Here is a 144,179-nt window from a genome sequence, read left to right on the forward strand (position 1 = left end):
TGTGCTTATATGGAACTATAACATGCCACTATTCGATATCTTAGAACTCCTTAATTATTTAAATTAAAAGCACGTATATGTTAGGCCCATTTATATAATAATCGCTTTTAGATATTTTTTAGAATTTTTTTTAAAGTTACTAATTAGTATGCTGTAATTTTTTAATGAAAATGTAGGGAAAAGAAATTTAAAAGCATTATTTTGAGTGACATCAGTATGCGAATGAGATTATTCAATAAGTATTCTGAAAATCGTGTAACTTACCAAATAATAGCGACAAAATTTTATTCAAGCAGACAAAATGTTATATTTTGTCAATTTAAACTCCTTCAATTTTCAGAATGAAGAACACAAAAACCTTGCTCTGCAAAAATGATTACTAAATTTAACTACGTCAATCGTAATCCGCTTTTATAGAAATTCAATAACAGCAGTCATACATGACATTCCCGTCTTTAACATTCTTTGACATTCCCGTTAAAGCCTTTAACATATTTCCTTATGAAATTGGAAAATTTTTCTCAATAAAAAATTAATTCAGAGACAAGTTTCCCCTTAATTTTATTAATTTATTTATTTTTGATTGAAAAAACCATTATACTCGTACAACCTCCACATATGCGCACAGTTGACTAAAATTAAATTCTGAAATTGGACTTATGTATATTGTGAAATAATTTTGTTGTTGAATAATATTTTCTGGTACCTTATATGAAAATTAAAGTAACTACATTACAATTAAAGAAATTAATTAAAAAGATTTTTTTTAAAAAAAATTCTTAAAGCATTTTTTTATTTTGTTCAATCAATAAATTTCAATCAATCAATCACGCAATCAATAAATTTTTTTAAACGTGTAATGAAAGGCCTAGTAAAAGGCTTAAGATAGTCACGATGTTTGATTTTGTATTCGATGTAGCTTCGGAATACCAAGCATTCGAACTCTAGGGAAAATCAAATTTTTCAATTGTTTTATTTTCAGTTTTTTTTTAAACAGATAAATTCGTAAGAAATTTTTTGAAACTTGCTTGAGAACAGTTGCTTGAGCTTTAATTTAAGTCTTCAAACATGAAAAAATTTTTTATGGTACAGAAGATATGTATAGCACAACAACCATTCTTATATTAAGATTTTAAAGGCCCTATTTTTCACTATTTTTGATTTTTATATTGGTTTTTAGCGCTGTAATTATCAACTACCATCAATTTTTGATGACCAGAGTCACTCGAAAAAACAGTTGACATTTTGAAGAGCCGTTATTTTGATAAAAATCTGAATTTTACTATTTTTATTGAAATTCAACAAATAATAACAAAATTGAAACGAATTTCTATATAAACTTTTAATTTGAAAAAAAAAAATTGATTTTAAAAAATTTGAAATTTTTGAAAAGAAAATATAGAATTTTCATTTTTGAAAACAAAAAAAAATCTAGTAATCAAAAATTTTTTTTCGAAACTTTTCTTGGTAAAAAAAATTTTAGGTTTTTAATTTTTGCCAATTTTTATAAGAAATGGTACCTATATGGTTTGAAATTTTTAAATGCATTTTTCTCGGATTGGGTGCAATTTAAAAATTTGAAAAAAATATTTCCGGATTCTAGACACTATTTGGCATCTGAAATTAGTAAAATTATCCAGCTGGAGCGAATTTTTAAAGACATGCCATACAAATTTTGACATTTATTTTAATAGGAAAAAAATTTTTTTTTAATATGTAGGAAAATTTAATTTTTTTTAACACAATGGAGTTTGTAAATGATATGGTGATAAAATTATTAAGCTAATAAATAATCAATAAATAATGGGATTAATAAATTTTCAACATATTTCTACAAAAACTGAACTTGGTGTACGGCTGATGCAACTGAAGAGGTGTTCCAGAAAAGCAATTAATTTAAAATATGCGATTTTAAATTTAAAACATGCGATAGATTTGAAAGAAGAAAAACATAAATTTTTCGGAATTGGGTGAATTTCATAGGGAAATTTGGTATTTCCCTAATCAATGATATATGTTGTTGTATACCTTTCTGAATAACTGTGTATATAAAGAGAAAGTAAATATATACTCAAGCGTGGTAGAAAACTTTTTTTGAAAAAAACTCCTAAAGGAAAATTATTTTTGAAATTTACAAGATTAAATTTTCTTTTTCCTAGTACAATGAATTTGCTTTAATTGAAGTCATTAGGATGGAAATAAAAAACTATTGTGTTTCAATGATTGTAACTACAGTAGTTGCAATACTTTAATAATACTAACAGTTGGCCCACTACATCACAAAAAACTTACTATTTAAACTAACATAACATGAATTCAAGACACTAGTATAACATTACATAGTGAAAATCTCAATTCCAATTTAATTTTACATAAAATTTTTGAATATTTTTTAATTTAAAGCACCATATTGCACGTCGCACCTACAACTTTAAAATTACCAAAACAAATTTACAAAAATTCAAATTTTTCCATTTTTAAATTTTCTATTGGAAATAGAATTTGAAAGGTTTTTTTTTGTTTTAAAAAATAAAGTGCGCATTCATACATAATGCATGCAACTTTTGGAGAATAAAATATCAGGAAAAGTTTTTGATTTGCTGCCCCATTTTAAATTTAGATTTTCATTTCTATTGCCTTTTGCAATTGTAAGGGAGGTTTCATATTTACACTTGTTTGTTTTTTGTTTTATAGTGGAATATCCTTCATTTTATTCCTTAGTTTTTCCTTTCCATGTACTCAGTGTTTTGTATAAACAATATACGAAATTGGAAAATAAAAGAATGAAAACAAAAAAAACAAAGTTTTTCCATTATTTTTTTAAATTTTTTCATTTAATTTTTTTCTTTAACTTTTTTGCACTTTTTCATATCTGGAATTTTCTTTACGAGTTTATGCTTGTTTTTTTTTGCCCCAATTTATGTTATTTAGGATTTTTTTCTGCATTATGCTTGCAGTCTAAATTCTAAATAAAAAAAATTTAATTCATAAAAATTTTGCACCTTCTTGACAATATCTGAAACACCATGTACACGGTAAACATATTCTTGTTTAGTGATCAAAAGCGGAAATCACTTTTTGAGTGACCAAACGCTGATCACAGTTCGATCAGCGTTTGGTCAATAATATTTCTATTAAGTATGGCTATTATTTTATTTTATTATCGTACTATGCGTGTGTGAGCAGTAAAAAATATAGTTATTAGATAGACAGTTTTCAAAAAAAATATTGAAAAACGGGTCCTTTGATATATGCTTAAAATTTTTTAAAATTTCTAATTTAAGACATTTGAATTCGTAATAAAGATAAAATTTATAACAATTATAACACAGAAAATGCCACAATTTTTGGACAAAAATTTCTTAACACAGGGTGTCATTAACGCATATTATTATTACATCGTTACAGATTTACAAGTTCATTTAATAAAATTAAGATTCTTAACAAAAGATTTTTCATTAGTTACTGTGAAACTCATGGTTTATGGTTTGTTTAAAAGCCTATTTTCTGAACCAACAAATATTTCATTTACTTGCATAAGTCGGTACAATCGAAAATAATTGCTTTTGCTCTTTGATTTTCATTATTGTGTTTTATTTAGTAGTAGACCATAAAAATTTTTGATCTGTGATAAGAAAACTTTAGGATCCAAAAAAAGCAACAAAAGCAAAAATTAGAAGTCAAACAATTGCTTTGCAAGGCATATCCTTTTAAAATCTTGCATTTGTAATGTTGCACGAAATTATTATTTAAATATTTCTCCAAACATTATTTTTAATATTTTTAGAATATGTTTTCGAAGCAGTTTTCTGAACCAATTATGCTAGACTCTAAAAACCGAATTAATTATTGCATTAACGAACGAAAATACACTGTACGTGTTCCATTTCTTAACTGTTATCAGAACAGTTCAAAACTTTATTTTTATTTCAAAAAAATTTTCTCTATGACAAAAACTTTAACTTTTGTTGTATCGGAAAGGGGTCAAATTCCCAAACATTTCATATTTGTTACAGTCATCTTCAAGGAGTCCTCGTTTCTACTTAATTTCAATCGGTCAATGTCCCAATTTTAGCGACATCTATGGAGACATACTTTAATTTATTTTATTTCTTTTGAAAATTCTTTAAAATTTTCTTGTGTATAAACCGCTAGGAGTTTTTTGCTGGAAAACAATAATTAAACTTCAATTTCAATTACTTGACTGTTAGTTTTGATTGTTATTACACCCCTTAAGTGTAAATGCTTTTAGAAAATTAAGCAGAAATGATTTTTTTTTCTCATTTTCCTTATTATTTTTTTTTGAAGCCAAAAATAATATAATAAAAAAAAAATTTTTTTTTTCAAAGTTAAAAGCAACCAACATCAAGGAAATTTAGCACAAAGCTATCGAATAATGCAAAAAAAAATGAAAAAAAAAATCAGGACGAAAATAAAAAAATGGAAGAAATTAAGCAAGAAAACTTTTTAAATGTTTTGTAATTGTTGATTTTCATTTGAGATTTTGCCTTTTTTTTTTAGAAATTTTTCTAAAAATGAAAAACTTTCTCGATAAAAGGTGCAGGATAATTGTTGGAAGGATTTTATTTTTTTTTTTCTTTTTTGACAGAAAAATGAAAAAAGAGCACAACACTGAATTTTGTTTTTTCCATTTTCATCGACCAATGTGGAAATTCTCATAAAATTCTGATGCCTTTTTACAATTTTCACAAAAAATACACAAAGTTACAAAGTAAAACTTAATATTTTTTAAATTTTAACTCACTTAACTTTTTCAAAAGGCAAACAATAGAAAGGAAAAATTTGTAAAAAAAGCACCAGTTTTTCAAAAGAAAATTTTTATTTAATTTCGTTTTTCCCCCTTTTTAAATAATATTGTAATTGTAATTTTTAGTAAATAATTTTCAAAAATAACAAATCAGACTGACCACTTCAATTAAATTTGAAATTTATCAACTGAATTATATTTATATATAATGTTGTAATGTGCCCGACTTATATACTTTATTGTTTTAATGTAATTTAAATTGGTTCTAATAGAGTATTTGGGTATCGTTCCCAAATATATGTACATACAAATTACATAGAATTTCGTAAAATAAATATAAAAGCAAGCTTTTGAAACTTCCGAAACACTAGTAATTAATAATGTGATTAAGTATTATGAAAATCTTGGCTAAAATAGTTAAATACAAAAATTTTAAACAAATGTAAAAGTTTTTTAAATGTAAAAGTTTACGATTGTATTTCATCGACCTATACAGTCCTAAATTTTTACTTTTGTAGGAAATATTCGAGAGCTGTTAAACCTTTAATAACATTCCAATGAATTTATCAACTTAAAAACTGAAAAATTATGTGCATGGACATACAGTCACTTTCCAATACTATAGAGCCATTTTTTGAGTTACATCTACAGAAACAAATTTTAATTTATTTCATTTTCCTTCAATTCATACCTTGAACATTCTTTGAAAATTGCGTTTATCCCCATATTCAATATGTTATGTAATTTAAAAAAATAAGGCGTGAAAAAAAACTCCGGAACACCAAATGAACTCTTTGATTAATATTATTTTAGTTATTTGAATAAAAGATTTTTGAAGTAGTTGACTTAAGAAATCTTAATAAGTCTAATTTTTCAGTAATTCTATTAAAACGATTGTGTACTCATTCGATTTTTGTTAAGAACATTACCTAATGTATGTATTCATTAACCCCTTCATGTATCAGATTTATAATTTTTATTCGATAAAAATTCAAAATTCCAAGTACTTGTACTTCGATATCTAACCTGTTTGTTATACGTAATTCTTATTTATTAAACAGTAAATATAAGGTGATTTAGTAACGGGTATAAAGTTTGGGCGAGTAGAAAATTTGTGAAAACTCGTTAAATGCTTGTATCTGACATTTACTAGTCAACGCAACTAGTTCAAAAAAGTAATTTTACCCGTTCAAAAACATAGTGTTATAAAACAAAGATATAATGTTATACTCTTTACTGAATCACTCTATATATTTGAGATAAAATAATTTAAAATGGCACAAATATAAAATAAATAATAAACTAAAAACTTACGTACGGTAGTGGTAAAGTTGCTTGACAGGAATTCAATTTAAATTTTAATGTAAACGTACCTGAAAAAGAAATTTAATAAATAATTATATTAATTTGATTGATTGAAAAATATTTTTAAAAAAATTAAAAAAATAAAATATTACTCCCAATAATTGGATTGAAAAAGCATATGTTTACCTATTAACTGTACACCATTTCAAATAGCTATTATCCTGTCAAAAAGATTTCAAATAAGTGGAAAAGCAAACACGTATGCAAAAGGGCACATACATGTAAAAAATTGTTAACAATAGTTGCGTGCATTCTTCATTTGAAAGTTCAAAAAGTTGTCCATATAGATTTAATTTCAATTCATTTAAGTGTTAATCACGTATCTTCCACACCTTACACAATATTCAAAGTCTAAATAAACAAATTAAAGTTTATGATGCATGCAAGCAAATAAATATGAAATATAGAGATTGTTGCCTAAATTATGTCGTTCGATTGTTGCAGAATGGTGAGAATTGAAGCGGTAAGTGTACAAAGGGGTTAACTTACATTTGCATTGTAACACATTTTTTCATTAACAAATTCTAAAACTATTAATTTTTTTTGTTAATTATCTCTTATGTGCACTGCCAATCTCGTCTTCTATTAAGTTTCTAGCTATAAGAATAATCACTGTTGAAAATATATGAAATTTAATGATGTTCTATCTGAAAAGCTTTCGTCAAAATGTTAGTTAACCCCATTGTCCACTTACCTCTTGTTCATGAAACGTTTCACGTTGAAAAAATTTTTTGACCACCGAAAAATTAGCTACAAATATTAACTATTTTTCATGATGGGGAATATGGACTAATTTTAAGTTCAACTAACCTATCTGAGCTGAAACATGTACCATCCAAATAATTTAAGAAAAAACTTAAAAACAATATTGTGAAAGCTAAGAAATTTGAGTTCTGACATTATTGCTGCAATTCGGCAATGTATGCTTATTTTATATAATAAAGATCAAAACACTCGAGCACAAATTCACATTTAAATAACAAATTATTTTCCACAAAAAGACTCTTTGAAATTTGCATTAACCACATTATTATAAATAGGTCTATGCACTTACATACTTTGTATGTATACAAAATTACGATATTATGATATCTAAAATTGCAGTATGAGGCTTAAAAAAATAATTGCATGTCTTACTTTTCAATTCCCTTTTAGGAAATATTTTAATGTTTTTGACAATTTGTTTGTTCTTTGTTTTATTTTTCATATGAAGTTCCTTTAGGACTAGACTATTACTAATAATGTCTGCAGTTTAATTATCCTGGATTTCAAATATAATCAAAGGAACAATTTATTTTTTTTTATTTTGTTTTATTTTTATTTTATTTAACTGTTTTTAAATGGCACAATTTCACGATTCAACGAAAACGTTTTTATAATGGAAGATTAAAAAAACTGGTGAACGTTTCAAAAAAAAAACTTCAGTATACTTAATTGGAAAATTATAAATAAAATTCAAGGCGATAATATTGTATACTTAACTATTTGAATGGAAGCCCAAAATAATGGAGGAAATATCTTAAACGTTAAACGGATTGAAGATTAAATAGAAATTGAGATTTCATTAAAACGTTAAATAAAAACTTCTCTGATAATTTATTGTGTAATAAAACCGTTGCTCTAAATAAATATTTTATATTATACATATATAAATTTACATATTTACGATAATTAAAAATTTCTTCTTTGAGTCCTTTGTCTCAATAATCTTTTTGAATTCCTTAGAGAGTTTAAATCTTTAATATTAAAATAAGAATACTAATTATAAAAGAAAACAAAACATACTTAATCAAGAGTAGATTTTTTATTTAAATGGAAAATTCTTATAATTATAACAGGAATAAATCATTAGGATAATATGTAAGCACATGCACATGTATATAAGAATGAGGTAGAAAAATATTTTGTTCTATTAAATGACAACTCATTAATTTACTACAAAGCATACCCATATACAAACACACATAAACGTGTACATGGTTACGAATGATTTTTTAATTATAAATCTATAATCTGTGAGTTTATCTAGTCAGAATGTAGTTAGTGTATATTTTATCTGTACTGATTAATTCAAAAGGGGTTGAAATTAAAAATTTTACTTGTGGTTTTATTTAGAATACGCGCTTTTTACAAAGTATTTAGGTTTTATTAAAATAGAGGGGATTTAGCGCAATTAATTTAACAAGTAATGATTAAGCAAGGGAAAATGATAAATCAATCAGAATATTTAGTGTTCGTTTTAGGTTGATGGAAACCATTATACTTTAAACCATGTTTGCGGTTCTTTTATGTTGGCAGTCCCATTTCCTTAAAAAATGAAAATTGAAATTTATTAAAGAGATAGAAACGGCTAAATCAGAATTGATTAATCTAAAATATTTTGAAAAAAAAAACAAAACCAGCTATTCTAAGTTTCCAGCTGCAAAATATTTTAAAAAAACAAATTTGGGATTCGACATTTAAAATTATTTGAAAACAATTTTTTGGATTTGTTGTGTTTATAATTAAAACAATATTTTAATTATATTCCCTTACATTCTTCCCAGACAACACTCTTAATTAGTTGGGATAAAAAGAGTTGAATTGCAATATCAAGAACAATAAAGGCACTAAATAGATTCAGGCTTTTAAAAAAAAGTCTTACCAATGGTGTAGTGATTATAAAAATATCCATTAATCGAAGAACCCCGGATTCAAATCTTGGTCAGGTATTATATATAGTATTTCATATTATAAAATATTAAAAAATAAAATATTAATATTAACGTGACCATTATGCCATAATATTCGATATTCAATGCAAACAAAATATTATTAACCTTAAATATTAAAATATAGGGAAAAAACTACGGGAGGTTGGTCACCGCCTAGTTAACTGTATAACTTGTGAAACCAATGCTTCACTTTAAAAGTCAAGTGGAAGTTTTTAATGCTCCTAAGTGGGGTAAGGGCCAAAAAGAGAAAATACATAAACTAGAAAGATGTGAGGCCAATTTCATTATTACAAAATTGGCTAGTTTGATTCATTGAGGCCAAAAGTGCAAAACAATAAAATACCCACTCATAAATCACTTTTTTACTTTTAGCGTGATTTTAATTCAGAAAATAATGCTATATTCCCACAAAATATTGCACTTACTTATGTAAAATGAAAAAAACGAACAAATCGTCTGAAATTTGTCTTTGTATTTGTCTCTAAATAAATTTTAACTTGAAACCGTTTGAGAACCAACATATGTACATGGATGTCTAATGGACTACAACTTATTAAATTTCACACATAAACCATAACATGATTAAGGTTAATGGTAATTATATTTAAAAGTAAATTGGACAAAGTAAGTACTTTATAATTCATTAGACAATTTTACATTTGATTAAATTCAATAATTATTGTAGATATGAAATGAACTACTTTGGTGGAAATATAGATTGATAAAAGTCTGATTTGAGTAATAATACACTTGTAATACACTCGTAATAATAATATGACAAACAAAGTAATATACTTATAATTCCCCCAAGTGATTGTAAAATGAATATGGAAAATGATTTTTGAAAGAAAAAATAAAGAAAAATCAAAAAATCTAATAAAACTAAAAAGCATAATTTTAAAAGCAAAATACTGAAAAAAAAACTTACTCAATTGTTATACCAAGTGGGAGATCGATTTTCATTACATATGATAAATATACATATATATATATATACATTATTTACATACATATATGTAGAATATTTAATGATTTTAATAGTTAATGGGCTCATAATATAATTATTTTGAAAAACATGTGTGTATGTTTAATCACCATTTAATTGGAATTTACATTTTGATATTGGAGTGCACTAATATAATTGGCAATTGATTTAAAAGCTTTTTTTTTTTGAAATTTTTAGATGCGGTAAAAATTATTGTTATCCAAATTGAATTTTTTCTCAAATTGAAATCGTAAATCAATACAATTTATTAGAATGGAAATAATTTGCACTTTAAAACGACAACAATAATAATAATATGGTGATAGACGGCAATAAATTAGAAAAATTAAAGTCAATGTGAAATAGTTTGTAAATAAGGATTTTATAAAATCTTCATTTGGATTTTATTGATTGATTTTTATAGATTTGTAATCGTGTTAGTGATTTTTAATTTATTAAGAAAGCATGGTACTTAATACAAAACCACGAAAACCATAGTATTCGCATACAATTCGAAACTTTTACATATTAGTGTTGTATACCATGTTGTCAGAAAATAAATAGTTCGTGTGTACGAAATACGATTGACCTTTTTAAAAGGTTAAGAAATTAAAACAAATTACACATAATCTTCATAAAATATTTCAATTTGTATTAGTTAAAATTCAAGTATAATACGATTACCTTAATTATAAGGAGCTTCAATAATACCAATTTGTCTATTGATATGAAATGATAAATTAAAGTGTTATTAGTTTCCTAATATAAATTTTATTCTATCGTTGTGCACTACAACAATTCATAACAATAAATATTGCCATACAAAAGTAAAATAACTTCTCTATTGTGAATTATTTTATTCACACTAAGAATCATAATACAACAATCAATAAATTCTTGAGACCTCAATAAATTATATAGTTGCAAATGTTCCAATGTTTAATATTTTTAATATGAGACGATGCCATAAACGTTTTTGTAATTTTAATTTTGTTTTATTAATTTCTTTTTTTACTTTTGTCCATTTTATTATGGTAACAGTTAGTACACACTTTGAAATATTTAATAAATGAGAAAATAAAAAAATAAAACCTATTGTCGACCAATTCCCTGGTTTGTAAGATAGCATATTTCTTTTCAATTTTGGTTTGAAACGTTCTATTGAAATAATTTTGTTATTACCATAAAATTTTGCATAAATGTAGGAGAAATTTAAAAGTAGTAATTTTGGAAAAAATTACGTGTTGTAAAGATGGAATTAGATTGTTAATAACAAATGTATTTATGGCATAATAGTATACTTTTTAATAAAAAAGTTACGTTAAAGTTTTATAGCTAGACAAAATACTTACAGTGTCGAAGAAATACAAAATTTCACAAACTTTAAATCTTGTAGACAACAGACAAACACAGAAAATTTTTTAGCGACATTTGTTCCAAATATTTTTTGAAGTGTGCTATATGATAAAAATGAATTACATAAAATTAAATTAATAATGATTAGTTAGTAAGTACATTCTATACAGTGCACGCGTGGACGTATCTGCAAGCACAATTAATTTGTACGTATACTTCTACATGTAAAATTTTTATTTTAATATTCAAATTGCATACTTATACAAGAAATTGTAATAACATTTTTATTAACATATTTAACTCTTATTCTTGCTTTATAAATTTCACTATTGTAGTATAATAACAATATTACTATATGGGAATTCCAAAACTTAATAACAAATTATATAATATTCTTAGAATGCAAATGATTTTCTATTAATATACAGCGTAATTCAGTAATGAATGCAACTCTATACATCATTGTTTAGGACATTAAAAATGGGTAAAATTTTTGTTCAGAATTAGTTGCCACATCGAGATATAGGGATTTTAACGAATTTTCACGAAGTTTCTACTTGCACAAGCTCTTTTGCTTATAAATCCCCGTCTCTTATTGTTTTTCATTATAATTACCGAAAAATTTGGATTTTTATCATCATATGTGAAAATGTATGAGTAAAAGCTTTTTAATGTTCGTTCATCGTATAGACACAATGCATATACTTATTACGTTAAATATCCACAATTTGAATAGATATTGTTGTATTACCGTAAAAGTTATTGAAATATATTGTGGTAACTAACTAATATTCTAACTTTAAAAATGTATGCATAGTCATATGCATAGTGTCTCAAATTCCCGGATTTCGTTGATTTCAACGCACAGGTATCCAGAAGTTTACCAGATTAACTTTCTTTATTCTCACTTTTAAACGAAGAAAATTTAAAATTCTAATTAAACAACCATACAAAAATAACCTCTTCTTATTGGATATTGCAATATTTTACATATTTAATAAAATGTTAACAATATAATTTTTTTTATGTGTATAATCACGAAATACATATATGTATGTATATATGTATATAATACAAATACATTTAATTGTACCTAAATGGAATATAAATGCTTCCAAAGTATATGAATATATGTTTTTGCACGGATATATACTTATATATATCTTTTCTAACAAAATCCTATTAGAGTCATTGGCTTTGAATTATTGCTTTCAAAAACCCTATATTTATGCATATATGCAAATAAAGGTTCACCTTTAAAGATGTAATAATTTACAATACGGGCAAATATAATTAGTACTACTTTGAAAACCGAAGAATAAAAATATTTTTTTCAAATAAATTTTTCTTAGACAATAATAGTATTAAGTATGAAGTGTGCATGTTAGGAATCGTAATTTGTTTTAGAATTCTAATTCCGGAGTCATTAATTATAAAGGTCATCAAAACTTTATAAGTGTTCTTATAGGTTAGAGTTATGATTCACTAAAAATATTACACGTTTTCTATTTAAAATATATGGAGACGCCATTATATCAATTATACTATTACGTTTTGGAGTCATCGTTTTCTCAGCAAAATAATAAACCCATTCATTCAGTAAAAAGTACATATAATATTCAATATTAGGGCAATTGTATATTTATATAGTTATATAATTATAATATTTATATAGTAACTTGTGTAGTTAAAAGGTGTTTCATATCTTTAACCTATTCTTTGTAACGCTAAGAAAGACGGGATTGCACTTGAGTATTAAAATTAGAGTTGATATATGTACGCAGGTTAGTTTCCTTGTATATCCCATCGATAACTAAAATCCAAATTTTTGGAACATATATTTTTTTCCTTTTTGCCCCTACAGTGAAAATTTGAGTTTCCTTACAGTTAATTTTGCGTTTTAAAATGAATAAATACACATTACTCGTATTTCCAAAGTATGTCAGCTTTTTCCAAGTCATAAGGTAGTTCCGACATTTTATTAAAAAATTTGGTGACTTAGAATAGATAAGTTTAACTTTCATTTATCGATTTATCGCTCTCCTGTAAAATTTACTCATTCACAAAATATACTTTCTAATTTTATCTCATGACTTCGTTGCAAAAATTTTCCTATACAATTCCGAAAATATCAACCGAATTAACCGCGTTTAAACCATTTTCTTACAGAATTTTCTTTCCGAGCATTCGGTGTGAAAATTGATAAAAATCCATGTTCAATCAAAAAATTTATTTTTATTCACTGTAAATTTCTGTAAAGCATCAGAGAGTAAAAATTAAAAAATTTAAAAAAAAGAAACTTTAAATAACGTCATTTAAATTTACATTTTTTTTTTGTATAAGAAATGTTTTCAGATACTAGATAAATTGCTCCAGTTTTCAATATTTATTGCTGTCACTTAAATGTCTTGTGCTCTATTCTACGTTTTACTTTCTTTTCTGGGTTTTTATGTTTAATGGTTTCGCATATTTTTTATTTACATTCCCGTTTAGAGACAAGAATCTGAAAACACTGTTAGTAAGAGTTAAGGATTAATACTACCCCTTAAATGCGGTAGCATCTAGACAGAGAAGCTTTGTCATCTCTTATCTTAGTCTAACTATGTTCTACAAATCTTATCGTAAACTTTGGCTAAATCTCCATAATGACATCTTAATGTGCATCCTAAAATCTGTCTCTTAATTCTTAATCTAAAAAATAAAAATTTAGCTACATTATTGTGGGTTGGTTATTTTTTAATTGAATACAGCTTGAATTTATACCAATATTATGGCATATGAATATGAAGATGCTTAATTCTATACTTTTCTCTTCTAACATCTTCCATACATCCATATTTCAATTCCTGCCCTCCGACAGACGGTCAGGAATTGAAAACAGATCGAGAAAATTGCATGAGTCAGTTAAAATACTTCATATTTGCAATACGATGAATAAAAGAATGAATTTCCTTATAAAATTACGAGTAAATAATTTTATGTGTTCAATTGTATACATATCGTGTTGAAGATCCTTTTTATATACTGTACATACATATATATATACTCTAGAACTGTAAACTCTAAAAAATGTGTGGCTGTGTGTCTCTATTTTGTTCAAGTTTATGTACATAAAATAATATATAAGTTTGTTTAAGTACAGAAAAACAGGCGGTTATGCATCTTAACATGAAGACAATTCTTATTTTAACAGCTAACAATGATGCCAACAATATAAAAGAAATATTGTAAAAGAATACACACATCAAAATATAAGAATAGATCACAACTGGGTGCGAAAGAAGAGGGTATTCACTTTTAAGATAAAAATAAAAAAATGAGTAAAAAATATAAAAAGAAGCTTTTAAAAAAAAAATAAAAAAGAATCTGTAAGAAAAATAAGTCAATTTTATTTTTTCTATTTTTATTGTATTTTACTGGTCTCCTTAAGAAATAGTGCAAGTGGCATATCCCTTTTTTTTTGTTATATTCTTTTCTCCTTTCTCTTATACTTATGGATCGACTATTTTGCTTCATACGGTTCTTATAACAAAGATGTCTTCTTAGTTCAATTTACACGTCTTTTCCTGCTAAATTATTTATGTGTTTCTATGCACCGCATGCGTATGTTTGTGTGCCAGTGTTACTATCTTTTTTTTTCGTTAAATTCTTGAAAGGATAATAGTTCTTTAGTTATCCATTATTATTATTATTTTTATTTCTTTTTTTGTTTCTTTCTTAATAAAAAATGGTTATGTCATTTGAACAAAGAAGGAAGTGTAACAGAATTGTGAAAAAAAAGACTAAACGATTTTTGTGTAAGGAAAGGATTTAAAAACTTGTTACAAGGACTTGCACATTTTATATAGTTTTTATGTATAATATGAGCACTTATGTGGATATGACAAATTTTAAACAAACACTTTTCTAATAAGAATATGTGAAAATCAATACATATGTGTGAATTGAAATACATGTGTGAACCTCATACTGCTTAGAAAGTCCTCAAATTATGCTTAGAAAGTTAAAAAAATTGCAGTTTAATGAATATATGCCTAATAATATGTAAAAATTAAAGTTAAATATTATTATCTATAGTTATTAAAGTTTTATGCAGTTGCGACCACTTATGTAGTCCAAAGGAAAATTAAAATCTTGCTATATAAGAGGTTTTTTTCAAGTGCCATAGATATTCAAGAAGTAATATTATTAAAATTATTAAAATAAAGTCTTTGATAGTATTTATATAGAATATTCAATGCAACAAAAAGATTACCATATATGGCCATCGGCTATATACTCGTACCGTCAAAACTTAAATGCAGTTTATTTTCGTTTGCTACGGCAAAAAGATTTTCGCTCCCAATGTCTTTTATTAGAAAATTTTTCACTTGACACTAACATAAAATTTTTGAACACAGGTGATCAGATCTATAAAAATGAAACTATTGTTTAAAAAACCAAGTCATAGTGGTTTTTCATTTAAGTTTTAGAACTAAACAAAATTCAATTTTGCAGTTCAATTGCAAATTCATTTAAAATGTTATTTTGTAAAAAATCTAGCTGCAAACCTTCAATTAAAGGTTTTTATATTTTTACAAAATAATAATAAAAAGTTTAAATAATAATGGCATCCCAAATTAATATTTCTTAAAAATTAATTTCTACTGATTTCTTCCTTTTCATTACAAAGTTGATTACACAAGGACCTTTATGTACGCTTAATTGTAGTTGCTTGTGTAGGTGATAATAAAATTCCAAAGTCTGATTTTATTTACCATGCTTCCGCTATTATCAAAATGATCATTATACAATGATAGTAATATCATTAGCAATGCCAATGAATGGATTTAAAATTTTAGAAAACACAAAGTTCTTACTAGAATCAGTGTTTAGAGCGTCTTAGTACAAAATTAATATTTTATAATCTACAATTTGCTAACAATTCATTATTACTCGTATTGTAAACAGCTACATCAAAACAAAAATCTTTCTCAGTGATTAAAGTCTGTGACAAATAAAAGATTACCAATTTGTGGTTTTCGACAATTAGAACATTTTCTATTAGTAATATCGAACGTTAGATGTTTTAACCGAATGCTAGGTGATAAACCAAAAGCGAACTCATACTTAATAATTTTTTTAAAAATTAAGCTTAACCAATTTATGAATTTTACCAAAGACTGAAACATGTAAATGTTAAAGTTATCAATATTGCGTTTACTTTTGGATCATTTAATTTCTATTTGATCAGCACACAAAATTAGCAGTATATTAACAAGTATACGTATTGTTAAAATAATGTTGTATTTACTAACAACCGAATAATAAATTTATTTAATGCTAGCCTCTATACTTACGTGATATTAACAGGTAAAACTAACCTATAATTAATGGAAAATTAATGAAACAATATTTTACTACAAATTAGAATTTCATAAAAATTTTTTCAAAATAAATTTCAGCGACACCCCCTTTCTATTTCAAGATTACAGGATTTTCTTCCTTTAACCTCTATAATCTATTTTCAGGTGTAATTTTGTGTTTTTTTTTATTGTAATTTAATGGTTAATTTGTTAAAGCATATTTTCTACCATTTTTATTTATTCTCTTTTTTTTTCATTTTTTTGTTATCCTTATTTTCTCCTACTTTCTGCCTTTTTTAATTAGTGTTGCTTAATTTTGTAATTATATATTTTTAGATTAAAAAATATATATACATACATACTTTTTTTTAATGATTCACGCTCACGCATTGTAGGTATACTTATTTATGGCCGCATCACACCACTGTACATTTACATATTTGGAATTATAATACATTCCAATTATTGTTCCTTTGTTTTCTATTTTTCTGCTCTAAAACGTTCAAAATTAATTAAACAGTAGGAATAATGTATAGAAGAAATGAGAATGACAAAAATGAAAAATATCGTCTAAAAAAGTTGAACATTTCATTTTTTATGCTTATCATGGATATTATGAAGAAAATTTCAGAGGACCTTCAAGTAGGTACCCAAAAGAAAAATCGAAAATGAAATCATTGAATAACTTTATTTTTAACTTTAAGGTAAAGTTCCTCTAAAGTTTAAAGTTTTCATTGCGGCAAAACCGTGATATTTGCACTGGTTGTTAGCAGTTATTAATATTATTGCCAAAAATTAACTGGGTTATTATAAGTAACAAAATATTGCATTGTGAGCCGTTTATTTAAGTTTTAATTAATAAAAGAATTAGAAAATTTTATTGACATAATAAAATAAAAAAAAATTATCTCTATATAGAGGCAATTAATCAAAATTGTGAACTTGTCCAACCTGGCCGAATTTAGCTAAACTGAATCAGCAGACAAGTCTTCAAATCTGCACTATCAATAACACTCTAATTAATTCAATGCATAGTTGTATATTCCCGCACTTCTTAGCATTATAAATACAAATCAAATTCATAATACACTCTGGAGAATACATTTAAAAAGTTTGCAAAATTCTATTGAAAACCAAGGTCAGATAAGAACCAAATACAAAAACTAAGACAGTTTTATGAGTGATTGTAGAGTTTTCGAAAATTAATTAATAAAATCATAAATGCGGTTTATGGAAAAATTATAATAGCAAAAAATATTCCAATTGCCTATGAAATTAAAATCTAATTTTAGGTTTTTGTTAAAATGATCAGATTTAGCAAAAAAGCAAGTTTACTTTATAATTTCTAAAAGTCTAGACATAAAAAAGTAATTTTCTCGTCAAAATAGTAGCACACACATTGGTATATAGTGCATTACAGTATTTAAGAAAAAAATTAACCTAATTTAATAAGATTAATGTAAAAATTTATTAATTATATAAAGATTTACCTATACTAGTTAAATTGATAGAAAACAAATATAAGAAACCAAAATGCGACCAATAATTTAAGGATAAACAAATCATTAATAAAAATCTTTAAAGTATCTTTATATACCTTTCTATATAGACCTTTATCATTTATTTTTATTGTAGGGGGTTGAATTTGCTTTATTATTTTTTTATATTGTATAGTGGGCTTGAATTTGCTTCATGGCGAATAGCGAAATGGGTTTTCATTTTTATAAATCGTGTCATGTTTATAAATAAGCAATTCGTAACTGTTATCTTATCCAAAATTGTACAATCGAATCTTAACCAAATCAAGCAGCAATACAATAAAATCTCTAAAGTAACAGAAATTTTTAAAAATTATAACTCAAATTTCTATAATAAATTTTTACAATTTTTATAGGAGGTTTTTCAAGACTTTTTTCAAGAAAGTTTCATCTTCCTAGAAGTCTATTGATCTAGCTTCTATTTGTGTTATAACCCTCACATATATTAATTTAATTTAATTTAGTGAATAAAGTCCGAATACTTCACTTAAAAACCCGCGCACCTTCATGCTCCGACCCGATAGACCAAGGAAAAAGTTTAATTACAACCTTAAGTTTTGCTAGAGAATATTTTGTCTACCCACTTCCATATAGACAAACACACGCGTCTGAGGTAATCAACAATAGAACGACTTTATTTTTCGTACCGGGTTTCAATAGCCTTTGCAACCACTCTCATTTCAGATTCGATTTCATTTGCTATTAGTCAGGAATTCAACCCAAAAAACCAACAGCCTCCTGATTGATTTTAATAGTGTTATTTACAAATTCGCTCATAAGCATTTTCATAAGCATACCGAGCTACAATATTAAGGCTATTATATTAGGGTATATTAATTGTGATATAAACTTTTTTACTATTTAAAGGAGTGGTCTGCAATATGAACATGCGAATTATATTCTCGCTCAGTGTAAAATTCTGCGTTGATTTAAAAAAATTTCTCCATTTGTACGATCGTATGAAAACTCAAAAAGGATAACAGCTTATTTAACTATTTGGAAGAATAAGACCAAGTTAACTGCGTAAAATTTGAAACCTCATTTTGTAATCTTGTTGGTAAATATTTCAAATTACAAGGATTTGGATATTTTCAAAATTTTCAAATTTTATTTTACAATTACTTAACATAATCATAATTATCTAGAGAAAACTATAAAATTTTTACAAAAAATAGCTGAATCAAATGTAAAAGTTTTTAAATTTAACTTCAAAACTTTTACAAATTGATAAAATCTTTATTTTTCCTCTTCAATTTTCAATAATAGTTAAAGTAAAAATTTCACTTAAAATCAATTATTTAAAGTTCTCTATTGAATATACAAAATAAGTTTGATCTACACTTTAAAATCTTCATCTCCTTTTTATCTTTATCAGTCATAAAGGGAGCATTTAAAGTGTTTAGTTTAATTTTTTTTTTCTTTTCAAAAAAAAAAAAAACCAATACAAAGAAAAAAAGAAAAATTACAACATTTTACTTTTCATTTCCTTTCAATTTTCATATGTACAATGAATTGAATTGTAAAGTCCTATATAGTTTAACTGAACACATACACAACAACTATAGCTTCCAATATCTTTAAAATAAATGTTTAAAATTCATTCTGGCATTGACCACAAAAGAACCATAAAACAAATAATAATAACAAAAAGCAAAAAAGAGGCAGAACAACAGAAAAATAAGGAAACTTTTAAGTAAATGCTATTTTTCTTGATCCTTAGTGCTACTACTCTTTAACATACCCGTAGTATATCTGCATACATTCATATGTGTATATAAAAATTTGTATCATAAAAAAATGTAATCCATTTTTTTTGGTACTTTTCATCATCATATACATCAGTTTCGTTTGGGTGTATAGGAACAAAAATAAGATATAAAAGAAAATAAGAAAAAACAACAATAAAAACCAACATAAAAGGATTACAAATCAAAAAATTAAACAATTTCAATTAATCAAAAGGAGGAAAAAAAAGGAACCAAAATTTCTTTTTGACCCTTCCAGTATCCTTAAACGATTTTCTTAAAAAACAACTTACTTCCATTTCCTTTATATATATTTCAAAGTCTAAAATAATATATTGATAATTTTTTTGTTTAGGTTTTTTTTTATCACCTTCATGGCCTCATCCCACCTTCTTTTGTAAATTGATTCTTTTCAATATCCGAAAAAAGTGAGCCCCTCAAAAACCTTGTACAAAAAACATACCCAAAATATACACTTTGTTCTTTTTTTCTAAATTTTTGTGAACCTACGGGTTCATATGATGTGTGTGAGTGTTTATATTGTGTGCATGTATAGATAAAATTAGGTTTACTTCTCATAATCTCTCTACATTTATAACATTAAAATTTTATCTTAACTTATAAGTTTATTTTGTTGTTGTTGTTGTCTATATTTTTCTTTTTTCTCCAGAAAATTTATCTTTCGAAACATCGAAATTATAGACTGTTTACAATCGACCATCTTATTGAATACCTTTTATCGATTTACGATTACGATATGACCACTTAATTTTCTCTATATACATAAATATATTTAAAAATATAAAAACAAGAAAAATAATATTTAATCCCTAATTCCGTCCAATTTTTTTCTTTCACAAACCACACATACCCTTTTAAAGAATGTATGTAGTTAGAAATAGGTACATAAACACTACATCTGAACATAGCTCATAGGAAAACGAAGAAAATATTTGAGAGAAAAACAATTTTTTATTGAATTTTTCTCTTCACATTTTATTGGAAACAAGTGGAAAAATTAAGTTTCTAATGTGACATTTTTAAACGAAATTTACTATTTTATTTAATGAACCACTTATTTATTACAATATTTAACGAGGATTTTGTTAGAATGTAAGCATTAATCGATACACGTCTACTGTAACATGTCTCGGTTCTTTAATATTGTAAGAGCTTTTCGATAAAAGAACATCTTGTTATAACAAATTGAAAACATCTGCTATACACAAGTATTATTAGAGTCATAAAATTGCTATTAAAACTATGTTAAACATTAGCAGCTCATGAAAGAATGGTTTCTACTTTTTTTATAAATTTTGCTACACTTTTAAAACTTAAACCATTTGCTCAAATTTCAAACTTCATTTCTTGTATTTAAAAGGATAAAAAAAATTATATTCGGCTCAGAGTTCTAAACAAAGCGGAATTGATTAGCAATAAATTCCCTAATAATGTGATTGTCAATTAGAGCTTGGCTTTCGCTCTATTAGCCCGATCAAAACGATGAATGATAGATAATATGAAATTGACGTGAAACTTTAAAATTCTTGGATTTAGACACGCGTTTATTTCAAAAATGAGAAGATATCAAAATATTTGAAATCAAAGGAAAAAAAATTAAAAATAAGTTTGACATTTGTTTTTTCGAAATTGAAATTTATTGCGTGAATAACTTCGTTTTACAAAATGGTTTTTGTTGCGGGTTAATTTACTAAATAACTAGAATCATAATTACATTAGAAATTTCATAAGAATCAAATTTTTTCTTAAATCATGTTCTGACTTCAGCAGTATACTTTTATTCTGTGTGCCGAAAAGACAATCGATTTCTTTGCTTTCGGAAATATAACGATTTTAAGAATATTTGAACAAACTTTTACTTGTTCACGTGTTTTTGGTTACAGCTTCCGTTGTAATAGGATTTTCAAACATAATATACAAAACTTAATTGTTTTGTGTTGTGTTATGCCCTTTCGGAATACTAGGCATTTCAATTTTAGATTTTTTAGTTTTGGAATTTTCTTTGTTCCTACAATTTCGTATTACATGAAATAAATTGAAGTAGCAATAGTCACTGGACACATTTATAATTATTTTTTTTCTCAATCTTTCAATTTCTCAAACTTTTGTAAAGCAAGGTAAAATTTCTACTGCCCAGATTGAAGAAATTATAATTCTTTCAAAGAGACTAACTTATTAACGCAAATAACATTAAAAAGATTTCCACCCAAAAAAAAGTATAAACATAAACATTACCCCCTCCCCCGCCCCTCCCTACTCCTGGAACATTAATTTTTCTGACTAGGTGCACAACAAAAGAATGAAGGAAATTTAAAGAGAGGAATACCGGTTCATTTCAATAATTTTTATGTAAAATAATTGTATAAAGTATTTGTTCACGTAAACATAAAAAATACTAACCAACAAAAGTTTTTCTCTTCAAGGTAAAAAGCACATTTTGTTAACAAACAGTAATGATAATATGAATTTTTATGCCTCTATGACATAGTACACACACATATTACAATACAATATGCTGTCGTCCATGTACCATATCAATATTTAATGGAACACACACAAAATATTATTTGGAAAGGTCTTTTTATTTCTTTGCACGTTCAAGGTAAATTTTCAGTTTTTTTTTCTTTATAGTTTTTTTTTTAAATAAAAACCTAAATGTATCGAAATATCGAAGCTAAAGAACAAAATAAAAGGAGCATTCAAGGATATCGGAAAAGACTTGGTTTGTCTTTTAATATAGTTTCTATAAAGTGTACATTATACCATCACACACTCATACACTTATATAACAAACAGAAATCTTAAATGGATCTTCATTTCATATTAGTTGGTAAACCCGTTTGTATATATGTATATGTTACATTGTTACATTTTTATCAACTATAACCACTCTTACAACTATAGTAAGAAGTTCAATGATAAAATTTAATAAACAAAAAAAGCTTCAATAAAAGCAGATCCACACCATCCCTTAAATCTTGATTTTCCTTTTCAACTTCCCCGCTGTAATGTAGCTATACTATAATATTTACTATACTGAAATACGTGAGTAACTTTATGAGGGGTAGAATTAAAGAAAATAAATTGTTTTCAGAGTAATGGTTTGGAAAATATCACTTTTACACTTGTTGTTAAAATGTTAAAAATTCTTTTTGATAAAAATGATATTTTAAAGGCAACAGCATCTACTCATCTACATTTACCGAGAAATTGACGGCTAAACGGCATTTAAAATTTGTTTAAATCATTTACATATTTTAAAAATAGAATTTTTTTAAGAAGAAACTTTTGATCCTTCTATTTCTGATTAATACAGTATTCCAGTTTTGATGAGAATCAACTCTGCAAAAGAAAGGAATTCAGTTACTTTTAAATAAACCTTTTTATATGGAAGACACATACAGGGAAGAACTAGTGAGCAGCACTAAAATAATTAGCATATATTTTTCAATTTTTTTTCTCGTTCTAAAAACTATATGATGAAATACAAAAATCTGAATCATCTTGCAGTTAATAGCGGGACCAAAAAAGAAACTTTTTGTATCAATAAATTTTCAACTCCTATAAATTGAAAAAAGTAAAGGTACAAACAATGTTCTTGTTCCTTTTTTACTTTTCGATACATTTATTCCCCAGTGGTAATGGAAACATATATACCTGGTTAGTCAATACTTCAATAGTGTATTTGATAAAAATCATACTAACATATATTTTAGAACTGCTGGTATTTTATATGATTTTATCCAGTTCTATTTTAATGGTGTGCTTGTATTTTTAAGGAGGGCATTGTTATAGACTTCTTATTTATATTGTACATTATTTATACAATTATATATTTATGTGCCATTATGTCTATATGAATATAATGAGCTAAATGATTCGATTATATACCTTTAAATATTTGTATATATTGGAGAGTTGAACAAAAACAATAATTTATAGGTAGCAAACATTTTTAAATGTGGTTTTAGATTTAGCAATATATATAATATAGATTTTATATTTAAAAATAGATATGTATACAGATATACTGAACTATACAAAATGGGAAAAGGATAATATTAAATTTTATTTAAAAAATAAGGAAAAATAAAATCCATTTACGTTCACTTAACATTTATAAAATTTTCCATTTTGTGAAACATTGATTTAAAAAATTTATTTTTATATTTTTTTTTTTTACTTACCACACACATATAATTGACATGAATAGTACTAACAATGATTACCATAATTTAAGTTGGTATTAGTTTATATTTTAGTAATTATATGACAAAACAAAATAATTTTAAATTTAAATTAGACTATAGAAAAAAAAATCCATTTGCTTAATGTAAAACTCTGCATGACTTTAAAAATTCCTATAAAAAAAGCCCATATATGTATGTATGTATAAGAACTCATATACAAAATTGTAATCCAGTTGATTTGCAGTTAATTTTTGATAATCTTTGTGGAATGACAAATTAACTTACTAAAGGGCCTGCTCTGTTGAAATGCGGTTTTGTTGGAATTTAATCAAAACTAAAAATTATTTGTAATTTAATAAAAATATTTCAAATATATTAAATTATTAAATATTTTAAATTTTATTTAATATATTATTGTTATTTTATTGTTATTCTAACACAACAAGCATGAGTTTTTATGAATTATTATGAAACAAAACATAAATAGAAATTAAATGAAATAGAAATTAAATATACAAATTGTTCATATTGAACGAAAGATAATTATTATTACAAAATGTGATAAGAGCATCGATGAATTATGTGGATGCAAATAGGACGTTCATCACCTAACTGAATATACCGCCTTCATATATAAGGGAACTGAATTTTTGACACCCTAATTCAGGAGAGGGTTAGAAAACGTTAACGCATTGGGGATCTCAAAACATGCTAGAATTTATAGGAGTATTTTAATCAATAGTATATTATATTTAGTATTAGTAGTATTTTAGTATTAGATACTATTTAGTTCTATTGTACAACAAATATCATTTTAGAATCTCTTGTGTATAATCTATATTTCAGAAGAGCGTTACTTAATCGTGCGATCTTGCAAAAAATCACCTTTAAAAAATTTTCCTAAAATATTTTTCAATTGTGATCATATTCTTTCCAAAATCACGGAAAGTATTGATTCTTTAAATTGATAAATGTTCAAGAAATTTGACAACTAGGTTGAGTTCAAGTTTGCAGATTTTAAAAAGTAGTTCTTATGTTTTCAGCGCTATTCTGCAAAAGAAAATTCAAAAACTGAAAAAAAAGTTCTGTCAATTTTATTTTGTCATTTTAGTTTTAAACCTTGGTGTTGGTATGTTAATATTATTAATTTATTTTTGTTTAAAACAAAACGATGGTAAATGAAGTGCCATATACTTCATCAAATAATTCATAAAATATCTAGATTGTTGCACCTAGACCAGCTTTTTTATTTTTTTTTTATTCTATTAAATGTTGCTAGAAAATTAGCAAATTTTTTGGCTATTTGCTCTCTGGAATAAGGAAACTTTGGATGTACTTCAAGAATGTTGTTTAAAACTACTCCGAGCAGAAGTCGTTTTCTAATTTCAGTCTTTCAGTTGTGAGGAGTTAGGTTTCTGCAGTGGACCATCTTTTTATGCTATTTTCTTCATCTTCAAATCTACATAATAAGAAAACCATTTCAAATTTATTGAAAAATTTAATTTTGATAATGTAGATATGTACTTACATGTCCTCACTAGTCTCGAGTGTTTCAGACATTATACAATTTTGAAAATTAGCAAGTTCTTGTTTTAGAAGAAACTATTGAATTTTGTTTTAGAAGAAACTATTGAAATTTATTGAAAATTTTTGAACAAAGTTAATTTTTTTTAAAGAAATTAAAAATTTTTAAGCGGTCTTATTACGCGGTCTTATTTCATACTATTAAAATTTAAGGTTATATTTTTTTCTTATATTAATGACAGCACAAATTTAATGCTGCAAATGCTGCTGAAGTTCTTTTCAAGTTCTATAAGCAAAAACGCGCTACTTTTTGCAGTATAAATACAAAAACGCACTGCATTTGTAGAACTTCATAAGATCTGCAAACTTGAACTCAACCCTAACCTCTAATTTCTTAATTGCAAATTTTTTTTAAAATATGCGGCACATTTCAATACAATGAAAAATCTAGTAATGAATTTCTTTATATTTTAATTTTAAATAGCAATACTAGTAAAAATTTGTAATTTATTTTTTGATTAATGTCTTGTAAACTGTAATAACTTTATAACCTGCTATACATAACGTAACATTGTTAAATAGTTAACAATATACGAGTATATATATATATATAAAATCTAAATTTTCCATTCATATTATATCCCCGATGGACGTGCAAAGATGTGTATGTCACATTATGTCTTACTAGTCCTAACTAAAACTAATTAATGTTAGTTTTCGTTACCAATAATGTTATACAATTGAGAATAAATTAAATTACTAATATTTGTGCAAATTAAATTTTCATTCACTAAACTGAAATTTTTCATGCCCCCATAGTTTTTAGAACAATAATATATTGTTTGAAAAATTAAATTATTCATTATAGAAAAAAAACTACCCTCCTTCACTATAACAAGTATTGCTAAAAATTTACGATATTAATAATTTTTCATTATTTTTTTTTGTTCTAAATATTCAAAAATTATTCAATTTTGCTTCTACACAAAAAATACAGGTATTTAAACTATTTTTTTTATAAAACTAATCTATTTTAAAAATATGCCTAATACTATCTATGCCATGTACATTATTAAAATATTATTTTAATCCCATAAAATAAATGCTTACATTTTAAAATCCGTAACTTAAATATACATTTTAAGTACCCATTATTTTCATGTATAAAAATACCACTGAATGTTATTATAATTTGAACCGCATTTTATGACTTAGGCTGAATTAGTATGTGTCAATTATTGAATAAAGAGCGAATTTTTAAATCGGATAAAAAACATTGTAGGAAACAATATATTTATATTGATTTTTATCTTTTCATACGATTATTATTATTACTCGTATTAGTTATTACCTTTATGCAAAAAAAACTGTTATTTATTATCATTAATATGTAGATTTGTATACATGCACATTAGCTTCACGGAGAACAGATTACTTTGATCTACACAGCTGAAATAATTGAGCGCAGAACATTTTGGAAAACAAAAATATTTCTCGTTAGGAAAACGATAAAACTTTGCCTTTGAATTTGTTTTTCTTATAACTGCTATTTATAACTAACTTACGCATTACTATTAAAAAACAATATTTCTCCTTATTGAAAAAAAAGAATCCTGTGAAAATTATGGTGGCATATTTTTCTAGTACTTTTTCTGCTATATTATTAATTTTTATTTTTGACCGTGTCAACTCTGTGATACCCGTACGAATTTGTGGGAATAAATATGCCATAGTCGACTATGGAACAGACTATAACTTTAGGTTACCATATTAATTTATGCAAAATTTCAGTACTGTGTTTTCAATATTTTCTAAGATATGGGCAAACCACTATTGAAGTTGTATGGCAGCTACCACTATAGTAGTAAAAAAAATTCAACAATTTTTATCACACACAACAACCCCAATAATGCACTTGATTTCACGAAATTTCTAATTATAACTCCAATAATTTTTGAGATAATGCTAAATAACTTTTGAAGCTGTATGACAGCTACCAGAAGGAGCCAAGAAATTTCTAAGACTTTTATCAAACATTTTTTTTAAACCCTTCGAACATACGTTCGTATAGGTATAGAAATTGCATTATTTTTTTAAAAATAATTAAAGTTTTTCAATTGTTTCAAATAAGTTTAAATAGAATTTAAAGCATCTTGTAGGTCTCGCACTATATCATTGCCATAAAGGCCCAGACGCATAATATGTTTAGCAGTACCATTAGCAATAACGGACATATTAATAATCAGAATATCATAAATTAAAATATTATACAAAATCGGTCACAAGACGGAACCCTAAGGTACTCCCGCGTTATTGAATGTCCATTATTGAACTAATAGAATGTGTGAATAAACAAACGAATTCTAATTTTAGTCATATTTAGATGTTATCATAATTAATTTGTTTTGAAATGTAGTTTCTAATGATTAAATTTTCTTTAAGAAAATTCGAAAATGTTAAATAGAATTTTTACTTATAAAGTCTTTCACAAACTTGAATAACAATACAAAAATCAATACTTGTGAGTATATTTAATGTATGTTACAAACTTAGTAACTATGCAACATATGGAAAGTTTGTAGAAATTACTACGATATTTCGACAAACAGGAACAATATTTTGTTGGTCAAAAATTCAACATTAGATTTTTGCTCCGATAACAAAAATTTCCTCATATTAAAGAAGCACAAATAAATGCACACATACACAATATCCAATATTCATTTAATTAGAATTGATCAATAAAATATTGATTGGTTTTCCTTAATAGTTCATTCTCTGCTCTTAGCCTTCTGTTGTACTTAAAATTCCACTAATAAAATATTTTATAGGATTTTTTTGATAAAAGAATAAATTTATTATGCCATATGCTTTGGAATTTTTTTATTCTATTTTTACATAGTGTTAGAACACAGGGCGAAAACAATATCGAATCCAATAATTGAAGTATTTTGAATTGTCTGCCTTAGTAGAAAAATCTGAAATATTTGTCCTTTCAAAATTCAGTTTTTTTCTTATCTAGTGGCGTTATTTACTTAAAACTCAAAATACTGTCTTTTTCTGAAAATATTTTTTCGTATGTGCTTTACTAGTTCATGTTCCGGACAAGAAACAGAGGCGTTTTTCGAGACGAATTTATCTTTGTGGGACTGTAAGACAATTTTGAAATTTTTTCGCCTCTTGTTTGATTTATTTTATTTTCTTATTTTTATTATTATATATAACATTTTTAGTATTTTAAAATATTTCCCTAATGGAGTTAACCAGGTATTAATCAAAATATCATCTTACTCTACCTAAATATCAAAAGCAGGGTAAGTGTTGGTTTTTATTTAATAATATAGAAAATTCATAATGAAAAAAAAAGTTATTTATTAAAACTTTTTCTTTTTTTTTCCATTTTCATCTTTATTTATAACCATACCAAGGATAACAATAATAGTAGTAGAATTAATGATTATAATAAAAAATGCAGATACATTATTATACACATCCCCATATAGAGTCAAGGACAGGACATAGAATATAATAAAACAAATATAACATTAAATATTTAATACAACATTATATATAAAGTAAAAGAACATCTCATATTTAAGGATTTGTGTATGAAATAAATAATGAAATGAACTAAATAAATGCCAACCAGTTAATACACAACTGAGCTATATTCATACGTATCGTATATAGATATATGTACTCCATATTTGCTTATATAGTAGAGAGGATGATGTGAAACAGATATTTAATGATAAAGGATATCGAAAGTTTATGGTCATTGTTATGATCATCAATTAATTAAAGTTAAAAAAGAAAGGATAAAAAATCAATATATAAGTAAGAAATATCTGATACAGTTGAATGAAGAGAAAAATAAAAGGGTCATTTAAGGAGGAAATTACGGCGTGTTAAAGTAATCTTAAAGATGTGGTGTTGCCAAATATATGTGCAATAATTTATGGTTAAGTAAAAGAAATTTTTTTTGTATTTTCTCTTTAATAAAAGCAATTGTTAATATATTATAAAAATCATTAAAGAACATGGAAGAAATTTTTTAACTTCTTTAGGATTTTTAAAGATTTTTAAAAAAATTGTGTACTCACCACAACTTTTAAGTTGTATAACACGTAATTTTAGAAATTACTAGTCTATAACATTCAGATTAAATATATAGGCGGCAATAATTTCATTTCTGTCAAAAAACACCTAGGAACTTGCGTTCCGAAGTTCCTAAGGTGTTTCTCACTTCAAGACATTTTGTTTACTTTACTTAGGTATGACTTCAATTAGAATTATGCATTAAACGCGTATTTTAATTAAAAATAGGATCTCTGGCCCTTAGTAAAATTCCAGTTCCTTAAACCCTTACCAAAAAATTTAGTTATTTAGTATTATAGTATTATTATTTAGTAATAATTTGGTATTACTTATTCTATTCAGTAGAGCTGCGGTGAATATGAAATCTTAAAAGGAATCGATAACTTTATAAACTTCGATTTTTCGATATTCACTAAGCCTAAAACATGCAATCTAATAATAATTGAGATACAAAAGAGCAATGAAAGAAAGGCTGATAAATCCCAAACATATGAAAAATTATCACTTTAGTAAGTTTAGGATCATTGTATGCACGTACAATGATATTTTTTGTAATCCTTAACATTTCTCATAGCATTTTGTTTAAGAAAATATCAGCAATTTAAAATATTTTTTTTAAGAAATATTATTTTCAAATTTTACTGCTAAAAAATATTTTGAAAATTCTAACTAAAACATCTAACCCATTAAGATTGTGAAAACTAAATATCATTAATTTGTTTTGACAAAATTTCAGTAGAATTTTAAAAAATTTTCACAAGTCAATTTTTTGCAACAATAAAAACGCGAATTCCATAACAATTTGAAATTCTTTGAACGTAATAATCTCCTTTGCTTTTACGTGCATATACATAATTTTTCGCAACATTAAATATTTTTCTTGAATTTTTGCAATTACTCTGCTTCTACATGGAACAAAACGTTTTGTCATAAAAACATGCAATTTAAAATTGAAATTTAAATAATAATTAATACATTTGAAAAAATCTCCATTTATGCACTTCTGTTGTAAGTATAAGAAAATCGAAGAATTTTGTAGTGACAAAGTTAAATGTACCAAAGCGTAAGAAACAAATCTTATTGATTAGTGTAAAATTAATTTTCATAGAAAAAAAACTTCACTCTTATCAATTCATGGGAAACACTAATGAACAATTTAATGAGTGTTTTAAACTGTTTTTTTAAGCAAAGAATTTTAGTATGCGTAATTTATTTATGCACAGTTAAACTTTATATTTAAAATTTCCGAAACGAGTTCTTAAGCAATAATACTAAATAGCACAGAGTGTAGGTACGTATATGCATGTATTAAAAAGCAGATTGTTGGGAATTTCGTTTTGATTGAAATTAAATAAAAACTAATTCAAAGAATATTAAAAATTTCAAAAACATATTCAGAATATTATTCAAAACTATATCTGAACTAATATATAGAAATCAACAGAATATAAAATTATTCACGACAAGGAATTTGGAATAAATTTTACGCTAGGAAATCGAAAGTATACAATAAAACATATCTTGCTTGCAAAAATATTAGTGATCGCACAAATTATCATGCCGAGTTTTTGACACAAACTTTACATTCGTGCCTAAAACTTTTTATCGAGTTGATTTTAACCAGCTCATGCATTGATAAACTCTTGGAATATTTCAGGTTTCTGGAACTACACCTATACTATATACACTTTTACATTTTTAATCAACCGATTTAACACTTTTGATGATTAATTTTTGGTTTTTGAAATTGCACTTGTATTAGAAGCCGATTTTACATTTCTTATTTTATGTATCGAACTAATTGACGAAATTACTTTGTTTTTAACATTTTTGTCAATGACAGTAGCTGCCAAACCTTGGAAGGAAACCGAATAACAGAAAGTTCACATTTTTCTAGTTATTTTAACTAGAGAATTACTACATTTCTACGAATTCAAAACAAGTGTTTGATGCTAATTTTCACTTCACTGTCGCGTGCTGAAAATTTGAAATTTCCTATGTATGACAGAAATTAAAAAATACGTATATATAACTTTAATATAGTGTATTTATAGGAAAATTTCCATATGCCATAAAATGTAGGAAAAAATGTATTAGCAATACCTGGTATCAAATTAGCTGCCTATTGTTTCCATAGTAACTATAATTTATATACTATTTCACTTGACCTTCTCCCCACTATGAAACTGCAATCTTATAAAAATAATTTGTTTTATGTATATTTTTCTTTTTAGACTTCAGAATTACATTTTAAATAAATTCTATATGCTTACAAATGTACCTTCATTCTTCTTCATGAATATTATTTTAATAACGTATATTTAAAGAACTTAAACTTTTCTCAAGGAAAATCAATTGCTCTGTGAAGTAAAACTTCTTATAGTTTCAAAACTAATTCATTATACTTAGTTATGTTTTTCTTTTCAGTAATAAATTCATAATAGCTTTGTATTAGTAAATTTTTATATAAATTATGTAACTAGAGTTGCATAGAAAATTTTTCAATCGAGGTTAGATTTCCTATGGTACGTACCCATTGATAAAATCTATATAGGTAATACCATTATTAAAGTAAATAAAATACTTTGTTTTTTTCTTTTTGCAATTAAATTTTTTTCCTAATTTTCTCTTTTATGTATTTACCTATGCATGTGTGCAAGTATAAATTTATATTGCCTTTTACTATACTAATAATATAATTTCCTTTTCTTAGAATTTTTCCAATATACAATATTTTCATTAACTATTACTTATATAAAATATATATTAAATATTGAACATTAAAAGTATTACATAAACATAAAATGTTTATTTTCAATAGGTTTTCAAAAAAATTAAGAAAAAATTGTTTATATTTTGGCTTTATGGTGTCCGTCAGTCCCTTTGTCTAAATGCGTCTGTTTGTCTTCAAACACCAAAAATTTCACAAGATACAAATTAAATACATACTCGTATTTAAAAAAATAAAATAAATTAAGTTACTTAAGAAGTAAAACAAAATTGGGGGTTTTTCGTAATTATTGTCTTGCAAATTTAAAACGATCAAATTTTGATAGCTTAATCTTAGAAGACAGAAAATATGTTTCGAATTATCTCAGAAAGCCTCAACAAATTGTTGATATAAATAAACCTTTGATATGGTTGGATAAAACAATTTTTCTTTACAACTTTTAACAAAATTAGCAAGATTTTAATTTTTGACAATTAATTTCTTTAAAAATACAAGCTTTGTCAAAAGTCATGCTTTCCTATTACTTCACTAAAGGTGATTTTCCAATAATATTAAGTTTATATAATTCCGCAATTACATTAATATTGTACTTTTGATTGAAGTACTCCTAAATGTATGCAAAAGAAGCCAAATAATTAAAAAATAAAATTCAATTGTTGAAGAGAAACACTCTACTAAGTAAACAATAAGTTTAATCAGTGCATATTTTGTAATTGTATTAAAGTCGAAAAATTGCCATTTACCTCAAGTTATCTAAAAATAAGTGAAATGTGCTGTTTTATAAATCACTGGTTTGCTTTGTATTCTTCCATATTAAAATATTCTTTTCATTAAAATATTAATACTTATATAGGAAATGTGGGTACTATAAGTACCTATACATTTTATTCTTATATAAATATTTTCTATTTCAATATTATTAAGCTGACTTAGGCAAAATTCTTATATACTCATGCATCAATTCAGATATAACATAAGTACAAAATCATTTATAAAAGTCTTAATTAATATTATAATCGAAAATCTTTCATCTTATTTCATTTTTTGTTTTTCTTTTGCATCAGATTTTATGTTATATAAGTAATTGAATTAAATTTTTAGTATAAAGAGAAAAAATAATTACAAGGATTTTTACTCAACTTTTCAATAACATACAAAAATATGGCGGGTGCCGGAAGAAAGAGAACGAGAAGGTGAAAAAATGGTGAAAGAAATTTTTTTTTTTGTATTTTTATGTTTTGCCTTAAAATTATTTTTCTTTCATTTTTGTATGTGTGGGTGAGTGTAGTACAATATTTATATTATAATTCGATTTTTCTTAAAAATAAATGAAGTTTAAATATCAAAAATATTATTATAGTTCAAAAAATTTCATTATATATGAATATTGTACTGATTGTTAACTGCTTTGAGCAAAAAACATAATTTTTGAAATATATTTTCTTATCCTAAGGATAAAAATGTGTAAATTTTTAAATTAAAATACACAAACATAATTATGAAATATTTATATATATAAACCTACACATTTCACATTTTTAAAATTTTATTGTTTTTAAATTATATAAGCATGAATTTGTTTTTTTATTTTTGAATCAATAGAGGAAAGAATCATAATAATTTAAGATTTAAGAGCGTCGTGTACGCGAAAATATTTTCTACTGAAATTTCATTACAAAATTTGAATTCAATATCGAAAAATAATTCAATTATAACAAAAATTATAATTTCCATAGTTGTTTTGCTTTGTGTTTAAATCTATGTCTTCTATTATAATTATAATCTTAAGAGTCTCGAAACTGGAAATATTATTTTTAATACATGTTTCCAGTCTAATTTAAAATTTTCTTTATGATTTAATGTGAAACAAAAAATTTCAAATTTCGAAAGCTATTTTACATAAGATTACATTATTGTTTCTAATGTAATTTCTGCACAATTCTGTTAATTATAGAAACACAAATTGGATGTCAGCCATATTTGTTTCACTTAAACGGAGATCCCTTTGAAATTTTGAAATAAAATCAGTTGTTAAAGTAAAGAAATTTCAAATTTCTCGCAAAATCTGTAAAATTTATGTAATTTTTTACTCCGCAAATATAATTTTACCTTTCATCTCGAATTCTAGTTTTGAGTATATTAAGTACTTTTACTACACTAAAAAAGAGCTTGATATTTAGAACTTTCAGCCGTTTTTTTCACTTATACAAATTTCTCTTGAGTCCAGACTCTATAGCATAAAGAGTAAAGAGTGCTGCATATTCACTATAGAAAATTGCACAAATTGATTTTCTTATTTAAAAAATTTTTTTTAATAATTTTCAGTTAAATGCATACTTATTATAAAATAAATTTTGAAAAACAATAACATTAAATTAAAAAAAATTATAGAAAATAAGGGAACAAAAAAGTTTTAAAATTTCCTCATGTATAAATCCTTTCTTTTCTAAACCCAGCATATAATTTCTTACTCAATAACTTTATTACACCAGCAATGTATGTATACTACTCACATATGCTTATTTATATCATATACTATATATGTGTTATTATCTAACGGTATAGTTACCTCTAAAATACATTTTTCAGTTTATGAATTCCACATAACAAAATTTACACCATACATAAGGAAATTTGAATTCAGTTGATTCTTCTACCATTTTATATGTTGATAAAATAGAAGGGAGAAAAATAATTCTAACATACTCTAATAGCCTAGATTTTCTTGGTTTTCCTTTAGAAAAATAAATTTCTCAATCAATAACCATCATAATAATATATTTATAAATAAATCTATAACAGCGGAATTGATTATTTTTGTTGTATTATTAAATTGCATATATGTGCACATGGAAGGATATGCAAACGTAATTATGTATATACAAGCCCTTCAACATATTTTTAAGACAAAAGTTGTTTAATACGGCGAATCACTAAAGTAAATTCAGATAGAAGTTTGCATAACATCGGTTCAACTAAAATTGAAATGTACGAGTGCAAAGACAAACAGATGATCAAATTGAGAACAGACGGACAGGAAGGCGGGCAGACATCTTTCTAAAAAAAGTTTTTCGCTTCTCTATCACGAACAAACACATTTCTATTGAAAATTAAACGGCATTACATAATCTTCCTCTTGCAGTCGGTTGGTTGTTATTAATTACAACTTGAACAGTACCAGTTTGAAAAGATTTTTATAATAAAGTGCTATTGGAATCGAAGTTAACAATTTTTTGATTATTTTATTTCATAGATAAATGTTTGATTTTTTCAAAATGTAAAATAATAATTCGTTATGAGATATTCCCATGGGCGAATATATATGGCACAGGGCTCGTATGCGAACGTATGTGAGTGTATATCTCGTTGTAATACCTTATTGATAGATTTATGTGCATAACATGCTGCAATGATACGCAATAGAGCATATTATGGAAAAAAATGCTTTTCCTTTCCACAACTCAATAACGGTATTGTTATACTTTATTGATAAATTAATGCTGTGCTTATCCTGTCGAAATTTAAGCGATGATGAGAAATGAAGTTTTGGCAAATGTTTAGCATTCATACATCTTATATGTGTGTATTGAGAAAGATATGCTTTACTATTTTTTTTCCCTTTCTATATTTCCGCGCATTTTCTTTGAATTAATAGTGCATTTATGTATACACGCTAATTTTGATTTCCTCTTTATATTCAATATACAAAATTTGTTTATTGTAAAAATTTTAGTGCAACTCGTATGATAATTTGGTATTACCGATTTTTGGATGAAAAATAGTGGAACATGTTATTTACGAATAGAACAATTTTATTTGCATTTAAGATAAGTCAGTATCAAGAGGAAATTTAGATAAACGTTATTCAGAAATTTCATTTAAAATACCAATATTTAGACCAAGAATATGTGTAAGTTCATAAATATCTCACTAAAGATTAGGGGATAAGATTACAAAAATAATAAATTTATTTCATGTTACTTTAAAGTCAGCGCTCTTCTCTTCTTGAAATCCTCTTCATTAATACAGTTTTCTTCAAAAATATTAAAGTTCAAATACAAAAGTAGAATATTTGCGATTTTTGGTATATGGACTCGCAAAGTTAATACAATTGTACCATCATGAAAATTTTAACAAAATATTCCTTTACAAATTGAAGTTAATTTGTGACTGCTTCTGCGTCCTTAAATATATTAACGCACATAAAATTTAATTTACAATTACTTAAATATTTTTAGGAAATAATTTAAATGGTTTTTTATGGCAACTGGATTTTTAATTAAAACATGGAAAACTATAGGGTTAAGAAACTTTTATTTCATTGTTTATTTTAAATCGGCTTGATATCACTAATAATTCTTTAATTGCAATTATTTTTTTAAATCAATTTTCTAAATCACTTTCTAAAGATAGTGCAATTTACTTTATATTTAATTTTCTTCAAAAATGAACTTTAATTGCTTGGGATTTTGCCTTTGTAACTATCCTTTTCGTTTTCGTTTTTTAAATACGCTCTATTGATGTTACGTACGTGAATCGCTCCATAAATAAATTTAAGTCTATAAATCTTATAAAACATAAAAGGGAATTCTTTTTTTTATATTTTTTATTTTCCTTATTCTTAAGTAATTCAAAGCATGTTCAAATCTTCTGTTTCCAATCTAAAATACATATAAAAATTTTTTAAGTACTCTTTGGGAATTGATTTTCAACTTCCCTTATTGCATTAAAGATAAAAAAGTTGTAGCGAAGAAAAAAATATTAAATTTTTTTATTTTTCTTAAAAATATTTGGAGCTTGTGGTGATTAAGTTATCATCTTAAAAATTTTTTTTGTTACCCAAATCATTTCACTTAAGAATATAAAAATATCTATAGAATATGTACATTGAGTTAACGTATGAACATCCATGGGAGTATATTTGTATCTACATTGATTCTATACTGCAGCAAGCTTACACGACGATATACAGGCATATTAGCTATGAATTATCGATTTCATAGATACATACATTGCGTATAAGTTACATAACAGCAATCCCCATTTTCAACATAATATTAAAATTTTGAATATCAACTTAAGTCAAATTAAATGATCAACTTAAGTCAAAATCTTCTCAACTCTTAAAAATGTTGGCGAACAAATAATTGTATTTGAACTACATTCGTTAGAATTTTGTGAAAAATTGCATAAAAATTATGCCATTTAATTAAAGAGCATTGCACTAGCATCAAAAAGTTTCGAAGCTGTTATGGATATTTGCATGGCATAATTTTTTTAACCTGATTTTCTTTAACAGATTTACCAAATCTAAATTAAAATTGAACACACAAAAATGCATAAAACCTCAATAATATTATTAATTATTAAGCCCTTATAAATCTAACGAAATTATATTTTTTTCAATTTGCATTTTACAGACAATAATTTATAAATTTAAAATTTGTCTACTTACATAATACACAATATAACAATTCCCATTTGACATTCAAGTATGACACAGGATTTTATATCATATAGTTGTTGCGAATTGATGACATCAAATTTTCTGGTTAATAAATTTTACTATAATTTATTATAATTTTTAATGAGATTTAAGGCAAAATTTGCGCTCAGAAAAAACAAAAAACAATGCGTTCTCTATTTGAATTCCTAAAATATTTGAAATATTTGAATTTTTTTTAAAGATGTTCATTTTAAAATTTTATGTGCTCTTTATCATGACGAATTGTTCCGGTTAAAAATGATTTTACATAGGAACTGTTTATTCCAATGTAACTTAATGGTGTAGCTATTTATATTAAAATATTTTACATACATACATATATGTTGGAAAATAAAAAATAATGCATATATTTCAATATTTTGCAAATAAATATATGTATAATTATGATAAATATTTATAATTACGTCAAGTGACTGAATTTCGAGTAATTATTTTTTAATTAAGTTGCAATTAAATGTATGAATGATTTGAGTTTTTGAGCAAATATTGGGCCATAAATTAATAAATTGAATAAATAAAAAAAATATTTGGAATGCATGTGGAATTTTTTCTAACTCATCACAAAATGAAGTATTTCGTAAATAAATTTATAAAATAATGCGACGTTTTTAAGAAACTGCATTCCTGTGTAAAGCACACAAATTATCACATAGCAAGGCTTCAGGAGAAACCAAAATAAATGCACTACCTAATCTTCGTTGTTCTTTATGTTTTAATATCCTTCAATTAAGAATGCTTTTAAAGCTTTAAATTGTTACATAATTCGTCTGAAATAAAGCAAATAAGTAGTAGTAAGTAAAATACGAAGATATTTAAGTAACAAAAATGTGAGAATGGTTAAGAATTAAAGTCAATTTACTATGCTGCTTCCAAAATTAGCTTTTGCCTAATGTAGAATACTCAACATTTTAATATATGAAAGCTTCCCGATTTTAAAGTGAAAATATCGAGTTTTATCTCATATACGAGTACTATTTTCAATATTGAAAATATTCCGTAGAAATATTCTAAAAATAGGTATTCTAAAAAGTATTTTAATAAAATGAACTCATGCAAAATATAATCACAAAATATCCATTTTATATTTATTATTACTTACGGCATAGTAAAATTCAATTTTAAAATATTATTAAAGTACCATTTTGTTTAAATGAAATCGTTAAATATACAAAAACACAAAAAAAAACTACTGCTTAATTGAAATTTACAAAAAATTATCTTTGGCTATCAGCAACTATATATTTTCTTATTCCAGCAGGAAAAACTTAAAATTATATTTCCTTTCTCCTATATAAGCAATTACTGAATTTAAAAATAATATTTCCAAAAAAAAAAAAAAAAATAGAAAAAATAAAAAATATTTCGCGGCATTAAAAACAAAAATTTAGAAAAATAAATTTTTAAATGAAAATTTCCTATACAGCGATGTACAACTAAATAACTGATATATTCTAGGGCATTTTAATAAAAAAAAAAACAAAATTAGAAAATATAAAATGCCCGGCGTAACAGTTATAAAATAAATAATTTTAAAATTACATCAAGATTGTAGTTATGTTGGAAACGGTACGTATGTTTGGGTTTGTACAACTATTTTGTGCGACCTATTGTACAAGCTACGAGTATATAAATATAATGGCAATGGTGATATGTTCTATAAATGTGATCGCTAAAGTGTGTACCTATCTTTAGGAACGAATTTTTATTTCAAATATATTTTTTCTCCTCTTCAGTTTGTATTAATTTAATTACTCATTAAAGCAAAATTAGAAGTTACAGATTATTTCTATAACATTAAGAGAAAAATCTGATATGCCAGGACACAACAGAATGCAATGTGTATTCCTTGCTTAACGAAAGTGTTGCAGAAGATTATGAAAAAATTCTTTAAACGGTTCTTCCTCGAAATCAGAAACAGTAAGGTCGACAGACTAACCCCTACCATGGAGAAGCGAATTTTCGCGAAAATCAAAATTTCATTCAATCGCATAACCTCCTTTCCTTATTGCACAAATGCGGTATTTATTCTGTGATAATGTTAATCAATAGTATTTTTGAAAGTTATTTAAATACTTTAAATTGGAATGTATGTATATTTAAATATGAGAAATAGAGTTGTTATATAAAGTATACTTATATGTACTTGCATATTGTAAAAATTATTTCTAATATTTCAATGATTATTATGTTACAAACTTTAAAAGGTTCTGTATAGGGAAAATATAATTACAGCAACAACATTTTAAAGTGAAAATAAATGAAAAATATTTTGACAAATTATATTTCTCTTGGGAAATAGTGTATATATACAACATTTTGGTATCTTCGTAGTTTATATGGAGTTCAAATATATGCCCACATTTAAATTCAATACAATTCCCAATCGAACTTTGTAATTGATGATGAATAATAATTAGAATGGTTGTAAACAAAGCCAATTTATTTTCTGGTGAACACAAAAAATAATTATTGTTTTTTTTTCTATTAAAGTACGTAACCTAATAAAATAATTTTATAATAACAACTATACATGTAAACACTCCTGCATCTAAATAGCACTATAGAATTTTTTATTTTAAAATATGTTTTTTTTGCCAAAACTTCACAGAAAAAAAAGAGTAGAACATTTAGCTAAAACAATAGTATAAATCAGCTAATGAAATGCTTGATTTTCAGCCTCCTAAACTATTTAGCTACATTGCCTAATTTAAATTAGCTGAATTTACTTTTTAATAATTATTAAAATTAACCAAATAAATTTGCTGATTTATCTACAATACTAGCTAAAATACCTAAAAATTTAGGTGGATTGCAACTAAGCAAATAGTCGGTTCACCTAATCATTTAGTTGATTTATTTTAAAACCTTTTTGAAATTTAACTAAAGAAATAGGAATTTCACCTACATAAATAGTTAAAAAATATTCTCAACAATAGATAATATACCTAATTATTTAGTTAGAGAATAGAAAATATAACTATTTTTTAGTTAATTATAATAGGGTTTTTACCTATTATATTAGAAAAAGTATCTAAACAAATTAGGCTCTTCTCTAAATTCATTTAGATTTAATCCTGAAAATAAAAGAATGCTATAAATTAAAAATTAAGTTTTGCTTCATTTACGAGTAATTTTATTTTGTTTAATATTTTTTTAGTTGTTTCACATTATTTTTAATGTAAAAAGAAAAGATTTCTGTCCATCTACAATAAATTGAAGTTTCCCATTGCTTTTTTGTTTCGGCCACGTATGTAAAATTTTACCATTTGTGGTTTCAAAATATCATTTAATAGAATAGTGGTAGTATAATTTTTACAATCTATTAATCAAAAATAATAATTGTTATAGAACTTTTAAAAATTAGTCAAAATTTATTTTTCAAATTACCTTTGAATATCTTGTTATAAAATTGATAAAAGCTTAATGTTTTTCTGATTCTTCCTTTGTGAAGTGAAAATGTTTTCTCGAAGTCAAAATTCAATCTAAAATACAATTGAATATTTTTGGTTAGTTAAACAAAATAACTTGATTATATAAAAACTTACCAAAGAAGCTCCAAAATTTTGTTTTATAGAATAAGCCATTAATTAAAAATTTCATTCGAATATCGTACTGTGTTTTCTGCATAAAAAGTTGTTGGTATTACTTTTAATACGATTTTCACTGTTTTTATTTCTTGAATGTTTAAAATCTTGAAAATGTAAACTATGCTTGTTTACTATACCAATATTCACCATATACTAGCTTCTTTTCAAATACTTTAAAAATTAGAATACAAAACAAGTAGCGGTATTTTGAATTTTTTTCTTGATAAAACAAGTGTTTTTTTCTAAATTCAGCTAATGTTTCCGATATTTCAACTAATGTTTTAGTTAATTCCTTTTTAAGTAAAATAATGTGGCCGAATTAACTGAAGTTATAGCTAAAATATCTAGAAAAGTAGTCATTGAAGAAGAAATGTAGCGGTACTTTGTTTTTTTTTCTAAATAAAACATTTTGATCTTTTCATAACTCAACTAATGTTTTCGGCAGTTCAGCTAATGTTTTAGTCAATCTTTTGATATAAAATGAAATAGCTGAATCAACTAAAGTTGTAGTCAAAATATTTAAAAATGTAGTCATTGATTAGGAATTTACATAAAAACTGTAAACTTATTTTTTTGTTTTCTTTTCTAAAATAACTAAATGTTTAGATGAAATATCTAATTAAATTAGTTGAACTTTTTCAACTATTTATTTTAGATAATACATCTAAATGAGTAGACAAATCACCTAATCTTTTTAATATTGCATTCAACTAATTCCAAATAGTTGAGCCAGCTAATAGTGAATTTTAAAACAGCTAAAGAAGTTGTCAATACTTCTAATTGTTTATATAAAACACCTAATTTGAAACCAGCTAATTACGATTAGTTGAAAAATCTAATTCATTTTTTTCTGTGTTGTCTTACTTTGAAAATAAATTTCAATTTGAACAAAATCAATTTGAACGATTACTGGTTTTTAAAGCCCATTTTTATTTTAGCAATTGTTGTGTAACACACCATCAAAGGACTCAAAAATTGAATTATTTTATAGAAATTTTTCAAATGAACCTACTTATTTATTGATATTGTTGTTTGTAAAATGTAACCGAATGTAAAGTGTTGACCGAATTTGTTATCAAATAAAATATCGAATACAATTTTTTGCCTTTGTTGTAGAAAATACTCTTGCTCTTTACTTTCCATATCGTACATTTTTACCGGCCGTATTGTGTATACAGCAGGTAGGTTATGTGACGGCGACAAATTCTGCTAATCGAGTTTTCGGTGGGAATGCACTTCTCCATGGTAGGGAAGTGTAAATAAAATATTTTTGGCAACCTGGCGGTTAATCTGTGTGTGTACGCGTGTATCTCAAGTTCCACTGAACTGATTTTGATAAAATTTTATATGTAAATTTATTTAGACCATGGCAAATATACATTTTTGCGTATATAAAGAGAAATAATCAACCGATTTCCTTGAAATTGAATATTTAAATTCTTCGTATTAAAAACAATGAGCATATAAATTTTTTGGAGAAACCATAGCTGAAAACTTAAATTTGATATTTGAATTCTGGTTGTTACCGCAACTAACTGGCGAGCATATTAGGGAATTCCGGTAGCACAAAGCGAAACTCCACTAAAAGCCAAATTTACATTTTTCTAGGTATGTTAATTATAAGCTTACTAATGTCCTAAAAATTGGAAAGAAGTATTTAAAAGGCATTCTCATAATCGTCTGTAACACTTTCTCTTAACTGGACAATACACATTGCAGTCGGTTATGTGCTAATTACATTAGATTTTTTTTAATAACATTTTGAGATTTTGAAAAAATTCTTTCCTACAATTTGGGTCCGCAGTCATCCCATAAACGCATCGAAATTGAAAGATTACGAATTGAAATTATAAGAATGCTCACCAAATTCCTTTGAATTTAAATAAGTATTGAACCTAAAAAGTCCACTTGACATAGATCATTTGCACAAACAAAAACACTTTATTTACTTTTCTATCTGTTTATGCATATTGTATGTATTCCGATTGTGGAAATAATTTCAATAATTGTGCATTTATATGATAGAGTTTCTTGTGAAATAACTTCCGTATAAGTTCTTGTAATACTTTAATCTTAAAAAATATTCATCCATAGCGAGAATTGAAGTTTGAAAGAATAACTTTTATTATTCCAATAATTTGTATTTATTTAAGTAAGCCTTTCTAATAACCTCTTTGAAGTGAATGCTGATGAGTTTATTTATTCATATCGTAATTTAAAAAATGCCTTATTTCTGTGGTTAATAATTTAAGCGGCGAGAAGAGACTTTTTTACTTTATTAGTTAACATTATAAAATAGGAGACCTATATAACCTCAAAAGTACTTGTGTAGAAGAAGAATATTAATGTAGAAGATTTTTTTCATAATTATTTTTTTTCTTTTATTTTCTTTTAAAAATCTTCCGCTTTTATAATTGGCCTTACATCTTAACTTCTTATGCATTCCAAAACATTCATTAGAAATCATGATATTTATTCATATTTTTTAAAAGAGACGTTGCATTTATGCAATATTTCCAGGACTTGCAAGAACTCGTTAAACTGCACTAACAGCTTTCTCAACACTTCCTGAAGAAAAGCATTAATAGACCCAAAAGCAACTCTTTATATTTAGAATCTCAATAGTTTGTATATTTATATGCGTTATCAGTATGTGACGTATGTACGTTTATGCACATGCATATAAACAACAATTTGCGAATAAAATAATTCTATTATATTAAACGCTTGATTAAGTATAGTCATCTTTAATACTCGTCTTTCAGCTAATATATTGGAATAACTCACTTATTTTCATAAAAGTTAGTGTTGTGTATTTCAATAGATTTTCGTAATTTTCTTAATTTTTTATAAACTTTAACAGCTTATTTTAAAATATAGTTTCTAATACAAAACAAGTAATATATTGTTGCTTCCGCAATTTTTTCTTTATCAAAGCATATTACTTTAAATACGAAAGTGTTTAACGTTTATCTTCTCTTTCTCTCTTACAATTACACTTATTTTTGTTATAAAATCGAGAAAAAAATATAACGCATTTTATAAATTACTTCTTATAGCATCATCATTCACCCCAATCATGAAAATGGTCCATTTAAGAAGCATTGAAGTAAAAAATTTTTACATAAAAAGTGTATTTTAGTGAAATTTTCCATACATAAATTGCAATTTTTCGTTTTCCTTTTCATTTTTTACTTCTTTTTTACTACTTAATAAGTTTCTTTTTGCGTTTTGCACATACACCATTATATTTCAATATTTATGCGACATGCATCTGGGTGTACACATATTGCTTGTGCGACAATGTTTATGTCTTAATATTTCAAATAAATTCAAAAAAAAAGTTCAGAATTTTTCAAAATTAGTTTCTTTAAAAAAATAGTTTCAATCAAGTTAAAAGAACATAAAAATTTAAAATATTTCAGGTATTATTCTTTGTCACCATTTATGAAGAATGTCAACTTTGCAAAGGGAGGAAGAGTTTTTGCCAAAAATGACAAAATGCTACTCTAGGCCCTTCCAAGAAAACAATCGCAGTGCCCTTTCAAAATAACAATCGCAATACTAAGATAATTTTTGTTCACTACCGGCAAAGTCCGGATCTTTACCTTATCTGCCTTTATCATTCCGTACAGGTTTATGTGCCGTTCCAAAAACACATTTCTCTTTATGAAGAGATGCTTCGCAAACATTAGGCATATTATCGGCACATGATAATATGATTTGGACACCAAATCCCAAAACAGGTGCTTTCCTGGTCTTTATGGAATTATATCCTATATAATTCAATTCAATTTTGTCAATATAACTTATAATGATTGGAATGTTGATACTAATTCCAAACCTATATTTGTGGCTCTTAACAATTTTACTTTAATATACCAGCACAATTAATTCGGAGCTAAGTTGTTTTAAGATTGTACATTCTCTTTTACAAATTCTTATATTTCACATTATATTGTGTGCTCAACATAAATCGATGCATAAATTTCAAAACTATTAGAGGGCAATTGGTCGATTAAACCGATTATAAACTATTTATTTTTATGCTTTCATATAAATGTAAATGAAATTCTACAAAGAATGAAACATGTGTATATGAATATGTGACCAAACATATATGTATACAATGTACGTCTGCTTATTATAACTATCATAATAACGTATGTATATATTCCACTTTATTCAAAAGATGACGACGTTCTGCACTCAACTTTTCACCTCGTAAACAATAATCATTCTTATATGTGAGTATAAATGAATGCAAGTGCATAAAATACTCTCGGGTGTCTAAGTGCAAAATACTAACACCACCCACCGGTCATAATTCATCTAGAAAAATGACATCAGCAGAAATATCTTAACAAAAGAACATGTAGAAGAAGAAAATTTTCTTCTTTAGTTCTGCTTCTGTATTTTTGTTTTATTCCTTGAGTTGAAACATAAGAGCATTGTGTAATAGAGCTATTGTAGAAAAGGTATGGAAGTTGAGAGAAAGAAGGAAATAAAAAGACAAAAAACTTTCTTCTCCATTCACTTAAATTCTTAAATGAGAAGAGAAGAGAGAGATGTATAAAACTCATCAAGATGAGTGCAAAAAACTTTTCAAATTTGTGAAATTCATAATATTATACTTGAATAAAAAAAATAATAAAAAAATATCAGAGTAAAAATATATTAAAGAAATTCAGAATATTGCAGGCAACAAAAAGCATTAAAATTATTGAATGGTGTTGCAGTTGCAGCTTTCAATATATTCACTATAACATCATCATTTACCACGAAAATTAAATTACTATTTTGCATGCAGGTGCCTGCATTACGTTGCATCATAATTTTGAAATTATATTGAGATATTGAAATGAAAGAAATTAAATTCCAAAATCCCTAAAATATGACGGACTAAAGTACATTTTAACAAGTGCCTAAGATAGTTTTTTAAGACAGAATTAATTGCCCCGAAAGCGGTAGAAGCGGATATTCTACAATATTAATCTTATCACCATGAAACTTTGGAAAGCAGTTTGAAACCATCACGGTTTTGAAAAATATTTTTAAAAACTTGTCGGTTGCGAAGTTATAGAAAATTCGATTTTTCTAAGCCATTTTAACCCTATTATACTGAAATAGAGGGGTGAGCTGGTAATTGGGCATATAAAGCCTAATATAGACTTATATTTCTAATCTTTACTTTTGAGCTAGTAACATTCGATCGAATACGCTTTATATTCCGATTTCCACATCGTATTCCTTCTAAATAGTTTTTCCATTAAGAGTTTAATCAGCAATCGTATCACCAAGAATCAGCAAGGTGTATAAACTTATTGCACTTGCTTACATCGTAAAAGTTTATTATGGAATCCATATTTGGCTACCTTGACGAATTTTGGAAAAGGTTATGAGTCCATTTTAGTTATAAATCCAAATCATTCTTGTTCTCGCTTCGATGGAGAAATAGTTTGGTGATTTATACCAAAAAGTGTGATTTTAATTCGGAAATTTTTATTTCTAATATACCCGCTATCAAGTTGCATACATATATTAAAATTGACTAAATTTCTTAAATTAAAAAGATTCTTATATTTTTTGACAAGACTTTGCCAATATGCTTTAAGATAAGAACTGCGAAATTTGTTAAGTCTTTTCATCACATTTTGTTTATCTTCTGTACTTTATACATAATAACATTGTTGTTAAAATCCCTCACGACAGTAAGAATAATTCTCGGAAGTGCATTTCATATTTAACCACAAGTACCAAATGCAAAAGAAGAATAGGAAAAATAATCAAAACCTAAAATTTTCTGACTAAAGTACTTTGCACTTTCATTTTTGTTTTACTGAGTTTACTGTGTTATTTTAATAATTTTAAATGTTAACTAAATTCTAATAATATGTCACTGTTTAATTTTATAACCGTTATATTATGCCAAAGTAATACATACGGTGAATTATATTACTATTAGGTTCATGACCTCTTCTATTTTACCGGTACAGAAAACGTGCATTCAATTCATATATTATTCACGTAAATGTTTTTTTTCGCATAAATATTGGTAATTATTATTTCTGTAAATTATTTAATTTGCATACAAATCGTTACTTACTTACTTTACATGATGTATTCATAACGGACGTTTTTTGCTTTGCATTCTTGAAGAAGAATTCATAATTTTTTCAATATTACAAATACATAAGCAATATTTTGATGCCATAGTGAAGGGTTACTCAGTTACTTAGCAAAAATTTTGAGATTTATAATCGTAAACGATTAAGGGTTTCCATGTCCCAAACCATGTCAATGACATTAAATAAGCTAGTTTTTAGCACTTTTCCAAAAAATTTTTTGAAAAAAGTGCTTATTAGTTTCACTCTATCCGTCCGTCCGTCTGTTCGTGTGTCTGTTTACAAAACTTCTACACCCTTGAAGATAGAAAGCTGAAATTTCATACGTACATAGATCTTCTCTAGAAATTTATTTCCGTAGAACAAAATTTTTACCTATCCCCCCCCCCCCCCCGCTCTAGAAGTTATACCCCCCCAAAACCCTAAAAATGGCCTTTTTTAAATATTTGTTGCAATGAAACCATAAGTATTTTCGAAATTTTTCAAACGCAGAAAAGCAGTGGATTGCTTCCCCTAGCGCGGTATACTATAGTTAAACTTTAGAAAAACAAAATGGCCGTTCAAATTTACCGTTATCTAAAGTTCTTTTTTTCCAAATTTTTGATCTCGTTTTTCTATTAGACCCCATAATGTAGAACTTTAAAATTTTAGGAGCTTTTAGGCATTAACAAATAGTTCATTTCGTTAGAAGAAAATTTTTTTCCATCTCCACCCCCTCTCCAGTTATCGCCTCTTGAAATTTGTAAAATTTGAATTTTTGACACCTTATATTTCCGAACCCCCAAGGTTTTTCAAATTTCTATAAACAAAGAAAGCTAACGGTAAATTCCATAACATTAAAAAATATAATTATTTTTCTTAACTCACACAATTAACCCTTAAAATCGAGCATTTTTTATATTAATTTTTGCTTTATTTCAAAGACTGCATGTATGCGTCATCCTAAATATATGCAATCATAGAAATAGTTTTATATATGAATATTTTCATTCATATATTTTTCATATATTCAACTTTAATAGTGTGGTAGGTACACATAGACAGTATTTAAAAGCTGAATTTTCACTTGTTGAAGGGAAAAGTGCTACAATACAAACCATTGGTTTGACCCAACTTTATTAAATATTGAATCTTTTCGTAATTTCCTTATTTGCTTGCACTATCGAATTAATACTTTATTAAAACTGACAGCAAAAATGATATAAAAGTAATTCAAACTTATCAGATATAGTCTAATCAGATCTAGACAAATTTTTGAACATGTTTGTTTGTTTTTATTCCTTCTAAAGAAAAATGATTTTTCTTATTCTGTCTTTTATTGTTTGTTTTTTAATGAAACGAAATCTTATAAGATAAAGGTATCTAAATCAGTAGTAACAATACATGTGTCCTACGAATAACGAAAATTGAAATTATTTGATAGCCGTACTAATAAAAACAAATTTAGACTTTTAATTTGCTTTTCAAAGTGCATTTGGTAATGGCATTATTTGTGGCCAGTATTGTTACATACTCAATGTGTAGGAAAGACAAAGCTTGAAAAACTTTTATATAATTTTAATGTGAATTAATAAAACTTTTTATAAATTTAAGAAAATTTTGAATTATTTATCAAATATTGATTTTTCAAACTACATCGCTACTCAATTAAATTTGATCTAGAACATTATACAAGCTTTAAATTCAAGTGTTAGCATTCAATAAAAAATGTATGTAGTAGTAATATGTATAAATTATATATTAAATTCAAATAATTTACTCGTATATATAAATAAAAAATAGAATTAAAAATTATTTATAATTGCAAACAAATCTAGTGAATTCAAAATATCAAAATTTGAGCCGATAATTTAATGAAATCTTTATAATTTTAAACAGTTATACTACTTTATTCTGGGCTACGGCTTAATATGACTTCTGACAAATACAAAATTCGCTATTAGCTTTATTTAAAAATTCCATAAGTGAAAGATAATCTAAATATTCCTTTTTGAACGAATTGATAAGGTAACTAATTGCTATTAGATAACAAATAGGGAATCAAGATAGAACAAAACCACAAAAAAATTATTTTATTAGAGTTTTACATATTTGACAGCAACTGTTGTCTGTTGTCTGCTGAACATGAACATTTAGTAATTTCGACAAAGAATATTTACAAACGAAGATGAACTTTTGTACATTTCATACCTTAAAAAATAAAAAAATATACTAGAATGAAACAAATAGGAAAGCCCTAGGCCAAATTAAAATTTTTCACTTAAAATAACCGTGGAAGAAAGGGATAGATTCTAAACAAAACTGTATTTAAACACAATGAAAGTTCTCATTAAACAGGACAAAAATTAAATTCACTTAATCACAAACCATTTAAGTCTAACGAAATACAAAGGTTTGATGCTAATATCTCAACTTTCTTGAGCTTTTAATTTTACCGATCACTAAAGTATTTGGTATAAAACTTTAATAAATTTAATCACATACATATGTACAAATATATGTTAAAATATTCTCAATTGCAATATGGCGAGAGCTCAGCTATCAAATCTAGTCAGGTGACTAGATTTGGAACAATTAATATAATTCTGTACAAGAAACCAAGGGGTACCGGAAACAAATACTCAAAAACAGGCTGTGAACCATTTTGAAACATTTTCTTGAAACCTTATGGATAAAACGACAAATCTATGACGATGGGAAAAAAATATATGAAATTGGAAAGCAATTTTCTAAGGTTAATATGAACGGGGATGAACTCTGTATGAAGAGAGAATTTATAAATATTTATTAAACAAATTTAGTTTTTATTTTGTTCTTTTCATTTAGTTTTCATTTTCACTATAACAGCTTTTTGTTTTTCTTCGGTAAAAATTTTTTTGATCTATGCTATTAAAAGTGTTTTATAAATAAAAATACACAAATGTATGTCAATACAAAACTTGTTTTTTTTATACATATGTACTATGCATATATGTATGAGCTTGTGTGAATTTCCAGTTCCGTAAATTTTTAATTTTACTCAGCTAGTATCATGTATCAAAATATTAGCATGTATATAGTCGGTTTAAATGATTTTACCTTGTTTATTTTTATTGCAGTGCAGATTAAATTTTGACCTAAACACTTTTCTTAACACAAGATCAGCACGAAGCAAGTTTTTTGTAACACAATTTGCAAATTGAGAAGTGTGAGTATCGAAATCCAAATATTTTTGATTGGTTTAAAAATTTTTACATGTACTTATATTAATTGTAATTGTATGTGAGTTGCACGTACATACATCAGGTATATCAATTTTTTATTCATGTTGCAATGGAATCGGATTTCTCATATCTGCCCAACATACATGCAACATCAATATATCATAGTTTTCTTTTTTTGTACATAACGTAGAAAATATGCGGAAAATTCAACAAAACAGTGTAAAATCAAAAGCAATGTGTGTAAGTTCTGATGTTTTCGTCGTTTTGATTGAATTATGAGTTTTTGAGCACAAGTTTTTTTCGTGTTTATTTTGACAGCTTCAATGATGTGTTACGAATTTTGACATTTACTTTTTTTCTTTTTTGTTTTGAAAATATATCAAATGTCGAATGCACTTTTTTTTCTACAATAAGTAAATATTTAAAAAAAGCTATGATTTTGGCTATGATTTTTGGTTCAAAAGTCAAATGTTTTTATTTTTCTTTGTACAAATGGATACGGTATATCAAGTGACTTAGGACCCAGTTCATTTGGATCAATTTCAAAATATTTTGTGCAACCATTTTTATTTTCATATTTCTTATATATTTTGTAAAAATTATTTAAAAATAGTTTTGTTTGTTTTATTGTTGGAAAACTAAAATAGTGATTAAAGTACAATTATTGTTAAATTTCAATTGCTAAATTCGAGGTAATTTTTTTGTAATTATCTAAAATTTAAACCTACGTATCAGAATATAATAAATTAAACAGCTCGAAATTTAATCATTTACCAGCCATTAAGAAATTGTTATTTAAGTAACTGGCCTAGCCATTTTCTTTCAAAGGTAGAAAATTCGATAGATATATCTGCACAGCATATCGGCATTAAATTTTCTCCTCATTGAATATATTCTAATGGCAAGAACAATGAAACTCAACATATTTTCAAAATGATTGTAATTTTATGTATTAGTTAATTTAATAAGTAATACAATTATGTTATGATCCATAGATTTACCTAATAAAGAGTTTAATTTAGTAAGTAAATAAGTAAATTTAATTTTTTTTTTATACTTTATTATTTTCATTACAATGATTTAATTTTAGAAGGGGTGTGAGAAGACCACGATTAACGTGGAGGAGTTCGGTCGTAAATGAACTAATCAGAACCGGCAAAAATAGAACTCCTGATGCAGTTCGATGGAGAAGCTTTGTGAAAGCCCTATGCTCCCAAAGGGAGTGAAGCAGAAAAAAAATGATTTAATAATTCAGTTTTTTGCCAAAATTACTGCTGAAAGACGTTTTGCTCTCTATTGTAATTGACAATTTAGAATTTTAAATTTCAAATTATTTACAGCTATGTAATTAATTAATTGATTTTTGCTCAAATAAACCAAATACTTAATATAAAATACTCCACTACGTCGTATAATTTTCACTTTGACTGAGCGATCTAGATTACCTAACTATAACTAGAGCGATATTAATTATATAAACCTGTTTTCTATATGCAAATGTAATCCTAATCTAATCTGAGTGCACTAACAAATTCGTCCAACCAATCTTTTAAATGCAAATTTTATAACACTTTCCCGCTGTTTTAATACCAAAGTTTAATGTAAACCAAATCGTTTATATCAATTAGATCTCCCAGTTCTGTGAACAGATCAATTGAAAATCTTCAGTGATATCAATTATATCTACTTCATAGAACTTTAAAACATCTACACAACTCGAAGGAATTGGTAAATTAAAAATTATCTGAAATTAAAGGTCGTAACGTAAGTTCACAGAATGCGATCTAAGTAGTCTAATTCAGCCACTGATATAGAAAATTAAAGCAAAACAAGTAAAAACGTTTCAGTCGGTATAAACCGATTGAATTATACCCTGCACCTTTCGTTATTGTGTAGCTGTTACTCGAACCTGTGAAGTCATTCTATAGAAACTTCACGGATATGGCTGACCTATAATTGGACATCCGACTGCCAAGTTTCATGAATCTGACTTTATAATTTTTCCAAATATTTAAAATTAGCTTTTGGAGTTGTATGGCAAGTCCCCGAACTTGTCAAGCAATTCCACTAAAACTTCACAAATATATCTGATCTATAATTGGACACACAACTGCCAAGTTTCATGGATCTCACTTTATTATTTTTCCAAATATTAAGAATAAGCTTTAAGACTTGTATGGGAGCTACTCGAACCTGTCAAGCAATCCCATTAAAACTTTAGAAATATGTCTTACCTATAATTGGACACACGACTGCCAAGTCTCATGAATCTGACTTTATTATTTTTCCAAATTTTTAAAATAAGCTTTTAGACTTGTATGAGAGCTACTCGAACCTGTCAAGCAATACCAGTAAAACTTCAGAAATATATCTAACCTATAACTCGACACAAAACTGCCAAATTTCATGAATCTGACTTTATTATTTTTCCAAATATTTAAAATTAGCTTCTGGAGTTGTATGGCAGGTACCCGAACCTGTAAAGCAATTCCTCTAAAACTTCAGAAGTATATTTGACCTATAATTGGACACATGACTGCCAAGTTTCATGAATCTGACTTTATTATTTTGCCGAATATAAAAAATTTGCTGTTGGAGTTGTATGGCAGCCACCCGAACCGGTGCAGCTATCCCATTATAATTCTTAGAGCATATGTAGAATATAATTGGACACATGTATACAAAATTTTATATTTACAGCTTTATTAGTTTTTGAAATATTTAAAATAAACTCTTTGAGTTGTATGGCAGCTACCCGAACCCGTTGTCCGAATTAGTCCAATAACAATAGGGCTCGTCCTTGGCACAAAAGAAAAAACTTGTGAAAGTTTGGTGTCGATTGCATTATTCGTTTTTGAGTTATCGTGCGATCGGACGGACGGACGGACGGACGGACGGACGGACGGACGGACGGACGGACGGACGGACGGACGGACGGACGGACGGACAGACGGACATGTCTAAATCGACGCAGAATTTTACGCTGAGCAAGAATATATATATATGTCCATACTGCAGATGACTCCTTCAAGTAGTTACAAACTCCATACCAAAGTTAATATACCCTTCACGAAGTGCAGGGTATAAAAAAGTATTAGTTTTATATTCCTTTCTACTCTAACTCATAAAAATTAAAAAAATTAGCAATATGCAAATTTCTTTAAGGAAAAAATTATAATTTTCTTACCTTAATTACAAGATTTATGTTCAATATTTCTTTTTTTAATGAAACGTGCTTAAGAACTCCGCATTAATTGGAATCGTGTAAAAATTTTGCTTGCTTTTTTAAATATTTCCTAATCCTGAATATTATACCATAAAATTTGCTTATTTTACATTTTTCTTTCTTAACAAGCTTATGTAAAAGAAAAACGTATATTAATCAGTTATTTTCAAGGAAAACAATAAAAAAAATGTGCAAAATTTTTCAAGGATTCTTCATGTTATTTATAAGATTGCATTCCTTTTTATTCGTGTTTTATATTTATCTTTTCTTCGAATGAATAATATGAAAAAATTCCTGAGTATTGTGAAAAATAATCAATAATATTGAATCTTTGAAATTCCTACATTCTAACAAAGAAAAAAAAACGGGAAAATTTTTATTTAGTTCGTTTTCATGAACTTCTCAAGGATTAAAATTATTTGGTGTTATATTGGTTGGTAATCAAAATATTTTGACATATACGTTTTCGAAACAAAAAAAAAAATGTAACCAGGCAAAGAAAAACAAAACCAGGCAACTCAATCGAAAAAGAAAGATTTAATCGTTTGTATAGGTGTTCGTTTTAAAGTCCTTATTGAACAAAAAATACTTAGAACTCGAATTTTTTTTTATATTTTTGGATGTTTTCTTTTTTGGGGCTTAAAGATAATATTTGCTCTGAAAATATTTATTTTTAAATGCACGTATATATTTTATATATATATAAGTATATAAATATTTAATATAACTAAAGGGGATTTCCCTTACGGCATTGTATGATTATCCTTTTTGTCTTCTATAAAAAGGAAAAATGACGGAGGAGAATGTTAAGTTAACAAAATCTTCTTAACTTTATGATTTGTAGTAGTTTATACTTTTAAAGATTTAATTTTGGAGCAAAAAAAAATTATGAAGCTCATGAACAGTTATTATAGTTATACTGTACTGGAGCTCAGAATTTTGTGTTGAACGGTTCAATTTTAGTGATTTGCATAAACTAAGTGAAATAGAATATGAAAGTATTTTAACAAATATTTTCAAATACCACATAATTAACATCCGACATGTGAATATATATATATATACATGTTCACTTATTTATACATATATAGAGATATTATTAAACAGAACGTAATCGAGTGTATATTTTCCCTAAGTGCAGAGATTTGCGTTAAAGCTTTTATATAACTGAATGACCGGGAAAAAATATAATCTTTAAAATATTTTTTAGTAAAATGATTTTAGAAGCAAATTTTACAATTTTATAACTTCTGCTAAAGAAGAATATTGAAAAATTTTTTTGAAAACTATTACAATGTGAGCTTCAAATTTTTTAAAACTTCAAACGAAGAAGAGGAATAATTTCTACATTTCATTTATGTCCTTAATTAACACAACGTACACAGTTTATGAAGTTTAACTTAAAGTTGGGTTAAATTTTTCAAAATCATCCAGTTAAATTTAAACATTCTTTAGCAATTTATTAAATAAAATAAATCTTACCTAAAATTTGTTAACATATTTAGAAAAAGTCAATTTTAGAAACTTAAATTTACTATTGAAGATTATCAAGTTTTTTTTTTAATTATATTTCTAATTTTAAAATAATCCATTTTCTATAATACAAATATATGAAGACTAAATTTCTCTAATTCATTTCCAGCTACACCATTACTAGCACAAATTTATACGTATAACAACCCAAATTTATAACAACGTTTACCATTTTTATATCAAAAATAACAAATATAGCGCCAAATTTCCTCTTAACGCATTGAGAAGACATTACACTGTAAATCTCCTCTATCTCTTCCTCTTAATATGTATAGCAAGCCAGGGAAAAGAATACATTCCATTTACAAAATTAAAACCAAATTATTCTTTTGATATAAATGAAAGGCATACAATAAAACTATAATTACAAATTTTTGTTTCTATGTTACACTGAGAAAACTATTAATAATGAGAAAACTATTATACTGAGAATTACTCGACGGTAAATGCAAATATAAAATTAAATATAAAATTTCTAATAAAATTAAATAAAGGACTTACCTTGAATAAAAATAAGAAATAAGAAAAATTCCATTAAATTCGCCATCATTTCGGTTCTTTCCTTTAGCTTTGTTAATTTTTTAGAGTTTTTATATTAATAGTTTTTTGTATTCGAAAAAAAATTTCAAAATATACTTAGTTATTATTTCAATAATATTAAATGCACACAGCCTTTTATGTATATGTATATGTGGTAAGGTAAAAATTAAAAATTTTTTTATTTATAAGTAGGTAAGTTTGTTGTATTTTCTCCTTGTAATTTTTGAAAATTGTAATACTCGTAGCTGTTAATTTTTTTCTCTCAATATTTTAATCAAGTTCTTTTAATTCAAGTAACATTTGTAAAATATAATTTTTATGATATTTTTTTCTTTTTGTATTCATAATATTATTTTTGCAAATATAATTATGTATGTAACTGAATTATATGTAAATTCAAATTTATATATGTATGTATGTATAATGTGAAATATCGTTGAAGTTTTTCCTTTTATTTACGGGGTTGCAATTTCATTTAAGATATTGAGTTAAATTCTAAAATGTTTCTTTATAGTGTATAACTATTTCACACATTTCTTCAAGAAATATTTCAAAATGAAAAATAAAATAAAAAAAATATCCTATCAATTTAATGTAGTTTTATACATAAGAATTTTCGCGAAAATTAAATATGAAAATCCTACCAAAATGCTATTAAATTTGACAAATTCAAATTCTGCCAGGTGTAAACTTGACCTTATTATTGCACTCATATATTTTTGTTATTCAAATATATTATTATGTGTGTATATAATATAAAAAAGGATCTTTATCTCTTAATAATGTAAATTTTTTGTTTTATAATTTAGTTTTTAGCACAATAATAATTTTATAAAATAAATTCTATCTAATTTAATCGTTTAAAATATTTATTTAATTAACAAATTAATTTTTGTTACATATTTTTTTATTTTCTCACTTAAAATATGAAAACATTATCTTTTTTCTTATTTTCCTTCTTATTTTAAATGCTTACCATCATTATTCATTCACTAACACTTCTTTGGTAAGAGCAATTATTTTCGAATTTCTCTTAATGATTATATTTTTTATTAGAATAAAAATGTGCTTGTGTGTGTTTGTGTGTATGTTTACACGTTCTGTTAGAATCACTGTTTATTATTGTTGTTATTAAAGTGTTTTTAGTATTGTTTTAATTTAGGTTTTTTTCTTCATAGTTGTTTTGTTATTATGTTTACTTAAATTTTTTTGTTGTCCATTTGCTGTAGTTTTAAATGAATAAAGACTGTTATTCACGTTTGTTTTTATTGTTTTTGTTACGAAGAAAAAACAAATTAATTTTATTTTTCTGTTTTTTTTTTTTTATTTTTTTTTTTTAACTTTTACTCCTATTTTATCCTTTTTTTCTCCTATTTTTTATTTGTATCATACCACTTAGAGTTTTTCTCTTCCAGTTCTCTTCTTATTTTAATATTTAATTCGGAATGATGTCGAAATTTCACAGGACCAGCAATCACTATAATAAAACAAAAAAAAAAACCAACAATAGATTAAAGAAATAACAAAAGAAAAAAAAAAATGAAAAAAGTAAAACATAAAAAAAGAAACAATTTCAGAAACCGGTTTGTCTTCCCTCATTTCTCTCTTTTGTTTTTACTTTTATTATTTTTGATTTTTTTTTTTATTATTATTAGTCAAAAAGTCTTTTTTCATTTGCTATGTTTTCTTCCTTTCTTTAACTCTATTTAAATAAATTTCTTTATAAACAAATTTTTTTGTTTTATGTGCACATACATATCCATACATAAACCATGCATACATGTATATATACATATATATATAAAAAAATTTCTTATACGTGTATATGTCATTTGTTATGTCGAATTTGTACAGCAGTACACTACTAAACTCCCCTAAAAAATTTAAAGAAATGTTCATTTGTTATGTTGGCTGTGTTGTGTTTCACTTTGTTTCTTTGCATCTTCTTTTCTCATCCCCATACTTGTTATTACCGACCGTATTGTGTAAACAATAGGTAGGTTATGTGATGGCAACAAATTTTGCATATCGAGTTTTCGGTGGGAACGTACTTCTCCATAGTAGGGAAGTGTAAATAAACTATTTTTAGCAACCTGTCGGTCTGTCGGTCTGTCGGTCTGTCGGTCTGTCGGTCTGTGTGTGCACGCGTGTATCTCAAGTTCGGCTGAACCGATTTTAATGAAATTTTATATGTAAGTTTATTTCCACCATGGCACGGATCGATCAACTTTTGGTATATATCAGGCCTCGGGAACTGCACTTTTTAGCGGGCCTGTTTTACATTTTTGAGCATATTGAAGAACATATTCAACCGATTTACTTGAAATTTCATATATAAGTTTTGCTCTTCCGGCGATGAAACCTCCTAACTTTTGGAAGAAATCAGGCGTCAGCAACTGGACGTTTACTACGGGCCAAATATACATTTTTGTGTATATAAAGAGAAATAATCAACCGATTTCATTGAAATTTAATATATAAATTCCTCTTATGAAAACTATGAACATATAAATTTTTTGGAAAGATCAGGGCTCGAAAACTGATTTGCGGGCCGATTTCACATTTTTCACCATTTTGAAGAAAATATTCAACCGATTTACTTGAAATTTCATATATAAGCTTTGTTTGACCGTCCGTGAAAATTCCTAGCTTTTGGAACAAATCAGGCATCGGCAACTGGACGTTTACTACGGGCCAAATATACATTTTTGTGTATATAAAGAGAAATAATCAACCGATTTCATTGAAATTTAATATTTGAATTCCTTGTATTAAAACAATGAACATGTAAATTATTTTTTGGAAAGATCAGGGCTCGAAAACTGATCTGCGGGCCGATTTTACATTTTTCATCATATCTACGGAACGAATTGATGGAGTTTCTTGAAATTTGATATTTGAGTTCTGGTTGTTACCGAAACTAACTGGTGAGCCTTTCAGGGAGTTCGGGTAGCACAAAGCGAAACTCTACTAAGAGCCAAATTTATATTTTTCTAAGTATGTTAACTATAAGCTTACTAATGTCCTAAAAATTGGAAAGAAGTATTTAACAGACATTTCTATAATATTCTGTAACACTTTCACTTAACTAAACAATACACATTGCGGTCGGTTATGTGCTGACCACATCAGATTTTTTTTTTCTTTATTTTTCACTTTTCTACTCTTATAAGTTATGTACTTTGTTATTCAAATTCAATTACTCGGAATAATAAATTATATTCTTTTTTTCTTATTTTGTTTTTGGTCAAAAGGATCTTTAATGAAAACAGAAAAAAAAAGAGAGAAAAATAGAAAACGAAAGAAAAATAAATGTAGGAAATTATTTTTTCTCTTTTTGTTTTTTTAAATTTTCGTTTTTCTTCTCCAATTTTTAGTTTTTCTTAGCAAAATCGTAGCTTCAAAAGCTTTAAATTTTTTGATAATAAACAAAAAGAGAAACGAAAACTAAGGTAGGCATACACTCAGTGTTGCCGTTTTATAATAAAGTGTTGAAATGAAGAAGATGTATTGATCCGGTTATATCACAACAGATTTCTTTTTCATATATTTTGATGAGTCTTTTTGAAAAAAGATTATATTATCTAAATACATAAATTTATTTAAATTTAGGACAATTATACTGAACTCGCCTTTTATTATACTGAAATAATGATCTTTATTGATAATTATGGTAAAAATATGATTTCGCCAGTGTTATATTTCCAGATCAAAAACTAAGAAGCGCATTAACTTTTTTTTTAAATTTATTTAAATTTATTTTTATTTTGAACTGCACAAAAATTTCGATCTCAAACTTTCAATATTAAAAAACAAACGAGAATAGATGGAACGAACGAATGATTTTAAGTGATGTCTGTTGATTGTCACATTGTTCCATATGTACTTCAGATTTTTTATTAATTGATACAAAATTTCAACACTCTAATTTCAATAGTTTCCATAATATAAATGAATTTCAAAGCTGTATAGCAGCTACCACCACAAATAAAGAAATTTCAACTAGTTTTATTAAATATTTGCTTGGGCGAAATTTCAATACGAACAAACTTTCGTACGGGTATAAAAACAGAAAATGTTTTTCCAATGGAAATATTTCAGCGAATGGAAGCAAAGTTCAGTATAGCATTGAATGTTGTTGGATTGCAGAAGAAATATTAAATTGAAGCAAAAACGACAGTTCTGCATACACTACGCAAATCATCATCATATTGGGTAAAAAAGGAAAAGTAAAAGTGAGATGGCAGTTAAGTTGAATATGACGTGTATAAAACGAAGAGAATCAAATGGGAGAAAAAAATAGATATGAAAAAATTAACTTATAAAAAAAATTATAAAAAATAAAAACAAGCAAAAAAAAGTGAAATGAATTTGCACTGACAACAAGGAGAGAATGGAAAATTAACTTTATAAGAAAAATAACGGTTAAAAAATATTTTCTTTTTCCTCAATTTTAACCCTTTTTTGTTAAAAAGGAAAATACTTATGCAAAACATACATATATATGTACATAAAGACTTTAATAATTAATCTCTTTTAGCTCATTTTATTTTAAATTTAAAGATACTTAACCATTAGGTGACCTATAGAATTAAGACATACACACATATTTGGAAACCGTCATTTATTTTATGTCAATAAAAATTAAGCCACAATTCGTTCTTTAATTGTGTAGTTCATTGTACATATAGTACAATTAAAATATTTAGTTTTTATTGAAAATAGAGAGAAATTACTATGAATAACTCAATATACAACATTCAATTTGGTTTTTTGCAAAGGTCACCTTTTCTTTTTAACAATCAAAAGTTATTGGTATTACGGAATAACTTTCATGTATTTATATAATGTGATTTTTTTTGTTGTTTAATTTTTTGTGTTTTTATATTTTGAGTGATTCTCTTTGCATTAGTTGACGTCAAGAAGACTGAATTATTTTCGTTGTCGTAATATTTTCCTTATATTGGCGATATATCGTCGATTCCACCTTTAGATTCTAAACATGAAATTGGTGATATTTCGACCAGGAGAGTGGCATAACATTGAAGTCTTGGAATCGAAAACTGAATAAATTAAAAAAGACTATAAATATAATTTTACAGATTTTTATGTATATAGTTTTTTCAAATGTTGGTAAACAATAAACCTGTAAAGAAGACATTAATTTCGAAGTAGTTTTAGTAGTTATTAGAAACTTTCATCGAAAGCCACTTGCACCTCCTTACAAGTACAGAAGCAAAGTAATAGAATCGAGAAACATCCAATTTTTATATTTTCGTTATTTTCAGTCGTTTGAATGACTGGAATTTGGTATTATTTTCTTTCGTTTACTGTGGTTTAAAAATTTACATAAAATAGTATATTCCATTTCGATGACGCGGTGTCATTAAAAAATTAAATGTTACAAAGAAAGTATACTATTAAAACTACAATACTAAACTTGCTATAAAACCGAATGTTCGAAAGAACGAATATGAGTATAATGTCACCTTCAATTAAAAAATTAAAACTAAGCTTTGAGGTAAGCTGTAAGCCACAAAATGGTTCGGCACAACACAATTTTTTGCAAAAAACTGTAATTTTAAATAATTTCGCCGACATTTTGAATACCAAATTGTTGCGTTACGCATTTTCTATTTGCGTTCGGTACTATTTAATTTTCAGTAAAATTGCATAGAATCCTTTTTTCTGTGAGTATTTAAATTTCCTTTTTTTTTTATTAATGTTTTTATTTGAAAATTCCTTTGTTTTAGGTTTTTATTTTTCGTACTCATTATTTTAAATTTGTTTTTTTTTTGTTTATTTTTATTTAGTAGCAGGCTATCTGCTCATATAATCGTGATGATCATTAGAGAAAAAAATACAACTGTAAAACAAAAAGACAAAAAAAAAAGAACGAAAAAGAATCTAAAAGTGGAAAAAAGGGACTCACTGTTTTTTTATTGTAAAGGTTTCTTTTGTATTTTTAAAAGCAATAATCATGGAAAATACAAAGATAACAGATGAAAAGTAAAAAGTTAAAAATTTTTGTCCACTTGGAGAGTAAATTTACTTCAATTTCTTTGTCTGTTTATTTATGTTTAGTTGCTTCCATTATCCTTTTATATAAATTGTTCTATTTTTTTTTGTGTATTTGTTGTTTGTTTGTTACGTTAGTCCTTTGATAAAGAAGTTTTGTTCTTTAGTCCTATCCCACTTATTTTTAGTTTTTTTATTTTTTATTTTTTTTTTTTTTGGTATTTAATTTAATTTTTTTATTTTTTTTTTCTTTCAGTTTGTTTATCTTTCTTTTCTCTATTTTCTTTTAATTTTTTACTTTCAATTCAGAAAACACAAATTATTCAAGTCAATGGTTGCTTATTTATCCATTCCATCAGTTAAATTAACGAAAATATACGGTCCAAAAAGTCAGTAGATTGGTTATTTAAATAGTAGAATAATCTTCGGAAAATAAAGAGGAAGAGAGGCGGAAATAGAAAAGACCAAAAAAAAACAAAAAGGTTTTAAATTAAAAAATAAAAATCCTTTTAATTTTATCTTGTTTAATTTTTAAAATAAAAATTTTAAATTCAAATACTTAAGTATCGCATGAATTTTTAGATTTGATATTGAAAATTTTAATTCTATTTATTCTCTTTCTGCCTACACCATTTCTAAAATCTCGGTATTTTACCTAAAGTTATTTATTTTTTAATATTATGTATATATTTATAAATAATGTGCACGCTCCCTTAACAGCAGTATCGAATAGATCATTGGGTTACTTAACTGAAACGACTCTGATTTAATTTTTGATTAAAACGATAAGAGAAGTAATATTGTTAGTTTACTTAATCCTGTGTTATATATGACAAATGGCTGTACGTTATAGAATGATCAGGTATTTAAAGGAAAATTAAAAAAATTTTCTGATCACAAAAAATTCAAGCACTTTAGAATCAATTTAAGGATAACAAATTTGGGATTCCATCAAAATCATGATAGAAATAGAAATAGAAATCCGTGTGGCAAAATATAAAATGACATGCACTTCGTTGCCTTTGGTTAGAATTGCGCCATTTTAAATTTTTAAGTGCAACCTATGATCTAATATTTAACTTTTTTAAATTTTGTTGAAAATTTTATTTTAATGGTTTCGTGTTATACGCAAAAGGTATTTTCGAGCCACTTATGAAAATTGTGTTGTTATTATTCAAATCTCCCATTTTTTCGAAATATATGAAATTTTACAAAATTGTATAAAATTTTATTAAAAACATTCAATTTGCTCATTCATTACTTTTCACCTTCAGTTTATGCTTTACCCATTTTAAAAGCATTTTCTATTTATAATTTAAGAAACTTGTTCTTACGAAATATTTTTGTTTATTAATAGCCATATTGAATCCCTGCACTTAAAAGTCAAATTAGGAGCGCAAAAAAATATTTTCAATTTACATAAAAAAAATTTATATGTTTGGCATTATCAAATTCTTCATACATTTGAAATGCAAAGTACAAAAATTTGAAAGGAAATTTTTTGACTCAATTAAATTTCAAGTTAAAAATTTTGCATGTATTTCTCCTGATCAATTAAATTAGAAGCAATTTTTTTTGGAAATTACACACAGTAGTAGGTTAAAATTAAATTTTGTATTTAAAAATAAAATTCATACTAATTGAATTCTTAAGTTTTTATATTGTTCAGTTAGCCAAACATTCGCGAAGGTTGTTGATGTAGGACCAAGCAAAAAGTTTCTTATAAATGTCCATATTTTGTTCCAATAGACGACCGACCAAATATTTTTCATTTTCTACTTTTCTTTTATTTTTCATTTCACAAGAAAATTGTTTTGCATAAAAAACTCATTTACTGATATGAAAAGTTTTTCACTGCAATAAAGTGAAAAATTTGGATTTATTTTTAAAAGCAAAAATAAAAGTTTTCAATTATATTACAAAATGCATAAATTTTAAGCGAAAAAAAAACTACTAAGTATTTTCTACAACAATAATTTGCAAGTATAAAATAAATGAAAAACAAAATGAAATTTTGTAAACAAAAACCAAAAATTTAGAAAATTTAACTAACGCCATAATGGAGAAAAATTGTAGTATAAAAATATAATATAATAAGAGGGGATAAAAAATTTTAAAACAAAAATTTATGTAAAAATCCAAAAATCATAGTTATTTAATTTTTTTTAACTATTTTCCATTCAGCTTTGCTTGAACACTCTAAAGCAACGGAATGGTAAACCTTTTTCATGTACGGGCCAATAGTATATTATTGAATGAATTTACAATTAAAAATTATTTCGTATTGTTTAGGCGAGCTTTCAAATTCAGTTCTAATTTCACATAGTTTATGAATTAACAATTCAATTCGATCTCACACTATGTATGTACAATCAAATTGTTGTAAAATAGAATTGAATTAGTTTTTAGATTAGAAATTTCGTAGACTTGTCAAATCTAGCCAAAATGATTAAAAATAATAGCTGGCTGTAATATGATCGCATTTTTTTTAATTTTCACAAAATGCATGTGAATTATAGATTGTATTTTGGGATCAAAATGCACTCTGACACATTTGGATTTATTTTTGCATCCGATACAATACTCTTTTCAAGTCAATTACTCTAGAACCTGAGGAACTTGAAGCGCCCGGCGGATTTAACTCGGACAGAATATTGTTTCTAAGAGTATCATCTCAGTCTGATAAGGAAGATTCATGAGTATTTTCACCATATTTTCAGTACTTAATTTTTTCTTTCGAAAAGGCTATATAGGTATACAAAATGAATAAGAGAACCGCTCATAAATTTTACCAGAATGTATTTGAGAATACTAATTAGATTTAAAAAATTTGACTATCATTTCAATAATGTAATAGTTTCCGGTATACCAAATATAATACAAAAATGTTTTCAACGTCTGATTTGAAGTAAAATTAAATAATTTCGAAAATTTTAAATTACTTTACTGTGGATCTTTTTATAATCCACGACTCATATAATTGATTCAGTCCATAAATATTTTTCAAGTTAAAACCAATTTTTGTTATTATTTTTGTTTTTTTTTTTTGCTATAATTTTTTGTTACTCCTGGAAAATTGTTCACAATTTTATTTATGAAAAACTGTATTAAAAAATTGTTCAAAATTCGGTGACCCAGGAAATGTTTCGTCTTTCACAGACCATGCAGTGTAGGTCGAAGGTATATATATTCTGGACTTTTATTATTACTACTATAACTGCCAATTTAACACTCACTAGATTTTTACCTTATTTTTTTTTATTCTTTTGTAATGTAAGGTTAATTAAAATGATTTCTATTCAGCGAATTTTGTTATCCTAATTCCATTTAGGTAAAATAAAATTCTATAATGTATATGTAAAATTTTATTTTCATTTCTTAGAATTTTTAGAATTTTATGAACGCAACCAATTGGACCATAAAATATTATGCAGTTTTAATGTTGGATACCTTAAATCCTTCGCAATATTTTAATTACAAATTTTAATTTTCACAATGTTATTTTAATATATAAAAATATGTATACATATATATATCTATATGGTACCATTAAACATGCATTTATGCACCTTTACGAATTAGCTTTTATTTTAATTAGTAGTTTACAACAAAAAATAAAAAAAGAATAAAAATTATGCTGAATGTTTATCAATAATGAAATATATGTATATAACGTATATAAATGTGCTAAATACACACATACAGCCGGCTGAAAATTTCGACATTTTGCAACTGAGTATATGATAATAGTTTCTAAGCATGCTCTTACCGACAGAGAGATAGCGAGATAGGCCCATTTTGTTCTGCAATTCGACTTTGGCATTATTTTGTGCCAAATGAGTTTTTTCTATTTGTAATTTTATTTTTCCCCATTAATATGACATTAAATAAAACTAACTTTATAAAATAATTATTTTAGTCAATGTCCGCATAAAAAGTATTGCAAACCTAAAAGTTTCTCACAAAATTTCAGTAATATTTTCCTTTAATGTCGTCATCTACTGAAGTATTTAGTATTTCGCACTCTTGTGAGAATAGAAACATAGGTCAGAAGATTTCGGACTTGCTTACTTTATTACTTTTAATACAAAAATTTTTAATATAAAACATAGATCAGAGATGTGTTGACTGCTAAATTAAAAGAATTTTATTAAAAACCTTTTTTATTTAATTCTTTTATATTTTGAAATAATTTAGGCTATTTTCTAGCTAAATTATAAAAGTTTTTTGCAAAAATTGATATGTATTTTAAGTTTATTTTATGATATTCCATGTCCATCATATTTTAGGTCCCACAATGATAAATCGATCAATATATGTATGGAAACGCTTAAATATCTTCTAGTAGTCCTAAAAATTTAAGCCAAACTATCAAACACTTCAAATTTGCCGAAACCGAGTAAATGGTGCGTTGAATTAAAAAACTATTAACTTACGAAAGGTATTTGTGTGTTGGTGTGTGTATTAATATTAATAATTGTTTATTTTATTTTAACTAAAATAATTTTTCTAACGAGCATCAGGGAATTAAAAGTTTCTGCAAATGTTTACAGAAAATAGCTGCAGCTGAGTGCAAAAACTACCAAATCCGAATTTTTCCGTTTTATCTTTAATTTAAATTGGAATTTTTTCGATAGTTTACTCTGTAGTCTGACGAATTTGGGTTTCCTTAATTAAAATAACTCCGAAGTTATATACATATAATAAAGTTGAGTCAAACCAATGGTCAATGGTCATCCATATACTTATACATTTAGTAAAAATTTTCTTCTATGAAAGCAAATTTCTAGTAAAGATCTATTTAAGTATATTTAAAATTTCAACTGTAAAACCACGGGAAAACGAGCGGACGGATGAACATAGTGAAACTAATAAGCACTTGTTTTCAAACATTTTTTGAAAAAGAACTAAAAATATAAAAAAATTAGACTTTTTTTACCATTAAATTTAATCGTTGGATTTATTATAACCGAATGGATTCGCATTGCTTCTTCTATATGCAATGTACATAGCATATTCGACAGCATTATGTCTGCTAAATGTTTTTTTTCTAACAGATACTAATTTCAGCTTCATCTTTTACTCATTTTTTTTTGTGTTTTTTTCTAGTATTTCAGTTTTTGGATAGAACAATTAATTTGTTTGTCGGAATTCTCGACGTTTGCAATAATGTTATTGTATTTGCATTGGGGTTCAAATACTTAAGAACTTTTTCCAACAAACAGAATAAATACTTAATATAAATCTCATTAGTATCCGCCATAACAGTTTTAATTGGCTTTAATTGTAAAATTAAAATTTTCGGAATCAATTCAAATTTTATTTATTTATATACTTTTTTTATTAAATTAAGTATTCCATTTTAAAGTATAATATTTAAAACCGATTTGAGATATAATTGATGGAACCAATCCTCTTAATAATATTAATTCTCTTTCTGTCTCATATATACAAAACTGTTTACGTTAATTTTTTATATAAAAATGTAAAAAAAAATTTATATCATCCTTTCAATCAATTAGGCACGAAAATTAAAAATGAATTACTTAAATCGTTTAATTAAATATAATTAAAAAATTTACGACAACAAAAAAAAAGTAATAAACAAAAGAGTCCCACATTTGCTCATCATAAATTGCGTATTTTTTTAAAAAATCGATGTGCAATATTCATCTGTGATTAGATTAAGAGTCGTACAGTTTTTACATACAGGCCTTATTCGTAAAATAGTTAACTTTAATTTTACCAATAAATTCCAAATATTTACTGAAATTTGATTGAATTATCTGTTACTCTCATAGGTTAAACAGCTTTTTACGTATAATGAAATTCCAAACGAAGTTGTGTTGCAGCCATTCGAGCGAATATCTTGGTTGCACGTAAATTCATAAATCATACCTAAAAATTAGATAAAAAGTGAATCGTAAAGCTCAGTTACAATTTTTCAGTTATCTCTAATATAAGGATACGGAAAAACTGGTGAATTCATAAATTTGGTGCTTTTTTTTTGGTGCCTTATATTCAATATGAAAGTTCTTCAAATTGCAAGATTTGGTTCAGATACTAATTGAAGTTTCATATTGCAAGCAACGTTTCATAGTTGAAATAAAGGAAATAATCGAAATTTGTACTTCTAGTTTGGGTACTAAACCTGAAACTATTTGACTTGAAATTGTGCAAGAAACCTATAGAACACGTTAAATTTTTAAAAAAATAATTTGACGCTCGCCATTTTGTTTTTCTTCTGATAGATGTTCTATTAGAAGAATTGAATAAAAGTGGGAAAAAAATTAAATCCTTTAATCCTGTGTTTTTCCTTTGATGTTTTCCAGGAAAACAAATAAAAAAATCATTACAACTGTACTGTATAGTATAACTTTTCCACATAAAACTCTTATTTTTGTTTATTAAAAATATTGCTAAACAAAAAACAATTCCTTTTTTCTGTCCGGTTTTATATTATGGTTTCATATAGATCACTTTTACACAAGAAATGAAATGCATAATTTTTCCTTCGAAATTGTACACCAATTTTACTTAATTAAATATCAAATATTTTTGTTTTAAATATTCATTTTCCACAATTCATTATGAAATTTATAAAACAGTTCTTCGAATCACTTTAAACTTGGTCGATTTGAATTCGAATCTCTTTTATTTTAAATTGATTTCAAAATAAATTTTATTTATTATTCAAAATTCCAAAAAATTATTTTAATTCCGCGAAATACGTACTGCAACTCTTATATTTCTATGTTAAAAATTAAAAACCCTAATATCCTTTTACTTTTATAATTTATTGCTGCATTATTTCTGATTTTCCTACTGCTTCTATACAATACTTGATTTACTTAGAATTTTAGAATTTGCAATTTTTTTTCACAAAATACAATTATTTTTGTCCTCATAAATTAACAAGTTCAATTAATAAAAATATTAGATCTATTTACAAAATTCTAATAATTAAATTCAAATTTGGAAAATTTAATTTTAAAATATTTTCACGTCTCATTTTTCAAATATACACGCACACAACATTAATTATTATTTATTTAATAAAACAGAAAGGAATAGCAAAAAAAACATGACTCCTAAAAAATTTTTATTGCATTATTTTTATGCCAACAACTAAAGCAAGCGTTCCCATTTTAATTCTCGCAATATTTCGTGCTAAATTAAGTGAAATTTATTTTAATATTTTCATAATTCACCAACAATCAATTAGACTAAAGTGTAATAAAAAACGCTATTTATATTTCTTTCTCCACTATTTTCATTGGCATTTTATTTTTTTATCGTTTGTGTTCTTAAAAAATGAAAATTTTCTGCATTTTAACATGAAAAAAATCTCAGTTTTACGTACGCTTCAATTTTATAGGAATTTATGCTTCTTTGTTTTTTTTTATTTTTTACTGAAAACTTTATCAGCATGAGAAACAATTAGGAAGTTCATCGTTTATTACTATACATGTAATGTATTCGAAATATTTTCATAGTGCTTCTCATATTACTAAATATGGTACAATAATTATTTTAAACGTGTTAAACATTACAAACAATAAATTTACAAAAGAAATTTTAAATAGAAGCAGAACGAAATCAGAATCGATTTCAATCAACATCAAAAAGGGTAATTCGCAAAATATTTATTATTTTTTTCAAAACAAGCATCGAAAAATATCTCACTTTTTTATTTCACTTGTTTTATTCACTTAAGAACGAGTATATTGGAAGACGACTACGCCGAAAAACGAATTGAAAAGAACGCAAATCGAATGACAATGAAGGTTTCAACTTAAAAAGTAAATAAAACGGTGCAATAAGTGACTAAGTGAAAAAAGGAAAAGTGACTCAAAAAATTTATTAAAAAATAATGTGAATTTTGTGATTTGAAGCCCATATTGCTCTTGCACACAATGATGATTTGGAAAATACCTATCAACTTGCGGTCTAGAAGAAAAACAACACAAAAAATTTAGAAAAACAGGTCACGATTAATTTAGAAACAGGTCAGTACTGCGGTAGCAGAAGTGTGTAGAAGAACCTTTCAACGTTTGCGGAATCTAGCAAGTGTTTATATTTTCGGTACAACGAATAATCAAAACATTATCTTCTTCAGATGTAAATGTTATATAACAGGGCTTCTTAAACTTTTTTATATAGCGACCCCCTTCAAGCTTAGGAAATTTTAAACGACCCCCTCCTCCATATAATGAAATATATATTAACCGTAGATCTAGATGTAATATCGCACTATTTTACAATGTAAATAAAATAAGGATTAAAGAATACGTACTCATTCATTTCACATATAATTGAAAACGTTGATGGGATATCGGTCGTAATAAAACACAATAAATAGAATGACATAAAACTATATATATGTATTTATTCAATAGAAAAAACAAACTTTTGTAACAATTTTTTTACCCCCTTTCAGTAGTCTAAGTAGCGACCCACAGTTTAAGAAGTCCTGTAATATAATACTAAATACCTTTTTTTTTGGAAAAGTGCTTAAAATTAGTGATTACACAGTTGACTTTTAACAGACAACTCCTCAAAAATATGAATATATAACTTGGAACATTTTTTTCTTTGGATCACTTACTTTTATTAATGATTTGTTAATGATTATTTGTTAAATAGTTTTCTTTTCTCGCCCAACTGCATTATTCCCTATATAAACTCGTAATTCAGTGGAAAAGCTATTTACATTCATCCCAATAGTTGCCTTTATATTGTTGGTTTCAAAAAATTTTGACTTTTACAAAATACACAAGCAAAGGAACACTAAATTTTAAATTTTCCCTAAATTAGATCACTATGGTGTAATTGTTAATTGTGTACAAAAAAAATATGTAGGCATAGTATGCAAATTTTTGTTGAGCTCATTAATAATTAATATTGAAAAAGCGTTTGCAAATTTAAGAACGTGTTAAATGTGAATAAATTTTGAAATCATTGCAGGAAATTTCAATAACACGTATAACATTTTTTAATAAGAGTATACCATTTTGTTTTATAAATTTTAATATTTTTTCTAATCTAATAGATAAGTAAATGTGCGCTTATATGAGCCTACATATTTTAATACAAACATGTATTTAAGGGAAAAACCTTCTAATAATTGGTCTTATAATGACAAATTTTAAATTTCTGCAAATTACTAATAGAGAACAAACACTTTTCAGATATTTTAATTTCATCATAAAGCCCATGTTACATTGTGCTTTAATTATCCTAAGCAATTGCTACCTATGTGTACCAAACTACTATGACCTCAACTTCGTATATCGAAATTTTACTTCCATAAAAGAAATTTTACGGATTACTTTTGATTATTTTTGAGAAGTGCCTTCTTAAAATATAAATAATGTTAGTACATTAAATTTGATATTTTAATTAAAACAAAATAATCAAAGAAAGAGTGGAGGTAAAGAAATATTTCGATCTGATATAAAAGTGGAAGCATTCAATAAAGATAGACTGCAAAGGAGAAAACAATAAAATATTGGAATTTCAATTTCCTTATTGCAATTCACTTTCTATATCAAACAGAAGTATAAGAGTTGAAATTCTTTATTTAAAATATTCATAAAAAATTAAAAAAAAAAACATTGAAATTTTTCATATTGCGGTCATTTACTGACTGACCCGACCGACCACCCGTCGTTCACTTTCATTTTAATATCAAACCATTCAAGTGTATTTCAAACTTAAGAATTCAATCAAAAGTCAGCGTTTCAATTGAATGATCCTTTAAGTTATAGAGTTCGGAAGATTCTTTTTTCTGTTAAATAAAAGCGGCATTCTTATACGTTTTGAATTTAATTTAGCTGAATTTCAACATTTTTTTTTTCACCGAATTTCAAACAACAATATTATTTGAATAGAAACGATTGTTGGTCTTTCGTCTGTCTGCAAGTGAATGCTGCGATCACCTTTTTGAATACACGTGCTGTTCCAACATTTTTGTATAATGTAAAAGAAATTCACCATATCTAATGAAAGTGGGTTTCTTTGTTATTTGTAAATATGATTCAATGGTATATAAATGGCATAGGTCATATTAAACAAATCCTTTCTTATTTACAAATTAAATTCTTATTTCTTTTTCAGGTTATGCGATCAGATAAATGAGTTGAATTATTAATGTTCTTGGATCCTGTACCTCATTTGATAACGAATTCAATTTTTAGTTTAAAAATCTTTTACACTTTACTTCCAAGTTTCTTACTCCTATATTTTTAACTCGAACTAGACTTTTTCAATTTTTTTTAAAAAATCATTTTAAATAATTAAGAAGTTTTAATATTAAAATTTTGAAATATATAAAAAAATCTTAAAGATTTAACAGGCGAATATTCATTTCACTTAAACACTTTATACCTCAAAAAAAAAATTATTTATTTTTATATTTGCCGAAAATTGAACATCGCATAATTATGATCAAATTTAAATTTAAAATATTGCAAAACTTTATGACATTTAAGGTGAATTTTAAAACTTCAGACTTTAATTATGAAGATACCTTAAATTTTTGAGATAAAAAAAATTTTTCTAAAAATTTTACAAAACTTTTTAAATTTAAAATTCCTACAATAATACGAGTATGTAGCGGATGATTATTATGTATTAAAACTGAGTGGTAGTAAACGGGAAGTAGTTACGAAATAATACGTTCATTGGAGTTATACGTTCAATAATGAGACAATTGGTAAACATTATTCAACTTTTAAGACATTTTTTATTGAATTCTAATTATTTTTGAACTAATGTGGCAAACAAATTTTGAGTTTACAACATTTGAAAAGGATTAAAGCAGAATCGGTGAACAAACTTGTACGTAACAAATTTTGTAAATAATTGCCTACATCTCGGATATACTAAAGCTTCCAGTTTCATTTAGAAGTAAGAAGTCTTGACAATGCCCCAAGATTTGCAGACTCGATTATTTTCCACAAATTATCGAGTCTTATTCCAATAAGGAAAAATATGAAATTAAAAATAGAAAAAAAGTATGATTGAAAACTTTATAAGAAAACAATCTCATCATCAACACTGACAAATTTACACTTGTATATTCATTTAAATTAGAAAAATTCCAAAATGTTCTTACCCCGTAAAATTTTGCTTTTTTAACCTCATTTAATTCATTTAATAGATTTTCACCATATAGCAAAGAAAATTCTATTTTAAATATTTAAAGGCGCCTTTCTTTTTTACAAATCTCTCATTTATTCCATAAAAAACTTAAAGAAAATTATATACATATATATACATAAATACTTACATAACGTAAACAGTGTTTGTATGATTGTTAATGAAATTTTTCAATAACACATTTTTGATTTGTGAAGATTTTAAAAGAGCGCAGAGTGAATTGATTACGTGTTAAATTGAAAAAGTACTCACACTTCTTTGAAATTTAAATATATTTCAATTCTTTTAACGTGAAGGCACACTTCTGTGTTACTTAAGAAATTATAAAATAAGAAGAGCAAACAATTTTCTTTCTTTTTCGTTTTTATTTGTTTATTGTAAAATTTATTAAAAAAGAAAATAATTTTCTTATTTCCGCGATATAAAAAATATTGTTGAACTTAAATCAAGCATAGTATCAGTGACTTTTATTTATTTTAATTCTCTAGCAGACTCTTATAAAAGATTATTTGAAAATTTTCGATCGGTTTTTTATAAAACTTTTTAATGATGATTCCATAATATTTTCTTGAGAAGTATGATTATACAATTAAGTGCAATTAAGAATACAAAACTTTATATTATAAAATTTTCAGGAAATTATTTTAAAAAAATTAAAAATTAATTTAAGATTCAAGAAATTTCTTATTTTAAAAGAAAATAATGGTTTACTATAATAAACTGTCGGGTAATTTCTTGAAGATGCTTTCTTAAGGGAATTTGCTATACTGACATATTCGAAGAAGATAATTTTTAATTTCATACTGCAGTTTTTAAATTATAAAGTGTAGGTATGAACGGCAATTTGTATAAATTCAAGGTTTAATCTGTAACAACATAACACTGTTTTAATTAAATTACAGTGGAGTTTATATTGTTTTTGTTATCGTTTCAATTTTCATTCCTATAATATTAAGTTGTTGCCGAGTAATTTGATTTTAAGGATTCTTTTTTCTCCATATCAAGTAGATGGGTATCACCTGTTTAGAGCAGCTTTTATTAATAATTTTATTCTACTGATAAAAAAAAAAGTATGCTATGTTCGGATCTTGGAACTGATTGAGAGAACGCCTGAACATAAATTGTGCACTTGCTACTTACTGAAGAGTAAGTGCCAGAACCCTATTTAAATTGGATATGATCGGACTACTGATTCGGGCAGCTGCCATACAACTTCAATAGTAGTTTGGCACACACAGTATTTTGAATAACACAGTACTGAAATTTTACATAAATTAATACGGTAATACGGCAACTTACAGTCATAGTCTGTCCCATATTCAGTTATGGCATATTTATTCACACATAGGATAACAAATTCGTACGGGTATCCCAAAGTTGACATGGTGAACTCTATTTTTTCGCGTTTTCTTAAAAAAGGCCAGTGATCTACTACAATATCAACTTTTCTTAATTCATTAATAATTTTTTTATAGTTCATTATATTTCGATAATATTGCTAAGATTTTAAGACTGAATTCAAATTGTTTGTCTAAATGTCTTGTCATCAGTAAAAATTAACTTTAATTCACATAATTAACCGTAGAATTCCATCATTTGTATGAACGGTTTTCTAATTTTTGTTACTCCTAAAAGTATGCAATTTTTTCTCATAATAAATATTTGACATGTTATTGAAAAAGTGGCTACATTCAGCGAAAAGATTCATTTTATAAACAATTGGTTAGGCACAACTCTATTTATTTTTCGCTTCAATTGGTATAAACCCTCAGTCTAACTAGAGTATGCTATTGAACTTATATATTTAAATGTTAATATGTATGTACCTAAATAATTACATACTCATTTAATATGTGAATGGTTGTAATTTATAAAGCCGCTATAATATTATCTAAATATTTTTTTAAACCTCAGTGACTAGGTAATTTTATTTTTTTGTTTTTTTTTTTTGTTATTATTATATTTTTATAGTTTTAAACGTGACATTTCTTTGTTTCTCATTTCCTTCCTTATTTTATTTTTTGATTCATATTTTTATTAATTTTTATTCATTTAAATGTCATGTACTCTTATATTTTTCCTTTAATAAAATATTTAATTCGCTTACTCTTTTTTATTCACCTTTTTTTTATTGCTACTTAATTCATTCTATAAAATTACGATATCAGAGGAATTCATGAAATTAAAAAAATATTGTACTAAAAAACGTAAATGAGTCAAAAATACATTAATAAGGACGAAGGTATTAAGGGGGGGATTGAATCGAGAAATACAATAGATTTTATTTTTTTATTATACTTTGAGTATAGCATAAGTTTATTTTGTGTTTTTTTTTTCTTTTCTTTTTTTAGCACTCTAATAATTCAAAATATCATGATGGGTGTATTAATAAAATGAACATTATATCTGATGACATTAAATTAAAGTGTATAAGGAAATGCTTGACTGTATATACTTATTCTTTACTAATATTTTGTTAGTTGCTAGAATTTTTTATTACTTATATTTCTGTATATAACTTTTTTTTTTTTTGCAATAAACTTAACTATGAAAAAAATATATAATATAGAAAAGTAGGAAAATGTAAACGATATTTGGCTAGACATGAAAATTAGTTTTGCATGCCGATGATAAAGATCATTATTAACAAATTATATAAAATATGTTAGTGTTAACAAAATATAAATAAATAATTTAAATGTAAACATATTATGAGTATACATTTATACACTTAATAATTTATGTATGCATATACATACAAAAATTAAAAAAAAAAGAAAGGAATATAAATAAATATTTATTTTTGAATTGAAAAACAAATTATAAATGTTGTAAATAAAATAATAATTTGTATGAGAACACAAAAAAAAAAACATTTTAGTAGGAATGAACGCGATATTAAAAAAAAACGCAACATGATTTTAGTATTTATGCTCGTGATCCATAAATATGATCTGCGGTAGGTGTACAGCAATGGCTTTGTTTTTGTTTAATGTTTCATAAATAAAATTATAGAAGAAAATATTAGACATTGAAATCAATACTCATAACTTTTTATTATAAACAATAAATTTTTTTTGAATGCTATCACTTTTTCACTATTTTATGAAGAAGGTAAAAGGTATGTAGATATACGAGTAAGTATATGAATTTTTTATAGTTTAATCATAAATAAAATTTTGTGAACATTATTGTAATAAACAACAATAATTATCTCTGTTAAATAAAATTTATACAGTTCGAAAATAAGTAAAATAAATTAGCGGATTTCAGTAGCACCAAAGAAAATACAATAATAATATTAAAGTATTTAAATTCTCATACAAAATTATGCTGCAAAATATTTCCCAAAACGTTTTCTGGTAAAAAATTTGCACAAGCCATAATGAATCATATATGAATTTCAAAAGGTGCAGTACTAGGCCTTTTCATAAACACAGTATATCGCAATGTTCAGTCTTCACTGTTCATAAACAAATCTTTCAAATTGAGTTTGTTTATAAACATTCCTAAATTATCAGAAATATAGTGTGAATTTGAACTGCTTTATAGAAATTTAAAAAAAAATATTGCAAATCTATAATTTTGTACATGGCAGTTTATGAAAATCTCTATTGCTTTAAGATGACATCACAAGCTCTGATTGTGATTACCAATTTACATTTTTCCCTTTTTGCAGTATTTTATGTTCTACTGCACTTGTAAGTAGTGATGATCAAAAATAGTTGATATTGCGAATAAAACAAAAGTGATAATCGTAGTTAAAAAGACTGCCAGATTTCATTTTCTGAGAAGTTGTATATATTTGAACGTGTATTTTCGAAAATCCCTAAAATTGTATCAGAATACCTTTATTCGATTTGGTATTGTCATAAGATACCTATTTCGTTTTATAAAAATTCATTAATGCGCAGTTCTTTCAAAGAAGAAAGGCTTTAGTTGGTAAAGCAAACAATTGCATATCACAACTAACCGGAAAACGAGTTTTATTTAATGAACATAACGTTATTTTTTTTGCGCTTCTATTGTTGTATTTGTTATATAGCTTGTTCCCTATAAAACATATTTTATTAATTCTAAATCCTTAGACCTTAAAGACCTTTAACATAATATATATATATCAAAAATCTTATAAGTATGCGATGGGTTTTCATAATTCAATAGAAGAGAAAAAGTTGAGGCTTTTTCACAAACGTCTTTATATGAGAAACTCTTATCTCTTTGCACTTTTCAAATATTTAAAAAAATAAAGTTATAAGACCAAAATATATTATTACTCTAGTAATTTTAGGGCATACTTTAAGCAATTGTAGAAAAATTTTTAATTGTAGTGGTAGAATTATTTTCATCAATGTAAAAATATTTGCTATTGCTTATTTATATATAAGTCTCAACAATAAAAAATTCGAATTTCCAATTATAGTGGGTGCTACACTTAATATTCTATTGAACTACAATGTAGTTATGGTAGATTTTACACCTGCATAGGCTGGGAAAATCCTCCTTGTGCAGATTTTGTAGGGACGGTGACGAAACCGCCGTGCACATTCTCTGCGACTGTCCGACGTAACAATTGTTTTAGACAGAGTTTTCTAAATATTCGACACGGCAATAAGCCGCGAATGAGTGCTGCGGCCCGGGAGATCTTCCTGCCCCTATCGGTACTATTAAAATTTACAAATCTACAATGGTAGATTTAAAAATTTCCCCATTTATATCGGGTTTCACGATATAAATATATCATTTATGTAAATAAAAACGATCACATAAAATTTCTTAATTTTTATTTTACGAAAATTATAAAATTTTTAATATTTTAAATAATTTAATTTCATAAAGTACGTTAACGTCTAAAAGTTAATCAGTGATATCCGCTTTTTTCCTTTTACTTTTAAAGTACAGTAATTTAAAATTTATTCATATTATTTAAATAAATTAATTGTATTTATTCCGAAATTATAAAATTTTCATGCAAAATATACTTGAAAAATCTCAATAAACGGTTTAATTTCATAAATTAATTACCATTATAAAGCCTAATAAAATTATAACCGCATTTTGAAAACGTTTTTCATTTTGGATATCTTCAGAAAACTTTAAAAATTCTTTAATTGGGTACTATAGAGCAAAAGAAAGAAAAAAATTCTTATTACTTAATAATTTATTTAAGAAAACGGAAATTTATTGCACAAAGGCACATTTCTTGTATACCTTAACATGGGTTCCATACTCTTAAAGTCTTTAAGTTGTTCTTTTTATTCAAATAGGTAAAAAATTCAATCAGTTATATGATATAGGTATAGGTATGTGTAGGTTACTAGTCACGCGATTTTTAATTAATGCGAAGATAAAAAAAAAGTAAAAACACCATAAAGTTAACAAATAACTTTTCCATTATTTTTTTTTCATTCTACCTTAAAATATTTTATTATTTCTTTTATATTACAAGGATATAATTAAATAAAGTTGCAACCTATTTAATTATAATAATTATAAATTAAATTTTTTTCCATAATAATAATCATCTATAAAAAATATTTGTTATTAAAGGGCTAAGAACAAAAACAGAAATATGAAGAAAAATATTTGTTTTTTAATAAATCACAGAATATTAAAAGTTTTGTTCCCAATATCCTTATTATGCTAAATTAAATATTTCTGTTCTGGCATAAGAGAATGAAAGTCAGAAATTTTTAAAATATTAAGGTTTATTAAAGATGTTTTTAGTTATAGTTGAGTAGGCTATTGAAATTATTTATTAAAAATTTAATTTTAGTGCTGGAAATTAGGATTGCTCATTACATACTAAAATTTGGTGCCATATAATGAATAAGCCTACTTTGAAATTATTTGTAATGTAGAAAACATTTGATATTTAATTCAGAAATATTTGATATTCGAAAAGCATAGTAATAAGGAAGCTGTAAAAGATATTGTGCAAATATACTTGAAATTAAAAAAGCTACGTACACCAATGCATCGTACTCTAACTTTATTGCTAATAAAAATGTCCTTAAATATATTCCTCTTTAAAAATTTGTACATGTGGTAGGATTTCACATAAAACGTGATAATAATATTTAAAATGAAATAATTTAATTAATAGGTGTAATTTTTAAAAGAAACGCTTCATATTAATTTTATCTTAAAATACAATGTGTAATTAAATGACATAAATGTCATTTAAAATAATATTATAAAATATATACGGTATATGTTTTGTCATAAAATTTTTATGTATACCGCCACCGCACTATATGAGTACCCAACACACACAACATGAATATAAAGGAATCCCTTGATGACGTGATTACCAAAATAAATGAATTTATTTTTCTATTAACCTTGAATTATCCTTCCTCATTTTATAACTTAACTAAATCCTTATTTAACCTCTAAAATTTTCTATCTAAAACAGAAAAAAAAAAGTAATTTTCTTTTTAATATAATATTCATGTGCATGTATACGTATATGTTATGTGCCGTAAAAAAAAAATGTGAATAATAACAATAATAGTAACGGTAATAGAAAAGGAACAAACGGTTTTTATATGCTTCTTAACTTTATAATGAAAACAAAAAAAGAAAATAACAAAAAAATTAAATAGAAACTAGAAAATTAACTAATTTGAAAACAATAGTAAAATGTAAGTATGTATATATATTTGTATTTTTAGAGACTTAATGTACATATGTAGATGTACATAAAATATGTAGCTAAGTACAACCAAAAGCATGAACGTTAACGATAAATATCCTATCTAACCTTAGATATGCACACATACATGTAACATAAATAGTGTAAGGAAATTTTTATACCTTGTTACCTTTCTAAACTGTTTTTAATTACTCAAAATGGAACATAAAAACACACAAACAAGAAATGAAATAAGAACAAAGAAAAAAATTAAGTAAAGGAAATAAAGAGAGGTGAAAAACATTGTTTTTATAATTACGGTAATAATGGTAAAACTAAAATAGTTTTTTTTTTATGAATTTTGTTCATTTTCCCTTTATTTTTATTTTATATTTCGTATACTGCCATCATTTTTTTTATGTGGCACGTACATTGAAAATATTAGCGCCCCAAAAATATTCGTTTACCTGCTATAAGTATATATACAAACATTAGATTTGCATTTGAGATTTTCCGCTACCATACACACATTCCCACATATTTCATATATTTAAACATATTATTTCATAATATATTTATGTACTGTACTCTTCTAGTTTGCATTATACGCATTAATAAGAAAGAAAGGATCCTAAAAGCAGCAACAAGAAGCGAAAATGTGAAAAAATATTCACAATCGGCAGTAATCAAACAACTATACAAATAAGAAAGAAAAAGGAAAAATATAATAATAATTAGTATAGCTAACTGAAAAAAAAAAAAATTAAAAAATAATATAAGCCGCCCATAATTTTGATAACCTTTCCCTAAAGGTACAATTTTTAGTGCTATACACCTAATATGTACGAATCTATATACAAACAAACAAAATGTATTAAAGTTTCACAAATATGAATGTAAAATTTTGTACACATATTGTGTTCATCTAGCATAAATGTTTTGTAGTAGTGTCATATTTGAAAAATTTATAAAAACTAGCAAAAAAAAAAAAAAATTTACATAGTTAAATAGAAGCTCTTCACAAAAAAATAATAAAATCGCACCCTAAATATATGCAATTATTATAGTCAAAATTTTTCTATACGCTACTTGTACTTGTAATAGAAAAGTGTTAGAACAAATTGTTACAATATCAAAATGGTTTTTTTTATTCCCATATACTAAGCATAATATTATGAACGAAATGAAATACAAGCTTCATTTTGGATTCAAGATTAATCGCTTTCGTGGAAAATTGTATGGAACATTTTGTATTCGGACGACAAAATCCCAATTTAGTCAATTGAATATTAATTCAAAGTACAAAAAATACTTTGAAATCCTTATGCAAAGTTCATTGTAAAATCGCCATATCAACTATCCGTAATTTAGGGTTACCTATATCCGTAATTTAGGGTGACCTATACTTGAAATTATTATGGTAACTTCCCGAAGTGTATAAGTTATTTAATTTTTTTTTGTGACAACAAATTTTATTTGATTAAGGTTTTTAATAATTCAAAATAATTTTTTCCGTAATAGTTGTGGCTAATTCATGACACCTGATGACCAGGTGGCATGACAATACCCTATGACAATTAACTATTAATTCTGTAGCATACTTTTAGGGGCGCGATAAATATAACATAGCACAACGTACACATATACCAACTTTTCTATTTTACATTTCAGCTTATTTATATTCAAAGCCTTTGAATAATCACAATGTACTAACATAAAAAAAGTATAGGAAAATTTATAAACAAAATACAACATAAAACAGTTTTACACACATATACATAATACTTATTCCTTTTTTTCTATACCTAGTTCATATGAGCTATTCAAAAATTATCAAAAGAGTAATAAACTAATAATTAATATTCCGTTAATGACAAAAAAGTGAATAATATTTTTCCTTTATCCTTTATGTTACATTCATTTAAAATAACAAGAATCTTTACAGAAACACGTTCATTTTATGCCCATATGTATATATGTATGTATGTACGTATGCATATAAAAATTGTGTATTTATGTTACCTTAGTCCTTACTTGTTTTTTATATGTGTTTCATACATAGGTACGCACGTATTAAAATTTTTTTCTAATTAGCGATTTTAAATTTTTAAAAGGTTACCAACTATTTTTTTTTTTATTTTATATTTTTAAACTATTTTTCTTATTATGTATTTAATTTTGCAAATAAATTAATATTTGAATAGAATTGAATAAAATTGAATATTAAATGTGAATTTTTTATCAGTAATTATCAAATTTTTTTTATAAATTTTTTAAATAATAAAAAATTAATACTTTTGTGGAAAAACATAATTTTTTATACAAATGCGATTGAAATAAAAATCGTATTATGCAATAACATTTTTCCTGGGATATCATTTTGGAATCTACTATAAATAGAATTTCAATAAGTTGCGATTAACTGTCATAACTCTTTATAATAATTCTATTTAAGGCGAAAACTGGTAAAATGTATAATTTATTTTTCCAAACTGCAATGAAATCAACGCAACTTTAATTTTATAGGCACAAAATGGAAATTAATATTAAACATGTTCCGAGAAGGTGTACGCAGAAGAAATATGATTTATTATTTAGTTTAACTCTTAAAGTATATTTAAAACATTAGAAATATTTTTTATTCTTTAATTAATTTGAATTAAAGATGTTTCGGAAAATAAAAAACTTTGGATAAATAAAACATAAAAATTACAAATTAAAAAAAAATTAATTTTAATTAATTTTAGTAGAACCTTTAGATAAATTCTTCTCTTACTTTGCCATAATCCAAATAGCATTTAGTTTTTGCTTATTCTTAGAAAAATTCTAATAAAATTCAAAAAAACTCTACTTATAAATTTCAATGCTTCTTTATCATCTCATTTCTGAGAATATTTCGAAATTTCCTACAGATTTTAAGATAGAAATCTGAAATTTTATAAAAAAAAAAATATTTCTATAGTGCTCAGTATCATTTCTATATATTAGCTTTCAATAAATTGAAACGCGCACGCATGCAACTGCATGATCGTATACAATTAAGCAATCAAACAATTTAGAATTTTTTGCAAACTGCAGACTACAATTTTTATTTAACAAATTCGATTCGATGTGCGCAAAATGATTCTACAATCAAGCAACAATTGTAAAACTAAAAATTGCATGTCTGCCCGAGTTTTTAAAAAAAAATGTCTCCTTCAGGAAAACATTTTATTATCTGCTCTTTCATTGAACATTTTTATTGTTTCAAACAGTACTGTTTTCCTATCTCCGTAAAGACAAAAAATTAATGGTAAGTGACAGCTCTATCAGAAAAAGTAAGGTGACTGCGACTATTTACTTTTATCCTAAAATTATGCAATAAACGTCCTATAAATATTTTTGTAAATTGATGAGAATAAAAGAAAATTATTTTTCGAAGAGTGTTGTATTTTGTCAAAAACCAGTGGTTTGATCCAAAAATCTATCTATGTGTATAATAAATCTAATATTTTATTTGAATGCCCCCCACTAATAAATTGTTCGACCATATAAAGTTATTTAGTTCCGCACTAGCTTTAAGAAATTAGTCGATATATGTAGGTATTAGAATAAATGGATAGTTCTACGCAGAGAACATCGCTTTTGTGTAACTGATATGTGATCGATTTTACTAGATTTAGAAAATTGATCAAGAGGACACACAAATCACGACATTTGTTTAGAAATAATCCATTTCAATTTTCAATCAACGAATGTGTAGTATGCATTCCAAAGAACCTACTATTAAAAATGTTCTATACAATATGGCAATTCTAACTGAGAATTTCAAATAAACAGGAAATAAATCATAACCTAAAAAAAGCGGATGAAAAAAATTAATAAAACCGAGTTAACAGCTTATTAAATAAAAACCTAATCTTCTGCATTTCTTTTTAAATATTCTTAACCCTATTTCGTTTTTTTGCAGTTTTTTGAAAAGAAGTTTCAAAGTAAGTTGAAAAATAAAAAATAAAAATTCTTTTAATACAAGTAAATATTTTTTTTTATTCATAATATTTTTTATTCCTTTTAAAAGTACAAAATATAAAAAGTCCCTCAAAAAAAAAAAAAATAGGCAAAATCATAAAATTTTTTATTTAATAAAACGAAATTTGTTTTCATTTTTTGTCAGTTTTCCAGATTTATACCGAAAAAAAAAAATTTTATATGAAAAGTTCTTTTCGAAAATTGAATTACTTTAGCCGCCTTTTATAGTTAATTTTACTTGTACTTGTGCAAAAGTGTGCCTTTATGGGCATTTTCTCTCTCCCTCCCACCCTCGTTTTTTCTTAAATAAAATATTTTTTAATTTTTTTCCTCTATTACAATTTTAGTATTTATTTTCTACAAGTTGAAATGCTAGGTTAGTCAGGCATAAAATAAGGTTTGTGTATGTGCGAATGTGTTATTTTGCATTTAATATTGCTAATAAAATGAAATTTCATAATCTTTTACATTATGTAAGTGCAACTTACAACATTTTTAAGGAACAAACGAAAAAAAACGCTTTTATATCCTTACATTGCATATTGTATGTACAATAGTTGACAATATTTACAAACCATATAGATAAAGAATATTTCAAGGTACAATAGTTGACAATATTTACAAACCATATAGGTAAAGAATATTTCAAGGTGGTTAGTGAATAAAATGTAATAAAATATTTTAAAGGATACAAGGTGGTAAAAATTGTAAAAGCACCTTATACTTACAAAATGTCTTCATATAAGTTTTACATTATTTAATATTCAAAAATAAAAAAAAAATAATACATAAAATTAAAGGAAGAACCGCCAGTTATTAAAACTAATAATGGTTTTAAATTTTCTTAACAAGCTTTTTCAATTAGCCGTTCATTTATTTTTATTTTTTCTTTGTAAATAAAAATTTAAAGTATGTATGTAGGTTTAATAAGCATTACATAAATAATAAATACACATTCACATACATGAACAGTTTATAGCTCAGGGGCTAATAAACATGGGGCCCTTCAATACTTTTAAGTTCTACCAAGTAATTTTTTTATTGTTTTTGTAAAGTTTATCGGAAAAATTAAAAAAAAATGAGCACTAAATAATAGGAACGAATTATAATTTCATAAAAAAAAATTACTTTCCATGCGCAACACAAATATTTGCATGTTGTCTAAAAGTTCGCTTAATCACATTAGTGAATAATGTTTTAAACTGCAAACTATAAACTTGAAGAAGACCAAACATTGAGGCACCTATTACGCGAATGCGAAATATTTCGCTTGCGACTTAAATATTTCGGGTAGTGTTTTGTTTTGTGACGGCAGTTTCTTGATTTGATTGAGTCGCAATACTGTAATTTGTCAGGGGCCTACATATAGTGCTGATACAGACAGCAATTAGCATACAATAAAGTTCCTGTTATGAAACGTGAAAGTTGAAGTGTCCAGATCCTGCACGCAAATAAAAATTCAATATCAATGGTTTGTGAAGGTATAAAGTGTCATAATTTCTTGAGTTGTAATTAGAAATGTGAAAAGAGAAAGTTATTCAGAAATCCGAATTCAATGGTAACGTTAAAATTGTAATTCTAGTTAATTGAGAAGGATGAAATGAGAACGTTTTAAATTTCAGTATTTTGAAATATTGATCGTCTAATATATCAAATAATACTTTTCGGAATACTGCCAGGTTTTGATGATTCTGTACGAAAATAGTAGACTACAGACATCTTTAACAATAATAAATTTAAAAAATTAATAAAAAATAATAAAGTGAAGGATTTCTAGGGCCGGTACTACTTAAAAAGAAGTTTAATATCCCTGAATTTTGTACATAACAAAAATATTATAAACTGTTATTGCAATCACATACACACACATTACAGGTACGTTTTATATACTAATAACTCATTTATTTATTTATTTTTTTGCTTTCTTTACAGTTCACATGAAATAAGGACTTTCATTTCAATTTTCCTTGTTTATAATTGTGTATATTTTTACAGTCATTTTAACAGCATAAACTTTTATGTCGTAAAGAACCTACACTACAAATTACGATTATATGACGTGAAGAGCATTTTCCCATGTATTTTCTTTCCCTTTTTTTTGTTTTTCGTGTTTTTCCTCTTTTACTTGTTCTTCGCTTTTCCTTTTTCTATTTTTGTTTTGCTTTTGATTTTTTTTCTGTTAAAGCATTATTTAGGATAGGATATTAGTTTTCGCAGTTCAGTTTTCTATTTTGCTTTTCTATACTATAAAATTTTAAAAATACATGATGATAACCGCAAAACTAAAAATGAATTAAATGGTAGTAAATTAAAGGTAAAGAGTGTATGTAATAGAAAAAAAAAATTATTATGAATTACAAGAGTGAAAAATTTTATAAACGTTCGTACTATTAAATTTTAACGCAAAGAACGAAGAAAAAAAAATACAAAAATATATTAAATTGAAAGGATTAAAAAATATATAGGTGGTTTTATATTTCAGGCTACTTAAACTCTATCTACAAGTATGTATGTAGATAGTATAAATGCAGTAAGTGCTCTACATTTAAACTATTAAAATACATGAAATAAAATAAAAATTGAAAATAAGAATGCGAAAAAAAAGGGGAGAGGAAATTTTTGCAGTTGACCTGGTCAACTATAAAGTAATGTACATTAAATATATCTATATGCTTATACTCGTACATATTTATTCATAAATAATATTTATTTATGCTTATAGAACGAATGCTTTCAAATCTATTTAATCTTTATGAAATTTTTAAATCTTTATGGTAAAATTTAAAAGTAGTTTTTGGAAAAAAATTAGAGCAGTAAAGAAGAGTAAAATTTATATTTCATACCATTTTGCTTTAAGTGCAAATATTCGAGAGTGTTCTCTATGATTTAATCCTGATTCTCTGACTAGCTAATTTTCAAAATTTTATGTAAATATTCTAAATTGAAATAGAAAAAAATTAAAAGCCTTTATTTTTTATAAAAGAAATTAAATTTTATAATCTTTGTAATCAAGTTAAATTTAGTTTTTTGGGATGACTGATTTTGATAAACAAATTTTTAGGTTGAGTAACTTCAATAACCCAATAGATCAAAGAGAAAAAGAATATTTTTTATTTTTATTTCCATATTTTTAAAAATTAGAAAAAATAAACAAGTGCATACTTTTTATGAATATATTTAGAATTTTAAAAGAAATCACTTGAACTACTTGTTCTGATTTTGTCCGGTCAATACATACGAATTTACATAAAAAAAATTATAGGTACACTTACCTATACAAAAATTATGAAAACACCTTAAAGAATTTTATTATTCAATTTTTGTTCAATTATAGTTGAAAATTGCATAAATAGACGCACATTACGCTTTTTTTTTCCGAAAATTTTCCATAAAGTGCATTGATCTCATTTCTTTTGAAATTTTCACTCAATTTTTTTTTCTCTTTTAACTATATAAGTGGTTATACAGTTTTCGGTTGCAATTAAAAACTATGACTGTTTGCAATTATGAAAATCTTAAATGAAAAATAAAATTGTGATTAGAGACGTCACTTACTTATAGTTAATTTAAAATTTTTACAAGTTTGAGGAACACATAAAATATGAAACCTCATTCTAATTTGAAAAAATTTCATTTATTCACAGTCTTTTCTAATCAAAATTGAGTGATGATCCTGAATTATTGAGGGATGTGATTTGAGTTGTGCCAGGTCTTTAATATTTATAAATGTTTGAGAAAATTATTATTAATGAAGAAAACCTGTAAATAAAAAACAAAAATTAGTATGAAGAAATAAATAGAGAAAGAAAAGTATCAACTCTATCTAGAAGCGAAGAAATACTCAAAATATTGGAAAAAAGTAAATAAAAACGCAGTAGAAACTGAAGTACTAAAACATTTTAAATTCTGAAATTAATTAAATCCTTTAATAAGCCGAAAATAAACATTTAATTCAAATAAAAAATTAAGGAGCCCCACATTTATCAAAATATTTCATTTAATATTACGTAGGGTAAGAACTGAATAAGTTACGGTTGCGGTTAGTAATACAGCTCACTCTAAACGCTATCCTAATTGCCTAAGCCTCCCAAGGAATATAAAAAGTATAGCTTTGCAAAATATTTCTATCTTCCAATATTTCCCACAAAATTATGTATTGAGCTATTTAAATTTCAAATTGTGGAGTGTTAGTTAACGTTTTAATATACTGCCATGTTTCAAAAACATTCACTCTCGAGCTAGATTATGAGCTGACGGCAAATTTATATTTTGAGTGCAAGATATTAAGTAAATTTTTTATAAAATTATGAAAATAGTATTTTTAGAACAAAATGTGTCAGAATGTTTTTCAGTTTGCAACTAATTTTTTTTGTCGCCCTAAAAGAATCAATTTGTAATGTTAATTGTGCAGCTCTGCAGAGAGTCTTTATCTACTTCGCTGGCATATCTATACATAAATTTTTTAATAATTTTAAAAAAGTACTGTAAAAAAATTTTTTGATTATTACCAGTTTCGTTGATGAATGGAACAGTATTTTTTTGTTTGCATTTTAAATTAGTAACTCCCAATATTTCAACGATCTTACTATTAGCGAGAGCTATTACAGTAAAAAACCTGTGAACACATTTATATGTATAAAAGATTTTCATTCATTTTAAAATAATTTTTATAATTTTCGAACTTCTATAACTCTTAATGGCTATTAACTTCCACAATCTATGTGACTATTTTTAAATTAAACAAACAGTGGAGTTTTGCTCAAAAAAAGTTTTGGTCCCTATTAAATTTATTTTTCTGTTCACCTAATTTTTCTGCTCTTTTAAGTGAATAAAAAAGAATTTTTAATGAAGACAAGAAGAAATTAGTAAAAACATAAATTTTACGTTTTAATTTTTTTTTTTTTTTTTGGAAAATTACCTATTTGCCCAAATGGAATTATTAAAAAAACAAAAGACAATATATTGCGTATGAGAGGTTTGATTTATGGTTCAGAAATATTTTTTAAATTTTTCATATGCAAATCTTAAATTATTTTTATGTGCTAAATTTTGCATTAACAAAAAAAAAAAAGTTTGAATGATTAATAGCTCTTTACATTTTTGAAAAATTATTTTATTTTGAAACCGAACTAAATTCGAAAATCTTAAACTCTGTTCTAAAATTTTAAAACAACGAAAAAAAAAGTGAGAAATACACCCAATGTTATTGGTTAGAATAAAATCAATTGAAATAAAATATTTTTTCTATAAAAGTGCTTTAATTAAAGAAGGTCTTTATATAGAAACTTTGAAATCTAAAAACTTACTAACTATAAATACTCGAATTACTTAGATTACTCATAAAATCCAGTTAAAAAAAAAACATAAATTGGTCGTAGCATATTAATTTAACCAAAATTTACTAGTAAGCACAAATTTTAATAATTTATTGGAAAATTAAGTAATGGTAGTTGATAAACAATATCACCTTAAATAACTATTAAAATTATAATGACTTCAGTAATAAACCAGTCAAAGTTTAGAAGAGAAACAGTTCCAAGCACCTTTAAATTAGAAAACCTACCCTTAGGAGTCCATCTGCTAATACTGGAATTATTAAGGTATTAAGAGTCAGAGTTCACATAATGTAACTTATTTTTGCTACATTCACTAACGCGAGAAAGTGCAGCGGACTTTAAATTTTCATCATTGCCCTACTACACGAAAACAGTTTTAAATATGCAGTTACGCTAAACACAATAAGATACATATATTATAATAATTACACATTACCACAAATTAAATATATGTAGCAAACCAACAAAAACCAGTGAAAACGCAGTGAAAGCAACCAGTAAATGTTTAGATTTTGAAATGAAAATCAAATCAATTAGATTTTTACAATAAAAAATTATAAATTTCAAATTTCCAAGAAAATTATACCCTGTTGAACATTTCATATTTTAATATAGCTCCGATAGTGGAGTTTGTTGGGAGTTGAAACTCCTTGGAACGAAAACAGCTATTAATCAAGAATGTTAATGCTCCCATATTTTACTTATATACGCTTATGATTTATAACTTTAATCCTATTAAAAAATATGAAAGTTTTAACGTTTTAAACTAGAAAAATAACATGTAAACGAATTCCCTTAAAAGTTTTGGAAAATATAGTAATTACGCAAATTTCAAGACGAAATGTTGACACAATTATTCAACAACTTTAATTGCGTAGAAATCGAGTCATATGGTGTGGATATGTATATGTACGCATTTTTCCCAACTAGACGTAGTTGTTTAAATTTTAAAGTTAAATTCAAAATTTAAGAAAAATCAGCTCTACAAATTTTGTCTTCTATTAAAGGCAGATTACCATTATCCTTTTATTGTAATTATTTAATATTCTAACATTAACATCATGAGAAACGGTGTAGAACCTTAAAATGTAATAATTTAATCTCTTTCAAAAATTCTAAATTATTTTTTCTTTTTTTAATTAATTTTTTTGTTTTGCTTTTATGATATACTTTATGGCTAAATTAGAAATTCATTTTCTAATAACAGTTTATTTAGCATAATCAAATAATTAAATTCTGTCTAAATCTTTTTCTATTCATTTTTCATTTTGATGAAAAAGAAAAGTCCTTTTACTTTTTTTTTTAATATTGAAATATTTGAGATTGAAATATTTGCTTTGATTTCATTCATAGTGAAATCTAAGTCTATACATAATGTCTGTATAAGAAGGAAAACTATACAAAATCCAAAAAAAAATTCAAATGACGCCTTTTTTTATCATCAATCCCTCTTCACGGTAAACATTATATATAAACTTGAACCGTACTACTTCTATACGATATGGAATAATCCTAAAAGTAATCAAAACCCCTTGAAAGGAACAAGAAAGAAAAAAGAGGAAAAAATCAAAAAATTTTAAGAAAATTTTACCTTTTGTATGTAAATTAACTTCTTAATAGAGAAAAAAATAATATTTAAAATATTTTCTTTGCAAAAAATCTTTCTCTTCACAATTTTAATAAAAAACAATAAAAACAACAAGAAAATGAGAAAGGAAATATGAATTCCAATTAAAGCAATTTAACTAAATAAATTTTAACTATAAAATAAACCGAATTTCATTTTCTACTCCAACTTTTTTTTCTGAGTCCCACTCCACTTTCTTAGAAATATCTTCCAGTCTTTTTGGTTGTGATTTTTCATTTAAACTATAAAATGTATGATAAAAAAAACAACATCAACTAAATTATCATCCTCTCTAACATTATCATCCATATAATCCTTAATAATCTACATAATCACATACATACACATATTTCTGTATATATATGTACTTGTGTATGCATATATTATATATCTTGTAACTATACGCAAAAAAAATTCAACAAAATTTCAAGTGTGGCAGTTAAGAGTAAAACAAGAATTTTGTGAATATTGAAATTAGTTCAAGATAAACTCTTGAAATAATTGGTTTGAAAATGCGCCTATAAATATGCAATTTTTAATTTAAGTACTACTTTGCATTTTTATGAAATATTTTTAAATAAATGATAATTTTTATTTAAATTTCACTTTAAAAACTCTTTTTAATTCACTATTTTTCGTGTTCATATCTTAGGTTTATCGTAATTTTTGATCTATGAAATAGAGCTCCGTACAATATAGTGTTGTATTTGAATATTGGAAATTAAATTGTGACGTTCAAATATTTATTTTATCTCTAAATTTCATCCAAATTTTGCATTTATTCTTTTAAAGATCTGTACTTGTCGTCGTATCAAAAACTTTCACTGATATATTAACCCAGTTTCTATATTATAGTAAGATTAGTTTGAACTTGTAGACTATTATAGTATATTATTTTCACAGATTCTTAAAACTAGTCTTCATACTAACATCGCAAATGCATATTTTTACAAACTATAATTGTATTGAAACTATAAGATTATTTGGAAAATATATCGGAGACGGTTGTATATAAATAGATGTATAATCCAACCGGCTTCAGAATCTTGTAATCTGGTAAACATTTAGAAAATCTTAATTCATTTTCAACTCTGGTCTCTTACAATAATCTCATTCCATTAAATTTTAATTGAAATTTTTGAACTAATAATAAATACCATCTCAATATTTGTATAAGAAATTCTGATTAACAAGATGACGTTCGTGAAAAGAACAAAGTAATTTTATTTTTATCGACAATTCATTAGGAAATCTTTGTTTTAATGAAATTTAAATGTTTTAGTAATGCTATAACGGTATTATAATTCGCATAAAACAAAAGAATAAAGATTAAAAAAACTCTTAATTACTTTTTACTCCTACAATGCAGTAAAATTACTATTTTTAGAATATTCGAGAAATAAGTATTTATAATACTTAAATTGATTGAATCACTTAATCTCTTTTAATTATTGCCACATTAAAAAATGTATTGAATATTTTAAATTTCAGATGAGGAAAATAAATTGAAATTCGTCAATATTGATTTATGAGGTTTTGGCAAAAATTTATCATTTCTATTTTTAAGTTTCTCATGACAGAACAATAAGTATTTTTTTTAAACAACGCATTTTAAATAACACCTGTTAAAATTTTAATATTCTTATTCACAGAAAATCAAAAATATTTATAAACTCTCCCTACTTTGCGGTCTCCTAATAATAATGTAGTACAAATATAAATATTTAATTAAAACACCTTGTAACGTTTTACTCCTACAATACAGTAAATTTGCTATTTTTAGAATATTCGAATTTATCGAATATATTTCACTCTTGTATATATTGTATGTACATGTGTACAAAACAAATTTTTCAATAAAGTTATATAACTACAACAACAAAATATTAAGGCATAATGATAACCTAAACCCCACAGTCAAATTATACTTACTCGCACAAAACAAGAACAACAAAAACACAAAAGAAAAAAATATAAACAAAAGGGAATATAAAGTGTAAAAAGAGAAGTGATTTTCACCGAGTGAAATATTCTTATTAACCCTTTCAACGCAATTTTGAAAAGAGACAACAAAAATAATAAAAGGAAAAATAAATCATAATAATAAGAAAATAAGAAGTGAAAATGAGACGAGATGAAAAGTATAAAAAGAAGAAGAAAGATAACAGAAACATTAAAACTGAGACGAGATTTTTGTAAGCTGTGAGGATAAACATAATTTTCATTTTCCATTTTTAAAATTTTTTTATTGTTTGTCTCATCTCTTTTTCTCTAATTTGTGTGTCACTATACTCTTTTCTATTTCTTCATTTATGTTGTAGGTACCCCTTTTTGTTATCTTTATTTTTTTTTTATTTCAATCTCATTTTCACTATAGATACAGTTTATTTCTAACAAACAAAAAAGAAATACAAAATATAAAAAACGAAAATGCCGTAACATATAAAATGATTTTATTTTTTTCGTTTCTTTTTAACAAAACGACCGCCGCATCATCACCGCCACGCGGCTTTTTAAATTTCTACTTTCAAAATCATGTCTATATTAAAGCTGAACGTATTTAAGAAAATTAAAGAACACCAGAGCAACTTTAAAAGATACAGAAAAACCAGCCAAAATAAGAATGCAAATACGTATTCGAATGTATTTTAGTATGTTCATGTGAACGCACATACTGAAATACACAAAAGCAACCCAGAAAAACCTGAGACAAACAGCTTAGTTCTACACTAACTGATTGACTGAGTATAAATAAATAAAAGAGGGAGGGTGAGTAAAAATGAAAAAGATTTCGTAAAACCAAAAAAGAATAAACAGTTTTTTCTTTTTTTTTTGGGGATTTTTATTATTAAAGGAAAATTTATCCGACATACAAAAAAAAAAAAACACCAATAAAAGCCGGCATAAAAGCAATGGAATTTAAAAACGCACAAACAAAAATCTCAACAAAAACAACAATAATTTTTTTTTTCTTTTTGACTTTTGATTCGATTGCGAACAACACTTTTAAATGAAAGAAAAGACAAGGATAAAAAACAAGGGGATGAACGCCAAATAACAAAAAGAAATGAAAGAGATAAAAAAAAGAAAAACACAATAAAAAAAAGTTTGTTCACAAAATAGCTATACAAGCCTACAAAATAATTATATAATTTTATATATGTATGTAGCTACGTGTATATATATAGAACGCACACACACGTAAAAAATGAAAGGGAATTGAATTTTTCATTTGAAAAATAAACTTTAAATGACTAGACTTTTACGTATACGTATAGGCACATACATACAAATTTATAAAAGAACAGCACGTGTTGATAATAATAATTCGTTTTTTTTTTTATATAAGTACTTGTCAAGGCACAGAACATTTCTACTCTTCAATTCCGTAAAATTTAAAATCAATACAATTCTAGAAAACAAATTACGTTTCTATTGTATTAGTATTCTAATGCCAAATCTTGCAAGTGATTTGGATAAACATCGTGTTATTAAGAATAAGAAGTTTAGTACCAAAAACCATATGTACGCAAGCACAGTAATCTTCTTATTTCAAAAATATGGTGCCTTAGCGGAATTCTTATAATAATTACACGTTCAGCCAATTATAGTCTTAAGAAACATTCGCGAAATTTGCAAAAAATATTTTTATTTCATTGCATTCTAAAGAGAATATTTGACTTGCCTTTTAATTTTGCAAAGAAGAATTCCACAGGTATTGCAGCGAAAATGAATAAAGCATCGTTCAACATGTTACTACATCACACCCCTTTCTAAAAATTGATTGTTTATCGAAATTTTAAAAAATAAATCAGTCAACGAAGATTTGGTAGAACTTCTTAGATTATTAATTACACAAATTTTTATTTTATAACTAATTAACTAGGTCGCATATTTTTTTCTTCCTTTCAAAATCATATATTACCAAAGTGCCCGCATACACACGTGTAACCAAAACCAAATTTAAACGAAATCATAAAATTTTCGAGCAAAATTTGGAGTTGAATTTACATATAGAATATTCCTCCAATAATTTAAGACATTTACGAGAAATCGTAATTAAAATCATTTTGACTTCGTAAAAGCTATGATAGTATTTTGACTGAAAAATATTATGTGTCCTATCGAAATCGAGTTAATTTTACGTCATTTTTTAAATAAGAAAAAAATTTAATTTAACAATTATTAAGGCTATAAAATATAATTTTGGTTTGATATTTTAAGCATTGAATTTGAAGTCTATATAAAGACCACAGATTAATCAATTATATTTTTATACTTATGTGGACCAGAAAGCTATAAAACTTCAACAAAAACACAAATAGTAACCTTCTATGATCGTAAAAAATTCGAAAAAAATAAAAATTCCAAGAATTTTACCAAGATTTTGGACAAATTTTTTCAATAAATACATATGCTTACTTACAGTCTTACAACCTAAAATATTTATGGAAAATTTAAAATTTGGATGAATATTATATTCACTTTAAAAAAACATTGTTGGAAATAACATAGTTAGTTTTAAATTAGTAGTTAGTTTTAAATTTTGTAACCACTTATTGATTTTGCAACAATACTTGGATGTGGAAAATGAATTCAAAATTCTATTGCAATTGATTTAGACAAGAATTCAATGCCAACAATTTGGTAATCCAAAATTATCGCAAAAAATATTTATTCATCCCAAAGAACCAAAAAAAAATATTTTTATTTTGAAGAAGAAGAAAAATCAGTGTCATGAACTTTACATGGAAATATTATACAAACTATAGACTCTTTTCATCCATAGTACAGCCATTTTGGTAGATATTTTAAGCTTATACTATATGGACTTCAGTATACATAGATTGTTATGTAATAACATTGTAGCCTTTAAAATTGAAAATCATTATTGAACCACAACATGAAGTAGGCATATTGAATGCAGGACCAAAAAATACAAACTGATGTTCTTTAATTTTAAAGGTAACCAAATATTTTGTATTCAATATGGCAATTTACATACACATATACATACATACTTAAATTATGTAATACCATATACAACTATAATAGTATTAGTATATTCACATATACGTAACATACACATGCTGATATGGAAATGTTAATAGAAATCTCTGTATCTTTTAAGAATTCCCTATAATCATCAACATCATCAAGATCATCACTATCATCATCATTTTTTAATATAATATTGAACATTCTGATGGCCTTCAAAATATCGAAATTTAATAACAACTTTTTCTTTTTTCGAAATAAGAACAAAAAACAAAAATATGGCGAAAAAAAAAATTTCGATTGAAAAAGTCGTACAGCCGTAACGGGCAAGACCAATCACCCCAAAAAAAAACCATTACTATTATCATCATTATCAGCATCATAGTACACATTCTTGTATATTCTTCTTTAATAAGACGGCATGTAGCCGAGCACAAGAGAACAGTAGGTTATAGGAAATATGAGGCTATAATGAATCGATTGTTGAAAATTACTTTTCTTCAATTTTTCTTTTATTTGTTGGGTTTATGTGAGCGTGGCTTTTCCTCTGCTACAATTTCATATAATTCTGTGGCCTCTAAAGGGAAAATCATTTAACAAATTTTACAAAAGTTTCGTATGTTATACATATTTTGAAGGGAAACACAAAAACAAAAGTATAAAAGAAGGAAAAATTCATTATAAGTACAAAAATGAAAATCAATATTCATAGAAAGAGATAGAACAATGTGTCTACTTATATAAAACTTGGACGTACACATATAACTCTACAAATATAACGAATGTCATATTTATTATAACGGTACCTATATAAAACTTATCTATTGTATAAAGGAAAGAAACATAAGTTCAATTTAGAAAACAACAAAAGAAAAACAAGAAGACTTCAATTTTCAATTGAAGTCTATAATTTTTTTTTCTTGGTATAACATTAAAACAAAAAGGAAGAATGGTATAAGACGTTTGCCTCATTTAAGCTGTTAATAACTTTTCAATTGGAATTGGGAGAAAAAAGAAAAACAAAATAGAAAACAAGAAAAACTTTTTTTTTTTTTGGTTATGATGCCGTGTATTTAGGAAAAGATGGAAGAAAATGGTAATGGCTATGAATACAAAATGAATTAATAAGTATTGTGGTGGCAATAGCTATAGCATAACAATATACGTTATATACAGTAGCATAATAGTGAGGATGATTGTGTAATATACTCATGTATTAAGCAGGCAAGTTAAATTGAATCCTTGTATCATATTTTTTAATTTAACCAAAAATATCTCGAAATTTTAATGAATAGAAAATTAATTTGTATAGCGCGCGGTTATTATTGTAATTTGAGATTATTTTGATTCTAAATAATATACGTGTAAGCATATATAAGCACGTTTTAGTTAACCATAATGTAATATAAATATATATGTACTTGAAATTATATAAGAACATTAATACAAATATACACGTATTTATAATTATTATAAATATAAGAGAAATAATAAAAATTATAATAATAAAATCAAAGTAGAAATTATAAAGAAATAAAGTGGTTAATGTTAAGAAAAATTATTTTTTGTACACAATATAATAAAGTGCTTAAATTTGTAATAATAAAAGAGAAACTATGTATATAAGAGAACTCTACAGAAATAAGTATATACATACATAAATAGGTATAGATTGGAAATATTTCTGATCGAATAAAATTATTATTAAAGCATGAAGAATTTTCTAAACAAGTAAACAAACAACAATAAAAATGATGATAGTTAAATAAAATCTCGTTAACCTTTATCCGTAAAATTAATTGATGTATTGACAGTGAAATTTAATTTTTCTATTTATATTCATTTATTATTTTTCTTTTAATTACTTAGTCATCATAGTGTTATTGATTTGTTGTTTTTGAAATGGAAACATGATTTAATGGACCAAAATAATTTTGATTATGTAATATTTTCTATATAGAAATAATATAATAGTATACTTACATACTTATGTACCTATATATGTGTAAATGTACATTTTACACGTTTAAGTAATTAACATTTTTGTTTTAATTAAATTTTTAAGATTATTAGAAAACAAAAGATATAAAACAAAAATAAATATTTAAAGGAAAAACGAAAAAAGTTTTCTTTTAAATTAAAGTCAAAGTGGGAGGGAATTGTTAAAGAGGAAATTGGACGATTAGATATAAATTTAGTGTACGGTTATCTTAAAAATTTTTACAGATTCACATAATCTATAATTTTAATTAGGTTTTGATCTTAGCAAAATATTTTGAAAATGCCTAAGATATTTTATTGCGAACTTGTTATTGGGATAAATTTTATACAAACACATGTTTGTAAGTAAGGGTTAAGCTTGGATTATAAGAGGAAAATTTCAGTTCCATTTTCAATTTCATTAAAAAGAAAATGATTTTTAATTTTCAGATTTTCTGACTATTCAATTTGAAATATTTTAGTTACTTGTATGTATAATATGCAAATAAGTGAGCTTTTAAAGCAATAGACGGTGACTTTATAGAATTTTTCTTGAGATTTTTTTTTTTAATTTACAAAAAAATGTATTTACCTCACAAAATATTTGGTAAGAGAGAAAATGAACACTTAATTTTACAGCGAATTTTTAATAAATTTGCCAGGAAACAATTGAATAGTATAATTCTCATAGGGTTATTTTTAGAGAATGCAAATGGATTCCCAAAAATAATTTCACAATAGCATAGAAAATTTCCTTTATTCCAGGTTTAACTTGAAAATGCATAATTCAATTTTCATTTAGAATATTAATGAATTGATTTTGATTTACTTTGTAAAAAAGGTAAGTTTTCAAAACCGATAGCATTATGAGTAAATATTTTACGCCCATAAGTATGCAAATTTATTATTTTCGTGCTAAATAATACGAGCATAATATAAAATTTAAATTTTTATTCTAAAATTTTAATTCACTAATATTTTATTAACATTTAAATTGATAAATCCACTAAGTAATTGTTTATACCGTACAACTAAAAAAAAGTTTCAATATTATGTATTTCACACATACAAAGATAGTTACATACATACATGGTCAAAATATGTACTTACGTCCTGTACTTATATACATAGTAATAAAAAATTTTATAATATTTTATGTCATATAATATTTATAATTAAATATAAATTAAGGTCTACTGCAGTCATTATTTATGCTAAGCATTATAAAATTTTAACCAATCGAAATATTTTATTTAGCCACCATTTAACCATAGTGTTGATTCTGTTACTTGTCATCAATATAATACACAAATGGGTAATAAAAAAAAAATTTTTTTTACATCATTGAGATTAACCTATAAAACTATGTAGTTCCATATTATTCATTTATACGCTACTTCCCAAATAATTTTAAAAATACATACTTATCAAATATTTTAAAATTTAATTTTTATTGTAACACTTTATAATAAATGCACATAATGATTTTTTCAGTATATATATAATAAAATATGTATAATAGAATAAAATATATTATCGCATTTGTTCACAAAATATTTCTCATAATTAAAAGCTTTTAAAATGATGAGATCAAAAACCTCCTAATAGACCCGAGTACATTAAATTATATAATTCTGTTCAGTTCAATATAAATAAGTGCTCTAATTATCACAATAAAACTGATTATAGGAAAAAAAAAAGAAAAAATAAAAGCGAGTAAATAATAAAAAATTAATCGTAAAAAATAGTTTTTCGGAAAAATTCGGAGGATATTGTTAAAAAAAAATGCAAAACAACAGAAAAAACAAAAAAGGAAAAATAAAATGTAATTAATGATTTCCCCCTATTTTAATTCAAATGGACTTTTTCTCCCTCTCTGAAATTCATGAAATAAATTTAACTTCAAACTGTACAACGAGAGTTCAATGCAGATAAAAATTGTCAAAATGAAAAATAAAAAAAAAAAATTATTTTGGTTTTTTTTTATTTATGCGACTGATTGCAAGTAAAATTGACATATCAATAATTAACTTTGACATTAAAACCATAAAAATTTTAATCCGAATAAATGTTATTATCATTTTTATTAACAATTTTATGATTAAATTGCATCTGTGTTAGTAAAAAATGCCATTAAATAAATATTATATCAATTTTAAAATTGTATTTAGTTTAACTCAATTGTAGACTATGTTTTGTTATTATATTGCAGTTGTTTTTAAATTATAAGAATTTCTATACTTTGTCAAGTATAACAGAAGCGAATTATTCTATGAATTATAAAAACATGAATTGCATAATCTAATTTCTAAAATTGCAAACGTAATACTAAAATGTAAGAGTTAATGTTGAATGGAAAATTATTATAAATGACACATACCGCTATTTTCGAAAGTTATGAAAACTCCAAAAGTTAAAAATAATATTTATAACTTTTATTATAGATTAACGCCAAATTTAATAGCATTTGTGATTACAAATTAACAATAATTCACCTTGTGCAAACACAGTACTCAATTATTAAGCATATAGTTAGCACAACTAGTTGTTCGAATTCTAAGATTTCAATTGGAATCTTTCGAAAATTTCAATTGGATTCTAGAATATCAATTGTCTAGTCAGTTTTTGGATTGTCCGAGTTATGACATAAATATGCATAAGTGAGCATAGCGATAAGTGAGTATTTATTTAATTCCATTTATAAAAGTAATCAAATATTCTCGAGAAGGTTTTAGTCTTTTATGGTTTGTTTAATAATATTTATTACTAAGACAGTTTAATAAATTGAATACAAATGTAAACTTGTAGACCAAAGTATCCAAACAAGTTAAACGTTTTTGTTATAATTTACGACTGAATATAAGACTGAAATGAGTTAAATGAAATTTTATATTTAACATTTATAGAATATTTTTGTGCTCTTTGTAAACTATACTTTTTCAAAAATTCATTTGAAACATAAAATTTAGTAACATACTCGTAATTACATTTTTGAATGCCTAGAATTTAAATAAGATTAAAAATGGTAGCTTTAAAAATTGCAGCTTTAATGAAACTTTTTTTGACATGAAAAAGTCAAACAATCTTTTACTATTCATACTTTTAATTTTTGTAAACAGTTACTCATATTTTTTTTACTCAGCAACTGTTTTAACAATCAACTGGAAGAAGGCAATCGGAGCTATTTAAACATATTGTTCATATTAGAATCGCTATCTAAGCTTAATTATCGTGCTTACCATATGCTCTAACCCAGAATCCAATATAAAAATTTATACTTGCAATTTTAGCGTTAAAGTATCTACAACTTTTCTTAAAATATCATTTAATAAATTTTGTAATAGAGTTTGTTTGGTATAAGTTGAGTTTTTATTATTAGAAAAAGCTTTTTATTGTTAACACCTCCAAGGACTTATAAAACGTTTCGTCGGAAAAAAATTTAAACTTTTCCCGTGTTTTCGAAAATAATTACATTGTTGTCTGCTTGATATCAGTAATGCAGATTAAATTATTGCTGAATAAAGTAAATTAGTAGCAATTACCATTAAATCAAAAAGTGGCAACTTTATCATTTTTTCCAATTAGTTCGATATTTTAAAAAAATTATTGAATAAAAAATACGAGCCACGTATAAAATTGGTCAATTATTTCGTTTTCCTTTACAACAGTCTTAACTGAAAAGATGCTTTTTCCGTCTTTCGAGGAAAAATCAGTGAATTTTACAAAAATGTGTCATTTCGAAATAATTACCTTTACTGAACTTCTAATGGAACTAACATTTATATTTAACCAAAGTTATTCTCAATTTCCATTTGTCAGTTGAGTCAATTGAACCGGTTTCTTCATAATGCTTTGTAATGAATTATCTATCTTAGACAGAACTACTACTTCAATGTTAAAGCAATTTTTTTCGATTTCTCCTAAATGTATGAACTTAAGAGAAATATGGAAAAAATTATTTTGACTATTAATAGTTTCAACAAAATTATATTTATTTATTTTTAGATTTTAGCGTTCTAAAAGTGTTAATTTTTAATTCGAATGTGCTACTTTACAAATTATTGATTTAATCAACAGTATAGCTATTTTTATTTAAAAAATAAGTATAAAGCCCTACAAATTTTTATGTATAAATGTGAAATTGAAATTATAATTGCATTACCATAATTTTTCGCCAAATCTAAAATTTTATTGTATATGTATGTATTCGATTTAATAATAATTTTTTAATTTGGGCTAATAAAACTATTCATTTCTAAAATTGTAGTCGAAATTCTGAAATATTTTTTATTATTTTCATTTAATACACACCTACACACGTATCTAACAATGTAATGTGTATTAAAATACACTTTGTCGTATCCTTGTTACATTTGCAAATGTGTATAACATTCGACTCTGATAACATTGCTCTCTATATTATTATGGTGGTATTAATTTATGAAATGATGTCACATTGACTTAATTATACACAAATAAAATTTTATAAATTAACTACAGTAGACTGTATATACTTATAATAAAAATACATATCTACATAAATATTCAATATATGTACTTAAATATATTTGTACTTATATTTGGGAAAAATAGGTAATACAACTCACAACTTAATACTTAAAATATACAAAAAAATATTCAACTCAATAATTTTACCTATGTATACCTGTACATTATTTTGTTAATGAAATACGATTTTTGTAAGCTCGTGCTTAGTAAAAATTGAAGAAATTAATTTTATCTGCACGCAAACGGTAAAAATTGATGTAGGCTCACCTTGTCAATGAAAATATTATTGAGGTACACGAATGTACATACATAATTTATAATAAAATACATACATAATTTATATACTTAGTAGAGGAAAAGAACTATTGAAAAGAAGGAAGCACAAAATAGTAAAATAAACTAAATAAAAAACAATAAATGTTAGCGAAAGGTGAAATGTTAAAAAGTAAAATTATTGAGAGGAACAGAGAGAGAGAAATTGGATTAAACGGGTGAAAGGTTTGGTAACTTTATCGAACAATAACATTTCAATTAGGTTTTAAATCTAAAAATACATAATTTCTTTTTAACAAGGTAAGTACATAATAGGTATATATAATGTTTATGTATACTAAAATGTATACATATATACTTAAACGCACATAATGTTATACTCATGTATTAAGAAAACACAACAGAATTCAAATGATTTTAATTATATTATATAAAGCATGAAATGTAGCTTACTTCAATATTTATTTGAATATGGAATTTTTTTTTTTTTTTGGAAAATGTGAAACCTGACCAATAAAAAATAATCGATTCGATGTTGTGAATGAAATAATTACGCAAATATGGTATAAATTAAATCAAATTATTGTTGATGAAGGCATGTAGTAGGTATGTATGTCTGTACAAGTATTGTCAGAATTACCTAATTTTGAAATTGAATTCATGAATGTGTTTTCATTCATACTTGAAAATTTTATTCTAGGACGTGGAATATTTGCACAAATTATGTAAACCTATGTAAGTATATGTACATATATAATGTTCAATTTTGTTATATAATTTTTTATCTGTATAAAAGTTTAAAACTAAAAAGGGTTCTATTTATTATAAAAAAAAATAATTTAATTTTTTTGATTGTAAGTCGTGGGAGGAATAAATTTTCGCTAATATTATATGTGACCTTAATTAATATGATAAAATGTTGACAATTTAATAATTATAATAATTGTATTATACACTTATTCAAAATTATTCAAAGTTTTGAAGTCATCCAATTTTATTTATTGAAATTGTGTTAGCAGATAACATAATTTTGTACATTACGGTATTATAGAGAAACTGAAATGTTCACATGAATAAGTATAGAACATTTTATTGATTGTTTTTATTATAATACAAGTAAGTATAACAAATATAATAATTTGTATTTTTGAATATGTATTACAAATTTCTGATCTAGTACCTATTGTCCACCATAATAACAGAATTAAACAAAAAGAGGAGAGTGCAAACCAGTGTTATTTGTAAAAAATTTAAATTTAAAATATCTAATTGTACTTTCAAAAAAATGATTTCCAAATCAATTAGTTTTATAGTAATTTAATTTATTTCGCTTATAAGATTCAAGAAATATTTTTATTGACTTGTTTAGTATTTTGCAAATTCTGCTAACTAAAGACTTTTAGTATTCTGCTAATTTAACCAAATGCAATTTAATTTGCTTCAGAAGGGGAGAAAGAATTAGACGCTTGTGGAAATTTTGAAGAAAGTTCAATTGAAAGACTTTTGTTAAATAAATTATCACCTTAACAGAGAAATGATACGTGTGACATTTAAATTACGTATGACTAAGTAAATTATGTATTTTGTGTTAGTAAGTTGCAGAATGTTATATAAATTAAATTTGATCAAAACAGTGATTCGAAAAGCTGTCACATAACTTGATGATTTGGCCGCATTTTTAAAATGGAACCAAATTAAAGGTTAGTCATTTTTAGTGGATTAAAGCTCCACACTACTGCTTTTCGTCTGGCAATGTCTTTCGAGATTTTTCACCCTTCCTCCCGGTAAAAAAAAATATTTTAGAAACTATTAATATTGTACAGTTCTCAAATTTTGCATTAAAAATTCTTATATATGTATATAGAAAGACTTATAACGCCATTTTTAAAAAAAAAAAAGTTGTTGAAATTGCATAAATTTTTATGGTAGCTGACATATCTGAAAAACTATTTAGATTGTTAGGGCTGAAATGTCGAATAAGCAGATTTTGTAAGAGAGTTTAAATTTTTGGTAAAATTCATTGAGATTACAATAATTCTTGTAACAACTGCAATACAAATTACGAAGTTTTTACCTTGTTTCAAAAAATTGGTGCGGATTGGAATTGGTGTTAAACAGTAAAACAATATGTGGACTGTATGAAAACGATTGATGAAGTATTGTATTAAAGCAATATAGATTCACACAATTTTTTATTATCGAAATACTTATTAAAGACACTCATACTAGCCTTTGACTTTGCATTAAAGTTTTGCATATAGTTATGCATATTTCTTTATAACTTTACATATAACGTACATACATATTATATATGTATATCATGAAACACAATGTTTTATGTAATACTTGATGTTATGATTACATATGTATATATAAAATATTGTGTATTTTTTTTGTATCATAATTTATCTTTTGAAATGAAATCCATTACATGCGATCTCATAAAAGTCAATGTTAATTATTTTAAATTATAATACAAATGAATATTATTTTACACGTGTTTGTATAAGTATGTAAATATTATAATATGCACTAAATGTACGAGTGTATATCGTTATAATTTTATAAATGTTTTTATACATTCAAATGACCTGCTTTTTATTGCATTATTTTTGTTTTCGATTTTTCTTTTTGAATTATTATTAATTTTAATCTGATGTTAGATGCATTTGTACATGTGTACATCCGAAAGTAGCATTCGTTTCATTAATTTTTATCTGATGCTTAAATTATTCTCGAATACATTCATAATCATGTAAAACAATCAGTTATTTAAAAAAAAAATACAAAATCAAAAAAAAAAAAAAAGAACGAGAACAATAAAAAAGTAATTACAGTTAATATTAATACTTTTAGGCGCATTCAGTTATTCGGATATCCGAAAAAAATGCAGGTATTTTTATAAGTTTTTTTTCACTTATAGCTTTATAACCGCTTTGAGTACCATAAGGGAGGTAAGGTAATGGTACCGAATTTTGCACGTCTAGTTTTCAGCAAAAGTGCATTTCTCCACGATAGGGAAGCGTAAATAAACTATTCTAAGAGGGATGTCTGTTATGTCCGTCTGATTGTAAGTTCGGTTGAACCGTTTTTTAAGAAATTTTAAATTGAACAATTTGTGAATTTTCTTTGAGCTTAGACGATTTGATGAATTTTAGGGACATGGCCGGTCTCCAGAACAGGCCGATTTTGCATTTTTGATTATTATTATTTTTGAAAAAATATTAAACCTACTTTCTTGAAATTTTACATATAGTTTGCGTTTGCTAATACAACAAATCACCTAACTCTGCGCGAAAATCGGGAACTGGAATTTTAATATTACATTTTACATCTTTTCTCTTATAAATGGAATATTACTTTAATCAACCAATTTCTCTGAAATTTAATACGGTTATTAAAATAATGAAACAAACAATGAATTTTAACTAAGAAATAATTTTACATTTTTCTAGGCACATCAACTAAATGCTATTAAAAACCTTTGATCGAATCTGAATAAGTGTTTAAAGGACATTTCCATTCCATTAATTCTTACGGAATACTTTAGCAATGTGGTCGGTTATGTGCTGTCCACATTAGACTTTTTTTAATTGGTTTCATTAATTTTTATAAATGTATAAATAAATTCTTTTAATTTAATATTATTTTATGAGATTTTTATTATTTAATTTTATATTATAGCGATGAATTTTCTTTTTATTTCAAATATCAAAGCAGATTTTATTGTAGAATGTTCATTTGGTGCTATGTAAAACAATATAACTGAAAATTAACTTGGGAATAATGTGTAACCTATGAAATATATGGATTATCATCTAAATTGTTCGCTTTGTAAATAAGATTTTAAAATATACAAAATGGTCAGCCAAAATAAGGTCTTACGTGAAAGTAAGAAACAGAGAACGGTTTTTCTAGATGACGACTTAATTTTACTTTGAAAATTCCAAGTCAATATTATTCGAGAATTCCTTGGAAAATATACATCTACATCAGACAATTTTTTTTTCGGAATATTATGTTTAAAATTCCTCTTGTAATGTTTGGGGAAAATTAAATTTGAGGGTTTCTGAAAATATACTAGCGTATTGTGATGAAAAATATCGATAAAATTGCTATTGTTTTTTTTAAGTTTTGCCCTGTTATAGGAAACTTAGAACATCATAAGAACCCAAAACAGAGTATGTACAGTAGCAACGTAATTTTTCATTATTCATTGGTAAATCTGATTTTATTAAGTTCTTCCATGGCAGCTTCATTTATTTCGCTTAGTTCCTTTACAATTAAGTATAATATTTTGTAAATTTAGAAAATGAACCAAGGTTGTAGTACTTACAAATACGAGCTTTCCAACTAAATTACGATATATGATATTCATTATGGCAATTCGAAAACTGTGTTACAATTTTCATAATAATTTTATTTGTTTAGATGATATTTTTAATTCTGAAATGCAACGTAACAGCTTATTATTTCGGTTTATGGTAAACAATTTTGTTTTCAAAGATTTTTTTTAATTGTACAATGAACTCTACTTCATTTCAGAAAACATCAATTGTAAGGGTGACATGCATTCGAGCAATGTATTTCTTTTGTTTTTTCACATAATTAAGCATACCTACACATTTAAGTGTGCATATCTCCATTTTTTGATAAATTTATTAAAATAGGATAAAGACGTAGTTGAATTTTTTAATAAACCATTTTAGTATTTTGACGCATTGGTGTTCCCTTAAAACCCAGTAGGTATTTTTTTAAATTATTTATGAGTTAATTTTACTTTGACCAATTTTTAATATTCAATAGTACCGCAAAAAATAAGACAAAGAAAAAATTTTATAAAATTCCATATAAAAAATTTTTGTTCTTTAAAAATTAATTCAATGAATTTCCGATAGAATGAAAGTTCAAATCAATTTATTATGGAAAAATTTTTAATTAATCCATTTTCTGGATTACACAAAACAAGGAAAAACTCAAAGCAAAAAATATCTTAAAATGAATTGATTACTTACATGCCGGTCATCAAACAATCTGACGCCTTGTCCATTTTATTATAATTATTTTTAATTTTTGCAATGGCATTTTATTTATTCAATATGGCAGATGGAATTTGATCTATTTATAATTTTAAAAAATTTTAAAACAAATTGTTTACGAAAAAAATTAATTTTATTTCTAAATTATGAATTTTGTCTTATGTTGTTAATAATCAAGGATGTTACAATATTTTTGTAAAACATTTTAAATTAAAAAAAAACGAGAATAACGTAACCAGAGCTGTCCGCATCAATTCTCATGTTTCAGACATCAACTCAAAATTCGACGCTTGTCAAAAACATACACTAGAGCTTATATCTCAGACCATTATTTCTCAGCGTTACAAACTGTAAGGCGAATTTAGTATACCCTTCGAACATACATTCGTACAGGTGTAATAAGTAAATAATTGACCAATATTTTCTATTTTAAAGACGTGTTCTGTACCGGTTAGTAGTAATGAAATTAGAAATTCCTTCAAATGTGCATTTTTGTTTCGTAAACTTTATTAGGTTTTGTATTATATAATCCGTGTAATTATAACTTTTTTTCTTCTTTTTCTCCAGTTGAATAATGTTTACAGGCTGAAGTTATTACTGGTACACCAAAGTGGTATATATCTTTACTGTATAGTTTACAACACTAACGAAATATCTCACTGTAATTATTTCTACATATAAAATGTTAATAATTCTTTTAATTCTAATTTCGACAAAAACTTAAATGTACACATAGAACGTTATGATTTCTTATGTCTGTTAAAAACTATTTGGTTTAAAATTTCTCCAAAAATGGAAATTATCACTCTTAAAGGAAAAGTTTTCTCTCAGAAGTTTTAAAATCAAGATTTCAAATGTGATGACTTCTATATACTGTCAATACTAAGTTTTATATATGCATACATACATACCCATATGTGTTTATACATAAAATCTTTGCGCTTTGACTCAATGAAAAAATGATTGTTTACATTTGAAGCTATTTTACATTTTGAATTAAAAGCAATATTCTTACATACTTAACTCCATAGATAAAATATTCAGGATGTTATTGTACATAGAGAAATTTATCATGAAATTATCTAAGTCTATGAATCAAATTTTCTTTTGATTTTGATGTGCGTATACGTAAAGAAATTCCCTATGAATAAGTACGTATAAAGCTGTATAAAGCGTATTCGTAATTGTAAAAAATAATATAGAAAAGTTTGTTTTTAATTATTACTTTTTTTTATTGCTGCTTCATTAAAAGAATAAAAAAAGAAAATTATTATAGATTTGGATCAAAAAAAAAGTTATAAATAGAAAATGTGATGCGTCAAAGAATTTCCTGGCAATTTGCCTTTGGCACAATTAAAACAAATAAGTGAGATATAAAAAAAAAATAAGGGAAAATTTAAAATAAAGAGAGTAAATTTTCATAAATGTAGAGAGAAGTGTATTAGAAGATCTGAAAATGTAGGGCTTTAAAATTTTGTGTTTTTTTTTAACATTTTTAATTTCATTTTTTTCTTATTTTGTTACAAAACATAGAAGATGAATTTCTGACCTTTTTACCTAAAAAAAAAACTTTCTCTCCCTTACTTCATTATTAGATGTACATAGACAATTCTGCCATATTAAATATTTATACATACAAACAGACAACTATAGATAAAGTTCAAATCTTTATGGAGAAATGAAAAGTCCCAATAACTTCTTGGTCTATTTTTCTTTTTCGTTTTACTTTTTATCCTTTTTTGATCTTAATTAAAAAAGTTTTCTCCTATATTAATTAAGGTGAGACCTTATCTTATCTGTTATACCAATTTAGAGGTACGAAAAACATCAAATTTTATGAAAAAATATAAATAGCCTTTATCTAAGTATATTTTATATACACAATGCACATATATAATAAATATATATGCAGATTCCTTGAATACTGATATTTAATAAGTTTAAACAAAACATAAATTGGTTTAATAATTTAAACGCAAACTTTTATATTTTATATACAAAAAATTTTGTATTCATTAAATTTTTGCGAAATTATAAAAAATATCTAGTTATACCCATTTAAAATTTAAGTTATAAATTTCGAGGCATTATGATAAAAAAAAAGTACGTACATAAAATTAACTGCTCCCTCATTGGATTTTCATTCATTAAATTGGTTAAATATAGGTTATGCTGAAAATTAAAGGAATTGCAGTTAATTTTGAAAAAGTTTGTGTATAAGTAACATGAATGAAAATATTAAAATATATCCTGGGTCAAAAGTTCACCTAAATGATATTGAATTAAGAAAGACCTGGTATATTTTTCGGCAAAATGTATTTGTTATTTTAGTGAGATTATTGCAAATGGCTTCATTCACTTCCAAATGTTTTTAAACAAAAAACTCAGAGAATATATAAAAACTATGTCAATTTCAATCTGAAGTCTGTAATAAGTGCGAATTTTAATTGTTTAGTCAATCGAACAGAATATTATTTAAATTGATTATTGCAACTGCATTTTAAAATAAAGCATAAATGATTTTTTCTAATAAATATAATCGGAAGCCCGAAATCAAGTCAACGACCTTCACCTCCTTATTATTTTTTGCGTAACATCTGTAAAATTTGCTAAAACAATAAAAAAACATTATGATTTTTGAGAGTGGCTCACTAATTACATGAAACAAGAAATGACGAAAGTATAGCTTATCACTTTGTTTACTTACATTTCTGGTTTTCTTGGTGAAACATTACAGTATAAAAAGATTATAATTGCAGATACAACGACATTTATTCATTTTTTTTTAAATAAAAATCGCTTTTGTGTTTTCCTGCCCCTTTTGACATGTAGTCCAAAAATATATGCAATTTTTTCATATTTTTAGAATTATAATAAAATTCTATCCTTATAGATTTAACGAAGAAATTACAGGCATGCGTCCGGACAACACGTTATATACTAAAACTGATCTTTTCATAATCAATTATTTCTCAAATTTGTTTTCTCTAATACTAGCAGTTATTCTTCGAGATCTAGCATTAGGAAAACTGTCAATCAATAAGTATTCAGATTGCCTATATATTTATGCATTCATGTGTATTAATTTCTGAGTCAATAAAAATCGCACGTCTTTCAAATTAGGTCGTTTGCGTATATCGTCTTTAACAGATCTCAAAAATTTTCTAATTCAAAATAAATAAACATAACCAAAATTTTTTATTTATTTATTTGAATACATACATTACGCATATTACGTAGATACTATTATTATAATACTGCTTGATAAAATTTCCATTAAATTGAAAAATTTCTGGAATATTATTATAACCTATAATTTTATATAAAATAAAATTTTAATTCTAAATATTTAGAATTTTGACGTAAGAAAATAATCAATCTTGCAATAGAAAGTCTTAGTCAATTTCGTGCTTATCAAAATATTAATTAAGATTTTTGAAGAAAATAATTTTTATTTTATAATTCCAATATAATTTCTTATAAGTATTAAATTTGTTTTAATAGAATTCATATTTTCTCGAATCGTCCATTTAAAGTTATTTGCTTTCGATGTTAACGTACTTATTCTTTTTGATGCCCCTATGACATCAGCTATACCCAGCTTTCTCAATTTTTGACTGTATTTGTCGCGACTACAGAATAATACTGCCACAAAACTAAAATTTACTATTAAAGTTCTTTTGTTTGAAACATTACTTTTTTGGATTCTTACTTAAACTAATACACGTTCCGATGAAATGGTGTTATTTTTTTCTAAACAATTTCTATTTTTAGGAACTGCAACTTACAATGGCAATATGAAGTAAGAATTGCAATTTGCAACTAAGTAAATACTATTACGATTTTATAAATACATAATTATTAAACTAGTCCGAGAAAATTTTATATGAAATCTATAAAATCTCTTCAACTAACTGACAATAAAATGGATGATTATGCTTGCCGTTTATATAACTAACTTAAAAACTAATAAAGTACTTATTAGTTTCACTCTGTCCGTCCGTTCGTGGACATATTAAGAATTCTTTTACACCCTTGAAGATAAAAAGCTGAAATTTTATAGATAGATCTTTAAAATTTTTACCTATTATCAAATTTTACAAACGTGGATAACTTCCAAATTTTCATTTCGTTTTTCTTCTAGACCAAAGGTTTAGGAATCTGCAATTTTAGCATCTTTTAGACATTAATAAATAGTTCATTTCGCTACAAAAATTTTTTTCCCACGTTCACCCGCTCTCAAGTTATCGCGTCTCGAAATTTGTAAATTTTGAATTTTTCTCACTTTATATTTCCGAAACTGCAACCTTTTCCAAATTTCTGTAAACGGTAAATGCCATTCCATTAAAAAAGGTAATTGTTTTTCTAACCAAAGAATCAAATCATAAGTTTGAGCATTATTTTAACGCCTCACATTGCTCATCCTAAAGGTATGCAACTTTTTTTTAAATATATTCGTATATAGCAGAGATTCCCAAGCTTTTTCCTCTCGTTTACTCCTGGTCGTGTTTTTTTATTTTTGATAGACCCCATGCTACTTTCTTCGATAGATTTAAATCTCTAGCAGTAGCAAGGTACACCTGTGATGCGAGAAAGTTATATAAAAAAACTTAATTTAATTGAACTCATATTTTTTCGTAGACCACTAACAGGTTTTCATGAACCCCAGGCTATCTATAGACCATTCTGGGAATCAATGATGTATATGAATGAAAGTTATTTTAATAACGTCGTACAACGTCGTTTTCAATAACGTCGTTTATAAAAGCAGTATTTTCACTTGTTGAAGGGAAAAATGCTACATTACAAACCAGTGGTTTGATCAATCATTTTTAATTTAGAATTTTTTTAATTTTTCACTTAAATTTTCTTGCGTTCTGCAAATTAAAAATTAATAGTTATCATTTGCCTTTAAAGTAGTTATATAATGTAGATAACAATATTTTCCACACGTTTCCGCCAGAATGCAACTAATTATATATTCAATATTGTTTCGAAGCTGTAATCGATGTGCAATAGTCGAAATATAACAAAAATTGCTTACCCCCAAAGAAAATAGTTTACGTGGATCAACTCGACACTGTAAAGATTCCATAAAATATAAGCATCTAACCAAATCTATATATGCCCTTGATAGCGAGCACAAAACATGTAACCAGTGCGCACTGCGCATATGAATATTTTATAAGACTTTGACGTATAAAAGAGGATTTGAATAAATATTGTTCATTGAAAATTTTTAATTCGACATGTTCTTCTGCGCATAAGTGCATCCCAATAACAAATAATCTTGCGAAATAAAAAGTTAATAATAACAAATATGTTAGAATTAATTTACTTTTATCAGTCATATGCGTGTGTGTGTGTGATAAGTATATATTTGTGTATTTGTATTAAAAAAATAAATCTTATTTATGATTAAATAAAATACTTCTTACATTAAATCTCGCTTTTCACATTTTTCTCTTCTTAATTTTTATATTTTGATTTATTCTTTTATTCAACTTTAAAATTTTTTTTTATTTCCAAATGTTGCTCAAATTTCTTTCTTTCACTACATAAATTTATTAAAAAAAAAGAAGGAAAACACAAAATATAGAAAAAAAAAATTATCAAAAAAAATCGAATATTTAAAATCCAAAATTAGAATCCATTATCGTTGACTGAAAATAATTGAAATATTTGAAATAACAATGATAGAAAATTAAAAAATAAAAAGAAAAATCAAAATCAAAATTAATATAAAAAACACATTTACAATGAAATATGTGTGTACGCACATATAAAACGCATAAAAAGAAATCGGGACACAAATTGTGGGTCCAAATAAAATTAAAAATCGAAAAAAAAGGCGAGAAAATGGAAAAATTTCTTTTCCTTTTTTTTTATATTTTATATTTTGTAATTATTACTTTTTTTTCATTTTATATTTTACTTTGTTTTTTTTATTATCATTATTATTTTTATCGCCTTTTATTTTGTACGTTTCGCTATTGTTCCAGATTAGAAAGAAAAACACTTCTTTTATCAATTCTTAATAAATTCGAAAAAAATAAATTCTTTTAACACTTAAATTTAACACTTTTTTTATACGAAATAAATAAAAAATTTAAATATTTTTATGCATGTGTATTGCATGCACTGTATTTATTACATACATTTTATGTATGTATGCGTGAGAATTTAAACAACTGTAAAAATTTTAAACTTTGACACATATTTTTTCGACATTTAGAATTTTAATATATTTTGACACATTTCATATTTTAGAAAAAAATTTCTAATATATTTATTAGGTTTTATTTCTATTAAAAATAAATTTTTTTATTTAATATCAATTTTTAAAATAATATTTTGTACATACTTTAAATTAAATTAATTATAAATATTATTTTAACAAGAATATCTAATTTTTAAATAATTTTATGTACTCAAATAATTTAAATATTAACTCGTACCTACAACGACAGATGTCGTATGCATCTAATTTGAAATATAAAACTGTTATATTATTTGAATGGTATAAAAACGTTGTTTGAGATCATAATTTTTATTAATTGTTTGAAAAGAAATTTTGAATAATTTTTTTGAAATTATAATTAAAATTTTTGAAATAAAAATAAATATTAATTTAATATATAAATTAAAATTAACAATTACAGAAGTAAGTATTACAGTTTTTTTTTTAATTTATATTCATTTGTTGCATGCATTTATATAACATTTCTACAACATTAAGACTAACATTTTTATTATGCGATTTATTTTATTTCATTTGAATGTCGAATTATAAAAGAAAACTAAGATTATAATTTATAAAATTTGAAAATTTTTTTTATTATTTACATACTTGTTGGTTTTAAAAAATTATATCAATATTCACGTAATAATATTTTACATGTTTTGTAAAAAATTCTTTTAAAAATGTACAAAAAGCAGTCAAAATATCGTAAAGAAACAAAAAATTAAGAAATAAATTCTCGTGTTAATTTTTTTAATGTGTATTTTAATTTTTTTTTTTTGTGTTTTATTGGCATCTATATTTTTTAATTTTTAAACATCATATTATTTTTTCTTTATTTTTTTTTTCAAAACGTCAAGCGACATAACCTTACATGTGTTTAAACGCGCGCGATAAGTCATACTGAAATACCGAATATGAGAAATTGACACTCAACAAAACGGAAAAGAAAAAGCGAAAAACCAGAAAACATAAAAATGAAAATAAAAAAAAAAGGCAAAAAAAATAAGAAAATGTTAAAAACGATGAACAAAATACAGGGAATGAACGGTACTTTTGTTATTATTTTCTTATCATTTTTGGTTTGTTTGTTGTTAGTTTGTTGTATTTTTGGTGCGGCAAATTTTCTCAAAAAAAAAAAATATTTGGTTTTTGCTTGCCTTCATTCCAATTTAATTTTGTTTTGCCTTTTTGTATGAAATTCATATGTTCTACTTGTTTCATTTTTTTACATTATTTGCCTTTACTTTTTGTTGCCTTTTTCTATTATACAGTTAATTCCATTAAGTTTAATTTTTGTTCTTAAACCAATTTTTTTTTATTTTTTTGTAAACGCTCTCAAACATTTACATTTCTTTTTTGTTCTTCTAAAGAAATTTCATACAATAAATATTTTGTATTACTGCGTCGTCTTCTTTTGCATTTTTGTATTATACATTTCAATTACCTTTTATTGTCTTATTCTGTAGTCCAATAACAAAATGAAAATAATAACAGTATAGTAAAATGTGTTGATATATAATAATTTGATTACTAGGGGGAAAGAAATAGAATATACAAATTCGTTCGTTATTGTAATAATATTATTTTTAGGTCTTCTTTTCAAGAATATTACAACATAATTTTTTGTATAATTTTTTGTTGTATTGTGTTTGATTGCTCATGTGTAATATTTAAGAACATGGAAAGAATGTATTGTTAATAACAACATTTTATTGTCAGCAAAATGTTATACTAATATTAAATAAAGTAAAGTAACATTGTGTAAATTAAAATGTTAAACATAGGTACTCTACAAAAGAGTATAATATCATTATTACACTTGGTTCTTTGCTACTTCTGTTGTTTTTTATAATAATTTTTACATTTTATCAAACAGAATTAAATTGTGTAAAAGTTTAATGTGATTAATTTTTACATGTATGAGCAACATTTCCAATGATAAAGAGAGGATTCTCTGTTTCTGTTTGATTTGTTACAGAAACTCTATTATCAAACATTAACCTAAAAAATACTCTCAAAAAAACAATTTTATTTTCACAAACGTATCCTTTTATTCGATTTTGAGTGAAGTTTAAAAAAGGATAACTGTGTCAAAAAAATTTTATAATTTTTGCAACTATGTATACATTTATTATACCTTAACTTGCATATACATTTGTGTACCTATGTGTGTACATAAAAATTTTTGTAATTATGTTTGATTTATCATATGAAATTTTTAAACTACTGCAATGTTTAAAAAAAGAAAAGCAAAACACAAAAGTAAAATAATGAAATGGAAAGAATAATTTTTTAACAATAATTAATGTAGGCACACAAAACATGAAAAAAAAGGAAAAATAGACCGAAAAATCAAAATAAATGTTTGATATTTCAATTATTTTATTTGTACCTATTCTGTAATATCCTTGATCCTTACGCAAACTAGAAATTTTATTTGTTTTATGCACATAATAAAAAATGTACACAAAGAATTTAAGGTAAACTTTACAATTTTGTGTTCAAAAGAATTAAATTGGAACTATGAAAGAATTTTCATATTATGCACTAGAAAATGAAACGTTCACAAGTTATAACGGCATTTAACATGAAAGAATTTTATTTTTCAATAGTTTTTTATAATGCTGAAATATTAAATGTGAAAGGACAATTTATTTTTAATGAAATACAAAATAAGCATATTATTGTTATTTTAAGTATAGTAAAAAGTTTTTCAAATTTCTACACTTACTCAGAACGTATATCTGAAAAAATTTCCTCGAATTCAGAGTATTTACGAAAACAAATTTCTCGAAATGTTATTCGGAAACTGATGTGAAATCATATCGGTTTAAAAACCTAAAAATTCAGTAAAAATACGAAAATCTTGTTTTTAAAATTAGAAAAAACCAAATTTTTAGATGAATGTCATCATTCAAGATATTTTAAATTGATAATTACTGACGTAGGTGACATAAATTTTTTATGTTCTAAAAATCGAAGGCTTATACAGAAGTTCTCATATAAACTGCAACTGTACCGGTATTACTTTAGCATAACTGAATAGATTTGGCATTTACAATAGTGTCATAATGGCAATAAATGCATAATTTTAGATCAAGTATAAGAAAATTCTTCTTGATCAACATAAATAGAGTTCAATATTGAGTGAAGTTACAATAACCAAAATTAAAATAATCGAATAAAAGCAAATTTTGGAGGCAACCTCATTTCAAGCACAAATTTATATCAAATTTATTTCTATAATTAAAATAAATTTCGTATAAAACACATGTAGAAAAAATATTTTAATTTTGCTATTAAAAATCTCTAATTTCACACTTTAAATTAATTTCAAGAACGTATTTCCTAAGAAAAACATTAAAATTTTTAATTAATATATTTAAATTTTATAATCACATAAAATAATGATGTTAAAATAATTAATCCATTTGTTTATTAAACGAAAAATTAGGTCATAATTTAATTTATTCAAAGTGATAAAAGAAAACTTAAATCTGCTTCACATAAGTATTTAGTTATTCAAAATTAAGTCAGATTAAAATTTAAATTGAAGCTTTAAATAATATTTAAATTAAATTTTATTATTTACGAAAAGAGAGGATTATTTTATCATTTTAAAAATTATAACCTTAAAAGATTTTAATTTTTCAATTCGACTTAAAAGTTTTATGTTTTATCTCATATAAGAAAATTTTCTTTAATCATATAACAATAAACTGCAAACTAAAATAAAATATTGTGTGCGCGTACTATCACGAAAAAACACGTAATCCTCCTTAGTTCTCTCTGATAACTTATAATTGTATAATCAGTTAAAGAATTAGTTTAACGAATTAACAATATTAGTCCGTGATGTATATTTAAGGTAGAAAAATTAGTTTGCCATCTTTCAATCAATTTCATCTTTACATCAATGTAAAAGTGGGCTTTTTAAATTTTTAGGAGAAGTAGAAGGATGTATAGCTTATCATTTTATTTTACAAAAATGATTAATTTAATAAATTATAAGTTTGTGTGAATTTCTTCGGTTCGAAAAATAACAATTTCACACAAAGCCAATGTTTCGGATTTTGAATTTATATCCGCCATCAGAGCCGAGCCGAGTAAATCAAAGAAAGAATTATTGTTATCAAAGTTTCTTTAATAAATTTATACTAAATAAAATTAAATTAATTAAAAATAATAGAAGAAATTAGACATTTTAAAACTTTTAATCCCAAAGAAACAAAAAATTAATTTTATTAATTAATTAATTAATTCTATTTTCATACAAATTCTATGTATGTATTAAAAATTTTCTCTTTTGTATAGAAAATTTTAGTTCAAAAATTACTAAAATGCAATTTAGAACATTTTAATTCTTAATACGAGTACGATAACATTAAAAATCATTATTTTTTTGTCTTAATATCAATACTCTAATAAATTTGCTAAATTAAAAAAATAGTAAAAATAAAACAAAAAAACCATATTATAATAACTCTATTGATTTAATCCGGCAATTATTAAAATGTATAACAATCTAAAATAACCTATAGCTCTTGATTATTGACCTTCTATCGCATAATAATCCTCTTAAATCATGCTGAAGGTTATTCTAGTTTTACATACAATATTATTTGTATGACATGGGAAAAAAACATACAATAAAACTCATATAATAACTACATATGTACATACATATATAAATTATTAAACAATTTAAAAGATGATTAATGGTATGATGATAACTTGAATGACTAACTAATATTTTATTTTAACAATGGCATCAATATAACTGCTATTATTTCAAAATAACAAAAATCGCAATATTAGTTTTTGTTTTTTGTCTCATTTTATTTGCTCTAAATTTTTATGTTTTACTTTATTTTTAATGTTTGCTTTTTTTCTTTTTGTTAAATCCTTTTTAATGAAATAATTTTGCTTTTTATAAAAAAAAAATATTGTATGTAGGTATCGATGTCACTCAAATTTTTTCACATTTATTACGGAATTCAAGTACAAATGCATCGTATGTATGTACAACAAAATCAATATGTACATATATTCCTTGATTTACGTAAGAATATTATATGAACATTTTCTAAATTTAACATGCTACTACCTATTACATTGCTAAGAGGATGAGAATATTATTGCATCAATATTATTATAAAATAAATCAAATTGTTATTTTGCTTCTCTGATATCATTGAGAGAAAAAAGAATACTCATTTTGGAATAAAATTTTCCACTCAAATATTTTATAACAAATATAACATCACTCACAACATAACATAACATAACTTAATGCTGCAAATTTTTGTCTACCTAGATTTTATAACAAAATCAAACATGTTTAATTGCATTATTCAAAAGAACATTCTTCAAAAGAATGTTCGATATAAAAACTGTTATACAAATGTTAATTTCAATTCGCCGTAGTTTTTCATTTTTGTTTTTTATTTTATTTTTCGTTTTCGTTTATAATGATTTCAAACTTTGTTATACATTTTTAATTTGGAATGTAGTTACGTAGAAGTTTGATCGTTTAGTTTGAGTACTTTAAATGTAAAATTTTGTTTGATACTGGTAAATTATGTTTTGTTTGGTTTTTCTAGTAAGCGCTCAAATTTTAATTTAAACATGAAAATGCATCTTGCAGATTGTATTACATTAAAATTTTAAAATTATGTTCTCTCGAAGTTGCACAAATAAATTTTGAAAATAATATAGTTTTCATAATTTTTCTTCTCTTCCTTATAGTATGTATAACTTGCTAGCGTCATACTTGGATCTTAATAACTGCATAAATATTGCATTTTTTATTTTATGATTTACTATTTTTTATTTTTTTTAATGTATGTATAGATAAATATTAATGATTATTTAAAAATTCTCTTTTAAGAATGTTTGTAAAATTGCAATAGCATAATTTTCTCTCAGATCTTGTGAAAGAGAATACATTTGAAACGAAATATATAGCATTTATTATGCTGTAATTTTCATAGAGCAAATATGAAAATCTGTAGGGATCTCATTAATTTTATGTATGTGTGCATTTGAATTTTTTTTTATTAAAGTTAATGACAAAAATTATGAAATGTGGGGCAGACCAAATGTTTTTTTTAATTTCATCTTTGTTGCCCTTTACGTTGTATTTAAAATATTTTTCGAACTTCTTGGTTTTTAAGGTGCAGTTTAGCAAAATATATCTGCAGAATAAAATGGACTAAGTTTCAATGCAGAATAAATAAAATTAAAAAAAAAAGTAGCATGGTGCTTGTACAATTAGTTGATTTAATGTACTTAATTCCTCTATACATCAAAATATTCAGAGACATTAATGTCACATTTTTTTTGTCACGTTGCACTGTTTTTTTGGTTTTTTTTTAAAGAAGAGAGACTCGAAATTTTTTGATGTTAAAGGTTTAAAAAATTGTTTTTAAGTTAACTGAGAAGAAAAAATTTTATTAACAAATTATAAATTAGAGAAAGAAACATGTTTATGGGCTTTTTGGTTTTTGGTACAAGCAGAGGTAAAAGTAATGAAGAAAATTAGGAAAGTGAATTTTCTGTTAACTCAATTATAATTTGAAATTGCTGCCGATTATAGTTACTTTTATACTGGAATTAATAAAATTACTCAATATCGCTTATAAAATATCTCCATTTTCTTTAAATTTTGAGCAACTTTTATGTCTCTGCCGACAATAAAATATATGCGACTAAATGTGGTAAAAAAATATGACAATTTTCACAAATGTGTCTGTTAGAATAACAAATAGTGACATGCGAATCTAATAGAAATATGAAACAATCACACATTTTAATATGCGACTCGCCTATTAGAATAAGTCTGATTGAAATCTATATAGGGATCAACACATTTTTAGGAATTTGCGTTTGATTAAACTGTGCTAAGTGAAAAATTTGAAATATGAAATTATTTAGACTGCATCCAAAAATATCCAAAAATTCAAAATATTGATATAAGCACTCGATGGGCTTTATAATATTTCCATTATCATAATATTTCCATTTAAAATTACCATGGAGTATCATAACGGCCAATTTAATGCACTATTTGAAATTTTGAGCTCTGTTAAATACAACAGAAAATTTAACCTTGTCTCTAATATTATCCAATTATCATTTTCATGTCACGTTCTCTAATAAGACGAATCTCGGTTTAAATATTTAGTTCAGTTTAATTAAAATAAAATAATTTAGCTTTGATGACGAACATTCAACTTTATGAAAAAAAATTTCATGAATAAATCGCGAGGTCATTCTACCGATATTTATTTATATGTATATATATATATGAGTATATATATAATATATATGTATATCCATATTATATTTTTCTTGTATTGGGGTAAATTTAAATTTTTTTTTAACTTTAATCCCCAATTCCTTTAACATTAACTTAATGGTATTATGAATTCAAAAAAAAAAAACCACCGATTCCATTTTAAATTTAGTATGACGGTATATCGTTTAAAAAATGAATCTCATTAAGTTTTCTAAACTTTTAAATGTACGTAAATATTATATATACATATATATGCAATTTTATATCCACCTTTAGTATATAACAAAACAATTAACCTACTTGCCTTGAAATGACATTTTCTGTATGCGCTAAACGCATATATCACACGTTAAGATGGTATAGGCATATACATACCTATACATATTTTTTACATATTATGCACATATATTTTATATGTACGTACATATAATGTATAAAATGTTAGAGCAAACAGAAACAAGAAAATTTCTTCTTTGTAAATTATTAGAGTGGAAATCTATAGTCTACGATATTTTAATTGTTATCCTTAGACTTGAATTTAAATGTTTTCTAAGTCGATTTTTTCTTCGTTTTTTTTTTTTTTTGATATTTTCATCCTTATAGCTCAAAGTAGAAAGGTTAATAACAGTTTGCTTAGTATTTAATTTATTATTTTATAATAATTGACATCAGAGGGAATTTATAATAATTTTAAAATACATTACACATACATTTATGCCACATACTATAATATTCATACGCATAGATAAATAAATATGTTTTGGTATAAAATGTTAATAAAAAGTTTAAATGCTTCAGGGTTCCATTTGATATTAAGTAATGATTTTCTATTTAATGAAGGACTTAATTGTGCATTAAATTAATAGTTTGCTTAAAACATAATAAAATAATTTAATGACAATCTTAAACAAACTAATATATAATTTTATTATAGCTATTAAGTAAATAACAGTTAAATTGCTTGAAATATGATGATCTTTAGAAATTTAATAACTTTTAAAATAAAAGATATTTGAATACTTGACACTTAGGAATTTTAATACAATATAGAAATAGAACACATATGACATACATATGAACAAGGGGAAATTCTTGGAATATTGTTTTTAATTAAGACAACAAATTCTATCGGGAAAATTTAATTTATAAATTAATTAGAAATCGATTATTGAGATTATTGGGATTTTTTATTTTTTTAAGAAATTTCACATAAGGAAAATGTGCTGAATAATGTTGAAAAGCTTTCGAATTTTTGATATTTAATGTACAAGATTTTCAATAGAACAAATTGGTGACAAAATATGTGCGAGTTGGTTTTTTTTTTACGTTTATGAATACCGATCTAAAAAATCAAGCAGCTCTAAATATAAGAAATTTTTGACAAACTACACAATTAATACTACTCAATTAATTGATAATTCTCTCTTTTTAGAAAGCTATGTCTAAGTTCATTTTGTTTAGAATAACTAAAGGGTAAAGAAAAGTTTAAATATTGTACGGACGCAGAAACCATGTTGTTTAGGTGAAATTCTTCCTCTTCTAAAAATTCTTTAATGTTATTGTTCCGAAGCACTGTTGATCGAATTTACCATTTTAAGTACACCGTAATTTATAGTTTGTTTGGTGAAAACAGGTCTTCATTACATCATCTTTATCTTAGTATACCTTTTCATAATTCTACATCAATTATTCTTCAATTTCTTATATCAAATTTAGTTATTCCTCCACATCAAAATTATCATTCTCACATTGAAAAGAAAGTAATATAAATCACAAAGAAATCTCAACACAGTTGTTCTTAAAACTTCTAATGATGATTTTTGATCAGCGTCGACTACTGACTTGATTCAGGCATGTCTGCCCGTCCAAGTGATAACTCAAACACTAATTGAATTTAGTCAACCAAATTCTGGCAAATAATTAATTATAGTAAATGCCAGAACTCTATTTGAATTGGATGTGATTGATGCATTCGTTAACATAGCTGCCTTACAACTTTTAAAGTTTTTAGACTACACCCCAGAAATTATAGAAACTACAATATTGAATTTTTCCACAAGTAAATATTTTTTTAGAAAATTATATTTGATAAATCTCCTTGAAATTTCTTGTGTCATTATGGTAAACGCAATACAATCTGACTATTACTGACTATTGGTGACAGTATACATGTAAAATATTATTATAGATAAATACATCATATAGATAAAATACATCCGTATGGGTATAACAAAATTGATACGGTCAACTCTATCTGTTTTCATTTTTTATAGAAACAGAAACATAAAATATTTGTTAGAATTTCAAAGTTAAAGTTCTTCTTTTATACTTTCTATTTAAACTCGCGAAAAATAATATATATAGCGAAATATAAGAATTTAAAAAAAGTTAACATATGCATTCCTCTAATTGTATTACAAAATAATATAAGAAATGCATGGCTGAATTCCTATTGAAAGAATTTGTGTACGAAAACACCCAAATTAACGATAAGGTAAAAGAAAACACTTTAAAACTTATGAAATTGCAATATGCGTGAAAAACTTATCTATAACTTGAATTTACATGAAAATTTATTCAATTTCAATTATTTAAAAAATAAAAACACAATATCAATTTGAAATCATTTTTTTATTTCAAGCATTTCTATAAAATCATCAGTCACCCAGTCATAATAATTCCGAATGACGGGTGCATATACTGTGTAACATAAGATCAATAAAAACCATTTAGATTTGACGAATTGATTCAAATTAATCTACAGATTTTATTTGATGAACGAATCATCTTTGCAATTCATATTTTTTTCGCAATGGGCTCTTCCATGCATCATTTTTTATTTTTATTTAAAATTTCATTGTACTATACCATACAGTTTGTAATTTGAATAAAAGAGAACTAAAAATAAATTCTAAAAGAAAGTTCTGAATCAAATAAATTCTTTAACGCTAATTTGTTGCTCTATTCCTTTTTTCTTGCTGTTAATCTCCATATGACAATCATCATTCTGACAAATAACATGGAACAAAACCCAAAGCAAAATAAAATGAAGAAAAGGAGAATAAAATAAAATCCAATTCATCTTTTGTTGGGTTGCATATGATGATGAATCATTTTGTATTCTATGATAACTTAAAGTGAACAATCATATAGTTCAACTATTGCCTATATGTATATAAATTGTATAAGAGTTTTAACAAAATACTTATAATATGTTGCGGTATCACAAATTTATAGAGTATACTAAGTAAAGATGAAGGCAACAAGACACCCATATAAAAAAGGTGTGATACTGATAAACGAATCTGACAACTAACTGATTTGTCATAACCGAAAAACTGTTCAGCAACATTTTAATTAATTGAGAAATAGTCCCATGTTATTATTAATAGAGAAGATACTTTAGCTAACACACCGGTTATTTTTACCATGACGAGAAAATATTTCAAGATTATTATATAAAATGACATGTGCACCATTGTTTATATATACATACACACAAGTTTGTGTTTATACAAATTTATATGATATCGTATGAGACACGAGCTAAATCAGAGAGAATTTTTTTTATGGTTAATATGATAAATTAAGTGATATAATGATGCTACTTGTAAGTTAATTAATTTAAAAAAAATATTTTCTCTTCATGAAAGAGGTTAAAACTAATAGAGAGCAGAAATGTTATAAAAATTTGTTGCTTATACAGATTTTGTTTACTTTGATTTATAACCATAAATAAAATTGGCTGAAGAATTAGGAAATTATCACAGATATGACAAGTAGTTTGCAAAAAATCATTATTTTAATAAATAGGAAAAGTTCGTATGTACTTATTGAGTTTATTTCTATTCAAAATTGTTTAGATTACAAAGAGGATTTAATTTGCTCTAAAGAAAGGTAGAATTCAGCAAGTCAAATGCAATTTTTAAAATAATTTTTGTAGAACTCTTTCTTTTCAAAAACTCATTTTCTTTAATCTTAGAATGTTAAAAAAATTTTTAATTTTAAAATATCAATGTCAAAAATTGCAGAATCTTAGAAAACGAAAAAACAAAAATTCGGGTCAGGTCGACCTCAAATATTGCTTCTCGGACCCAATGTAACCCAAGAGTTTTTCCATTGCAGAGTATATCCATTGCATTTACATGAATCATAATGAAACTTATACAGATAATCTCAAAATTGCGACTGATATAGAAGAATAGAACGACAAGCCAATAGTCGGACAACAGACCGTGTTTCGATTAAAAATTATTTTTTTGTCTTTTCTCTAACATTTAGAACAGGAACAGCATATTCAGTTGAAAACATAATATGTACAATTTCATAAGACCACTGTAATACCAATCACAATATTGCATTTAATCTGCTCAAAAAAAAATTCTTATTGTAAGAGGTATTATGTGTTGCAGTAAAAAGAGTTGCAGAAAAATATTTGAAATACGAAATTTTCAACAAGCAACAAAATTGTTTTCATATACGCAAAAGAATTGACGAAACTTTAAAACGCATACCTTACATTTCCTCATTTCCCAATTTCACAAAGATTCAATTCGCATTAATGAACATAAATTTCCCGATCAGATTAAGTAAGTCAAATGAATGCATACATATGAATTATAATATCTCGTATACTATATAAAATAAATATGCATAAATCTGCAGACTTTATAGACCATGCTACCAAATATACACAATCATTAACAAAATTTTTATCTTCAAAATATACACAAAATTTATTGTTTACATATAAACATTTAACATCTGTGACCAAATTATGCATACATACATACATACATATTGTGTGTCACTTAATATTGAATTGCACGCCTTATTTTCACACTATTATTCAAAATCTTCACTTGACTTAACCTCCATTTAATATTTTAAACTTTAAATTACGCTTTACTTAATTCCATTATAGTCTACTCGTATATCCTTTTAACGTTTTTTATATTTTTTGTAAAGCTAGTTAATGAAATTTTTAAATTTTGAATGAACTTTAAATGGCAAGTGATAAAAACTTGTTAAGTGTTAATAATTTTCATTTTTATTATACAATAATAATGTATACATATACCAACACACATTCATAATATTGAAAAATGAATTATAAATTGAAAAAGAGTGTCATATCTTTGTATAACAGTATAACATAAGTATAGGTGTTTACCTATATAAATAACATTTTTATTATTTTTTAAAAGAAATATTAAAAAAGGAACCAGACATTTAATAAAAAAAAAAAGAAAAAAATTAAATAATTTTATTGAAATAAAAAAAAAATAAGGAATCCCTTTATGAGGAGTTTTAATTGTGCAAAAACACGTAAAATTTGTCATTTCCTTGTATGCATATTCTTGCGATCTTCCATTTCATTTTTTTTTGTTTTTTGGAATATTTCTCTTTGTTTTTGTTAATTTTACACTTCATTTACATAATGATAACGACAAATTATATTTATTAAAATGGTAAGAAAATAATATAATTTTTATATTTATTTTGGAAGTTAAAAGTTAAAACATAACCCTATCCTACCTTGTATAATGGTTACTGGGACTACGTATATGTACATTGTTAAACAGTATACAAAGAATAAACGAGAAGAGAAAATGAAATTGAAAACTTAATGAATGTTTTATTATATTTTTTTACTTGATTATTTTGTTTTTTTCAGTGTAACATATTTTCCATATCATTTAAATATTTAATTATGTGTGAACGATTCACGCACATTAATACACATAATAATATTTTTATATTATAATACGATTGTGTACAACTTAGCAGTGCCGTATAATAAAATTTTCTGATTGTAAGCAAAAAAGCACTTACATAAGTCGAATTTTGTAAATCTGAAATTAATTATGAGTTTAAATTTAACCTAATTAAATCAAAATTATCCCAAAATTTTCTTAATCTGCTTGAAATCGGAAAGCCAACTCATTTTAGACAAATATCTTACAAATCTAATAATTCTCAGATTAAAATAAGAAAAATGTTCCTCATAAAATTTGCTCAAACCTTTTTTTTCTAGAATCGTAGTACATTTATGTATATGACTTCAAAAATTTGGCTAAAGGCTTAAAATAAGTAAATAAAAGCTCATACTAGACTTGCTAAGCCATGCAAATCAAGGACTTATTAAAAATATAAACCTAAATTTTATAATTCTCTGTTGAAAGGTCCCTAAACATAATGTAAAGTCGACTTAAACATATTACCTATATTTTAAGCAAGTACCTTTTAATTACATTCAGTACAATTTCGTTTCAAATCAAATAACTGACAATTATTACTGCTTTATACTGAAGTACATATTATACTGCACTATAATACAAGGTGTATGTATTGTCTCATTTCCACCTGTATTACGTATAAGGATATTTGTATGGAATTTTATTTTTATACGCACATTATTATTTATTAATATTATTATTGCAATTTACTTGTAAATTTAATAAAAAAAACAGTGTATGTATGTATGTAAATTAATATGACTTTTATACTACATGCACATCGATTTTCATTCATAATAATGTATGTACCTACGACAACTGAATGTAAGTGAAATTCGACAATGCTTACCTTACGTATAATTTATCCGTAACACAAAATTATATTTTTATATTGAAACCGTAGTAATAATGAAAATTGTTATTGTGTCTTATAGCAGGTGTAATCAAAATTAATTGGAATGAATTACCGTTTTATTGAGAATTTGCTGTTAAATTTTACCATATATACGTTATGTATGTATATTTTGTTACCGTTTCATATTACAATTACACAAAATATCTTCCCTTCTGTGTGTTGGCCCAAAATTAATGGTAATTTCATTTTGTTTTCTTTTTTATTTTTTTATTAAAAAAAAAATTAAAACGCGTCATAATTACAAGAAATTATTTATATTAATTCAATTAAAAAATTAAAATACGCTCAGGTGAGTTAAAAAAAAAATTTTTTTTAACTTATTTTTTTATTTTTACATCAGTGTGAAATATGAGAAAATTTATCTTGAATTTGCACATTTTGTTCAGTGTGTAGGTGAATAATTACTAAAAAAAAAAATTACATTTGGTATGCAATGAATTTATGCGACGTTGTACGGAATATGGGAGTATCTAGGTACTTATTTTTAATTATTATGGGAGAGGAATGCAGGCAGTGGCATTTCACTTAAAGTATTATATTCTTCTTTGAATGGAACGCACTCGAATATGTTATTAAGTATTGAAAATGATATAAAAAAAATTTAAGCAGTTAAGCAATTAAGCAATGCGTTTTACTGGAAATTTTTTCTGAAAAGATTCGTGCAATATTTCTTTTAAACTTGTTAAAATTTCGAACAACTTAATAGAAATTTATGTAGGGATTTTTTTCAGCTAATGCCGCGAAATCTGAATTTAAATTTTTATACAAAATTACATGCATTACAAAGCATAATTTATGTTTTAAGTAATGCTGTACTTATAGTGTGAGTAGCCTTTTCTTTGAATCCTTCCCTTGATTGTACTTGCGAGAATAACATTAGAATTTACATCATTTACACCACCAATTTATCTGATCTATTTCTTAGCCTATAGCTGTTACAATATCGTTGATAAAATACTAATTAAAATTTTAATCAGAATATATGAAAATATTTTTGGTTTTAAATTTTTAAATACTTTTAATTACAATAACAAAATATTATTGGATAAAAAATTAAATTTAAACAATTTTATAATTTTTCCCCATACTGTAAAATTATTTCTTCATAAATTTTTTCCAGAATAAATTTGCTATACAAAATATAGCACGCGACATCCTGGTTAAGACTTAATACCTTGTTTTTTTGAATTTTTTAAAATAATTTTTAAAAAACTATAAAATTTAAAAATATTAAAATTCAATAATAAAATTAAAAATTAAATAAAAACAAAAATTTTATTTTTATTTTTATATTTAAAAAAAAAAGAAGATGGCAAAATCTTTAAATATACTTTGACCTTCATCACATGCATTTTATAACACAAATTATGCCATTTTCATGTAAATAAACTGAAACTCTATAGTTTTAACACGGCTATAAAATGTTCTGCTTTCTTTCTTGATGGAAGTTTAAAGAACAAAAAAAAAATTAATAAATTAAATATCCGATGCGGTTTTTTTTCTACCTAAATCTTTTCGTTCATGTCATATTTTATAGTGTAATACTCTTTTGTAATAAAATTTATTTTTACGCTAAAGCAAAATTCTACGCGATTTTTTTTTTTACATAATAAACAACGCGAAAAAAATTAATGTATACCTATGTAATAAATTGCCATGTTAAACCTGCTGCAATACAATTTTCTGCTAGCTTAAATCATTGTACATAATAATCGGATACAAGAGAAGATTTTTCTTTTCTTTTATAATTCATTTTTATTTGTTTGTGCGCCATTTCCTACTTTTTGTTTCCGATTTGAACTTGTATACAATGGCAGACTTGATTTTGTTAATCTTGTGAAAAATTATCGTTTTTTGTTTTTTATGATGATAACATATTGGATAGATAAAATGTTGGCTCTTTATGTTTGCTTCTCAATTTTAAATACAACTTTCTTTAAACATTTGAAGAAATAATATAAATATTTGTAATATACAGAGTGATTTAAATTAAAATGGCTTTTAATAATGCTTACATCCAGTGTCTAATAACTTGCGTTATGTAAAATAAATTTTAAGTCTACATTGCATTGCAACAAATTACTAATAATTTTTTGTGTCAATTATAATTTAATTAGACTATTATTTTATCCTAGTGTTTTCGACCTTCATTCAAGGGAATTGAAATGGCATAACTCACTATACAATTTACAATATTTCCATTACTAAAATTATACTATTTCTTCTATTTATTTAATGAAAAATGAAACACATTTTGTACATTGAATATGAAAGTTTCAAGAGTTGTGAATTTTTAAAACTTAATTGTAAAAAAATTGTGAATTTTTAAAACTTAATAAAGAAAATGGTACAGTGTTACAAAACAAATTTGACAGTTGTCCTTCTGTACTATAACTAGTGTGGTTCTATGTTGGATAAACAGAACTATGATTATTCAGGGTGAGTACTGGCTACATTTATAATCAATTGAAAAAGATAGAACTATTTTAAAAAATAAAAAGCTTTAAATTATGTATGAAATTCCTATTATCGTAGAGTTTAAATCGGTATTTAATTTTTCTTGGTTAAAACATTTAGGCACTATACTCACCATGTAAATACCGAAAACTTTTTTTATTTGTTAAAAATCATAAAAGACACATTCATGGACGGGAACGCAGACTTTATTCTTTTTAACAATATTAATTGAGTTATAAATTTTAATTATACTATCTTTCTCTATTGAAATTTGCAACAGTGTAAAAATATCAGTGTTTTATAATAAGCATTGTTTTCTATATATAAATTTTATTGTAATACAAAATTGAAAAGTGCATTGTTGTTTTTAAATTTTAAATAATAATAGTTTGATTATTCCTTTATTGATTCCAGAGAATATCTAATTAAACATAGAATTTTGTTTTACACGCTAATATCGGGTATTGTTAAAACACGTAAATTACACAATATTATATAAAGGCATGTACAAAGTCATAATTATAATTAATTTATTAGAATGTTATCTGTTATATTCTATTATAATGGCTTTTCAATAGCGACAATATTTCACTAGTGATTATATTAAAACATATTCGGCATAGTATAATTTTCCAAAAAAAAAATTAAAAAAAAATTAAAATTTTTATTACGTAACTATATTAATAACTATATTAATTTTTCATAATTGTTAATCCACCCTTTATTCCAGAGTAAATATAGACAAAAAACAAATGTTTGCATATAACAATATACTTATACATAGTACATAAATACTCTATGAACCACATAATAATGTGCTAAAAGAATGTGAAACCTAGCAAATAATATTAGCAAAACAGATGCTTTACTCTAGCATTAAACAAACAATTTAACTTTTCAATTGGGTTGTTTATAGCGGGAGGCGAATACAAGAAGAATTATTTAATAAAACAAAACAAATTTTTTTTTTATATATTCAAAACAACGTTAACGTACCTATTTCTACGTATTTATTCAAACAACACATGTATACACAAACCAAATTTATATTTTGTTTATGTTCTTTCAGAATGCAATAAAAAAAAATCTGATGTGGTCAGCACATAACCGACCGCATTGTGTATTGTCTAGTTAAATGAAAGTGTTACAGAATATTATAAAAATGTCTGTTAAATACTTCTTTCCAATTTTTAGGACATTAGTAAGCTTATAGTTAACATACCTAGAAAAATGTAAATTTGACTCTTAGTAGAGTTTCGCTTTGTGCTACCCGAATTCCCTGAAATGTTCGCCAGTTAGTTTCGGTAACAACCAGAACCCAAATATCAAATTTCAAGAAATTCCATAATTTTGTTCTGTGGATATGGTGAAAAATGTAAAATCGGCCCGCAAATCAATTCTCGAGCCCTGATCTTTCCAAAAAAGTTATATGTTCATTGCTTTAATATGAGGAATTCATATATTAAATTTCAATGAAATCGGTTGATTATTTCTCTTTATATACACAAAAGTGTATTTTTGGCCCGTAGTAAACGTCTAGTTGCCGATGCCTGATCTTTCCAAAATATTTACATGTTCATTGTTTTAATACGGGGAATTCATATATTAAATTTCAATGAAATCGGTTGATTATTTCTCTTTATATACACAAAAATGTATATTTGGCCCGTAGTAAACGTCTAGTTGCCGATGCCTGATTTCTTCCAAAACATACGAATTTTTGCGGATGGTCGAGCTGAGCTTATATATAAAATTTCAAGTAAATCGGTTGAATACTTTCTTCAAAATGTTCAAAAATGTAAAACAGGCCCGCTAAAAAATGCAGTTCCCGAGGCCTGATATATACCAAAAGTTGATCGATCCGTGCCATGGTTGAAACAAACTTACATATAAAATTTCATCAAAATCAGTTCAGCCGAACTTGAGATACACGCGTGCACACACAGACCGACAGACGGACAGACCGACAGACCGACAGACCGACAGACCGACAGACCGACAGACCGACAGACCGACAGACCGACAGACCGACAGACCGACAGGTTGCTAAAAATAGTTTATTTACACTTCCCTACTATGGAGAAGTACGTTCCCACCGAAAACTCGATGTGCAAAATTTGTTGCCATCACATAACCTACCTATTGTTTACACAATACGGTCGGTAAAAATCATAAATTAAAATTAATAATAATTTTTTATTTAACAATAAAATGAATATATTAATACAATATAAAAAAAAATTATAAAGCTTAAAAAGTCTGCCTCCTTCCAATATAATTAGATACAGAGCTTTACTACATAACTGCTTCCTTTCAAATGTGTAATTGGTGAATAGAATTTAAATGTTAATTTATAGATAATAAAAATTTACTGACTTTCGATAAAGATCTATAAAACTTAATAAAGGTGAAAATATATTGAAAGCCATATTATGGGAAGGTATGTGTATATACATATATCAGTGTTGTCTAATAGCGGCTCGCGTATGCCACATGCGTTTCTTTGAAGAATTTTTCGTCGCTCTCGATAAATTTACCCGAGCCGAACTCTTTTTATTTTTATATTACTAAATTTAAAAAAAAATATGTGTTTTAAAATTTCTTTTAAATTACTGAAAAATATAAAAAATTAACTATGATATTAGTTATGATATATTTTATTTTCGTTTAAGTTAAGAATAATAGTATCAAAAATCGAAAACTCCGAAAATGAATAGATAAACAGTGGTCTAATCGTCCGTAATCGTTTGACTTCGGATATAATGTATAATTAACAATTTTAAATGAGTAGACTTTTTAATACAATTTTAATTGCGGCACTCGAAAAATTAAAAATTTTGAGAAATAGCTTGGGCTAGCAAAGAGCTTGTGTGTCCCTGGTATATACTAATCGATCATATTAAAGTCTATTATTTACATAGAGTAATTTTATGCACGATTTGTTGAATGCTTTTCTTATTACTTTTGAAAATTTTCACTTATTATTATAAATCCTTGTAAATTTCATTGTGATGACCATATATGTATACATTCCAAAAATTTCAAATAAAGTTTTTATGTCAAATTAACAAATTAGATCGTGAACAGTGTTGTTAATTTTACAACAATTGCAGTATTTTACTACATTTTGGCATTGTAAAGCCTTTTTTTGTACATTTTTTGGAAAATAATTTTGAATTTTAGAAAAATTTTTGTTTTTCTAAAATTCAAAATTATTTTCCAAAAAAAGGTTATATTGTTAATGTTTAAGTTTGCGCTTTCCGCAATATGTGAATTGACAGTAACCAGATCAATTTAATACAAAAACAACCAAAAAACAACGTATCTACCAAATAAGAAAAAAAATGTACCTACCTTTGCCAAAGTCGAAAATATAAATACGTTGCGTAGGCGCGTAGCTCATTTAGGTGACTTGATTTTACATGTACGGATATAAAAACATTTTTATGCAAGCACTTCCTGCTACGCATCTATTTAGTCAGGCGCCTTACTATTTGTTGTAGATTATTTCTTAATTAAAAATTTCTTTATTAAATAAAATATTAACAAATAAATTCAGAATTTTAATTTTATTTTAGGAAATAAGTTTTTAATTTCTTGTAAAACAATTAATAGGCTATTCGAGCAGTGAAAATGTCGTATTGTTGACATTTTAAATGATCATCAGATAATTGGGCTTTTAACAAATTAATTAGATATATGTATATAATTAGATATATATAATGTAAGGTAATTATATTGCAAATTATTTACTAATTTATACCTTAAAAATGCTCTACTTAAATGCATGCTTATATAATGAAATAGCAATTAAAACTATATTTGTCAACAAATCTATAGAAGAAAGTTTTCTATACATATATTATGCATATTTCTTTTTAGAAAAGGCATAAATGCATTTTTCAGGATAAGCCGAAATTTCAGCCTTATAAGTCCAAATTATTTATTCTATATAATGTTCGTTTAAGTTTGAATGTAAAACATTATCATGAAGACATCACGATTTCGTGATATTCACAGTTTTTGATATGTATATTTATATAATATAATTATATATATGATTATATTTTCATTATGATATACTTATAATTATTATGATCGTATAACTTCTAACGATAAAATTTTTGCCCCACATTGTAATATGCTATTCAGCTTCATTATATTTGCTTTCAATTATAATGATTTTATTGATATTTTATTACTATTTTCGGCACGCTAATTTATTTTAACATTGTATACATGATGTATACATTATATGAATTGTAATAGTTACAACAATGTAAACATTTACATTGAAAAATTTAAGTTAAAATAACTTCAACATTGTCCCACATTTTTCGAAATATTTCCATTTAATATCTTCTATTTGCTCTTTATATTTTTCTATTTTCATTTGAAAAGAAAAAAGAAAAACCAAAACAAATATGAAAAATTAAAACTGTTCCATTATAAATGGAAATTTTTTTTTATTTTATTCTTAGATTTCATGTGTTTTGTTTTAATGTAACATGAACCCTTTGTAAATGAGCTTCATGTTAATTCCCCTAGGACTCAACACTAACATTCTACTCGACTTTTATTTTTTCTTTTTTGTTGTATATAAATATATGTATATCGATATAGTATGAGCATTTACATTGTATACAGATTTCTCATCTCTTTTGTCCATACAATATGTAATTATGTATTTATGCAATTTGTAATGTGATTTAAATTCGATTCAGATTTGATTATTTTACTTTTTGTTGCATGTTTATTTAACAAGAACATTTTTTCAATTTTGTTAGATATATTTTTTGTACCCTACATACATATATATTTATATGTATGTACACATAGTTTTCGTTTGGATAAAATATTACCGCGATGTAATGGTCATGTTCATTTAAAATTTTTACCTAAACTAGACCAAAATCCAATTGTCAGAGAGGATAAAATAAAGTTAAAAAAAATTTTTTGTATATAATATAAAAAGTAGTACTAGATTTTGTGTATAGAAGAAAAAAATTTGGTGCATTACAAAAAGATTGCAGAACAAAATTCATAGAAATGATCTTCTAAAATAAAAAAAAATTTAAAAGTTGCCGAAAATTAAAAAGTAATCCGAAATAAAAACGATTATTGAAAATGTCCATCGATTTCTTGGAACAATTTGCAGCAATATGTAGACACTTTGACAGTCTTAAAGTAGATGACGTTCCAGGGAGTCTTCGAATTGTCCAAACGGAACAATAAAGTAAGTGATAAATTGAACTAACCACAAACAATTCCTACGTAATGTGTTTTAGCATTTCTCAGGATTTGTTCTTTTATATTAATTTTAAGCTCCTCTGACAAATAAATGAATATAAATCTGAGAACGTATATATTGTACATAAATAAAATGAATCGCAGGTAATTGGTGTAGCGACGTTAATGACTTCTTACACGTGCTTTTGAATTTTCAATCGTTTTAACTTTCAAATAAGTGAATAATTTTTTTCTTTTTGATTTAGTGTTATTTTATCTCCATTTTTTTTTAAACATAAAACGTTTTTGCGCCCAAAATGAATTTACTAAACAAATTCGTTGTGTGGTTTCTCATTTATGGTTTTAATTACATTGGATTTGTTGCAAAAATATATGTGTAGATTTTCTATTTTGTTTCTTTCATTTTGGAGCTAGTTTAAATTTTTGGTTCATTTGTGGTTATTCGATGGCGTTACATCTTATTTCTATACAATTGTAAATTACTCCCGATAAGTCTATTGATGATAGAAGATGGAATCAAATAAAATTTAGTATATTTCACTATTATAAATACGATTGATTTGGAGTACAAATGAATCTATAGAATTTAAATTTCGAAATTTGTTTTCAACATTGAACTATTATGTATAAATAACAATGTCTTTAGCTCTATTCTAAAGTTACGTTATGTAGGCACTTGCACTGCATTACTACATTTATTCCAAGAATAATGTTTAGGAAAATAAATGTTCTTATACAATTCTATTCCAATTATTAAGAGTATAAATACATATTTACCATAATAGAAAAACACTCAGATTTCAATTCGTGTAAAACATTACGTCCGATAGCCTTACGTCATAATTATTTAACAATTTTTTAATTTAAATCTTCTCATTTCATAAAATTTTATTTATTGTTAAAATATTGCAATTAAAGCTAAGAGAAATTTGAATAAAAACTAAAAATCAGCAATTTTATCAAAAAACTTTTATATAGACTTAACTGGTATTAACGTATGTACATTATGTATACAAAAAAGCACTTTTTATATAAAATAAAATTTATAGGTATGTAGATATATTTGTACACTAATGGCTTGAAAATGAATTGATTTTGACATTGCAATTGATATTGATTAATAAATATATTTGAAAATGATACAACATAAACAAAAATCCAGTCTTTTGCAGGTAAAAATTGGCACCTTGTATAGAAATGAAGCTATTAAAAGAATGGTCTGTATCTATTCCTTTGGTAATATTATAACACAGGAGCCATGCTAATATTGAGCACAAGAGTTTTGACAGTTGATAATCTTATAAAAAAAGTAAAATCCTCGGAATTTTTTTACCAACAGAGTTATGGTTATCAAAAATTGTATTTAAAATCTATCTTGCGCCTATATAAAAACTTTAGGCGTAGCTACTAGGAGTATTTATCTACCATTTCCAGAGTTACCACAAAACACTTAACAGGGAAAATTTATCAATATTGATAAAGGAATTTGAAAATTAAAAATAACGACTTGATGTATATCGAAAATTTTTCATATTACTTTCCTCCATTATCCCGAATAGGCATCAGAAATCATCAACACAAATTCGAGAATGGCCATCCCGAAGCGATTAGAAAACATTTATACTGTCAGAAGCTTGTTACTAATATAAAGAAGTTTTCTTGTTACTAATATAAATTAGTAACAAGAAAAGAAATGTGAAACCACGTAAACTTCTATAAACACAATTGAAGCGAAAAATTCGGCTTTATTTAATTGTTGATAAAAAAAATATCGCGGTTGATAACATCGTATTCTATACGCACATGCAAATGATATACATATGTATAAAATACAAAGAAATTCAAATAGGTATGTTTGTACGTTTTTGAATTTCTTTGAGTTTCTAGAATTTTTGCAAAATTTATTAAAATTTTAACTAGCTAGACTAGTTATTTAATTAAAAATAAAATTTTTTATTGTAATGCAGGATTAAAGGTAAACCAAAAAATTTTAATTCGAAAAATTTTTATGGTATTAATATTAAATTTCCTATTATTATGACGCCATATTGATACCCAAATACACACCGATTTAAAATCCAAATGATGGTATATTGCTAGGCTTATATGGACATAGCAGTCCATGTAATACAAATCTGGTGTGGTTTGATGTTATTGCTTTTATTCTGTTATTCCATATTATTTTAACAAAAAAATTGAATTTTATTTTTAATTAAACAAATATTTATGTACTGATTTTCTAAATTAAATACAAAACGGACACAAATCAATCAATTAAAATTAAAGCGAGAGGAAGAAAAAAAAACATTTAATTTTCATTATTCACTTTACTTCCATTTGCTTATTTTAAAATTTTTATGAACTTTTTGTTATTAATTTCTGTTTTATATGAAAAAGTGGAAAATTCCGGGAAAAATATTCAATTGAAAAAATAAAATTAGATCACCTATGGTGTACTAGTTTGGTTCATAACAGTTTTGATATCCTTAAAATTAAAAACAAAAAATATCCTAGGGCATGATTCTTGCATAAATTATAGCAAAAATTTAATGAAACTGTAAGTAGAACTTCATATAAATTTTGGAATTCAAACATTTTCTCTAAAAAAGAATAATTAGTAGTAAAAAACAAAATATAGTTGCCCTTAAAACAAAATATAAGTATGGTGTTTAAAATATTATTAATCATGATTTTATAGTCCAAATTCAGAATTAAGCATGTTCTGCTTTGGCTTCGTAATAACATAAGTTTTACTATTATGTTTAAAACCCTTTAATCAAAGAAATGTACTGGGCTCCAAATGTAGTGGCAAATTCATTTCTCATAGTTGAATAGAAATATATTGTTTAATTCATATAGAAGGACGGCGAGGCGATAGACGGAAATTCGTACCTCAATGCTTTACTTTGTTAAAAGAATTTTTTATCTTAAATTAAAATTTAATTGTTTTAAGTCTTGCGTAATGCATTTTAAAATTTTAATATGAGATATTTAAAATAATTATCTACGAAACATTCTTTTAACCACCCTATGAAAAATTGGATAAACGATAAAATTTCTCAATATTTTGCTAAAAATACAAACAGTGGATTTATTTTGATTATTAATGTAAATATGTAAAATTTTGCCTCTAATGTTTTTATAAAATATTTTACAATGTGTGTTTAATTAATTAAGATATTACAAAGCAAAAAAAAAAGAAAACAAAAATGCTTTAGTTTACCAAATAGTAAATTAATTTTCCTTTAATCATCTAGAAAATTTGATGAAATATTAAAGAACAGAAAGGCTTTTAGACGTGTGCTTTAAAAAATTAAATTGAGCAAAAATTTAAAGTGAAAATTTCATAATAGAAACTACTCGAGATTTTGATTTTTGAAATGTTTTGTAAGCGTCTATTATTGCTTAATGAATGTTCAAATTTAAGTTATGTATGTACATGTGTATATATAATTTTTACATACCTAACTGTACATACATACTCGTATATGTATACGATCTGGGCAAATTACATAAAACAAATAGATTCACCACAACACAAATATTACATGTTTTTTTACATATTTATAATTTTGCAACTAAATGCTTGTAATAAATAAAAAAAAATTAAAAAATCAACGTCACTTGCCAAGTAAAGTTCGAACTTCTAGAGCGCAATACAGCCAGAAAGCTGATGAATTCATTCAACTCTTTGAAAACCTGAGATTTACGGGTGTTAAAGTAATTTCAAACGGAATTGATATATAAAAGAATACATACGCAGGCAGATCCAGCTTGCCGAAAGCCCAACCTTAGAAAATAGCTCGTTTGAAATTCATTACAATTCTCACTTGTTTGTTATATTATGTTCACTGTGGTTAGTCATAATAAATAACGTATGTACAAAACTATATTTACGTCTGTTAAGTTACTGAAATGATTTCAATGACTGCAATAATATTTTCAATTATCAGTAAAAATATTTGGAAACAACAACTAAAACGAAAAGCTTTGATGCGTCAATGTTTTTTTCTAAAATTTCTATGAGAATTTCAACACAACTCATTTGCAATATGAAAATTCGGCAATGTCTAAAAATAAAATTAATCTATCATCATTTCTGCAATTACTTATATTTCATGATAAATTTTTCAAAACTTTTTTCATTATAAAACCCCTTAAATAAATATTCATTTTTATAATCCTAAAACATCCTCAACTTTTAATCATAATAATATTCAATCATCTTTTATTTTAATGCACTGTCCATAACACTTAAATGTTATACATAAATGTATGTAAAATGCAAGCACGATTTGGAACATTTTTCAACACAAAAAAAAACAACAACATTTTGAAACAATTATTATCACTATATCTGTCATATCCACTCATGAAATAAGTCAAAAAAGGACAAATTTGATATAACAATAAAAAAAAATCAAAACAAAAAATATAATAACAGCTACAATAAAATTGAAAGTGATTTAACAATTATTATTCTACTTTGTTGCCTTTCTTTTAAAACAATTTCAATTCAAATGTCTTAAAATCTCATTAAAACCGAAAAAAGGAGTGCAATATAAGTAGCATAGTAAGAAAGAAAAATATAAACTAACAACATTGAATGATGCTGAATAAAGTAATAATCTCCGACACGACTATGATATTTATATTGTTATTGTAATACAAGTAGCAAGAGAACATCATCAAACCAAAAAAAGCAAAAAGGCAGGGGGAATAAATTTTCAAGTTTTATGTCAAAAACCATAAAAAATCTCTTGAACCTGAGAATTTCTATCAAATTAAATTTGAATACGTAAAATATGCTGCACAATTTACGACAGTATATTCACATACACATAAACTGTAATATGTATGTATATGGAATAAAATAAAGCACAACAATGTGGTGCATTATTATATTTAGAAATTTACAATTTTTGATTATGATTATAACAGCAGTAAGTAAGTGTATACAGAATAAAATACTATACCAAAAGTAAAATGAATAAAATGTGAGCGTATGTTCATTGTCATACCAGTGAACTAGTAGACGACAACGAATAATAAAAATACAGATTGCGACAACATTAAATGAATAAAATAAAAGTTATACTTCTCTTTCGATATTATATCGTTTGTGTATATGTGCTTACTTGCATCTTATATACATACGTACGTTATTATGGCTTATATGCCTATGTCAACATTTAATTTTACTAATTTTTAACACATTTCCAGAGGGCTTTTAATGAAAATACTTTAAAAAAACATCGTTTTAAACCAGAAATATTAAATTTTATTTTAATCATAATAAAAGTATGTGTGCGCAACGTACGTATTAAAAGTGTAATCAGCAAAACGGCAAATATAATGTGGATTGGTTATAGTCTTGTTACATAAAATTTTCGTGCATAATGTGAGAAACACCGAATAAAAATTTGAACGCATTTTTGATTTTTTTAAATTTTCTTAGCGCAGATAATAATAAGTGCTTGATTAATGAATAATATGAGTTAGCCACAATAATTATTTAGAATGTATAACCAAAACTGAATTTATGGGTGAGGTAATTCGAATTTTCTATTTAGTTCTGTAGTCCCAACTTTGTAGTATAGAATGAAAAGAAATTACCTACGGCATCTATCCTTTTCATTCTTTCCATGTTTTTACTTGTATTAAAATAATATTAAGATCTTGTAGCAGTTTTGTAATTGTTTTAAGAATTTTGCAATTGTAACAACTATTTTACTAGTTTAAATAATTATTGTTTTTTAGTTGATAATATCAAAACCACTATTGACTTTGTCAAACTTTAAATTTAGTAATTGTTTCTGGGGCCTTTCAGGCTTTTTATACCTTCAAATAATTCTTGTTCATCATAGTTCCAATGAGATGGCTTTGCAGTAACTAAACTATTTAAATATAATGTGACGCCACAATTTCAAGAAAACTGCCAATGGTAATGTTTTTGTACTATATTTGATCATTTTTCAGTTTTCAATTGTTGATAATCTATAAAATTATTTTTATGTACGAAAAATAATTATTTCCTTTAATCTTAAATTCGAGTTCAATTTAAAATTTCTAACAATTTTTATCGATTTATACGTCGAATTCATCTAAAATTAATGGCATCTAAAACTTATAGATTGTAAAAACTCATTTGTCATAAAAAGAATTCGAATATTCAATTTTCATACCCAGTATTGTCGAAGCAGAATTCAGGTACTACCAACTTTTAAACATGTTACTAAAGAAAGTTTTAAAAATTTTCAGTATCTTTTCAGCGATATATTGCATGAATATATTAGCTTAATTTTTCTTTCAATGCCGATTTTAAGGGAACTGGAAAATTGTATATGGACTAAAAGATAGGCAAACATAGTCAGATCGACTTATAGTATACTACCCAATTTGAATATTATAATTAGAGAAATGCTTCCTTCCTCGTGTTGTATATTACTTATGTAAGTGCAATAGCAATAATTACTGAGAAATGCTTCCTTCCTCATGTTGTATATTACTTATGTAAGTGCAATAGCAATAAGTTCATTGCGAAGAACTCAATATACCTTCAATAATTCTAATTGATATATTTGTGAAACAGTGCAGCCAATTCTAGAAATGATGATTAGAAATCGAAATTTATTTAAATTATTTTCTTTTTTTTTCTGTAATACCTACATGTGCCCTTACAATTTCTGATTTATTGAATTGATAATATTATGCAGTATAAATGTATACAAGTATACACGGTATGTAAATTACATTTACATAATATCCTAGCGTGAGCATTTTACTTATTCATAAAAATTATTCTAAAGTAAGTAACAAAATTGTGTATTTTATGGCATGCAAGTAAATTTCCATAAAGAAAACAATGATTATATTGACGCTGTTGATAACAATTCAAACATATTATATTATTAATGTATGTATGTATGTACACAGTACATATTTATCAGTTTTGATGACAAAACCATAAAAACCCACAAATCTTTACAGAGATAAATTAATATAATAATACCATGAAGAATAGCTAGTACGTGTATACCGCACCAATCGAAATTTTATTCTATCATCTATCGAAAATATTCGTAAAATTTATTATAAAATTTTTGTTTTTATTTTTTTGTTTTTCAATACTTTAAACACTCCATGATTATGCGGTAAAACAAAAAATGAGATAAATTATACTTATAATATACAAAACCTTAAAATCCTATGATAACATTATAATTCTACATAATATTATCTATCCCCCTTTTATGTGAACAATTTCGAAAAATTTTAAATTCACTTACAATATGTATAAATAATGTATGTATGCATATGTATGAATGTAACCAATAATGATAACATTAACAAAAACAAATACGTATGCCAAAAAAGAAAAGCCAAGGTTTTATATAAATTAATTTTAAAACATATGTGCGTGTATTTATTCGTGAATGTTATGAGGGTCATGCTACTTTTTAAGCATAGTTAGAAATATTGCAATTAAATAAAACATAAAAATTACAGTTCCAATTTATTCAAATGTGCTCCCCTTATACATGTGTGCGTTAATAAGTGTTGTATAAAGAAATTGTCATTGTCAATATTGGTGTATTGTGATTGATAATTTAAATTCAAGACAACATTGTAAAAAACGAGGAAAAATTGAATTGGCCTTGTGAACTCTGTGATACACATACGAATTTGTTATCCTATGTGCGAATAAATATACCATAACTGACTATGGGACAGACTATGAGTTTAAGTTGCCGTATTACCACATTAATTTATGCAAAATTTCAGTACTGTGTTTTTCAAAATACTGTTTGTGCCAAACTACTATTGAAATTGTATGGCAGCTATCAGAAAGAGCCAAGTAATTTCAACGACTTTTATCAGACAAATCAGCCCTACTAATATATTCGTTTGTGTGAAATTTCAATACCACAGCTTTTATAGTTTCTGAAATATAACCAAATAAATTTTGAAGCTGTATGGTAGCTAGACGAACCGGTACCGCGATCATGTCCAATTTGTGAAAATCTACAATAAATCATTTGTGAAAATTTGGTGCACTTAGCTCAATTAGTTTTTGAGTTATCGCTGGAATGGACGGACAGGCAAAGCTAAATCAACTCAAAATTCGACGCTAATCAAAAACATACACTTGGGTCTATATCTCAAAGCATTATTTCTTAGCGTTATAAACGGTAAGGCAAATTTACTATACCCTTCGAACATACGTTCGTACGGGTATGAAAGTGTGCATAGAAAATTAGACGAAATACTTAAAATTAAAATTAAAATTTTAAGAAGAAATTTTAAATATTTAATGCGGAAGAAAGCAACTCTATTCCATTTTTTTCCTGCCTGTTTTTTATATTTTTTATTACAACAACAGATGGGTTAAACAAGCTCTATATGGAATAAAACATGCGTTTTTTCGGTTTCTGACGAAAAACTTTGGGTATTCAATTCAATTCATAAAGTATTTTGGGTTCAATTAAATTGTACATTTTTACTCGTTTTTTTTTATGTTTTTTTTTTTTAAGTTAAGTTTAATTGGTTGCTTTAAAATACATGAAACATTACTAATTTGTGATT

At 25.1% G+C, this 144,179-nt stretch overlaps 1 long non-coding RNA gene across 2 annotated transcripts; it reads right to left on the reverse strand.

The window, feature by feature from the left end:
* Positions 1-6,046: 6,046 nt before the first annotated feature.
* Positions 6,047-114,818, reverse strand: LOC129615322 (uncharacterized). 2 transcript variants are annotated; one of them, XR_008697448.1, is made up of 4 exons: positions 114,539-114,818; positions 113,127-113,242; positions 56,062-57,577; positions 6,047-6,141 (listed from the first exon to the last, which is right to left on the reverse strand). It is a non-coding gene; the product is annotated as an uncharacterized LOC129615322 (long non-coding RNA). The 2 variants fall into 2 exon arrangements; XR_008697447.1 differs by lacking the exon at positions 114,539-114,818 and having other exon boundaries at positions 113,127-113,341.
* Between the last annotated feature and the right edge of the window lie 29,361 nt (positions 114,819-144,179).

Source organism: Condylostylus longicornis, unplaced genomic scaffold (genome assembly GCF_029603195.1).
Source record: "Condylostylus longicornis isolate FDR11 unplaced genomic scaffold, ASM2960319v2 ptg000135l, whole genome shotgun sequence".
NCBI lineage: Eukaryota > Metazoa > Arthropoda > Insecta > Diptera > Dolichopodidae > Condylostylus > Condylostylus longicornis.